This window comes from Miscanthus floridulus, chromosome 1, assembly GCF_019320115.1.
Source record: "Miscanthus floridulus cultivar M001 chromosome 1, ASM1932011v1, whole genome shotgun sequence".
NCBI lineage: Eukaryota > Viridiplantae > Streptophyta > Magnoliopsida > Poales > Poaceae > Miscanthus > Miscanthus floridulus.
Genome location: NC_089580.1, coordinates 200,642,508 through 200,785,506, shown reverse-complemented (window position 1 = coordinate 200,785,506; position 142,999 = coordinate 200,642,508). Strand labels below are relative to the sequence as shown.

General features: G+C 47.5%; 7 protein-coding genes across 8 annotated transcripts; 2 read left to right on the top strand and 5 right to left on the bottom strand.

Moving 5' to 3' along the window:
• Positions 1–35,204: 35,204 nt before the first annotated feature.
• LOC136509181 (uncharacterized) lies at positions 35,205–41,021 on the bottom strand. Its single transcript, XM_066504011.1, has 10 exons — positions 40,729–41,021; positions 40,317–40,468; positions 40,043–40,213; positions 39,507–39,668; positions 39,069–39,298; positions 38,858–38,943; positions 38,585–38,760; positions 38,313–38,489; positions 35,917–36,075; positions 35,205–35,790 (listed from the first exon to the last, which is right to left on the bottom strand). The coding sequence occupies exons 1-10, from the start codon at positions 40,916–40,918 to the stop codon at positions 35,623–35,625; spliced, it is 1,671 nt and encodes a 556-aa protein (XP_066360108.1). The 5' UTR covers positions 40,919–41,021; the 3' UTR covers positions 35,205–35,622.
• Positions 41,022–72,287: 31,266 nt separating this feature from the next.
• On the bottom strand, positions 72,288–76,872 carry LOC136509170 (syntaxin-52-like). Its single transcript, XM_066504003.1, has 6 exons — positions 76,456–76,872; positions 76,229–76,330; positions 73,029–73,135; positions 72,845–72,945; positions 72,557–72,601; positions 72,288–72,419 (listed from the first exon to the last, which is right to left on the bottom strand). Exons 1-6 carry the CDS (start codon positions 76,869–76,871, stop codon positions 72,291–72,293), a joined length of 900 nt encoding a protein of 299 aa, XP_066360100.1. The 5' UTR covers position 76,872; the 3' UTR covers positions 72,288–72,290.
• A 1,853-nt stretch (positions 76,873–78,725) lies between these two features.
• LOC136450289 (nascent polypeptide-associated complex subunit alpha-like protein 1) lies at positions 78,726–80,211 on the top strand. The gene is made up of 3 exons (XM_066450675.1): positions 78,726–79,095; positions 79,235–79,368; positions 79,598–80,211. The coding sequence occupies exons 1-3, from the start codon at positions 78,882–78,884 to the stop codon at positions 79,940–79,942; spliced, it is 693 nt and encodes a 230-aa protein (XP_066306772.1). The 5' UTR covers positions 78,726–78,881; the 3' UTR covers positions 79,943–80,211.
• A 144-nt stretch (positions 80,212–80,355) lies between these two features.
• LOC136450280 (endoribonuclease Dicer homolog 1-like) lies at positions 80,356–91,512 on the bottom strand. The gene is made up of 19 exons (XM_066450666.1): positions 89,955–91,512; positions 89,758–89,871; positions 88,025–88,235; positions 87,491–87,885; positions 87,188–87,410; positions 86,770–86,942; positions 86,551–86,673; positions 86,022–86,182; positions 85,706–85,939; positions 85,479–85,620; positions 85,208–85,387; positions 84,916–85,077; positions 84,743–84,838; positions 84,037–84,659; positions 83,810–83,910; positions 83,393–83,592; positions 81,884–82,795; positions 81,398–81,562; positions 80,356–81,311 (listed from the first exon to the last, which is right to left on the bottom strand). The coding sequence occupies exons 1-19, from the start codon at positions 90,954–90,956 to the stop codon at positions 80,751–80,753; spliced, it is 5,778 nt and encodes a 1,925-aa protein (XP_066306763.1). The 5' UTR covers positions 90,957–91,512; the 3' UTR covers positions 80,356–80,750.
• Positions 91,513–115,826: 24,314 nt separating this feature from the next.
• Positions 115,827–116,132, bottom strand: LOC136470068 (uncharacterized). Its single transcript, XM_066468037.1, has one exon. The coding sequence runs from the start codon at positions 116,130–116,132 to the stop codon at positions 115,827–115,829; it is 306 nt and encodes a 101-aa protein (XP_066324134.1).
• Positions 116,133–128,798: 12,666 nt separating this feature from the next.
• On the top strand, positions 128,799–134,376 carry LOC136509156 (serine/threonine-protein kinase ATG1a-like). 2 transcript variants are annotated; one of them, XM_066503986.1, is made up of 13 exons: positions 128,799–129,151; positions 129,268–129,385; positions 129,481–129,539; positions 129,987–130,051; positions 130,292–130,385; positions 130,462–130,542; positions 130,640–130,751; positions 130,944–130,998; positions 132,055–132,167; positions 132,232–132,575; positions 132,966–133,254; positions 133,324–133,394; positions 133,837–134,376. In XM_066503986.1, exons 1-13 carry the CDS (start codon positions 128,906–128,908, stop codon positions 134,059–134,061), a joined length of 1,872 nt encoding a protein of 623 aa, XP_066360083.1. In that variant the 5' UTR covers positions 128,799–128,905; the 3' UTR covers positions 134,062–134,376. The 2 variants fall into 2 exon arrangements, with proteins under 2 accessions (XP_066360083.1, XP_066360092.1); XM_066503995.1 differs by having other exon boundaries at positions 128,800–129,151; positions 132,055–132,143.
• Positions 134,377–134,766: 390 nt separating this feature from the next.
• LOC136509149 (uncharacterized) lies at positions 134,767–137,890 on the bottom strand. The gene is made up of 2 exons (XM_066503974.1): positions 136,606–137,890; positions 134,767–135,542 (listed from the first exon to the last, which is right to left on the bottom strand). Exons 1-2 carry the CDS (start codon positions 137,403–137,405, stop codon positions 134,918–134,920), a joined length of 1,425 nt encoding a protein of 474 aa, XP_066360071.1. The 5' UTR covers positions 137,406–137,890; the 3' UTR covers positions 134,767–134,917.
• Positions 137,891–142,999: the final 5,109 nt, after the last annotated feature.

The following is a 142,999-nucleotide window of genomic DNA, read 5'->3' as shown; positions in this document are numbered from 1 at the left end:
CAAACATTTTCAAAGGTGTTAGCACTCCACTAGATCCTAAATGCATATGCAATGAGTTAGAGCATCTAGTGGCACTTTGATAACCGCATTTCGATATGAGTTTCACCCCTCTTAATAGTACGGCTATCGATCCTAAATGTGATCGCACTCACTAAGTGTCTCGATCACCAAAACAAAATAGCTCCTATCATTTATACCTTTGCCTTGAGCCTTTTGTTTTTCCTCTTTCTTCTGTTCAAGTCCAAGCACTTGATCATCATCATGGCATTACCATCATCATGTCATGATCTTCATTTGCTTCACCACTTGGAGTGTGCTACCTATATCATGACCACTTGATAAACTAGGTTAGCACTTAGGGTTCCATCAATTCACCAAAACTAAACTAGAGCTTTCAAGAGTGCATCCCCTTTTATAGATGAAGGGGGATAGCCTTACAAATGAGAGAGAGGGAGTGTGTGCTACCTAGTCTTGTTGCCCACGCTGTCGGGTATGAGACGGTTTGTCGGTGCCTACAATATTGTTGATGCCCTGATGCATGTGGTTGGTTCCATCTGTTCTTCTAGTATAGCAAATGTCGGTGGCTACCATACTGTAGGATAAATGTCGGTGCCCACAACACTGTTCATGTCCTAACATGTCTAGAAGATGGCAAAGTACCCTTCTAACATGCCCTGACAGTACTATCCTATAGGTGTGTAGGGTACGGTCCTCGGTATTACGATTGACTTGTGCGCCTTACCTTATATGCTCTGCCTGATTTCTTGGGTCCTTGCCGAGCGGGCGTCCCTGTTCAGTCGTTCCCAATAGGCTCTGACTGCGCCGGTCAGAGAAGAGCCATAGGCAGAGGCTTGGTGTGTTCTAAGTTGGAGACACGGGTTAGAGTTAGAAGCGAGTGTCACCCCTCCTTGGCCAAGCATTCCGATCAGAGATGCAAGTCAGAGTTGAAAGCGAGCGTCGCCCCTCCTTGGCCGGGCCTTCTGGTTGGAGAGGCAGGTCAGAGTCAGAGGCCTTGCGGTCGAAGACTAGATCACTCTTCTAGCCTGCTGTTAGGTATCTGGGTCGGCCTAGGAGTTGCGCGTCATCCGTAACGTCGTCTGCTAGGCTGAGCTTTTTGCTGGGAAGCAGGCCCATTAGGGATGCCAAGTTTATGAACCCGACAGGAGCCTCTGAGTCCCCGGGCGATTTGGGTAGAATTGTCTGCAAGGTTTTTTGACTTACCTTTGGGTGCTCATGAGCGCACCCGGTGGGTGTAGCCCCCGAGCCTACATCCAACTGGCAAGTCGATTGGAGGTTGAATATCTTGGTACTCTTTTCTGGGGCCGTAGACTCCTGTGTTTCTACCGTTCAGGGTGTTTGCCCATGTTTGTCTTGCCCGCGACTTGCACGGTCGGTTGTTTTCCTGAGTCGGCGTCGGACGACTTGAGCCCCTAAGCCCCATTGGGTTGCAGGGGTTGGTCTAGTTCCATGCGTTACCCCATCTATGGTTTCCATAACCAGAGGGGCTGAGCTAACATGGCTTGCCTTGATGGCTCAAGTGACGCGCTCGGTGAGCTCAATAATAGGCGCGTTCGAGTAGAATCTGGGTCCATCGTTCATGACGGGGTCGGCATAGCCCTCATATGGCATTCAACTGCTCCTTAACCCGCCTCCCGGTAGATGCCTAGGTCATTCTAGAGAACGACTTAGGTGGCCCGCTGGCCTCCCCTCGATGGAGATTCTATGGGCATGGCTCGAGGTTAGGATTGAACAAGAAGGTCGAGATGACCCTATGTGCTTCTGAGCATACCGAGCGAGGGCCGCTGGGGCTCATCTATGTTTTCTTCCCTGGCTCTGTTTGATTAGAGGTGGCCTCGAGCCCTTCATGGGCCAGCCTTTGAACCCCGGGTGGTCGTTGCTCATGTTGAATGAGGCAACTACCACCTCGTGACGCAACACGAGGTGTTGTGACGCATTTATTTGCATATGCAATGCTTTAGATGTATGGGATGAATGAATGATGGTATGAATGAATGTGCTAATGCGTGTATGAGAATGGATGAAATGAGTGATCATGCATCAGAAAATAAAGTAAGAACGTTCGGTAAAGTTACCTTGATGACTCGAGCGATGAGTTTGAGGAGTTCTTATCGGATATGTCCAAATGGGATCCGTGTTCGTTGTTCATGATGGAGATGGCATGGCCCACATGGGGCGTCCCACTGCTCCTTACCTATCTTTTGGTGGTTGCCTGAGCTGTTCGATCGACTTAGGAAGCCCGTTGGTCTCTCCTTGAGGGGGATCCCATCGTTGGGCCCTTACAAGTCTAGCTTGGGGAGGCGGAGGGCCACCTACGTGTAGTTGCGCCTTGTTTCCTACACCCAATGGATGGTAGTGGTGGGCCATGCCTAGGCCATGCCTCGTCTAACCAGGCATCATTTCGTTGGGTAGGGCATGCCCCATTAGTCAGGACACATCCCATTGCATCCCATCCGCATTGAATGGGGGAAGGGAGAGGGTTTTTTGCTCCAATCCTTTGCCTTTCTCCAACTGCCACGTCTCCTCCTTAAATAGGGGAAGTGAGAGGGTTTTTGTCCCAATCCTTCACCTATTCTCCAACTGCTGCTTCTCCTCCTCCTTTCTTCTCGCCAAGCGCATTCGTGTGCCACGACGGTTCTTAGGAGAAAAGAGGGTAAAGCAAGGGAGAGGAGAACTTATAGATCCATTCATGAGTCCAAAGCATGATGTTAAGCTAGAGGCCATCCAATGTGGATGACGCGGTGCTGGCTGCCTTCGTTGAGAAGGGGCTGCTCCCGTCAAAGGAGATGGCGCACTAGAGGGCTCCAGCGGGGGAGGCTTTTCCGCGACCTCAGGCCGATGAGGTTGTCTCCTTCCTCGCCTTCCATGAACTCAGGCTAGGATATCCTACGCACTGGTTCCTACATGGGCTCCTCAATGAGTGGGACCTAGAGCTGCAGCACCTCAATCTGATGAGGGTGTGGCACATCACCGACTTCATCATCGTCTGTGAGGCCTTCCTCAAGATGGAGCCGCACGTGGACTTCTTTTGGTGGATCTTCACTGGGTGAGCCCTATCGGAGGGGAAGCCGCCTAGGACCACACCGGTTGGGGCTTCGCGCTATAGAAGAAGCTGAGGTCACTGGGCTCTTATCCTGCATACTCCTCCTATGACTCCAATCGGGGGTGGCATGGAGAGTGGTTCTATATCAGGAACCCAGCAGAGGCGCTGTTCTCATCGTTCACTGGAAGGAGGCCGAAGAGGCGGGATAGCTAGTCATGGGGGCCCTCCAGCCGATAGAACAAGCTGGAGGTCATAGAGGCAGAGCTCTAGAAGATGGTGCATCATGGCCTTAATGGGCTGTGGGTGTTCCACACCATCTTCTGCCATCGGGTCACCCCACTGGCAGAGAGGAGGCGGCCGATGTGGAACTACTTGGGCCCAATAGATCCCAACCATGCGTCGTCAAAGGAGTTGGCGAAGGACGAGGTCTAGAGTCAGCTCGACCAAGTGCTATAGCTGAGGGCCTAAGAGTCCCTTGATGGAAAGCCTAGACCCCTCCACGCTGTGAAGCTGTCCACTCTGGTACGCTCCCCTCTCCTTATTCCATGTTATTCCCTTTTGTTCTCCTGTATCTTGACTTCAAGTCGCATGCTTCGTAAGGACTTGCTGGTTACAAATCTCGACCACATCTTTTGAGGGGGCCAGAGGGCATAGCTCGGCAAGCTGCCCTGAAGGAGGCGGCGGACGCCAAGAAGAAGAAGAGAGCTAAGAAGCCTCGGAGGTGGCATGGGAAGGAGAAGGAGATCGCCCAGCGAGTGTGGGCTGATGAAAATAGGAGCGACGTGGAGGCGGAGCTCGAGTCGAAGGAACCCATAGAGATGGGTGGCAACGCGAGCTCTTCTGAGGATGAAGGAGGCTGGGACATCATTGTGACCTCGGTAGAGCATCGCGAGCCTACAGCTATGTCTACCAGTGGTGGGCGGGATGAGGAGAGGCGGGGCAATGTTCCCGCATCAAGGAAGCACGCCGCGAGCTCAAACGCTGCTGTTGAGCAGGAAGCAAAGCGGACATGATTGCTGCGCCCTTCGGAGGCATCGTTGGCCTTGTCCCCACCTGCTCCTGGTGCGGTGAGGCAGGTTGGGTGGTCAGAGGAGCGGGCTTGCACCCCCGCATCTTTGGGGTCAGCGTGTGTGCGCGACCCACAATGGGGGTACGCCCCACCAACTGCAACGATGGGCGCGCCACAAGCCGACGGTCGTGGTGACTCACCGGCCAATCAGGAACCAACCGAGTTGGCACCTCCCTCAGTCAACGTGAGGGGCGCGAGTCGCTACCCATGAGCGGTGCTCGTTCGGCAGGCTCGTTGCCAGTGGGCTGAGGTTTTAGGGCCCTACCGCTTTCATCTAGGTATGCTTTCTTAGTTTCTTTTTGATCTCATAGTTCAAGTTTTTTTATCTCATAGTTCAAGTTTTTGAGTGTGACTGACCTGTACTTCTTTTATAGTGGCTAGATACTGACAGGATTGAGCATCGCCCTGCCTCCTGTGCTAGAGGAGTGGAGACCTAGCTTGCAGCAAGTCATGATGAGCAGCGAGGAAAGCAGGCTGACGGTGGTGCGACCTTCCCCTCTAGAGGTTGAGCCCTTGTGGCCAGTTGCGAGCACGATGGCATTGGCAGCGGTGTTGATGGTAGTGATCTCGATGGTGACGATGAAGGTCGGGTTAGAGGTGACCCTCGTGATCCCTCCTGTGTCGGCTGTGATGGAAGAGAGAAGGGAGATTGGGCTCTCTGCATTGCCCGGTGGAGGGACACATGGCTCGCCCTCCTAGTCGGAGCTAGAGGTGTCGGGGGGCAACATGGCTAGGCTGAAGGCAGAACTTCCATCGGCAGGCCATGGGGTCAAGGCAATGGAGATCCCCTCCCCCAGTGATGTAGGTGCTAGGGTGGAGCCGCCAGTGATCCCACCATTGTAGGAGCTGGCGGTGGTCCGATCATTGGCTGGGCCTTCTAGCGGGTTGGAGGTGACCCATGAGCTGGTGTGGCCCTGCCCTGGTGACCCAAGGAAGGCTCAATTCTTCCTTTGGGATGAGGAGGAGGTGCAGCTCGATGACTTACATGGGGGGAGAGGACTTGCGATGGAGTCCAACCTCTCCCAAACCAAGGCGAGGCTCAAGGAGCCCTTGGAGCGGGTTGAGTCCGTCGATCAGGTGGTTATGGTCGATCTTCCCCATGTTGCAGAGGTAAGTTTTCTACATTTTTAGTGTTCATCCTTGACTCCTTGGTCTTTTGCTGGTTGTTTCAACGTGTTTGCTTCTCGCTTTGTAGGGTTTAGAGGAGATGTCGAGCCGCAAGTCTCGTTTCCTCCAGGAGGAACATGGTCGGATGAAGCAGGAAGCCATAATGTCATGGTGGGTCACCGAGCTTGAGTGCCAGCTGGAGTTCGCCCGCCGTGAGTCCCATGACCGGGCCGCCGAGGCAATAGGAGCACGGGGCGGTGGAACTGCTCGCGGTGGAATGGGCGACTACCACCGAGCAGGGACTCGATGAGGCGAAGGCCCACCAGGCAAAGACCAACACAGTGCTCTAGAAGTCCCTGGCAAAGACTGAGGTGGCGCTCCAGAAGTCCCTAGAGGCTCTAGAGTCGAAGTGGAAGGCACGGTCAGAGGTCGACCAGGAAGTGCTCGTGCTCTAGGGGCAGGTGCTTGGGACAGAGGAGTCAAACGCTAGGCTACGCGAGAAGGTGACTCAGCAGGAGGAAGGACTCTCCATCCTCAAGAACAGCCACCTTGGTATGTATATGTTCCACCTTTGGTTGATGCCTTAGTTTTTCCTTTCCCTTGCTTCTGGGTCACCATCAGCACGGCGTATAGAAGTTTTTGCACTTAGGGGTACCGAACCTTGGCATCGGTGAGTACCTCCCTAATGAAGTATATGGGTCATTGGACCTTAAGGTGGTGTCCTAGCTCCTCCCTTTTGATGACTAGGGAAGTGCTCACCACATGGCTGCTTGCCGCGATGTAGAGGAGGAGGGGTTCTCCCTATTCGGGAGCGATGAGGATTGGGGCCGATGTTAGTGACGCTTTGAGGCTCTCCAAAGCCTGCTATGCTTCCTTAGTCTAGATGAAAGCATTCATCTTTTTGAGAAGCTTATAAAGAGGCATCCCTCGCTCGCCTAGCCGGGAGATGAATCAGCTCAGGGTGGCCAAATAGCTGGTGAGCCTTTGTATGCCCTTGATGTTGCGTATAGGGCCCATGTTGGAGATGGCCATGATTTTTTTAGGTTTGGCCTCGATACCGTGTTCAGACACGATGTATCCAAGCAGCTTCCCCTTTGGAACCCCAAAAACACATTTTTCGGGATTTAATTTAATGTTGAACCTTTAGAGGTTTGTGAACGTTGTGGCCAAGTTCGCGATTAGGTCGCAAGCTTAAGCCATTTTGACCACTATGTCATCAACATAGACGACGATTGTTGGTTTTGGCCGCTCGCCTTGGTCAGGCTGGTCGAGTGGGTCGACTTGATCGGTAAAGCATTGTAGCATGCACCGTTGATATGTGGTGCCAGTGTTCTTTAGACTGAAAGGCATGGTTACATAACAGTATGAACCATACGGGCTGATGAATGAGGTTGTGAGCTGGTCGGACTCTTGCATCACGATCTGGTCATAGCCTGAGTAGGCATCCAGAAAGGAGAGGATTTCGTATCCCGAGGTGAAGTCGACTATCTGGTCTATGCATCGTAAAGGAAAATGGTTCTTTAGACACGCCTTGTTGAGGCCAGTATAATCAACACATATTCTCCATTTATTGGTCTTCTTTTTAACAAGAATAGGATTGGCAAGCCAGTCAGAGTGGTATACCTCCTTGATGAATCCGGTTGCTTGGAGTTTGGCGGCCTTCTCGCCTATGGCCCTGTGCCTCTCATTGTTAAAGTGACATAGGTATTGCTTTGTGGGCTTTAAGCCTGGGATGAGGCATAATGTGTGCTCTGTGACTTCTCGCAGCATGCCAGGCATGTCAGAATGCAAAGACATCACGATTAGCGCATAGAAAGTCAATGAGCTCGCATTCCTATTTGGCCGAGAGCTGGGTCCCGATCCACACCATCTTGGTTGGGTCGGTGGGGTTGATTCCTACCGCCTTAGTTTCTTTGAGTGGGTGAAAGGCAGTCGAGGAGGTTGGATTGTTGCAGTCCGGGACTGCTAGGGTCGATGATTCTCTGAGCTGATGGAGCTTAGCTAAGTTGATGATGGCAGTGGCGAGCTCGTAATGCTCATGGTCGCATGTGTAGGGGTGCAAAAAGGTGCTACCCATAGTGATGACGTCGTTCGGTCTTGGCATCTTTAAATTGAGGTAGGTGTAGATAGGGATCGCCATGAACTTGGTGTAGTATGGTCACCCCAAGATGGCTTGGTAGGACCCTAGGAAGTCCACCACTTCAAAGGTGAGGACCTCCGAGCAGAAGTTAGCTCAGTCACCAAATGTGACGAGCAGGTCAATCCGCCCGAGCGGGTACGCCTGCATCCCTGGGATCATGCCATGGAAGGGAGAGCTCACTAGGCGGAGCTCTGACCGGGGGATACACATGGCATCAATGGTGTCGACATAGAGGATGTTGAGGCCGCTGCCTCCATTCATCAGCACCTTGGTGAGGTGCTTCTTGCGGACAATGGGGTCGACGATGAGTGGGTAGCGACCCGGTCTGGCGACGTGGGAGGGATGGTCCCTCTGGTCAAAAGTGATCAGAGATTTCGACTAGCTAAGGAAGGAGGGGATGGCCATTTCGGCGATGCATGCCTCTCTATAGCACACTTTGTGCTGGCATTTGGAGTACATGGCATCAGATCCCCCAAAGATCATGAGGAATTCCTTAGGATCTAGAAAGTCGTCCCCATCCTTGCCCGTCGCACCTCCTTTCTTGGCCGCTGCCTCCCTACCCTTTCCTTCTTTTGGCCTGCCGGCCTATCACAGAAAGCACTTGAGGAGTTCATAGTCCTTATAGAGGTGTTTGACATGGTAGGCGTGGTTGATGGATGGGCTCTTCGTGAGCTTGTCAAAGTGGTCAGTCTGGCTCTATTAGGGCTGCTTGCCCACGCGATCAGCTGTAGCGACCAACACAAAGTTGGCCAGTCGGCGCCGACCCTTCTTGTTCTTTTTGCCCCTCTATGTGGAGGGGCCCTTGTCTTGGTCCTCACGCTTGGCCTTGCCCTTGTCCCAGCCTCCACTAAAGATCGCTCTGACCGCCTCCTCACCGGAGGCATGGTTTGGGGCGATGTCGAGTAGGTCATGGGTGCTACGAGGCTTTAGATAGCCGAGCTTATGGATCAAAGACTCGTAGGTTGTCTCAGAGAGGAACACATGGATGACGTCCATGTCGACGACATTAGGAAGGGAGTTGCATCGTTTTGAGAACCTATAGATGTAATCTTGTAGGGACTCATTAGGCTCCTATTGGCAGCTCTTGAGGTCCCAAAAATTCCTAGGGCGGACAGACATCCCCTGGGAATTCCCGATGAAGATCCTCTTGAGGTCCACCCAGTCGCGGATGCTGTCATGCGGGAGGAATTCGAGTCATGCTCGAACATGTTCCCCCACGTAGATGGGGAGGTATTAAATGATGAAGTGGTCATCATCCACTCCTCTAGCTCAGCAGACGAGCCAAAAGTCTTCAAGCCATTGTGGTCAAACCACCTAATCTAATGCCTCACAGGAGTGCTCATCTTCCATTAGACACTAAGCACTCGAGGGAGAACACTAAATTACTCGGTTCCGTCGGACACACCCCAGGGGAGAACCCGAAAATCTACATTTTTGCCATCATGATCACAAATGAGAGAATAAAGCTTACATCATTCGTAACCATTTCTTACATCACTTTTAACACAACAGCAGATTATAATATTTATTAATATAACAGCGGAATGAAATCATATTATCAGAGTTATAAACAATTTACTTGAACAGCGGAATAGAAACATGTGAATAGAGTTACAGCGGAAATAAATATCTAAACATGATGTGAGAAAGTATTGACATATAGACTACGACAACAGATTATTAAACTTCCACTTTTAAAAGCATTTGGTGAGAGTTATAAATAAAAACTACGATCGCAGCGTAAAGGAAATTCTCTCTGAGCCCACCAGGAGGAATCCACACACAAGAGTCAGCTTTAGCATCCACCTGTCACCTGCAATAGGGGGAATAAAACCCTGAGTACTCAATTGTACTTAGCAAGACTTATCCGACAGGAGAAAAGAAAAGACTCCAAGGATATGCAAGGCTATCTGGTTTGTGGGTTGCATTTGCAGAAAGCATTACTAAGCGTGCGTCCTTATATTCGATTTTTATTAAAAGCCGCATTGGTTCATTAACTAACCATTCTATGTAAGCACCTATGCTACTTTCAAGCAGGTGATAAGCAATCAGATTTCCTTTGTCCACCTTCCATCTTTCAGTTCTTACTACAATGCTAAACCGCAGACAAGCCGTACCGGATAGCCCAGCGATTCGCGAATCAATGCCCCCAGCTGGGTACCCCGAAAACACACACCCCGCTTGTACCCCAGGCACAAGTAGGACCAACCCATCACTCTCCTATCTCGGGTGTCCAGGTCCCCGTCCAAACTGGGACTCCAAGCCCCCGCCCCTGAGTCCCGAACTCAGTGCGGTGCAAGGACCTCCTCCACCAAAATAAAACCCTGACATTCGGTCCGGAAAGAGCCAGATCTGCGACAAGAGAGCAACAAGTCTTCCAAGCACCCATACACAAGTATGTGCTCGGGATAATAAGTCTGTAACCTGCCTAGAGTCATATGCAACGATCGGTCCTTAACCGACCAGACAGGGGAAAACGGTGTAACCAAGCTATGACCCGCCTCCGCAGCGACACAACTTCTTACACCCACCAATACCCAAACCACATCCCTGCCCGGTCACCATTTTCCTTTCCACCATTTTCATATTTTCCAAGTGATAGTAATCCAATAATATATTTCCTATCTCTCGCAAGTGACAGGCAATCACTCGACTTCTACCGGAGTCCTGTAGCATAGCAATCTGCGCGATCTTGTTATACTAGTAAGACTCATAGGATAAAGATATATATGAAAGTGGGTTTCATTCAACTCCTTAAAACTTAATGCACACATATAATTTAAACTGCAGAAAAGTAGGGGTTGTGCACCGGGGCTTGCCTGGGTAAAATATAATTAGAAGTTAGCTTTCCATCATGGCGACATGATCTCCAAAAGCACCATTTCTCCAGCAACTCCCGATGACTCCGTGATCCATCGACGTCCCTATCACGATATACAATGTAATGAAATGCAAGGGTATGATCAACTGACTGCAATCGTGACTCATATAAATACGTTCTACGTCTCTCAAGTGAACGAGCTAGTTATAACGATGACCGTACTTAGGCTACATATCCATGTTGTCGCATAAGACATTATTTCTCAATAATTCTTTTAGTTATATAAACCAACGGTGTTTCTTTATTCCTATCTATCGATTTAATTGTTATTCGAAACAGAGCATCATTAGCTACCTAGCAAACTAATTATTATTGAGCTACAAAATTTACAGTGGGTAGATTATAATATTAGTAGTTTACTGTCAAATTTTTAGAGTCAACACTATTAACAATTTCCCACAAAAATTCCTACAAGTTCCCCTTTAACCCTATTAAGCATTTTTTTTAAATAATCAGGGCAACCCTAAAAAAACATACGAAACCTAGGCACACAAAATACCCTATCGGATAGACCGTGATTTTAAAAACTCAACGGAACTGGTTTGGTATTTTTATAATTTTGCTACACCTTATTTCCAATTTTTGAAGAGCACTGATTTAACAAAATAACCCTAAAACCTATAAACAGAAACAGGCCAAACGGCCTAGCTCGGCCCGCAGGCGCGCAGGAAACAGGCAGCCCAAAGGCGCGCGTGGCTAGCTGGCCCAGCGCAGGCGTGGTGTCCCAGCAGCGCTGCACGGCCCAGCGACCATGCGCGGGCGGCCCAACAGGCGAGGCGCGCGACCGGCCTAGTAGGGCAGACCGGCCAAAGGCCCAAGCGGCCAGCAGCAAGGGCGAGGCGGCCCACGCCAGGCAGGCCATAGCCCAGCAAAACGGCCCACGCGGACAGGACCGGATAGCGACGGCGTTTAAGCGATTAGGCCCCTGATCTTCCTCTAAATCATTCCGCGGTACTAACGCACTATTTGAGTGAGTCTAGTATTTTGCAAAGGCACCCCTATATAATTCTTTTGCTTGGACATATGCCCTCCTCACCTTGCTTCCTCAATCTCAGACAGAGCGCACGGAGCAGAGGGAGCACCAGCCGGCGGCGAACCCGGCTCCGCGCTCGTTGACGACGACGAGGAGGCCCAACGGCATAGTGGCAGGGCACAGCGGATTGGCCGCACACACCGCACGGCGCAGACCCTGGGCAGCGGCCACGGCTGGAGAGGCGGCAATGGCGCACACGGTCACAGAAACACGCGCGCGCGGATGGCGACGCAGCCACGGCCACCGTGGTCCACGCTGCGGTTCGGCCAGGCGGGCCGAGGGCTGGGCCAAATCGGCAAGGGAGGGCACCAGCGCTGGAGGCTTAACCAGCAGCGGTCGCGGTGCGTGGGGCGTCGGCGGCGCGTCCACGCGGATCAAGAGCAGCGGGGAGCTGCGCGCAGACCCGGCGAGGCGCTGGAGGCTCAGCGATGGATGCACAAGCGGCAGCGGGCCAGCCCACAGCAGGGCGTAGCAATGCTCTGAGCAGCGCGATTAGCAGCGGCTTGTTGCCTGCGCGCTATGGCTAGGTGATGGTGGGCGTGGCCTGAGCCAGTGCTACGGGCTCGCACATGCGCCAGGCGGAAAGGAGGTGCGCGGCGCAGGTGGAGCAAGGCGCTGTGGCTTGGTGACGGGAGGTGAACGACGGGCGCACATGTTCGGCCAGCAGTGGGGTGCAGGAGGAGCAGAGAGGGCAGCGCTGCGGTCCTTGCGCACTCTCGCAAAGAAGGAGGGGAGGGGCGTCGGTACCTCACGGTGGCTCGGATGCTGGTGAGGCGGCTTATCGCGCGAAGCTGGGATGCGTCCACTCGGCTGTGGTGGAGGAAAACGCAGCCAAGGTGGCGCAGGCGCAAGACAGCAGTGCGGCCAAGGACTCGGTGGCGCCTGCGGGCTCGGGAAAGCAAAACTTACAGCGAACCACGGGGGCACGAGAAGCTGCGACGGCGGCCTTATGGGGCTCGACCAACTATGGCCAACTATGCTAGTTAAGCCAGAGCATCTGCATGGTGAGGCCCAAAGGGAACCGGCCATGGGGGGTAGCGACGAGACAGCTCGGCCTTGGCAGAACATGGACTGCGGCAAAGAAACAGTGGCCATGTATCTGGCAACAGAGGCAGGCAGGGCTTGGCGCGATGCACATAGAAATGGAGTGGTCAACCCGAGCAGTGCCCTCTGATGGCTCTAGTGGGACAAGCATGGCAGCACGCATTTACTTGCGATAGGGTGCGGTCGCATCGATGGCAAGGTTAAGAGGGCAGCGGTGAGTAAGCCAAAGCGACTAGGACGCTGTCCATCGGGTGCTTGGCTCGGCACAGAGACAGCCCAGACAAGCAAGCATAGACCGAGACAGCAGTGGCAGGGAGACATGTGAATTCATGAGTTGGAGCTTTGCTCACTATTCGTTAGTTAAACATGGCATTTTAAACCTCAGCTCGATATTAAAATCTTGAAATCCGAGAAACTTGTTTCTGGAAATTTCACTGAGGCCTAAATCGCAGCGCTAAAAAGGATCGTAACACCAGGGTGTTACAGCCATATACCGGGATTTGTCTCCCCGGTATATTTAGCGATGTTGGTAGGCGGTCGAAAGCGCTATGGGAACGACGCCTTCTGGATGTGACGGCCAAAGACCCATGGTCCCGGACCATCTAGGCTAGGACTCCGGTCGTCTAGCCGGTGACCTTGCCTGGGGTGCGTTTCCTCGCTCCACTCGATGGTTGGGCCAAGGCCCATGCCGCCTGCTCTCACCGCCCCACAATGGACGTCATCATCATGCCGGGCTTGATGCCGGTTGTTGATGATGCTACGAGCATCTCGGTTTGGCCCGAACTGTTCATGCACAGGGGGTCGGTGTGGAGCGGGCGCCAGGTCCTACCATGGTGTAGCTGTGGCCTCCTATTCCATGTCTGGCAACTGTAGTGGTGAGCGGATGGAGCGATTCATTTGGTACGTCCCCATTCCCCTAGTGGGGACAGAGGCCATGAGTCAGTGTCAAGACGTAGAGCTTTTCGCATGTTGAACGGTGACGGTTTGCACCAGCGCCCGGAGGTTCTAGTGGGCCGCCTGCTCCTGGGGGTCAACAGGCTCTGGAAGGCCACGCAGAAGCATTATCACAGTGGTGATGTTCTGGCCAGCCCATACAAATTGTGGGGTATCATTCCCCCGTCCATGATGTTGTACTAGACCTAACTGGCATGACCCTGGGCGTCGCTCGTCGGGTTACGCACATGTGGCGCAGCGTGCTGCGCCAACCGCGCTGGCGCAGGTGGTGGCTGGATCTACCACCTTTGTCATAGCTCCTTGCCATGCTCCTACACACACATGAGGGTCTCCGTGCGAGGGTCCAGAGAGGTGTGGGTCTTAGAGACTCTGCTACCACCGGTGGCTATTCTGGAGCGTCCGCCATAGCGCACTCCTAGTACAGAGAGTGGCTAGGTGCCACAACATCACTGATGCTGGAGCCGTTGCTCTCAACCTCATCATCCATGAGGTCATGGAAAGAGGTGGGAGCGTAGCCCGCCATCCCCATAAATTTGGATGTTAGAGGGGGCGGCGTCAGCATCTTTTGGAGCCCCTGTGCATATGCGTCCACGGGGGACGTGAGGCCATAGGGGAACCGGTCGTATGGCGGTCACGATGGGGACAATGGTGTCCCTTCGGAGAGTCGGCGGAACATATTAAAGAGTGAGTAAAGAACAATATGTATGTTACTCACAGTGGGGTTTGAGCCCAGCGTGGGCTCAGAGCGAAGCGTAGGCATCTCGCCAGGTGGCCCGGAGTCGACAGAGGGCACTCCTCATCCGACGAATGCCAGGATGAGTGCCTTCTCGTGAAGGCGAAGCACGCTGAGCTAGTCGGCATGAAATCCAGGCTTTCAAAGAGGAAGGTCTAGGACAGCTCGAAGACGGGAGGAACCCACATCCCAATAGGTGGGAGTGCGGGAAACTCCAGCGAGCCAAAGTGAGTCGTATTGCTTGAGCCCGCCATGCCAAAGATGGCAGAAAGGTGGGCCATCCGATGACCAAAAGCGTGAACGTACGGCTTCCTCCCTACGGACAGCGCCAACTGTCGATGCGAAAAGTGACCAACTAGTAAATATTTGTTGTTTTGTCATACGTTGTGATCGGATGTGGCCTAGCACTCAATGACATTAGGTTTATACTAGTTCAGGCAACGTGCCCTACGTTCAGTTTGAGTCGATCAGTGACTTTATTCCTGAGCCCAGGTGCTCGAAGTTTACTATAGGGTTACAAACGAGTAGGAATAAGATGGGGGTATCAGAGGTCCCGTCGGACTCTAGACCGAAGGGCCGAGAGTGACGGGAGCTCCTACGTGCGTTAAGTATTGGAACGTATGCTCTGTGTAGCTTTAGAATGTCTAAAGCTAGCAGAGAGTGAGTCGGAATGATCCGTGTGTTGTCTGTTGTTTGTCGAATCGATCCTCCCCCTTTAGGAGAGAGCGCATCCCCTTTTATAGATGAAGGGGACAGCCTTACAAGTGAGAGAGAGGGAGTGTGTGCTACCTAGTCTTGTTTCCCACGTTGTCGGGTACGAGACGATTTGTCGGCGCCTACAATATTGTTGACGCCCTGATGCATGTGGTTGGTTCCATCGTTTTCTTCTGGTATGACAAATGTCAGCGCCTACCATACTGTAGGACAAATGTTGGCGCCCACAACACTGTTCGTGTCCTGACATGTCTGGAAGGTTGCAAAGTGCCCTTCTGACATGCCTCGATAGTACTGTCCTACAGGTGTGCAGGGTACGGTCCTCGGTATTGCAGTTGACTTGTGCACCTTACCTTATCTACTCCGCCTGATTTCTCGGGTCCTTACCGAGCGGGCATCCCCGTTCGGTCGTTCCCAGTCGGCTCCGACCGCGCCGGTCGAAGAAGAGCCGCAGGCAGAGGCTTGGTGTGTTCCCGGCCGGAGACGCGGGTCAGAGTCGGAAGCGAGCGCCTCCCCTCCTTGGCCAGGCATTTCGGTCGGAGATGCGGGTCGGAGTCGGAAGCGAGCGTTGCCCCTCCTTGGCCAGACCTTCCGATCGGAGAGGCGGGTCGGAGTCGGAGGCCTTCCGGTCGGAGACTAGATCACTCTTCCGGCTGCCGTTAGGTATCTAGGCCGGTCCAGAAGTTGCGCGTCGTCCGCAACGTCGTCTGCTGGGCCAAGCTTTTTGCTGGAAAGCAGGCCCATTAGGGACCTGGGTTTATGAACCCGACAAGTATCATGAGCTTTTGTACACGAATTTAATTTGGTCCTCCTAGTGCACATTTTAGACATGTATACAAGAATCATTTGTGGCATGACTAGACGGCTTTTGTACTAGTAGTAGGGCAAATTCAATTAGGCATTTCACAGTATGTTTTGTTGTACAAAAAAGGAGGGGTAAATGGCAATTAAGGAACAGTATGCATTGTGATTAACAAGTAATGACCATCATAATCCCCCTTTTAGCTGGCAGCTAGCAGCTGATATGCCAAATTCTACATGGTACTTGCACAAGTTGATTGCTCATTTTAGTCGGGTGCCAATGAATAGACCTGCTGCTTACACTAATCATTTAAAGTAGGGTTGGGTACTATTGTGGTTGTGGTGTTGTCTTTTTTTTCTTTTTTATTTGAGATAAACTTATATGATTCTTTGTTTGTATTTTTCTTCTATATCAAAACTCCCTCCGTTCACAATTCTCGATTTACGAGAAGTCAAACGATTTAAAGATCGAGCAAAATTATATAAAAATATACTAACATTTATGATACAAACTAAGTATCATTGAATTGCATTATGGAAAATATTTTTATAGTAAACCTAGTTGGAGACATAAATATGTTAATAGTATTCACTATAAACTATATTAGAGTTAAACTAGTATGACCTACACGTAACATATAGTTGCATTTTTTTTATAGACGAAAGGAGTAGAAACAAACACTATCATTGTCAGTTCGTTAGAAAAAAAGGGTGGAACACAAGTACTACTCATGTAACTATTTTTCACATATACTATATTTTAGGTGTCCGTTTATTTATTGTTGTTTATCCAACATGTAATTTTTTCACTGTTTGACTATAGAAAAAATTACGAATTGTATCTTATGAGTTGTCCTTTTAATTATAGTAACCGGTTATCTAAGATTGTTGTATGAAAATTCAAGCACCTAAAATATAGCAATTTTTCCAAGAAAAACGTGCCGCTGAAATTCGTCCAAGTAGTATTGGTATAGTGTACTACTTAGGCCCCTTTAGCATGGTTGCGTCTCCGGTTTCTTGCGGCTCTTTGCAAGGAGCCCAGAGGAACCATCTAGCGACGTTTTTGTGCTAAGGAGCTGGAGCCAGAAAAAGCGGCTTATCTCAGCTCTTACTCACAAATTTGACATAAATTATTATTAGTCTGTCACTGGAGTCGTTTTTTACCAAACATTTTTCCAAAATGGTTTCAACTCCTTCAAAGAAGTTACTACTTCACAAGAAGAGTCGAAGCCTAACAAACTGGCCTTAGCTTTTTGGGACATAACATAGCTAGCTTTTGTACTTTCTCCATCCCATAAAGAATGTCACTCTCTTTTGAACCAAAAGTCAAATATTTTTAACTTAACCAAATATATATATAAGATGATATTAATGTATATGGTACACAATTAGTATCACTAGATATATCATTGAATATATTTTCATAATAAACTTATCTAGAGATACAAAATATTATTTTTTTATATATAAAAACTCAGCTAAAGTTGAGAAATTTTGACAGGGCACGAAAACGCTTTCTTTCATTTCAGGTCGGAGGGAGTACATGGCATTGCTGCATGTAGAATACGTACTTATAGAGCATGGCTGCACGCCCATAAAAATAATGGCGTGCACGACACATACGTGAGCGTGGCACGAGCACGGGCTACGGGGCTACTCCTACTAGCTACAGCACCTAGCTAGCTCATCACAGCACAGCACAAAGGTCAGGTCAGGCTCATCAGGCCCAGTACTCCTCCTACAAGCAGTACAGTGGCAAGTGCAGACACGTCACCTGGATGGATGGGACGGACGGCTATCGTCTCACCGTCGTCTCCCGCTGCGGGCGCTCGAACCCGCCGACGCCGGACCTTCTGGCCATGTCCCTGTACAGCGACGTCTCATCGAAAAGACAGCAACAGAGAAAGACCGGCCGGGAGAGAGAGAGAAGCGACGACGGAGCGGAGCAAGGCAGGTTATAGGCTGCTAGTAGTAGGCCGTGACGGCGACGACTTTTGCCGTGGAGCAGCTGGCCGGTACTGCCTTGGCGGCATGCAGTGCAGCGAGCGAGTGTCGCTGCTGTTGGCAACCGTCACTTCAGAAGCTCAGAGCTCTGCAGGCAGACGACACACACACACACACACGCTGCAAAAGCCAAAAGGCATCGTTTGCGAACGAACACGCGGAATCTTATCCCCTTGTTAGTTTACTGTTCACAAGTGCATCCATCTTCAGAACTCATCAGAAGCTGCTGCTGCTGCTGCTGCTCCTTGTCTCCTGCTGAAACGCACAACACGATGAAAAGCGCCCAGGTCACTGGAGAGAGTAGCTAAGAGCTAGCTGTTCCATCGGCCGCCGTCCACAGATGCATGATTCCCATGAACAAGCAAAAGCATAATCGCTGCTAGCTGCATGCGTGTGAATTGTGGTTAGGTCGGGTCAAAAAGACTGTACGTCTCGATGGAGACGCTACGGAGTGCATCTGGAATGGAAGAATTCGATCAAGCTAGAGTAATGCACATACGCCAATGGTCTGAGTTGGAATACATGGCCCATGGGGGAGTAGTCGTTGTTCCTCCCTGCACGCACGGCACAGCTTCCACACATGCAGCTTTCAGGGTTAGCTTGAGGCCACATTAGAGTCCATGCATCTGCTATCTTCAGGAAGATGTCTCCGTGGAAGCAGCAAAACCCGGTCGTCCCGGAACACATCAGATAGAGTCCGGCCCGGCGGCCTCCTGCGTGCGTGTGGTGGATGATTGGATTGGTAGCACCGTGCGTGCTCATCATATGGATATTGCGACTAGCTAGGAGACCAAGCAGGAGACGCAATCTCTCTCTTCTTCTGCCTGGATCGTGACTTGTCGTAGAAGGCAATATACAGATGTACAGTAGTGTGTAGGCGGAGCTGAAGAGGTGGACCCTAGCCTAGCCTAGCTAGCTGATGACTGGCCGCTCTCGATGCATCGATCGATATCGACAGGTACTTTCAGTTTCGGAATTTCAAGTCCAAAAGCACCGGCGACATGCAGTAGCAGATTAGACAGCGGTGCCGTGGTGGATAATCTCTCAACTCTCTGAAATAGTAGTGCAGAAAGAACTTGTAGATAAACTCTCTTTCCTTATTTTAATTGAAAGACAGAGCTCCTGACATTACGTTTAAAAAAAATGCAGGAAGAAGTCGTACGTCTGAACAGCAACCAAAAGCCAAGGGGGACTGTATCTGCATGTATGCATACCCCGATCGATCAATCCCCACCAGCAGTCCACCACCACCGCACCGAGGCGAGCACCGATCGCCCGCGCGATGCGATGGAAGGCAGGCACTGGCACACTGCACTGTTCTGCTGCTGCTACCTGCCGCGCCGCGGCGGCAGCATGCATGCATGCCATGCTGCGCGCGGTCGTGGCTGCGTGCTGCCGGCGATGGCATGTAAATCGCAGGCACGTGACGCCATGACGAATCATATATGCGTGTCGCGTGCGCTGGCGCTGGCGCTGGGCCGCTGGCTGGCGGTGGCGCCCGGTACGGACACCGGACATGCAGATCTGCTGGCTGCTGCCGCTCCGTCGGTGGCCGTTGCGTTTGTGTCGGGCGGTGTGGTGGCGGTACCATCCATCTGCTGGCTGCTGCTGTAGCCGGCACTGTGCTACTCCACGCTGAACAGTAGCCGGCTGCCGCGGGGTCGGCCGGGCGCCTGCCGCTGGCCTGGACCATCCAGCCAGCCGGCCGGCCGGTCAGTCTTTTCTCCACGAAGCGTGCTGCATGCATCAGTGGGCCACGGCCCTTATGGGCGGGCGGGGCGGGTGGGTGGACGGGTGTAGGATGCAGCAAGAGTCCGTGCTCTGGTGGTGCCGCTGATCTTCTGCGCCCGGGGACTCCATGAATGCTCCGTGGCTCCGTGCTGTGCTGCATGCTTGCATTGCAGCAGAGACGAGTGAGTGAGTGAGCATTGAGCAGCAGCACCGCTGGCGCTGAGACGGTATGCATCAATGCGTGTGCTGAAGTCCATCTGCCTTTTTGGAGGGAAAACGATTACTGCAGCTATACTAGAGCGCTCATGGCCCAGAGCAACCGAACAGCCCAGGCCCAGCTCATTCATGCAGGGAAGCACGAAGCCCTGTAGTTGTAGACAGCCCAGTTCACCGAGGGTGTTAAGTACCCCGCTGGGCTTGTACACTGCTGGCGCAACTTCAGGCCCAAAGTGCCCCGGCATTGAACAAACATAGCCCAGAGTGTTCGTTCGTTGGATACTTGGATTCGTGTAGATTTCCCGGCTTGGGACTTTTTTTTTCCCTTTTGATTTTGATGATGAGAATGAACGAATTACGAATCTGACGGTGTCTTGGGCTTGGGATTTTTTGTTTTCTGATGACAATTTGAGAAAGAGATCGGCAAGTCGGCCAGGAATACTCAGACATCAGAGAATATATGAACTGAAGATTTTCTGTCTGCGTAGCTTTTCATTGAGCGCTATATATTCTCGCAATCCTCAGACTAGATATACACACACTTGCTGATGATCCCCGACTTATGGCTTAATGGTTACATGACACACAAGTCACAAGTAATAAACTAATAAAAGAATAAATAAAGCTATATCACTGTCACTGATCCATAAAAACGTATAGACCAAAAGGACAAAAAAGTGTAAAACAAAAAAAAGTCGCACAAACTATAAGCAACTGATCCGTAGCTAGCACGTACTGTACTACGTACACAACTAAGCTCGATCGATGGACACGTACAATATGAATCATCGGACCACACCATACCACTCTACTGTTAGCCCATAAGATCACACCATGCCATGTCAGAGACACCAGCGTTGGCCGAAGCTCTATATATGAGATGACAAATCTGAACTCTCTAGCTGTGTATGTATGCTCTGTTCTCCCTCTCTTCTTATATCTCTAGCCATAGTGTGTGGTCGGACAACGTCTATCATGGTCGGCCGTGCTCGACAAGACTGGTGAGTGATCGACTCACCTGAGCCAATGATCTTGTGGGCTAACATCTACGCCGTACGTAAAGTTCCTCGTCGTATGATTTTAATCACACCCGGCCAGCAATCCGGTCTGTAGATGGATCGATCAGCTAGATGGCCACCCTGCAGTTGGTCCCGATGGTGTCGGCGGTGCCGGTGAGCACTTCGTTGGCGCCCATCTTGATCATGGCGGCGATGAAGTCGGTCTGGAACGTGGCGGGGCTATTGGTGTAGCCGACCACCTGCGCCGCGGTGGTCGGATCGGCGAGCAGCGCCTGGTCGGAGGCGAGCAGGCTGCGCTTGGCGACCAGGTTGGCGTAGTAGTTGGTGTCGAAGGCGGTGGGCGTGACGGGTCCATGGGCACCGCCGGGTCGCCGCTCCCCTGCGGGCATTGCTGCGTGAGCGCCGCCAGGTACGCGGGGTCCATGGATGGGTCCTGCCCGGTGCCGCTGGGCCCGTATGAGTAGAGCCGGCCGTTGAAGGAGCTATCAGCAGAAGTACTTTCTACAAGCTGAACCAAACTTGGCCATATTAGTGACAATGTATAACATCAGCCCAACATTTATTTACTAGTTTTTTTCATTCCTACAACACTCTTGGAAAACAAACATTAATAAATGTTCGGCTATCAAACTTTCTCAACTATGTTTACCATTGAATTCTAGTAAGTGGATCTACCATCAGACTCACACAAAGATTTTATATTGCTAGGACTATCTTTCTCACCGTCAACCTGACCATATTCTTACTATCCTAACATGATCGCTAATACTTACCCAAATTTTCTTCTTATATGTGCCCTTTCTTCTTCGCTGTGGAAACCATTCGTAAATTTATCTTACCTGCAACATCACTAGTGGCATCTAATTTTTCTTCACATTTTGTTTTAAGGGTTAATACAATAAACCTCCATACCTTTTTAACTTTCACTCATTACACCATTGTTAGCAACCAATTCTTTTCAATCGTCACAGTAAAAGTAAAGAGCAACGGTGAACTCCCAACTTATGACAAAGAAAAAGCTTTAATATCATCATAAGCACCTAGTAATATAATAAGTAATAAAACAAACATTGGGGGCAGTGAATCTCAACTCAATCAATGTAGGAACCAAGGGATTGTTTTCTCCAAGCAATAATCACTACTACAGAAAGTCAATTCACCGCCGGGACCTTCACCAACGGTTTTGAGATAACCGGCGGTGATACGTATCACCGCCGGCTCATGATTCATGGGCCCCTTCCTGGTCGAATAACCGACGGTGATGCACGCATTCACCGCCGCCGCGGCGTATGATCCGACAGTGAAAAAGATGCCGGGCTTTGCCATCGTATCGTACGCCGAACCAGCTGTGCAACACTTACCACCGCCGGCCGTTGATCCGATGCACGACACGCGAAGAAGGCGTCAAAGATAACAAGTTTTCACCGCCGGTGCCAAGATTGATGGGTCCTACACCGTAAGATCAGGCGGTGACGCTTATGTAGCACCGTCGGTTCCTCGTATGGTCCGGCAGTGGAAATCGCAATAATTGAAGATGTCTTCCTGCCCTTTCCTGTCGGCGATGATAAGAAAGTTTTACCGCCGGTTTGTTCAGACACTGAATACCATAATCTATGATCCGACGAAAAAACTTAGAATCACTACCGGCTGTCCAATTAACCGGTGGTGATAAAGGGATGCAAGAGCAATGAAAACCCCATTTCCCTCCTCTTCTTCTTCACTCGGTTAACTTTTCTTCAGCTGCGGCTCCCCCACCATTTTTGGCGACCACCAAGCTAGTGAAGGTTGTTGATTTTTTAAGGATGTTCTATATTGGGTGGTATGTAATTAACAACCCTTTTCGTATAGCTACCTTAGTTTGATCATGTGGTTAAATTGTGACCGAAAATCATCCTTCTTTGATTTAGAGTGCTTCTTGATTTCAGAGGCGACTTCTCTGATTCTTGATTGTTGCACGCGCACCAAATTACCCTACAGTCAGTATGTATCCTATAGTTTTGATTGTATTAAATTGAATGACACATTAGTTAGTTCAACCTATATCGATCAGTAAAGTTGCATTGTGTTAACCACAGATGGATCATGTGGATGGATGTACTTGCTACCCCATTCGTGGAAAGCATTGACTCTTTTGTGAATACGGCCCCTGTGGTTAAATTGTGACAAAAAAATCATCCTTCTTCCTAAGGGAATGCTTATTGATTTCTTCTGATTGTTGATTGTTGCGTGCACATTCTTCTGATTGTTGATTGTTGCGTGCACACCAGATTCTCCTACGGTATGGTCAGTTTGTATCCTCCAGTTTGCTTGTATTAAATTGCATGACTATAGTTAACCTATGTCACTAAAGTTGTGTTATTCATAGATGGATCGTGGATGGATGTACTTGGGAACTGTGACTGTCACATTCGTGGAAGGCATTGACTCTTTTGTGAAAGCCGCCAAAAGGCGTATGTAGGAAGTAATGTTCCGAGTAGTAAAGGATACATACACTACCCATGTGTTGATTGCAAGAATGAGAAGGCATTTAGGATCCGCGACGTCGAGCAGATATGATATCATCTGCTAAGTAGGGGTTTCATAAAAAAACTATAAGGTTTGGAACATGCATGGCGAGGAGGGTGACAACTTACCTGAGGAAACCGCCCAAGGACCCATGCCGGAGACTGCAGCGAATGAAACCTTGCAGCAAACCATCCATGAAACTATTGGTGAAACCGTGCAAGAAATCATCCATGAACCAGTGAGTGAAACCGTGCAGGAAACCATCAATGAAATAGGCCATGACACTTTGTAGGATACTAAAGTGCTTGACGCTCTAGACAAGATGTTATCTCCAGTCTGATCACCTCCTGCCATTGTAAACACAAAAACAGGAACAAACGGTGAAGGTTATCCCTACCAAATGACTACGTGGTTGTAGTGGTGTCACTTTTCACAGCAAGTGGAAGTGTCTTACCAAGCTCTTACAAAGTTCTTACCAACATAAGAAGTGGGCGGCACAACCGGCGACTGGTTCGTGATACCTATGAGGTAGTGGTACCAAGATTGCAAGGCCATTTTTCTGTACCGATCTAAAAAGTTTGTGGAGCTCGGAAGGCACATAAAGAATAATATGTATATTTGGCACACAAGTCAGTAACATAAAATAATACTGAATTATAGTCCAAAGTACTTGTTCTCGTTGCTGGTCTAAAATATTTCAAGTATCAAGTGTGTGACAAACAAGTATGGTGGATAGCAAGGTGACAGGTGTGTGAAAAACAAGTATGGTGGATGGCAACAACAACACAAATAAGAAACCAGACAGCATACGCTAACATAGCTCACTTTGGCCTTCTCTATGTGCTCCTCTAGATATTGTTCCTCTTTTGCCACTTTTTTTTTCTTTTTTTTGGGCTGTCGTTGTTTTTTAGGAAATTTTGACTTTTTATTTTTATTTTTTTTATATTTTTCCTTCACTTAGGAGCACAAAAGAAGTAACCACAGAAAATATGAGCTTAAACAAGTGAAAGGCATGGCATGTGGAAATTTTAGAAGACGTGCTCAAAATCGACAAAAACCATGTGACCACGAAAAGAGGATCTTGTGATTAGTTTTTGACCAAATTAAAATTTTCCAACCCTAGCAAAGGGGGAATGGACGGATCCAAAAAAAATTTCTGATCGATTTTGATATATGGAACATCAAAATTCGAGTTCGTATGCGAAAACTAGACCACTTTTAAGAATTGGCTCTGAATTAGAGAATAAAACGGGAACAATGTGCGCAAAATTGATCATGGAAGCAAAGATTTGATGGAAACGATCAGGAAAACACATGAAATAGACTCTAACATGACCTAACCAGCAACAAGACCTCGACCAGGACATAAACTCAATATGATGGACTCTAAAACTGAAATATGCAAAGGCTATGGCGTGGAAGGTTCTAGGACAGGAAAAAAATGGCACTGGACTATGGGACGAATGTGAAACACTCCAAACTAGGGAATAAATATAAACCTAATGGTATACCTTAGCTCTGATTACCACTTAATGAGAACAGGGATCCCGATCTTCCGTCAGATAGTGATAACTATCATTGTGGTGGAGAATGACACACCGATCCGGCTTTAGATCGAAAGATCGAACCCTGCAATCTTAGCACCACGACTCCTCTAGTTATCAACCGAGACATAGATCTGGTTGACCTCACCAAGAAGGTTAATCCTTGCCTACACAGTGAAGAACACAAGCAAGAACAAGAAAGAAAACAATCAAATTACAGATGAATGATTAATCTCACGAAGTTGGGGTCTCATAAACCGATGAACGTCGAAACTATTCTTGACAGATTAATCTAAGCAAAACTCAAACCCTAATGGAGGGGTGGTAGCTATTTTTGAAGACTCTAGGGTCATGCAAGACCCCAAGGCACGCCCCCTAATGGGCGCAAACACGATACACGATCCATCGGACCAAAAGACGGTGTCGCGACACCCTGGTAGATTCTGGACGCTGACTTGTTTCAATGATTCCTATTGATTCTGAAGGGATTTTGACATGAGACCACTTGGATTGGCTTCTTTATCAAATTAGCTTTCCAACCATATGTGGATCATCGAAAACAGAGTCCGGATGTATCTTGGGTGACCAGTTTTAGGCAGGCCAAGGTAGACTCGAAATCATATTGGACTAGGCCTCCGATTTCTGTTGAACGTCCTTGCTGGTCATCAACACCTCCACCTCTTCCTCTAAGTCCCTCATGACCCTCTCCAATATTTCTAAGCGAGATAACATCATTAGATAGTAGTCTATTCTCAAAAGTATAAAAAAGATCGCTTAAGAACGAGCTCACCTCTAAATTGAGTTGACGCATTCGGGCTCGGGTCATTGGACCTTGTATGACGGTTGGAGGATCAACGGGTATATCCAAAGAAGTGATGTCCTCATCACATAGTCTACCACAACTAACCTTAACCAAGTGCGGCAAGCCACAAAAAGTATGGCTAGCAAATTGGTTGCCACACTTTGCCATGCCTAAGGGAATCTTGCCACACTTATTTACTCTATGACATGTGGAGTCCAAAAGAATCATGCCTAACCTTAGTTCAAAACCAACAATTGCCAACCTAGTCAAACTTGGCTAAGGTGAAGTATGGCAAAGTGTGGCCAGCAACCAAACAGGAAAGTTTAGTAGGGGCACAAGCCCCTCCTGTTTACTAAAAAACAAACAAACAAACTTCTCTTGGAAGCTATCAGTCCATAGGATCCATATATCCTTCAACACACTATGTGGCCATGAGATCTCTTACATCAATCCTTCAATGCAACACATTGAACATCAACAAACAGCACACCCTGAGATTACATCAATCCTTGAGCACAACACAATGAACATCAAGAGACAACATGTCTCGAGATTACATCAATCCTTGAGCACAACAAATTGAACATCAACAAACAAGGTTGAGTTAATTAGCCTAGACATAGAAATAGTACATTAATCATGAATAAACATGGTTCAACTAACAAGTTTTGCTCCTCTATAACCAGAGATGAAGATCATAGCAAGTACAAATACAACACTATTTGAAAAGATACATTACTGCAACCGCAACAGCAGCACCAACCACTAGTGTGAAAAGCCTAACAATTGTAAGCAAGGATTGCACTACGTTTGCCTCAGTAGGCACCGATCTCTATGTTGTTGAATCTACTTCTTCATTTTCCCCAACTCGCCCCTGAGAATCTAGATAATCTGCTTGTCTAGGTCTAGGTGAATCACAACCCTACCCATTTTCACCAGTTTTTTTAGATAGTCACGTTGCCATTTATAAAACTTGCATCTCGATCGGACCTATACAAAATCAAAGGAAATGAAACAACAGATGCACTCAAAAGACCAGATCCAATATGTGACTGCATCCAACCAAAACAAGAGATGAGCAGATGCTTACCTAGGGATTGTTCCTTGGGCATTTGAAGAACATACGACCAAGATTAGTGTCAATCTTTGACTAAAGCTCAATCACCCTCTCCATGCCGCACTTGTTGCAAATAATTAGAGGGAGGCCTGTCTCTTCCCCAACATCGTCTTCTTCTACATACAGCAGCCTCCGAGGATGTCTACTCTGTGATGATGAGCAATCCATCCAATGAGACATGGTGTTGCTAGAAGTAGGGGAACAAAGAGGAGAGGAGCAGGGGGACAAGAGCAGTGGGTGGCGTCAGGGGTAACAAACCCTAGTACAAAGGGGGGAGAAAGCCATGGCTGTTATAGAATAACGGCCAACGTCCGATTTTACTATTGTATTGTACCATTGCAAACTAGAAGGACATTTTTGTCTTTGCTCATGCCCCAAAGTCAAAACAGACCTAGCACCGCATCTATGCCATGGTGTACGCTCTTCCATGTCTATCGTATTCGCCGTATCATAGGGTTCTTGATGCAATTATATGTCTGCATTCGGCGACCATTGAAATAAAGCAACACCACCTAGCAGAAACAAAATGGTGGTGATGATAAAGTATCTACGCTGGCTCCTCTGATGCACCGGCGGTGATATTCAGCACCTATAAATAGCGCTGGGCGGGAGGAGGAAATGCCTCCCCCCAAAATTTCCTTTCCTCGCCCTTCCCTCAGGCGAAATGCTCTCCTCAGGTCAAGATGCTCATGTCCTCGCTCGCCGTCGAGCTACCCCTGAGGCCGCAGGGTGTCAACCTTGGCTCTCACTGCGGGTCCTCCTGTCTGCCAATGCAAGGGCCTCCAGTGAATAGTTCTGCGAGCGCGAGGGATGGCGGAGAGTGGACGAGGTGGATGGGTAGCTCGACGGTGAGCGGTGGACAGTAGCATCTAGAACCTAATGGTGCAGGGCATCGACCTCTTCTCTCTCTGGGGGTCCTCCCATCCACCGGTGGCGTCGCCTCCGGCAAATGGTGCTATGAGCACGATGGATGGCGGAGAGCGGGCAGGGTGGAGGGGCACCTCGATGGTGAGGGGTGGACAGGAGCATCTGGAACCTGATGCCACAGGGCATCGATGTCACCTCACACTGGGGGTCCTCCCATCAGCCGGTGTGACCTCATGGCGGCCGCATCCGGCTACCCGCCCGCCATCCCACATAGTACCTCTGAGGTAACCAAAATTAATTAGCTTCAGAATTGTAGATTTTATTTTAATTTCCCTTTTGAATGCTGTGGATGTTCTCAAATTGTTGTTAATTTTGGGTTAAAAACTTTAGTACACGTAGGTGGTGTATTCTAAAACTATATATGCCATGCCAAAGATTTGGCAAGCCAAAGTTAGGTAAAAAAGTTGCCATGGATTTGGTAAGCCAACTATGAGAGGTTGGCAAGTTTTGGTAGCCAACCAAATAATAGCTAAAATCATGGCTTGCCAAATCTTTGATTTGGCAAAATTTGGAAGCAACCAATTAGGCTCTTAGCTTGTTCGTCGATAGAGAGAGTTCATACATGGAATATGTTGACCCCATGCACATTGTTTTTTGTTAGGACTTTTTCTACCAAATTAGGGGATGATGTACACTATGAATGAAGTAGCAGCGGCTGATGGTTTTGCTGGAATCATCACACTCAACCTGGAGTCAAACGACAAGGATGGTAATCTGTGCATATCTGTAGCAGTTGTTTCTAGGAACAATCTTATAGCCTGAGTATTGTGCAGGCGCCCATGGTTAGTGAACACAATGTCGGACAACCCATGGAGGCAATTGGTGTCATGGATCGAGTAGAAGTTGTATCAATTTTACAAAAAAGTTCGCCCTTGGCAGGCATATCAGGTGGTGGATCAAACATTTTAGTTTCATTAGTATATATAGTAATGCATTTATGTGAACACCGTGGTGAATGTGTCTAACTACACATTTAATTGTTTTATAGGTTCACCATACTCAAATGCAGGTTGAGATGGGGTTCTTAAACTCGGCCAGTGATTGCAGTTTTTGATGAATTGATAAAGGGCTTGCTGTTTAACAAGTCAGATATCCTCCATACTTGTAGCCATGCCATGTAACTTTGTTGCAAATGACTCATTTTGTAGTACACATTACATGTTAAGTGGTTCAGCCCAGCTACTTTCCATGGGGACATTGTGAATGCAGGAACCATTATATATGTCCATTTTGACATCATCTTACAGGAATGCACTCTCACTATTTTCGACTGACCAATTTGGAGATATCTAGGTTGCAAGCTCTTGGTGGTTTCATTATGGAGTGATTTCATGTGTGGGATGAATCTGATGTGCATACAACCTCATCTATGATCTCTCCTCCGTCTCAGAGGTTGGCCCCTGAAGACCTTTAGTCAATTGACAACCTAGCGACCTACTTAGACTGTGTAGCAAAGCTTGTCTTAACCGTGTTTCACCTTTTTCTTATGTTGCAGACAGTAGTGTCATCTTTAGTGGAGCTGACCATTTTGGAGATATCTGGGCTACAAGAAGTTCTTGACGGTTTCATTATGGAGACCATCACCTTATCTAATCAAGGTGCTACAGTTCCTGACCTTGGAATGCCGGTTTCATTTTGGACGTCTGTTTGTGTTCTAAAAACTATATATTCGTTGTGGTTGGATTTGGACGTTATGTCATTGTGGTTTAAAACTATGTATGTTGCTATCGTTTTGTATGGATATTTGTCTTGGTGGTGTTCTAAAAAATATATATGTTGCTGGCGATTCAAAAGCCATGAAATTTCTGTATTGTTGGTGCTATAATGTATTGTGAACAATAATGATGGACAGTGGTAATGCCGGTGGTAATGGACAAAACATTACTGTCGGAACAAACATAACGGCGGCGATGATGCTGCCCCTCATTACCACTAGAGGGAGCACCAACCGCGTGCACTAGCACCTACATCACCGTCGGATGGTACTTCAGACCGACATTGATATTCTCGTCATCATAGCTAGATGGTACGATGGATCGGCGTTGATGTACTCGTCATCACAGCTAGATGGTACGCTCGTCTAGCGTTGATGTTCTCGTCATCACCACCGGATGGTTGGACGGCCCGGCGTTGATATGTTCATCATCACCACCAGTTGGTATGTTGCCCCGGTGATGATAGGTACATCGTCACCGCCGGATGGTACACCGGGCCAACGTCGATGGTTACATCATCACCGCCGGATCATACCCTGAACCGGCATCGATGGTTACACCATCACCACCGGATGGTACTCTGGACCGACGTTGATGGACGCATCATCATTGTCGGATCATACGCTGACTCAGCATCTATCGTTACACCATCATTGCTGGATCATACGCCAGGGCAGCGGTGGTAAGACACCATCACCGTCATATAGTACGCCGAACCGACGGTGGTAAAATCACCAACGACAGCCAAAACTGTCGGTAATGGGGGTTTTGGAGCCAACGGTGATTAGCTTTCTGTAGTAGTGAATCATGTGCCACAAAAAGTTTATCAAAAGGTGAAAAAATATGGTGTGACTACTTCACTCCCCACCAAACCTGTCTAGCAAAACAATCCAGGCTCACTTAAGTTAGCTTTAGCCAATGCAAGGTGACATTGTTTAGTTGCCCTGTTATAGATAAGTCTAGGTTGATTAAATCTTCTTTGGTTGGCAGACTTGTATGGGTGCACTCACCTCAACTTTTTCTAAAGTGAGTTTAACTCCGCCTCTCACTATGCGTGATTGGTTTTAAGCATTTTGCTGAACAGGTTGTGAGCACTAGCACACCACCCATGGAAGGACACCGGGCTATAGTAGGTTGGCATCGATATGGATGCCACAAAAGGGAGCCCTGCGGTAGCTCTATCATCTCCTCGTCACCCTTAATTTTCCATCCCCACCATATTATCCTTGTTAGTACATTGAGCATCTCCATGGAAAAAGGGACCAAAGATTAGACAAGAAAGCAAAGAACTATGGTGCCTGTTTTGACATTCGTCCTCATGCATGTTGGCTGCTATGCCCAGTGCTCTCGGTGTCGTCGGGGGCTGCTAGGGTCCGGTCAATCGGACCGGTACCCCACGCCGAACGACGCAATGCGTGCGGGAGGTTCTCATATGTCTGTTGGTTTGCGCAACTTAGGGACCACCTCTCACTCATGACTTTCAATCAACTAAAAAAGTCATACATGTTAAACTAAATATCCAAATTAAATTCCGATTACACCATCAGGTTTCTTATAATAAATCCTTCAAAATAAGATCCCACATGGATATGTTTGAATAAATCTTATTAACAAATATTTATCTTATCAAGATAGAATATTTTTTTTATTGAGCAGAGACATGTTCTAGGTTTAGAGAACAATGTTCCGTCTTCATAAGAACAATGTTCTCGGTTTAGAAGAACAGTATTCTAGTTTTAGGTTCATGAAGTCGGTATTATAATATACACAAAAATAAATAAAATAAATACATAACGTAAATAAAAATAATAAAATCTAGAGTAAAGCATAAGGAAAAAATAAAAACACATAATAGAGAAAATTTTAAAAGAACATTACATGGATACTTTTCAAATATCCTAAAATATACTACAGAATATCACAAGTATATTGAATGAACTTCACTAAATACACCATAGAATATCACTAAATACATTATAGAACATCGTATGTATACTACACGAACACAACATGTATATTATGTGAACATCACAGAATATATTATAGAACATCACTAAATACATTATAGAACATCATATGTGAACGTCACAAAAAATATCATAAAAATCACATGTATACTATGTGAACATCATAGATACATCATAGAACATCAGTGTATACTTACGTGAACATCACATGTATACTACGCGAACATCACAAAAATAAATCATAGAACATCACATATATACCATGTGAACATAAAAAAAACATCACAGAGCATCACATGTATGACACGTGAACATCATAAAAACATAGAGCATCACATATATACCACATGAACAACACAGAAAACATTAGAGATAGAAAATAAAAAGAAAAGAAAACAAAACAAAAAATAAATAAAAGAAACATAAAAATAAAAAATAAAAGAATAATAAAAAATCACATAAAACAAAAAAAAGAAATTTAAATAAAAATATGAAGCATGAAAAGAAAAAAGAAAAGAAAAGAAAAAGGAAAGAAAAGAAAAAAATGAGACGAATAAGAAAAAAAGAAAAAAAAACTAACGTACTTGGAGGTAGACCGCAAAAATAATAAAATAAATATAAATAAAAAATTAAGCAAAAAGAAAACGAAAAGAAAAGAAAATCACATGAAACCAAAACAAAAACAAAAATAAAAAAATGAAGAAAGGAAATAAAAACAAGAGAAGGAAAGAAAACAAAAGAAATAAAATTAACATAAAATTAAAAACTAAAAGAATAATAAAAAATCACATAAAACAAAAAAAGAAGTTATAAATAGATAATGAAGCATGAAAAGAAAAAGAAAAAAAAGAATATAAAAGAAAAGAAAGGAAAAGAAAAGAAAAGAAAAAACGAAAGAAATGAGAAGAATAGAAAAAAAGGAAACTAGAAGAGAAACTAACGTACACGCACAAAGAATCGGGCTACTGCATCGGAAATACTCCCGCACTCAGCTCTCGCCGCACGTGCTCCCTGTGCTCCCGCTCTCTGTTCGGTGCGATGATTGGGTCCGGCCGTTCAGACTCGATGGTTTCCAGGTGTCCTCGGCATGTCTTCTCCCTCCTGCATAGATGACAACGTTAAGGACACATCGGTGAGAGGTGTAGTCACTCAAGAACGGAGAGGGAAGAGGAGGGGGAGGGAGCTACTCAAGGACACGGTGATAAGAGCATGGATAATGTTGTTGACCATGTCAACAATAGGAGTGAGATAATGTAACAACAACCTTACCCTACAACAAGAGGCAAGCAGTGGTGCGGTGTTGACGGTGGTGGGAAGATGACATGATTCCTTCGCGGAGGCCACCAATGGCTTATGCATGCTAGCTTTGGGAAACGGCCGTCGGCTCATCACCTACATTTCTGCTAAGCCTCGCCAAGGACTATCAGTACGCTAGTAGAGTCTACCTACCGGCCCTAACCAGACTTCCAAATACCTCAAGCCTGGACTATCAACCCAAACACCCTTGTAATGTTGATAAGATGGTAACAACTCTTAGGCCCTGTTTGAACCCATGAGGCTAATATTTAGCTCAAGGCTAAAGATTAGCCCTTAGAATGAAAAGGCTAAAGTTTAGCCCATGTGACTGTTTGGATTCAAGGGCTAAAGATTAGCCATGTGCCCTACCATAACCCATTTGCCCCTAATTAATACTCATGCATAGGACCAAAAGTGATTGGGTAGGGGTAATATGCATCTTTTGCCATGAAGGGACCACCTTTAGCCCTCTTTAGCCCACCTTGGAGGGACTAATGAAAAAGAGACGGGTTAAAGTTTAGCCTCCACTTTTAGCCCTCCTGTTTGGATCCATGAGGGTTAAAAGGTGACTAAAAGGGATAGGCTAAACTTTAGCCCCATGAATCCAAACAGGGCCTTAAAAGCAAGAGGAAGTGAGGAAGCTTACTTTGACGATCATTGAGGCTAATTAAGTTGAGGACCGAAGCAAAAAAATTCTGTCAAACAACATACACTCCCAAATAAAACGAGGCAAAATTTGGCTTATGTTGATGCTTATGTTGATTTGTTGTGAGAGAAAAATACTATTCGTTGGCGGAAAAGTAGGTGAAGCGATCATGGTGCAAATGCGGTGCTTATAGGATGGATAACGTATCGGAGAATTGCATTTTTTTTTAAAAACCGAGAGATCTTCAAAATTCTCTTCTACCATATCTTCTATTCTATTCTATCATTTCTATCATTCATATCATTGGCTGGTTGAGGTTGTTGGAACGGACACCACATGTCTTCTTCACTTCTTGCTCTTCTCGCCACCTATCTTCTCTTACCCATCTCGCCGCATCGCATGGCGGCGCCTGCCCTCCTCCTACCATGGACGAAGAAGGCGCCGCCCTGCCCGCCCCGGTGCCCCTTTCCCCCGCCCCACCCCAAGCGGAGCCGGAGACAAAGCCCGCGCTCCTGCACCGGCGCCCGCCCGTCCGCGTGACCTCAGAGTTCGACAGCGAACGGCAGCTCTTCTCCCACCGCCTCTCCTGCCGTGTCCTCGACGGCGTCGCCAAGCTCCGCCTCCGCATTAGCCATGGCGCTGGGGGAGGAGGGATCCCCTAGGGCCCGTCCGAGGTTGGGCTCATGGCGCGGAACTTCTCCGTCGTCGTCGACCCCGCAACCATAGGCGCCGTGTTGCGCGGCGCCGCCGACCTCGCCGGTTCACTGCGACTGCGCGCCTCGCACAACACCAAGGTGCGGCCTTTGATTGATTGCACCTTTTTTTGACATCGAATTTTGTTGCTGACCCTGGTCTGAGCGTGTCGTGATGAATTGGGTGCCGGCACCGCCCGCGTGGCGCGCCGGTGAGGACAGAGGCACGGAGAAGATGACGTCAGTGGATTTTTGGCACGATTTTTCCCCCTCGTGCGTGCGTGCGCAGTCGGATCCGCGCGGCGTCAGCTCAAGACGACGGCTTCGTGCAACGCGAAACCAGCCGTCGAGTTCGCTTGGGAGCACGAACGCTCGCCGTCGTCTCTCAACGCGACGGCGTTGCTCTCTCCTTATTACTGTAGCAAAAGAGGGATTTATACATAATTGCCATCCGGAGACGACGGCTAGCACGTCCGTTGTACGTGACCTTAGTATCTAAAAAAATCTTCCTAAAATCATTGGCTTTTCCAAATCCTAGAACAATATTGAAAGCACCCAAGATCGGTTTCTCCAACAGTTTTCTAAAAAAGCACTCATAAAAAATAAAAAATAAAAAAACCCAGTGGCATTTTAGTAAATAGCGTCATCTTCTTCCTAAGAAGAAGGTACTGAAAAAACATTGTGTGCGTCGCTGCGGTTTGACTGCTCCTCGGTCTCGGCGAGGGGCGTGATGGCGGAGCCGATGGGCGCTGACTCGCCGGCCGTTACCAGGACCGTGGCAAGGATGCTGTGCTGCTCAAGCAGTCGAGCTCATCACCGGCCGCCGCGCCATCAACATCGCCGGCCGTCTGGCGAGCTTTAAAAGGCGCAGGGCCGCGCCATCCAGTTGCTGTGCAGCGGCACGAGCACGACGGGGAACTTGAGATTCACAGCAGTTTCTCGACACTTCTACAAAACCAGGGCCCATCTCCATATCTAGTAAGGGCACGTTTGGATCGCTTCCAAACCGCGCTGCAGGTCACCGCGCCACAAGTTTGTCGCGCTGCGTGAACCAAACAATCACACCGCACACCGCACACCGCCGTAGGTTTGGCATGCGCCGCATACTGTAGTTCGAAACGCGCGCCCCAACTCTCCAATTGTTGGGCAGCGTTCTGTCCACCAAATTCGAGGTGCGGCCACACGTTGCGGCAGCGGCTCTGGCAGGAGCCAAACACGCCCTAGCGTAATATATAGTGCCATGATATATAAGAGTGAACACTACTGTCAATGTGCATAACCCAGTAGCCGAAAGAAGATCTCTGAGGCATACAATAAATATTAAATCAAACTATGACCATATAAGTGTTCCAGACAAAAGAAACCGATTCCTTGGGTCCAATCCTCGCTTAGTCAATCATGATACGAGGGTCAAGCCAATCATGATAAGATCGCAATTGCCAGGAACAATAGGAAAATGCATTCATAATGTAATTGTAATTTTACTGGTCATCTTTCTATATCGACATATCAGTTTGAAAAATCATAGGCAAATTCCTACTGGCCACAATCTGGAGAAGACCAAAAACAGAATGGTCTGGCTTACAACTCATAGGGGATGCCAACTACTACTAAAATCCGGGTTAGCAAACAAGACAGCGCCAAGTGGGAAAAAAATAAAATAAAATAAAAAACATATGCTTACATCCATATCTCGCCATTGCCCTGATTGTTCAAGTGAGGAGACAAGAAACTCAAATGTTTCTTGGTTCTTACATAGCAGACAACATAGTGCCAAGCATGACTAGTATGTTAACCTGTACAAATACATTAACAAATGTCCACAAATAAAATGCTGAAAACAAAAACATCATGCACTAGTCACAGCTATGGTGAGTAATTCGCCGGACCAGAAAGACATACAATTATGTGCACCTATGGCATGAAAGAAATATGCTGGTCATAACATCCAAGGCTTTTCCCCGGATCAAGCTGCCTCTCTTCAGCTCATGAGACTCAGACAAGGACTTGGTAACAAGCTGGTTCTCTCTCTTCATCCAATCACACATATTTTTGGCCTCACTTGCCATAGCCTTGAATTGAATACAACCATCAGTTTGCAACCAGTGCCAATATGAGCAGGTAATTTACAGAAAAGAAATGGATCGATACTTAGTTAAAGTTCAGCACATATTGACAGGAGGCAGGTAGGCACTAACCATCATTGCAGCAGCAGAGACCATAGATTGATTTCCTGTGAGGTCCACAAGGCCCAAGGCGCACATGCGGATCACACTGCTCAGCTGGATGATGTCGTAGTAATGCTCAGCACCTTGCTTCAATAGCTCACACATCAGGTCAGCCTCCATGGTAATACACTAGAAACCAATGCTAAGCATTAGTCAAAAAAACCATAGGAAGAATCAAAGAAAATACCACATAATTGTACCCAAAGAACTACTGCTTTACTGAAGTACATGTGCTACTGGGTTGGATAGGACTAGTCCAAGCTAGGAGAGTAACATTTAAGACTAGGGTCCATAAGGCCATACTTGAATGTTGTGCAATAAATCCTACACACGAGTCAATATAATATATATCCTTGCCATAATTAAAAGTAGTAACAAATGCTCAAAGTTCAAGCCTTCTAGGGAAACACTCAACGTTGTTTGGACATCCAATGAGTGAGATAGGCAAGGATTTCAACTACAATAGACCAGTCTCAGTGGGAGTTTCATGAGTTTTATTTGCATTTAATAGTCTGCCACATATGCATTTTTTATGACATGGCAATGAGTGAAGAAATGAGTTTCATGGGGATGAAACTCTCTTGCCTCGATTACCAACTCTCTATGAGTCTTAGAATTAAATGTCTATGAAACCATGGAATGAAACTTTGCATTGAGAGTGGGTGTTGCATCAAGTTTCAGTTCATTCTATATGACATGGCAATCTTGGAAACAACACAATGAAACTCTCCACTGAGACTGGCCTAAAGCAAGAGTGGAACCAAGACTGGAAACCTTGAAACATGCTATTAATTCTTACAGCTGGTTATCAAAATTTGCACCAGTTGTCCAAATTCAAACATGGAAGGTCAACCATGGAAGCCATTTTCTTAATAAGACAAGTTATGGAGCGGTATAGGGAGAAGAAGAAGGACCTACACATGGTTTTTATTGACTTGGAGAAGGCTTATGATAAAATACCAAGGAATGTTATGTGGTGGGCGTTGGACAAACATAAAGTCCCAACGAAGTACGTCGGGCTCATTAAGGACATGTACAACAATGTTGTGACTAGAGTTCGAACAAGTGATGGAGACACGGATGACTTCCCGATTAGGATAGGACTACATCAAGGGTCAGCTTTGAGCCCTTATTTGTTTGCTTTAGTGATGGATGAGGTCACAAGGGACATACAAGGGGACATCCCTTGGTGTATGCTTTTCGCGGACGATGTAGTGCTAGTTGATGAAAGCCGGACAGGAGTGAATCAGAAACTGGAGTTATGGCGGGAGACTTTGGAGTCCAAAGGTTTTAGACTTAGTAGAACTAAAACTGAGTATATGAGATGTGACTTCGGCACTACTACTCGAGAGGAGGAAGATGTTAGTTTGGAAGGTCAAGTAGTGCCTAGGAAGGATACCTTTCGATATTTAGGATCAATGCTACAGAGGGACGGGGATATTGATGAAGATGTTAGCCATAGAATCAAAGCAGGGTGGATGAAGTGGCGGCAAGCGTCTGGGGTCCTATGTGACAAAAGGGTGCCACAGAAGCTAAAAGGCAAGTTTTATAGGACGGCGATTAGACCTGCTATGTTGTATGGTGCAGAATGTTGGCCTACGAAAAGACGACATATTCAACAGCTAAGTGTCGCGGAAATGCGTATGTTGCGTTGGATTTGCGGTCATACAAGAAGGGATCGAGTTCGGAACGATGATATACGTGAGAGATTAGGGGTAGCGCCAATTGAAGAAAAGCTTGTCCAACACCGGTTGAGATGGTTTGGACATGTGCAACGGAGACCTCCAGATGCACCGGTGCGTAGTGGAATCCTAAGTCAGGATAGTAACGTGAAGAGAGGCAGAGGAAGACCGAAGTTGACTTGGGTAGAGGCAATAAAAGGAGACTTGAAAGGATGGAATATATCCAAAGACTTAGCCTTAGATAGGAGTGCTTGGAAGACAGCTATTTATGTGCCTGAACCTTGATTGCTTCTGTTGGGTTTCAACTCTAGCCTACCCCAACTTGTTTGGGACTTAAAGGCTTTGTTGTTGTTGTTGTTGTTGTTGTCCAAATTCAAACATCGTCCAGGTAGTATTTCAAGATCAAGATTACATGAAAGAGAGAATGATTACCCTTAATTTGTGACAATGAGTAGCATATCACAATGATAACAGGACAGAGACAAAGGTTTTTCATTTTTCCTTGCCTCCAAGCAGAATTTCAATTCCCCATCCCCTCATTTTAGCTATTTTTTTCTTAACAGCAGCATAAATTCAGCCACTAGGATTCAGAAAGGAATAGTAAACATCCAGCACAAATTACAGTGGTGCAATACAAAAAAACATGTTTTGTTTGGTTTGTTCAGGCAAGGTAGGCACACATACCAGAAAAGCAATGGTAGAAGGAACAGACAACTCAACCCCTGTGCTGCCGATTGAAAGTGCACGCTCCTTGATCAGGGTACTCTCAATGACAGTGCTGACTGCAATGGCATCATCCAGGGTACACCACACTGGACTCGTCTTCCACATGGACAGGAGTTCCTCCTCGATCTTGAGACACTAATAATTGAAAACGTTGTGAGTTGAAATATGTTATGCAAACAGTTTCAATTAGATAATCGGTGGTTTAGTAAAGATGCAAGAGGGTTACTTACAGATTTGCAAATAGCAGAGCTGGTGATTTGTTGATTTTGGCAGGCAGGAGCAATGAAGTCATAAGCATTACGTTTGTAATACTCCTCCAGATGGCTGCTACAGTCGTCATACCACTTAATGTCACTGTGAAGTGGTACCAACCCTTCCCAACCCCATATTCTATCCAAAAGATCTTCTGAAAACACAAAAACAACATAACATATGAAATGTATTGCAAGGGGAATATGAAAGCTCATAGCAACTATAACTTTAGTGATTATCTTCTTTATTACCTTCTTTCCTCTCCCTCTTATTACTCTTCTCACCACCACTAATCGGTTTCTTATACTGAGAATTCAATACATCTGAAACGCTACCCCTGGTGATAATACAATGAAATGGCATAATTTCACAGTGCTTCCCATCAAGAAGTAACAATCTAATTATCTTAGACCACATACAACTGCATCAAGAAGGAAGAAAAAACAAATGGACCATCCATACCCTGTGGTGTTTGCTGCTCCATCAGCAGCAACGCCATCCCCATCACCACCAGGACCACTTCTACCAGCAGCTGAAGACTTCTCTAGTATGTCAACCACAAAATCCAAAGTTTTGTACCGGACTACGGGGCTGTCCCCAATCTCATCAGGTACAGGATCATCATAGAAATCAACAAGCTTGTTATTTTTACGCATCCACATACACAACATTTCGGCTTCCTTTGCCATACCCTTAAATTGAAGCCACCCGTCAGTATACAGTTTGTGCCGATAAGGTAGTAGTAAAGACAAAATTGTGCAAAGTACAATTCGAAAGGCGCAAGAATGGATGGAAGATATTATAAAGTTTGACAAATGGCCCATATAGTTCATGTGGGATCATCGGTTTGACAATTGGATGGATGATAATATTAAGTGGGTTTTTAAGGCAGGCACGTACCAACATAACAGCAGAGGCAGAAACAGAATTGTCCGAAGTGCAGTTCATAAGGCTCAAGGCACACATGCGCATCGTTCTGCTCTGCTCGATTAAGTAATCATGAACGGGATGAGCACCGCGCCTCAGCAACTCACACATCAGGTCAGCCTCCTTGGCAATACACTTGAAACCATAGTTTTGCATAAGTACAATGATCATAAAAAAGACAAGCAAAATAATCCATATACCATCCCACTCTTCAAGGCGAATTTGGGTGCTAAATTATCCTTTACAAAAAGGAAGCCACCGATTTCCTCCTAGGTTGGTCTACATTTCTATAATGTAACCAGATATTTCAGCTATTTTACTAAGGTGTAAGCACCAAGTAGGATAGTGTTCGATTGCCAGTCCAAGATACCCCCATAGATAAAGAATGAAACAATAAAAATTGAATAACCGGGACAGATTGACCACCTTGCAGCTACTCCCTACTCCCACAGGGTACACATATATATACAAGAAAAATGTTTGGTGTGTTACAGGGGTGAGGAACATACCAACAAAGCGGCACCACAAACATCAGAACCTGCTGTGTGGATCACTGAACATGCACGCTTGTGGATCAGGCAACTCAGAATGCTTGATTTCCTCATCTGCAAGAGCCTCTCCTCTTCAGGTTTCACCTGGATCTTCAACTCAGATACAAGTTGCTCCTCATTGTTGAGACACTGCTTGATTGAAACCATGAGACAGTCAGTCAATCGCTCGATCCTAAAAAATAATCGATCGTTCCTAAAAAAATTAAGTTACCAAAAACAACGGTTTACTTACAGTCTCAGCAAGAGCAGCTACGCTGCTATCCTTAGTAACTGCATGCACATTGTGATGGTGATACTCTTTAAGGTATGTGCTATAGTCAGACCACGACACGGAAAATCCCTTTGGTAGCAGTTTGTCCCATCCCCATATTTTCTCCAACATATCTTTGGAAACAAGTAAATAAAAAACACACAGTTAAAGAAGAGTCGATAAGAAATCATCATCCGCAAGGATATGGTGGTGGCATGCTCTTATTCATGTTTGTATAACAGCGACAGGGCAAAAGGGCAAGGCAACGTATATATAACAGAAAATGCGGGGAGCATGAAGAAATCTACACACCAGCACGCAGAGAGCAAGTAGGTTCCCTTCAGTAATAAGGGGAAAAAAGGAATGATAACAAGCTATGGATGCTAAAATTTACCATGGTGCTTGACAATTGTTGGCCTAGGCATCTCTTTTGTGATTATACCGTACTCCCGCTCCTCCTCCATCTCTTCGATGAGACGGGCAAAATACTCTCTTTCTAACTGCTCTTCGCTGAACCCTGCCTCGGCCAGCTTCTTCGCGAGGTCGTCGGAACGTCCCGCTGAAGGGAAGCCGTGGAGCTCCATGATTGCGCCCCGCGAAAACTTGCGGCGCCTCCCGCAAAGAAGAGGCCGATCTGATCTAGGTTTCCTAACCGTGTAGAGGAACGAAAGGACGGAGTGGGAGGGATTTGAGTTCGGCCGGAGGCAGGTTTGGTTTTGAGACTTTTCAGGTACCATTATAAAATATCGTAATCCCCTATGTCCTATGTGTATCTAAAAAAATTTAACTTTTTCGTGTCTTCTATATCACTTCCGTTAGTTTAGGCTTTAACAGCGTCAAACTATAGATGTGAAAAAATGAAAATGTCCTAAAGTTTAAATATGTTATTAATTTTTTTTTGAGCATCTTAACAACTTCAAATGAAAAAACTCAAAACTAGAAAATTATAGATCTCGTCAAGATCTATAATTTTTATATAATTTTTTCATTTAATTCCACAAAAAATAATATGATTTTTCTAAGATATATTAATTATATCAAATCAATTTTTTTACGGAATTAAATAAAAATAATTTTTATATGAAAATTATAGATCTCGACGAGATCTACAACTTTCTAGTTTTGAGTTTTTCATTTGAAGTCGTTAAGATGCTCAAAAAAATTAATAACATATTTGAACTTAAGGGCATTTTTGTCTTTTCACACCTGCAGTTTGACGGCGTTAGAGTCCAAACTGACGGAAGTGGTATGGAGGATACGAAAAAGTTAGAGTAATGGCGCTGAAGACCGCTGAATTTTTTCAGAGATACGCAAGGAATTACAATCTTTTATAATGGCACACAGGAAAAAGTCTCTTTGGTTTTCATCGAGGGGGGAGCGACATCGGCCGTCGGATGCGCGAACGGACGAGATCACTTCGCTGCTAGTTGGGCCTATGGGTTCACGCAGCCTGGCGAAGAAAGGCAGGCCCAACAACCTCTCTATGTCCTTCCTAATAAATGTTAAAATAGATATTTTGGTAAAAAACTATCCTCCAAGTGATCATCCAAATATAGCCATCTTCTATTTTGGATTTCTCATTAGCCAAAAATTAAATATGGGAATGACTCTCTAGAATGCGCACGAGAAATAGAAAAGTTGTCGGAGAATGAAAAAATATAGAAAATGATTTTTATGCATGACTCTCCAAATCACGATTTAGAGAGAGAGAGATTTAGAAAGGTTCTTGGAAATGCGCTTAGCCTGTTTGCTAGGACTCCGGCTTGTCATTGTCATGATACACCGGGTATCTCAAGGCATGGATTAGTCGACAAGCCAAATACGGCAGTCGGTATAAGCCCGATCGATTAAGGCCCAATTACACCGAGAAGCCCAGGGCGAAGGCTACCAACAAGGCCTACCACGACCTCTCCACAAGCCTTAGCCACACACCAAGACAAGCCTATGACCCCTCGGCCACGACCTCGAGGGCAACGGGAAGGGACCAAGTCCCGCCAAGCGTGATAGCTCTAACACAGGACAGTATGCCGTACTGATCTCACAAGGACCGAGGGGACAACGGTCACCTCGGTCTGGTCAGACGCCATCTCTGCCATGATGCAGGGAAAAGACAATACCGCCTGATGTGGTAATGGCCGGTATGGGGAACCACCGCCCACGTACGACTCGACAGGACATGCGTACATCTCCACCCATACGGGATGGGAGACATGATGAAAGACAGGCCAGCGAGAGCCACGACCCCAACACAAGGGATAGTGGTTATAGCCGCCGCAAGGCATCCGACGAGATCGGGGGTTGCCACCAAACTCCTACATGGTGCCCCCAGAAGGCTAGAAGACGATGACGACGACCATGAAGCTCTGGGTTGATGACGAACCAACTACGTGCCAACAGTGCCGCCATGGCTGGCACTGTAGGCCACGCCACACCATGGCCATGATGATGGCCACGCCAGAGTGTACGACCCAAGATAGTGTCGCTTGCAAGCCAAGCTAGTTTAGGACTCTCACTGTATGAGCCCTGGTGAAAGGTCTTTATTTGGTTTTAGTAATTGAGTGACAACCTAGGTGGACTAATATGTGCTTAGGTGAGATATACAGAAAATTAGTCCACAGGTAAATATGTGATGAAGGAGCTCATTGCATATGACACATGATATGGAGTCATGTGACTAAGGTGGAGAATATCAAGATGAGGCTTGGCTTGATGGATCGGTTGTGTATCGACCCAGAACTTACTACAACCTAGGTAGTTAATTTGAAGAGCTGAAGACAATCAATTCATGAAACCTTACATAATCCAAGATATGTTATTTGCGATTAGAGTCAGCTAAACCTGTGGAGCAGTTGAGTCAGGCTCTCACCTGACAAGGGAGAATAACCTTTATGGAGATTAGCAACCACCTTAATGACCTTATCAACCTCAACGGTACTTCAAGGGTATAAGTGAACACTATATGTTGGCCACTAACACTCAACACTCCAAGACTTAGCCATCTCAATAAAGACAAAAACCACCGGCCAATCCACGAGTCCATCGGATCATCCGCCAGGCATTGAGTCAGAACTACATAAGTGGAAATGAGATATTTATGACTTATAGGGGTGGACCCACATGTCAGCACGAGTTGGGATATTTCCTTAGCTGTCTCTCACCCTCTCAGTCATCCATTCATTCACATGCCTCATCTCTCTCTCTAACTCTCACCCCATGGAAGAACCCTAGAACTAGAGAGAGAAAGAGTTGGGAAAAGGAAGAGAAGAAGAAGAGCAACACAAGCTCCTCCCTAAGGATCCCCCATCAACATCTTCAGCTTGGTCATGGTGAGCCCCATTGAATAGCTCCCAATTGTGGATTCCCCTTGAGTTATTTCTTTTGGATTGATGCAAGAGAGGATGGTGGATAGAAGGCTTGCAAGCTTGAGAATGGAGGGATTGGATCTTCACCTTGCATCTATGGAAGCTCACAATGTCATGAGCTAAGGGTATCCATCTCAATCTCAAGGTTTTTCTCTTTTGTATGAGTTTTGGGTTTGATCTCTAAAGCCTTAAGCCACACTTAGTGAAACTAGCTTGTGATCTAGCCTAGTTGAGCGTAGTGAGGTACCTAAGCCATCATAGGAGTGCCATGCACATGCAAGATGCATAGCTCCAAAGATCTAAGCTTAAAAGTGAGATTTCCTAAGAACATAGGTTCTGTTGCTAGAAAGGCGGAGTGTCCGTCAATGTGATGAGTGTCCACAAAGCCTAGAGTTTAGCTACGAACAGCCCTGAATAGCCTTTGAGTGAGAATAGCGGAGTGTTCGATAACCATTTGGAGTGTCCGTTGAATTATAAAGGATAGGAACCTAGAGAGACAGAAAGCAGTCTATTATACTGGAGTGTTGAAAGGGTCGAGATGGTGACTAGAGGGGGGTGAATAGTCCTTTTTAAAACTTAATCACGTTGGCTAACTGAAACAAGTGCGGAATTATAACTATCAGTCTAGCCAAGACTACACCCCTCTATCTATGTTCACTAGCACCTTGCAAAGATACTAATCAAGCAACAAAGGTGTCGGGCTAGCTAGAGCTCTCCTAACCAATTCTAAAAGCAAGGTCACACAAACCTATGCCACTAGTATTTTAAGCAACAAGGGAGCTCCTACACATGCTAGTAAGCAAAAGCACAAAGCCAACTAAGCTTACTAGCAATGCTCAATAACAAGACAACCAATGCCAAATTAGAGAGCATAATTACTTAGCTACACAAACTAAGCAATATGACTAACAAGGTTACACAAACCAAATTAGCCACGCAAGGGAGCTACTTCTATGTTGCACAAGCAAGAAGGTAACTAGCAAGCTACACAAGCTAACTAATTACAAAAGCAACAACATAAGCTCAATGTATATGAAAGTAATCGCAAGCTTATGTAATGGGGATACAAACTAACAGGAAGAACAAGGTTGACACGATGATTTTTCTCTCGAGGTTCACGTGTTTGCCAACACGCTAGTCCCCATTGTGTCGACCGCTCACTTGGTGGTTCGGTGGCTAATTGGCATCACCCGCCAAGCCCGCATGTTGGGCGCCGTAAGAACCTACCTCGGAAGTGAGGGTAGCTCAATGACACGCTTTACTAAAGTTGCTCTTCGTGGCTCCCGCGGGGCGAGCACAATGCCTCTCACAAAGCACTTCTCCGGAGCACCGCACAAGCTTCTTGTGGGCTTTGACGGAGACCACCACCAAGCCATCTAGGAGGTGGCAACCTCCAAGAGTAACAAGCACCACCGGCTTGCAACTCGATCACCTAGTGCCACTTGATGCAACCTCATGATGTAATCACACTAGAATCGCTCACTCACACAATCGGATGATCACTATCAAGTATGTGTGAGATGGAGGGCTCCTAAGCACTCTCAAGCATGGACACAAAGTCCCCCAAGGTGCTCAGCACCAGCCATGGCCAAAGGCCACTTCTATTTATAGCTCCAAGGGCTAAACTAGCTGTTACCCCTTCACTGGACAAAAATCAGGCCAACCGGATGCTCCGATCGTGTTGACCAGACACTGGACCTCAGCGTCCGATCGCCCGATGATAGCCACGTGTCACCTATGTTCAACGGCATTCTTCCAATCTCAATGGTCATCTTTTGACCAGATGCAACAGCTTTAACTGACCAGACGCTAGACCCTCAGTATTTGGTCATTTACAGTAAGGTACCGACCTCGACCGGACACGTCCGGTCGGACGTGATCGGACGTAGCCCTAGCGTCCGGTCACTCTCTAGTGACACTGCTTCGTCCGACAATAGGACCGGACACTGCCTCCAACATTCGGTCACTTTTAGAGCCAGCGTCCGGTCGACTGACCGATGCTACACGCTGACTGCTACTTCTGACCGGACGCTAAGCCTCAGCGTCTGGTCACTACGTGACTAGAGTTTGGTCCACTCTGTAGGACCTTTCTCATCTTCGTTTCTCCACCGAGTTGATCCACATCAACTTCAACTTTATCTCCTTTGTAAATGTGCTAACACCACCAAGTGTACACCACCATGTATATGTGTGTTAGCTTTTCACAATCATTTTTCAAAGGATTAGCCACTCAACTTGCCACGCCACTTAATCCTAGCGATGATGCAAAGTTAGATCACTCGAGTGGCACTTAGATGACCGATATGCAAACAAGTTTACCCCTCTTGATAGTATAGCCATCTATCCTAAACCTGGTCATAAACTTCTCTACATACCTATGACCAGTGAAATGAAATGCCCTAGGTTATATCTTTGCCTTGCGCATTCCATTCCATCTCCTCCAATGTCGATGCAACACATGCACCAACACAATCAACAATGATATGATCCACTTCATATCATCACGTGATCATATTGGTTCATTGATCTTGACATCACTTGTTTTTCACCATTGCCTTCGTCCATCGGCGCCAAGTCTTGCTCAAGCTTCACCGTCACGTGGCCCATCGCTCCAAAGCCTTCGACTTGCCCTTCACGCTTGCAACCGGTCCATCAAGCCAAGTCTTGTCTTGATCTTCTCCACCTTGATCACATGACTCAATGTCATGTCTCATGTGCAATGAGCTCCTTCATCATCACATGTGTGAGCTTTGCAACATCTCCAAGCCATTTTCACCTTCATGGCATATGTTGCTCACACACATGTACCTATGGACTAATCACATGTATATCTCACATAAACTCAATTAGTCCACCTAGGTTGTCACTCAATTACCAAAACCACACAAGGACCTTTCAATCTCCCCCTTTTTGGTAATTGATGACAACTCTATAAAGATATAGAAATTAAGCTCTTTTGGATTCATGTTGCTTGCCCAAGCAATTTTACCATGTGAAAATGATGTTGGACAAGTACCACAAACCCGAGATGGTAGTATTAGCTCCCCCTACATATGTGCTAGAGTGTTTGATTTGAAGGTCGCACATATGCATAGATTAAAATTGTGGAAGAGTAATTACTACCAAATGATGCTAAGGTGTATAGAATAAACCTTTGAAGCGTGTACCAATCAGAGTTGTACCTTTAAGTTCATCCTTAGCACCATGGTTAGCTATATATCACTTGGAAATAAAAGCACTAGATACCTTGTGAGATCAACATTAAAAGCAAGGTACTAGCATTACTTGAAAAGCATACCAAGTGTTTAGCTATCATCCTATGCATGCTAGTTATCAAATCATCATTCAAGTTCTATAACTAGCATACACCACACAAGCATGCATATTGAATTTGAAAGCTTATGCAATGCAAGCAAGCACATGAATATGCACATATCAAATGCAATCAATCAAAGTTCATGAGCTTGCTCCCCCTACTTGTGTGCTTCTCTTGTCCAAGAATTTTGATCCATCTCTTTTCTCCAATGTTTCTCCCTCTTTGTCCATGTTCATGTCCAACCTCTATTTCTTTTATATCTCATCTCTCCCCTCGTACAATCTATCTCTCCCCCCTATAAAGGTTTTCATATCTTTGTACAATCTCTCCTCCTTTGTCATCAATTTTCATAAAAGGTGTGCTTCTCATTGATGCAAAGGTATGCATTTGGGGTAGATGGTTGAGGCTTGAATCTTGCATTTTTTATGGACATCATTTGATTGGTGGAATGACACCACTTGAAGATACCACTTGTAACTTGTGTAGGGCTTCTTGAGATACCACACATAGGATCTTTGATCTTGATATCAATTTGTGGTACACCTCCCCCTATGTGATAGCATGGGTCATCCATTTGATACACTTGATCTCTTGTAGTTGAGGGATGCATTCTTCATTTGATGATCACTTAAAGTTGAGGATCACTTGTGGAACCATCGTCTTTCATGGTTGATATCGTATATAGATGTAATACCACTTGTATGAAGTAGATACCATTTGAAAGAATCTTCTAGTATGGAACCACCTGTTTGATTTATCAATAAAGACCATTTCTTGAACATTTGCTATATTCATGAGTACCACTTATAGGATATCACTTGTGAGTTGATCTAGACATTACTTATAAAATCTTGATGAAATACTTGAGTCTAGATACCACTTGAAACATACAAACTAGATATTCATTTACATTGTTGTCTTGTGCTTGTACTCTTATCACTATCATGAGCTTCTATAATTGACTTGAACTAAAATGATTTGCCAAAGGTTTCAAGTTTGGTTTGAACCAATGACAAGCTTCTTCACACCTCTTGCAAAGGTTATCTTACCAATGTTGTACTTGTCACTTGTTAGCAATCTAAATTGAGTCAAGTACTTGGGTTCACTAGCTCATGAACAAATTCATGTACTAACCACTAGATCAAGTAATCATTCAAACAATAATGGTAGGCTATGAATTTAAACATTTCATTTGTTATGCATGATCCTATGAAGTATGTACTATATGCACTAACCGTATACTAGTAAGGGATGAAATGATTATGCACATTACAATGATACCTTTGCTATGTTGGAGTAGAGGATAGTCACATAGATTCTAATTTATTACTCCAATAGCAATGTGAAGTCCAATTATAAGCTTGGTGAAGACCAATAGATACCATGTTGAATTTTATTCTTCACTCATATGAAATGAATACCACTTATGATCAAGTACACTTTATTATTGTGGTTGGCTTGCATTATCTTTTGATCTTTGCTTGCATGAGAACATCAATTTAAGAATACCACTTGAAATATCATGACTAGCTCTCTTTTGGGTGTTGCTTACTTTTCTTGATCAACCTTTTTGATTGCTTCAACTAAGCATCTCAAATGTTCCTCGGATCACCACTTTCATGTTAGCCTTCTAAGTACCACACTTGGTTCACCTACACATAGGCGGCAAGCCCCTACACTAGGGAGAAGTGACCTCTCTCCAAGAATCATTCTTAATACTCACTTGAAATCACTTGATTGATTGATCCAAGTGATGGACTTAACTTGGTGAGTAACCTTGATTTCTTCTTTAAGTCATTTTCTTTCTTCTTGTTTAAGTCATTTTCTTTCTACCAAATGATTTCCAATAGTCACTAGAACTTAAACTTCAACTTTAACTTGAGTTTGATCTTGATCTTCATCTTGAGTACCAAAGGTGTGCAAAGTAAACTCCACAATCAAATAGCCTTGTACTCATATCTTATCATACTTCTAGATCATCTCAAAACCAAACTTAGGTACCTCAAACACTTGTAAACATGTTTCCAACTTGAGGACCTTTTAATCAAAGTGACTCTAGATCAATCCAACATTTGTCACTTTTCTAATAGATTTTGTACCCTTCAAAGAAATAAGCATATCTCCTAAAGTACAAATCCAAATACCAAGAAATTTTGTGGAGATGTTCTTTACTAAGTTATCTATCAGCTGTAAAAATTTGAGCTTCATTTGACTTCTATATTGCTACCATAAATCAATTCTTCCACCACTGCTACATACTAAAAAATGCTGCACTATAGCTGACAAGATCCACTTCAAAACCAAAGAATTTCTTATCTAATTCTCATGAAAATTGTACAGCATATTATACCATAAGTCTAGAGCATGTACACCAATTTTTATGCCAATCCAATAAGTTTTAATCACTCAAACATGGCTAAGATCACAGCTAGCTCAGATTTTCAATTATAGGACATATTTCAACAATTAAGCTATACTTCATCAAATATGAATCAAACTTGAAACTAACTTGTTTGAATACTTCCATAAAACATATATCCATTCAAACCACTTACTAAATGTCATCTTATAAACTTATCCAACACAAATCAATCCAAACTTGATTACTAAGCAATTATCCATTCAATCAACTTATAGCAAGCAACTTTGCATATTTATCCAATTCAATCAACTCATATGCACCCAAATGAAATGATCAACAAGAGATATACCTTGGTTAGCTCATGATCATCCAATTAGCAAGCTTCAACTCAAATATTTGCAAGCCATCAAATAATCCAATAAATCACCACAACTTAAATATGACACTTGTATGTTGTAGCACTTGGACTTCACTCAATTTTCTCTTGGCATTGAGTTCGGATGTGCACTAAGCTTCATAACTTGATTCAACATATGATGAACAATGTGAGATCAATTGAATCAAGTCTTAATACCAATGGTACCTACAATCAATCATCCACTTTTTGATGGTACCCAAACAACTTTGGGTCCTCTCAAGTTAGGAGCAACATACTTAGACGTAGCCTTAGTATGAATAGCGGGATATTTTGCAATTGCAACCAATGAGGTACCATTGCCATCTTTCCTAAGCATATCATGATCATCAATTGAAATAGGCTTAGAAATTTTACCTAGGGGACATGAATGTGCCATGTGTCCCCTTTCTTGGCATGAGTAGCACTTTCTCTTTGCTTGAGCCTTCTCTTCTTTGCTCATGTGGTGCTTCTCATTGCCTTACCTCTCATGGATTGCTTGAGCCTTCTTCTCAAGCTTGGTAGGACACTTAGAGGCAAAGTGTCCCACACTTCCACACTTGAAGTACTTGATGTGAGCATAATCTTTCTTCTCATCTTTATTCTTGCTCATCATCTTGGCATCTTGAGTTTGCATTGGATGCCTTGCCTTTTCACCCCTTCTTGTTTTCTTCTTCTTTATCATCAAATCACCCCCATCTTCATGGTTGATCTTAATTTGCTCTTGGGGTGTCTTCTCTTTCTCAACTTGTGGCTTTGGTTGAGGCTTCACTTGTTGCTTCACCAATTGCTTGGTTGGGCACATTGAGGTAAGATGACCCCAAGTGCGGCACTTGAAGCACTTGACATGCTTTAGCCTCTCTTCTTCTTTTATATTCTTGAGCTTCTTAATGTTAGGGCAACCATTTGCAAGGTGTCTTGCTTCATGACACCGGTAGCACATGGTATGAGAGAGCTTTCTTTGTTGTAGCTTCTTCATCTTTCTCTCTCTCTTTCTTTCTTCTTTTGTCATTTCTTCTTGAAGCCAAGGCCACACTTGTCACAATAGTTTCTTTGAGTCTTCAACATATGCTCAAAGGTGACTTGAGAGTTATAGTACCTCTCTAACTTGTTGCTTAATTTCTTCACTTGTTCATTGAGCTCATTGTTCTCCTTCAAAAGGTTAGTCTCACAAGACATAGAAGTAGAACAAGCATCTATATGTGAAGAGCATGGCATATCTAATAAATTATCACAAGAGGTGGATATATGCTTCTTGCCTACATCACAAGGGTTAGCAATAATATGTGATTGATCAATTGACCCATGTGATGAACTCTCATTATTTTTAAGTTTCTTGGTAAACATTTTAATGAGAGAAGCATGTTGTTCTAATAATTCATCATGAGATGCAAATAGTGTCTCATGATTCAATTTAAGCATATCATATGAAGATTTATAAGCATCAAGTAAGTATTTATGTTCTTCACAAGAGTTCTTTAGAAAAGAGTTTTCATTTTCTAATTTCAATGTTTTAGCTTTCTCATTTTCTAAAGACATGGTCATGCTAGCAAGTCTACTAACAAGCTTATCATATGAATCAACATGATCAACCATATTATCATTTGATACCTTGGTGTCACCTTGTGACATGAGACAATGTGGTGTGGTTGGAGAGCATGTAGTAGCATCTTCATCATGGCTTGAGCATGAATAATCATTACCATCAAGTGTGCATGGGGTAGCATCATCACTTGCAACACTTGTGGCATCATCATCAACCTTGTCAAGTGAACTTATAGTTGATCGATCATCATCATCATCACTTGACCATGAGGTGGAGCAATCTTCCACAATCACCAAATTATGGTTATGCTCAACACACTCATGCACCTCCTTCTTGGGCTCATCCTCCTTGAATTTGCCATCATCTCATGTGGAGGAATCACCGAAGGTTTCTTTGATGAACTTCCATATCTCATGAGCGGTTCCCTTGATGTTCACTTGTTTCATCAAATCAAAGCTTATAAGCATCTATTAGAAAACAACAAGCATGTGCATCAAATTCATAGAGAACTCTTTGAGCTTTGGTGAGATTTCTATGGTCCAAGACATGGGTGAGACCACTTGTGACAACCCACCAAAATTTAGGTCCCTTTGCACGAAAATGATTAAGCATGTGATTTTTCCAAAGTGCAAAGTTTGTGCCATAAAAAATGTGTGCCTCACAAACATCTAGCCCATTAGACACCATTCTCTTGGGTCGGTGAAGACCACAAATGAGAGACCAGGCTCTGATACCAATTGAAAGGGTCAAGATGGCGACTGGACCTCAGTGTCCGGTCGCCCGATGACAGCCACGTGTCACCTGCATTCAACGGCATTCTTCCGATCTCAACGATCATCTTCGGACCAGACGCATCAGCTTCAACTGACCAAACGCTAGACCCTCAGCGTCTGGTCATTTACAGTAAGGTACTGACCCCGACTGGACATGTCCGGTCCAGTCGAACATGATCAGACGCAGCCCCAGCATCCGGTCACTCTCTAGTGACACTGCTTTGTCCGACAATAGGACCGAACATTGCCTCTAGTGTCTAGTCACTTATAGAGCTAGCGTCCGGTTGACTAACCGACGCTGCACGCTGACTGCCACCACTGACCAGATGCTGAGCCTCAGTGTTCGGTCACTGCATGACCAGAGTCCGGTCCACTCCGTGGGACCTTTCTCATCTTTGTTTTTCTACCGAGTTGATCCACATCAACTCCAACTTCATCTTCTTTGTAAATGTGCCAACACCACCAAGTGTATACCACCATGTGTATGTGTGTTAGCTTTTCACAATCATTTCCCAAAGGGTTAGCCACTCAACTTATCATGCCACTCAATCCTAGCGACGATGCAATGTTAGATCACTCAAGTGGCACTTAGATGTCCGATATGCAAACAAGTTTGCCCCTCTTAATAGTATGGCCATCTATCCTAAACACAGTCATAAACTTCTCTACACACCTATGACCGGTGAAATGAAAATGCCCTAGATTATACCTTTGCCTTGCGCATTCCATTCCATCTCCTCCAATGTCGATGCAACACATGCACCAACACGATCAACAATGATATGATCTACTTCATATCATCACATGATCATATTGGTTCATTGATCTTGACTTCACTTGCTTTTCACCGTTGCCTTCGTCCATCGGCGCCAAGTCTTGCTTAAGCTTCACCGCCACGCGGTCCATCGCTCCAAAGCCTTCGACTTGCGCTTCACGCTTGCAACCGGTCCATCAAGCCAAGTCTTGTCTTGATCTTCTCTACCTTGATCACATGACTCAATGTCATGTCTCATGTGCAATGAGCTCCTTCATCATCACATGTGTGAGCTTTGCAACATCTCCAAGCCATTTTCACCTTCATGGCATATGTTGCTCACATACATGTACCTGTGGACTAATCATCTGTGTATCTCACATAAACACAATTAGTTCACCTAGGTTGTCACTCAATTACCAAAACCACACAAGGACCTTTCAAGTGTCCGTCAGTTGTACGGAGTGTCCGATGGTTTATAACCCTTGTGACCTAAGGAACCCAAGAGCACCTAGTCCTATCGGAGCCTTCGAGTTTCCTACTGAAGCATCCGCTAGAGCCAACCAAAGGTAGTTTGCCCTAGAGCCCAGTATAGTGGAGCATCCGTTAGTAGCATGGAATGTCCAACAACCTGTCGATAGAATATCATCGGCAGTCCTCTGAGGGGTATCCCACGAAGTTAAATTGATTGACAGAGGTGTGTGTAATCAAGAATAAGAAGGCAATAGAGACACAAGAGTTAGACAGGTTTGGGCTATCAGCGCGATGTAATACCCTACTCCTATGGCCTGTTGGATTGTATTGGCTATGATATGATATTGCGTGTGTTTTGAGGGGGTCCCTGCTTGCCTTATATAGTCTGAGGGGTAGGGTTATAAGTTGATGAGATCTAGGAGATAACTGGAAGGTAATAATAGATTACAAGAATCATGGGATCAAACGTATCCTAACAAATCTTATAGTATCTTTAGGATATCTTCATGGTGTCTTGCGAGGCATGTCGAGCAGCGCCGTGCTCCGTAAGGCTTTGTCTTATGGGTTGGACCACCCCTAGGGGTGTAGCCCATGTAGTATGTCATGGGTATCCGGGGTCATACCCCCCATAGCTAGTCCCCAAGCGCCTTGTATCCACTGTGTAACACCGTCTTGAGCTTGTCTAAGCAGGTGTGAATAAAGCCGAGCAGCAAGACTCATAGTCCGACCACCATACTGAGTAACCGAGCAGTTGTGAACTGTCACTGAGCAGTGTATCCCAAGTAAGGCTTGCCATAAGGATGTAAGGAGCTCAAGTTCAAAATCAAAAATTTCCTCATAGTGGACAAAGTGTGCCAACTCAGAGTCCGACCATAAGAAAGAGAGGTAATCGTCTTCAACTTCAGGAGGCATATTGTAACACCTCGGGTGTCTAAATATTAAAATCTGACATGTCATCATATGCATTGCAAAGCATTTGGCATTTGGTGAAAACTTTGATGTGCATTTATTAAAACAAGTTTACATTTGTGTAATGAGTGTTGAATTGTATTGTTTGACTCAAGTTCAAAGTTTGTCTGGGTTTTGAATTTTTCGAGAAAACCCCGCTTTTAGACATTTAAATCCTACCCTGAAAAATCCATTTCAAAATCTAAGCATATTTTGGGGTTGGGCCCAAAAGCAAAAGTGTAGAGCTTGGCAAGTTATACAAAGTTTGTTTTTGGAGTTTTTCAAGTTGTTTAGAAAAATTTTGAGTAATTCAAAAAGGCGTAATTCGTTAAATTTCCCTATTCAAATTCAAAAGTTCATTTCAAAATCTAGACTGAATTAGGAGATGGTTATAAAAGCAAAGTTGTAGAACTTTTGATTTTGAACAACTTTTATTTTTGGAGATTTTTGAGTTGTTATGAAAATTTGAGAGTAATTTGAGAATTTTGGCGAATGGCAAACTTGTAATTACTGTGAACAGTGTCCACCGCCGAGGCTACACCGCCGGCGACCTTCTTCGGCGTTCCAGGCGCGCACGTGGACGTCCTCGGCTTCGCGCTGGCACGAAGACATCTCCTGCGTGGCTTCCTTGAGCTTCTGAGTTGCGTTATAAGAACAAAAACGCCGTCGTCGTCGTTCTTCTTTCTTCACCATTTTTCCAGTCATCACCGCCGCAACTCCGTCGAGCTTTTGCCATCGACCTAGCGCCATTGCCGTCTCGGCAAAGCGTGCTCCAGCTTCGCCGTATCTTTGCGCATCCAGCCAACCCACCAATTCGGCTAGTCTTGGTCGGGAACTCGAGTTGCATCGTCTTCTTCCTCGCGGCCGGCAATTCCTCCGCCGAGTGCGATTCGCCGTGGCCAGAGCTATACGGTGCATCTTCGTCCCTGGTTTTGGCTGATTCTGTTTTGTCTCAATGCTGTAGTACTTAATCCATAGCTGGTTGCTTATTTTGATCACTGCAGTCGCCGGTACACCATCGCCGACGACGTGTTGCTCCGCTGTGATCACCGAGATCGTCGTCACGCCTCTCCGTTGCTTCTCCGACCTTGCTCCTTGCTTCAACGTGTTCGGGGTGAGCTACTGGTGCTTCCTCGACCATTAGTTTGACCGCTACTGGTCTGTAGTCGCCGGCGTAGCGCTGCCATGTCACCGCGTCCACCATGGCCGACGACGAGCTAGTGTAAGGCCGTAATCAGTGCTGATAGGGACGTCAATCGATGCGCCTAGGCTTGGTGATCATTTTGGTACGTTGGCCGTCGCCGTTGATCTCACCGTCGGTGAGAAATCGCTGGTCAGAGCCATCGCTGCCGTGGTTAACGTCGGAGGTTGAAGATGACATGTGGGACCCGTTGTCAGTGACTCAGCGTTCAAATGATTTTTCTATTTTCAGATTTGAATGAATAGTGTCTGTTTTTGTTATTTTTGTGTAGATTTATTTAGAGCTCCAAAAATTATGAAAATTTTTGTGTGACCTCTCTGTGATGTATAGTATTTAAGAAAAATATGAAATAATGTTTTTCAGTACTTTTTGAATATGATAAAAATTGCTCAATTTATTAATAAATGGATTTCCATGATTTTTCCAGGCATATTTATTTATCCAAAAATTATGAAATTTGTTTTGCCACTTAGTTAACATGTAATGAACATGTACTAAAATTTTGAGCTCAATTAGAATAAGTTGATTTATTTCATAATTTTAAATTAAATAATTAATTCATAAAAGCGAATAGTAACCTTTAATGATTTAGGTTTTTGTTTGGACTTTTGGATTGAGTGATGACCTTGGGTCATTAGTGATGATGATCCTTGGCAATTGATGTATGTGTTATGAAAAAGATTTAGTTGTTGACTTGCAACTGTACCGCGAAGGAAAGTTGTATTCAAATTGTTAATTTTGCATCCATCATCGAGCATCATGTTTCATATTCCACATCATGTTAAACATGGCATTGTTATTATGTATAGTGAACGAAGGTGAAAACGCGGTAGTTAATCAAGCTGTTGAGGAGGTTGATCCATCTGTTGAGGTCGGATCGAATCCTTGTGTAACATCGCAGGAGCCGGACTTTTCCGTCAACGAAGCCAAGCCCCGGATGCATACAACCCTACCTTATGTTTTATAAATAAATTTTGCTTTTGCTTTCCATTACTGCATTAAGTAATTAGGAGTTAAGTAAAAGCCTAATTGTTGCATTACCACCCTTGTTATTCTATGTTTACCATATTACCAGTTTTAAATTCGTATATGTCTAGTTTTGCTTAGCTATGCGTAGAACGATGAAAGTCAGGTGACTACCTGCCACCTGCAAGTTTTAAACGGAACATTGGTTAACTTTGTTAGCATGTGATATGGGAATGTGGAGTAATAAATCTAGACCGGGCGGACTCGGTGTGTGTGAGCCACAAGACATAGAGGTCTTGTGAGCGGGTTCTTTCTGCCTGTGTTGATTAAGGCACGTCCGTTGTTGAATTGTATGAGGTGAGAATTTGTAATACTAACCACATACTCCGGTAAGCCTGAACTTGGCAATTCTATTACGAGAATGGCTACTCGCACACTGGGAGTGAAGAGATGGCAGGAATAGCGTGTACCCATGTGGCCATGGGCTGGAATGGTGGAGTACTGTGTTCTCGGGTGGCGCAGACCCATTCTTGTTTTAGGGGATCCGAGGGTAGGTTGGTATATGTAGGTCGGGGACCTGCATATGTCGTGTGGTCTGGAATCCCCAACTGGGCTTAATCGGTTTGAATCGTCATTGCTCCTCGGTTAAGGAGACTCAACTCACTGTTCATCATCGTAGTATTAATAACTGGAACTTGAGAATGGTTGATGAAGGTATTTGATATGAAGTTTCATGATCTCATTGCAGATCGTGTCATCTTTGTATATGATTTTATGAAGTTTAAATTGTAGAAACAAAGAATTTTGTTAAAGAGCTTTTACGCAAAATAACTTTGATTATTGCTAAAACCATACCTTGAATCCCTGAGCCTGCATTACTGAGTTTATCAGTTAATATTTCAGATAAGTCTTGTTGAGTACTTTCGTACTCAGGATTCGTTAACCCTTGTTGCAGGTGAGCCTCATGAGCAGATCTATTTTGGATCGTGCTGCATGACTATCGTTCGTTCTGACGATGAGAAGTAAATGTGTGATCCTTGGGTAGGATGTTTATTTTGTGTGATAAGTTTATGTTAATTATGCCACTCCACTACTACTATGGTTTGTAATAATTATCGAACTTAGTTTGTAAGGTTTGAAACAACTGGTTTGTAAACTAAGTTATCGTAAGACTTTCGCTATTTTACTCTGATGTATATATTTGAATAAATATTGTAATACTGCAATGACTCTGTAACGTGATCCTGCTCGGAAATCGTGGATGATTCGGGGTTCCTCGAGGACACCCGACAGTCTTTTTAAATTATTGGAAACATATGCATAAATGTCAAAGGTCGTCGGACAGTGACAGGTGCATGTGGGTCCTATAACTTAGGAGGTTCTGCCACACACATAGTCTTCCAGATTAAAGCAAATACACTCACCGTAAGGTGAAGTGTGCCCACTTAGTCCTCAAGCCTGACAGTAGGTGACGTAGTCACGTGGTGCCAGGGTCCAAAGTAGAAGAAAAACAAAAGATCAGCTGAGCAGGCAACTAGTCCTTGGGCGGAGCCCTAAAATAAGAAAAGCACATTCACCGCAAGGTGAAGTATGCCCACTTAGTCTCCGAGTCTGATAGTAGGTGGCGTGGTCATGTGGTGCCAGGGTTAGAAACAACAGTAACCAGAAGAAAGTCTCTAGTGTGGTGAGAAACTAAGTCATAGTGATGACATAGTCCTCGAGCCACAAGTGAAAACCTTGGAGGAATCAAATCATGGAGAAAAATCTAGAGTAATGACTGTATAGTAGGAGTTACTAAGCCTTAATGGTATTGCGGAGAAGTCGGTGAATATTCGGTGTGCACTAACAAGTTACGGTGAGAAGTGGGCGATATGGGCTACAGTTGCGCAAAAGCCTAGGTAACGGCCCACCACGCTGCTTTAGAGAATTCAGAGAGGCACAAATCATGGAGCGGTTTCCCAAAAACCTTTGAATGTGAAAAGTGGGGAGGGTGCTTTATAACTACGCCATCACACTCTGCACTCCCACCTTTGCCACTTTGCTACTTCGTCTTCCTCCTCAGCCCTCGTGCTTCCTGATTCATATCCACATGTGCTTTCACCGCCAGTCCCAATCCAAATATGAGAGATGGCACTGAAGAGAGGAGTTGGTAATCCAAAGAAGGCGACCGCCGGAGCAAGCCATGATAATGAATGGGTGTCGTCGCTCATGGGGGAGACAGAACCCAATGGGATGGTGGAGGCGGCCGTTCTTCCTGACCGTGTCACCATCGGATGGCGTCCAGCCCATAGTGAGCCCTTTCCGATGCCACACACCGATGAAGTTGTAGATTTTGAAGATTATTTCTAGCGTGGATTAGGATATCCTGTTCATCCTTTCTTGTGGGATCTGTTGGAGTTCTGGGGAGTGAGTCTGTGTAATCTGCACCCCAACACCATCTTGCACATCTCCATTTTTATCCATTTCTATGAGGCATATCTCAGAATTCTTCCCCAATTCAACCTCTTCCGACACCTATTCTGGCTAAAGAAGGGCGACGATGGTTCCAGAGTGGTCGGCGGCATGTATCTACAACTCCACGATGAGATGGTGGGCGAGTACATCACCATGCCACTAAACACCTCGCTGAAGGGGTGGAACGTCAGGTGGTTCTACATGAAGCAGAGTCATCCTGCCATCCGCTGCGACGTCGACCACATTCTGAAGAACTAGAGGAGCTGGTCGGAGAAGCCGAGCAGTGCTGATATGGATCCGGTGAGGGAGCTCCTCAGCCTAATAAAGGGCATAAAGATGAACGACGTACTAGTGGCGGCAAGCTTCATAGTGCGCCGTGTCCAACCCTGTAAGGAGAGGGCCCACATGGGTTTTGACTTCAAGGGGGCCACTGACGACATCTAGGAGAGGACGGAGAGGCTGTCGAAGGAGACCGTGCTATGTCGAGCAGCCAAACTATTTGCTCCAAATGCGTCGTTCAGCGTGCCAGGGCAGACAAGAGCCTTCAACTGCATGAAGCCACCTCCTCAGGTAAAAAATCTCAACTGTTGTTCCTAATGCTTTTTATCCTGTACTGGTGTCGAGCAGTGAATTGATTCACTTATGGAAAGATCCATTTGCAGGAACGAGCGGCGTACTTCTTGGGCATGCCAAGGAGCAATTGGCCAAAGATAGTGGACACCCGACTGACCACTTAGCCGGAGGAAGGTGCCGTCAGCGCCTTGTCGGAGTCCAAAGGTGAAGGTGCGGTCGAAAGGTGAGTCCCCCCAGGTGTCGGAGAAGGTTTGGGGGAAAAGGGTGGTGATAGATGAGCCAGCCCGCAAGAAGAGGAAGATGGTGGGTGTAGCTCCCCGCAAGCCGGGTGGCATCTCGCTTGGCGGCGATTAGACCACTCGGACATAGAGTACGGCGATGTCCGAGTGGTTGAATGACAATGGGGCTCCTCCTCCGAGCACTGAGGTGCCACCGCGCAACACGTGCACATAGGTCCAATCGGGAGGAGGGGAAGGAGTCCTCGAGCAGCAGGCGAAGGAGAGGTCAACGGCGGGGGCCACAAGACCTCCAACCTAGGACGCGTAGGCTGAAATCAGAGCCATGCCTGGGTGCTCGGGGAGGCAGTGCCAGTTCAGAACCATCTACCGAGAAGCCGCTACGTAAGTATCCTTGCTTTAGAATCATTTGTTGTCTGATCTTTATAGTTACGGTGATTGATGAGCTAATCTGATGCAGATCGGGGGGTGCGGAGGATCTGAATCCTCTTGGCCAGACTGGCGAGTAGCCAGGGGCTGCTTCCGACACGGAGACCATACCGACAGGCTCCGTCCTAGAGTCCCCAGGCACTCGGCAATTTGTGTAGGAGTCAACCACCGCTGCCGGTGGAGTTGAAGGCGGAGAGCAGTTAGCGACGATGGCAGATGAGTCGGCGGCGACGCTAGGGGCAACGGCGGGAGCCACCGGGTCTTCGTAGGCGAAAGCCAGAGTTGCCAACGCCATGCTAGAGTCTAGGGCGGAGAGCCTAGTGGTGTTGAAGGAGCAGGCAACACTCCCGTCGGATGTGTTGTGCGGCCACCGAGCCCCTAGGTGGCATAGTTGCTTAAAGTTTTGTGGCTGTTTTTGCCCAAACTCAGACAGGGTTGTCTTGTTGGTACTATGGGGCCTTTTTAATAGCATAATTAGCTTTAGGTGTTTATAACAAAGTTGTTTATAAGTTTCTAAGCTTTATAAAAAGAATAGAACCACATTTATTGGACATGTAGAACTCTAGTTATAGCTGTTTAAAGTAGCATGTCAGATTCTGTCCATGTTTTGGACAGAGATGCATTTATTGGATTAATTGACCTTGTTAACTATAGAATCATCTTAAGAAGAGAATAATAAAGTTGTAGGTAACTTCATAATCTTTTCACAAAGTTCTAATTCATGATTGTTGGAGGTCTAGAACTCCAGTTATGCTTCTCTGAAGTTTCTATCAGTTTTCTATACCACTGTTGTTTGGACTGCATGTGCAGTCTTACTTGTGCAATTATTTTTGTGGTGTAAATGATGTTTGATGTGGTTGTAGTGAATACCAAGTTGTATATAATTTCATAATCTAGCCTACATTAAATTTTCATAACCATAGGCCTGATAATTTAGGAACTATAGATTTTGTAAATTCATGGTCAGATTTTGCATGCTTTTTGTACAGATCTGAATGTGTTGGTTGACTTAGCTACACTTTAAATCATGTCTTGGAGATAATATAAGAAGTGTAGTGCCTTTCATGAGCTTTCGAAATTGTTAAAGATCATCCCTTTTGGTGTTGTAGAGCTCCAGTTACGAGCTTGTGAAGTTGCATGGCAGAATCTATCCAAGTTTGGATAGAGGTGTTCAATTGTGCTTGGTTAACCTTGTTAATTGTGGAATCACCTTATGGTGATAATAAACATGTTTTAGATAATTTAATAAGCTTTCTATAAATTTAAGGTTCATGCTTGCTTGATGTCCATAACTCTAGTTATGTATTGTTGAAATTACTACTATTTTTATGTCCTAGTTCTATGCAGATCTGAAACATTGGCATGTTTGACCTAGTTAGATTTGGAATAAGCTTTTGGTGATAATAAAAATATTGTAGGCAATTTCATTATATTTTTATAAAGTCTAGGATCACCTTCTTTGGATGTCTAGATCTCCTGTTATGGATAAAACAAGTGACTGTTGTGCTGCTGTCCAGATTTCTATACATGTGTTTGGTGATTGCTTTAGCTTGCTCTTGTTTTGGCTAAACATGTTGGTTAGTTATTGATCGATGCATGTGTGCAATATCTGAACTTAAGTTTACTTGTGTTCCATGCCTAATATGATTGCTATCCCTCTATAATAGGTTGTGTGATATTTAGTTAAATAACTCTAGATGCCTATGTCTTGCATGATCTTATGTTTGCCTTGAATGCTATTATGTGATGCATCTCATATTACCATTCTTTATATTCATGCACTTGCATCTTGCATCTCATCTAGGTATATTAGATGAACCACGTGAAGGACGTGATGTTGGAGCCGAACCTGAAGACGGTGTATGGTGGACCTATCCCAAAGATAGAAGGACTGGATAAGTGCTAGGATGGGATATACTCACCAAACGAGTGTCAGCTAACAAACACTAACCTAGTGTTGGATTTCATGCAAACCCCAGAGCATTCTAAGCCTCCTATGTTTTACAAATATAACTTGAGTCCTTTAGGTTTGATGCATTAGGATATAAGAGTTGATTGGAACCACTTGATGCATATAATTTCCTTATCCAGAAATATACCTTTAACCCTATGTAGGTCCAGGATCGAATATATGCTTAGCCATGCTTAGACCGGTAGAAGTTGGATGATTTCCTGTCACCTGCGAGATATAGGTGGATACCGAAGCACGGTTGGCTATATTTGTTATCGTGGAAAAGAACTATGGGGTTAAAGTAAATGGAGGCCAGGCGGAGTCTATGTGTAGGTTGACTCATGTAATTCTGTCTGTGCCGATTAAGGACCGTACCATTATTGATGTTGTTTGTCAAGATTAAACGCATGTCTATCACTTAGCTGGTCGGATAACTCATTTCGACCGTGAAGCCGAGTAGCTCAACTCAAGCCATGCTCCGCTCTGTCAAAGTGTGTACTCTGGATGGTAGTAAGGATGTGTGGGGAGCCAGACGTGAGCCTAAGGGCAGGCTGGACCTAAACGTCCTGGTAGTTAGTTGTCCCTGATTGTGTGGCGCTGGGCAAACCCATAAAATGTGCACTTGAGTTGTACCAAAGGTGACCTAAGACTACCTTGGCGCAGGCATGTCTGGGTTTGTGTTAGGAATAAATTCCCAACTGGTTGAAATCGATTCGAATCGTCATCTCTCCTAGATAGTGAGAAACTTGGCTAGTCCCAACATCGTAGTAATTGTATTATGGAATGTGATGGTTCGGATAAACATGGAATTACTATACCTGCTATGGTTACTATTGTATGCTCTTAAAATGATATATCACATGTTTAGCACAGGGTAATTGCTAATCTAGAGATGGATAGTTATAATTAAGTTGATGATGGAACTATAATTGTATAACTGAGCTAATCGTTTTTATGCAAAATATTGTCAAGCTAGCTCCACCTACAAAGCCTTGGATGATCCTTGGAGTCATTTTATTTTTGGTTTATGGCGGGTAAGTCTAGCTGAGTATATTCGAGTATACAGGGTTTATCCCACCATGTTGCAAGTGAAGTTCTTGGCCTGCTGAAGATGGTGGCTAACCACCGGTGAGCTCGGTGACTCTATTTATTTCTCATCTATATGCTTTTGTCAGAGAATGTCACTTATGCTAGCAATGTATTTGGAACTTATATTAATGTAATTATTTTGAAAGCTATGTTGTTTTCACTAACCGGTTTTGAAAATCTAAACTTGTACTATTATTTGTGAATCCATTTATAATATTATTTCCGCTGCAACTCTATGTATGTGATGTGTATTTGCTTAATCACGCGATCTTGGTTGTGATGTTGATTTATCGAGGTCCTTCGTGACACTCAACGGACTACCGGGTTTATATAAGTGAAAGTATGTGTATGTCAACGTGTTAGCGGAGACAGTCGTACTTGATCTTGTATAAATTAGGTGGTTCTGTCACAGAGTGCAACATACTCAACAAGTATAACATGAGGGTATGCAAGGCTCAAAAGGCTGGACACGTCTGAACTGCGGTAAGTGTAACACCCCAGGTGTTTGCCACTAGTTAAGCAATGGGTTTGAGCTCAAACATGGCATATTAAGTGATGATGAAGATGTCAAGGTCCAACCTATAGAAACGAGCTCCAACCTAAACTTGGACATTGCACCTTTGCTCGCCTATAGACCCCTTTTTAAGATATATGCTTGGGTGGTGTGATGGGGATATCTTCATGTGTTTCACATCAATACCCATCTATATTGGGCACTCAAAAAGTTTCATGAAGTTTGGAATCAAAAAGTCACATGAAATGATAAGTTATATCCTTGTTGGAATGATTTTACTAAGTGCTTGAATTGCACTATTAAGTGAATGAGAACATGAGATGTCAACCAAACCTTGCAACCTTGCAAAAATGACTCTAGATGAACTCTACAACAAAAGTCATGAAAGGTTCATGTTGGGCAAATGCCAAGAAAATGCTCCAATGGATCCAAAAAGGATAATTTAAGCTTCATCGTGATCCTACTTTGGTCAAAGTAGAACAACAGGATCTATACCAGTTTTGAGGTTGAACATTAAATGAAAGTTGTAGTCCATATCATGTAGAACAAACTTTGTTTTGGACGAAGAGCTAGATCATCTTGGAAGTAAGTCAAATTGAGGTCACAAGATCGAATTTGCTGCTGATTTTAGCACTTAGAAATATTCTACGTCTAGAAATTCATGGACATCGGCATTGGCGTCTCGCGTTCTCCAAATTTTGTTAAGCAACTAAATTTGGTCCAAAGATAAAAGTTGGAGTGTACATGATGGTGAGGAGCATGTATAAAGATGGCACTCAGTTGACTTCATTTTGGCTATCAATTTTCGGAAGTTGTTAATCGCTGTTAATGCAGTGACAATGTTGTCTTGGAGTGTCATTAACCACTAATATGCTGCCCCAATGGCTATGGCCCCTGAATCAATTTTGTAGAGCATCAGAAGGAGAATAATTTTGCTTCAAGGCCCATAGCCTAGTTTGGAGCAGAGATGGCCCAAAAACGGACCCCAAGTCGGGCACAGAGACGCACGCCACATGCTCGTTGAATTGTCTCCGTGGCAGCCATGCAGCAAAGCGCGCGCTTCATTGCCGCCGCGCGTCCAACCTCCATGCCATGCGCCGCCCTGCTCCCTGAGCCTCCAAATGCGAACGCCCGAGCTGCCCGAGCACTCACTCGCCTCCCCACTCTCCCTCCCTCGCTCTCTGGTGCTGCGCGCGCTCTAGAACGCGGCCGCCATGGTTGCCGCCACGAGCTCGAGATTTGGCCACCCTTGTTCTTCCTCCTCCAAGCGCCTCGCAGCCCGGAATCCTCTGCCATCAGCTTCGCCTCCCTCTACTTGGCCTCGTGCGCTCCTTCCCGGCTTTCCTTCGCCGCTGGTTCGCGTGGCCGCCGGTGCCGTGGCCGCCGTGGATGCCTGTGCGCGCGGCCAGGCCAACCCGACCCGCCTCCAGCCAATTTGTGCAGCCCAGCGTGTGCATGCGGGACCCCTGGTCCTCCCCGCCACTCCACCGCCGTCGTCGACGCCCACAGCCGGCCGGAGCCGCGAGCCGGCCGCTCCTCTGCTCCATCGTCGGGAGGAAGAAGAAGAAGGATCACGCGCATGAATAGGATCTTTTCTAGGGGGTTAAGTGAATAGACTGTATTTCATATGAATAGTGCAGTAAAGGATCTGTTCATTCGGGTTTTATTTGTGGAAACTTCAGGGTCCTCGATGCAAGATTTAGATTCCTTTTCTTTTGATTTTTGGCAGATTTGAATGCTCCACTTTGAAAATTCGTAGTAATTTGTAGAAAATCGTAAAATAGAAAATTAGGACTTTTTGGAATCCTTGTGAAATTGTCTATGCAATAGATCTATAATATGGCATGTTTTAGTTTAAATATTTTTGCTGTAAAAATAGATCTATGCAGCTAGGTTCCTGTTACTTGCCATGTCTTGTCTTTTTCATAACTGCAGTTTTTATGCTCAAATAAATGTGAAATTTTTGTGGAGTGCTACTAAGGTAATTGTTGTTGTCTGGTAAAAATTTGAGGAGTTTAGGATTTATAGTTTAAGAGTTATAAAAATAACAAATGATATGTATTGCTTTGCTTCTACTCTAAATAGTTCTGCATGTTTGAATTAATTGGCTCAGTTAAGTTATGAATCATGACTTGGTGAAAATACATGAGTTGTGGTACTTTTCTTAAGCTTTCCAAAAAGTTAAATATCATGATTTTTGGCTAAGTAGATCTTGAGTTATACTTGCATAAATCTCTGTGGCTGTTTCTGCCCAAAACCAGAGAGGGTTTCCTTGTTCTTATTGTGGGGCCTTCTTAGTAGTAGAATTAGCTTTAGGTGTTTACAACAAAGTTGTTTAGAATTTGCTAAGATTTCTAAAAAGTCTAGAACCACATTTATTGGACATGTATAACTCCATTTATAGCTGTTTAAAGTGGCATGTCAGTTTCTGTCTATGTTTTGGATAGAGGTGCAATTATTAGATTAATTGACCCTTCTAACTGTAGAATCATCTTAATATGATATTAAGGAAGTTGTATATAATTCATGTATCTATCTACTGTTAAAATTTGGTGTCATTTGGCCAAGTAGTTTGTGAGTTATGCCTGTTTAAATTGGGTGTCAGAAATGGCTGCTCTCTGTCAATTGTGGATCAGTTTCTATAAATGAGTATATTTGACTTAGTTAACTTGAGAATCATGATAATATGATTAAATATGAATTGTAGAAAATTCCATAAGCTTTCCATATTGTCTTGTTGCATGTCTTTTGGATTAGTACAACTCCTGTTATGAGTAAAATTAGTTGCTGCTGTTACAGCCTTGACTCTATGATTGCCGTGAATAACTGGTTTGTCTTGAATGCTTATGTGATGCATCTTGTGTTACCATTCATCACATTCATACACATGCATCTTGCATCTCATCTAGGTGCGCTAGATGAACCACATGAAGAACGTGATGTTGAAGCCGAATCTGAAGACGATGTATGGAGGATCTATCCCGAAGATGGAAGGACTAAGCGAGTGCTAGGACCTGAGACGTCACCAGGACGGTGCAAGCTAACTGAACTGACTTATGTCGGATCCCAGGCAAGCCCTGGAGCATTCTAAGTCTCCTACTTTATAAAAACAATTCTTTCTATATATGAGTTATATATTGTTGCATTAAGTTGTAGGAGTTGATTGAAACCGTTGATGCATTTATTACTATCCTTGCCTACCTTATTACCTTTTACCCTATTAGGTCGGGATTGAATAGCTGCTTAGCCTTGCTTAGACCGGTAGCAATCGGTGATTTCCGGTCACCTACATTTATAGGGGGTTACTGGAAGAAATTAGCTATGGAAAGAATGATATCCTGGAATTAACCATGTGTGATGGATAATTGGAGACCGGACGGAAAAAGTTGGAGGCAACCAGACAGGGTTCTGGGGTGCTGTTAGTTTCCGTCTGTGTCGATTAAGGACTGGTCGTTGTTGGGCCTCAGGTCATATTGAACGCATGCCTTACATTTAGTTGGCCGAATAAAGTACCTTTCGCCCGCAAAGCTAGGAGATTATTCGGGCTGAGTAGATTGCCCGCAGCGCACTGTACCAGAGCAGGTGTGGTAGGACATGGGGGCGCGATGATAAGACCAAAGGGCAGTCGGTCGGCCCCTTCCTGGGAAACTCGAGATTCCTAAATAGTTGACTTAGTGACCGATACCTCACTTTAGCGGGTGAGTGAGGTTTGTGTAAGGAATAAATCACCAGATGGTTAGGAATCGATTTGAATCGCCATCGCTCCTAGATAGTGAGCACTTGACTTGAGTTATGGCATCGTAGTAATTATTATGGAACAATGATGGTTATCTGAATGGTATGGGATATGCTAAATCTAAATTGGTAACTGGATGTTATTGGTTAATCAAATTATTGCTATAGTACATGTGCTTACCTAGATAGATAGGTTATAATAAAGATGATGCAAAGTACTTAAAATGGTTTCTTTAGGATAGCTTATGATTTTCACAAATGAGTCAGCTAGCCCACTAAAGAAAGCCTTGCATAATCCTTGGTGTCGCTTTATTTTGGTTTAAGACGGGTAAGTCTGGCTGAGTATATTCGAGTACTCAGGGTTTATCCCACCTTGTTGCAGGTGATGTTCTCGATCTATTGATGATGGTGGCTAACCGCCGGTGGGCTCGATGATTCTATACTTACTTCTCATCTATATGCTTTTGTCGGATGATGTCACTCATGCTAGCAATATATTTGGAACTTATATTAATGTAATCATTTGAAAGCTATGTTGTTTTCACTAAGCGGTTTTGAAACCTAAACTGGTACTTTTATTTGTGAACCCAATTATAATATTATTTCCATAGAAACCCCGTGTATGTGATGTGTATTTGCTTAATCACGCGATCTTGGTTGCGATGTTGATTTACTGAGGTCTTTTGGGACACTCGGCGGACTACCGGGTTTATATGAGTGAAAGTATGGGTGTGTCAACGTGTTGGCGGGGACAACCGTACTTGATCTTGTATAAATTGGGCGGTTCTATCACAGTAAGCACTTTTAGTTGGTCATATTTTATTTATTAAACCTATGTTGCTAGGTTATGCTTAAGCTACCAAGGTGAAAGTATAATTAACATCAAGATTAATCATATCCCAAACCATTCATAGAACCATCTATCTCGAAAAGGATCCAGGCCGCTTGTGTCCATGAGCACGGCTATTATAATAGTTTTACACTCTGCAGAGGTTGTACACTTTCTCAAGTCATGATTGCCCTTTCGCCCGAGGTGATTAGCCTCTTGACCCACTTCCAAGGTAGATCGGTAGGGTCACTATGAAGCTTTTTACTAGTCGTTCTAATAAGTAGCAGCCGCTAAGGTTTAAGTTGTCTAGCCATTAGAGCCCTCCTTCAGAAGTGGCACACATGGTCACGGCATAGCACACACCCTGATAAGAGAAGACCCAACACATCTAGTGCCCCCCTCTTGCCCTTTCGGTAAGCTGCTGATGAACTAGAACAGATCAAGATACTGGGCTAAGACTAGAGCCATGTAGTTCTCGTGGTTGTACTATAAGTCTTGGGTGGCCGCTTTAAGATTCAGTCCTTACGGAGGGCAGACGAGAGCACCCAAAAAGGTCCAATGCTCTAGCCCCCTTGTACCCATGTTGCTAAAAGCATCATTTTAACATTGATTCCATAATTCGTTAATCAATATTAATATTATAATAGTTTGATGATTGCAGGGTAAGCAAAACTACCCATATGTATAACCCAAAGGTAACAAGGAATACAGGATAACAAAGGTTTTAGGTAAAGTCCTTATGGTTCATCATATTAGACACATGCATATGAAAAGGTGATTAAATGATTACTGGGTAACAAGGGAACTCATGTTACACTTGCCTTCCAAAATCTTAACATTCATCTCTTGATCTTCCTTGCATAGTTCCCACTTCTAACGTCAGCAATCAACCGGTACAAACATTACGATAACCTAAAAATAGTACATCAAGCATTATAAAACAAAACATAAAGGTTTTAACACGTAGGCTTGTAACTACGAACGTATGAGCACAAAAACAACTAAACAAAGCTATGGTTTAAAAGATACGAGAGATCAAAGGTATATATGGAAGAAGATTAGAGTTAGATGTACGTGGTTGAATATTAGAAGAATGAAAACACATTCATTAGAATATAAAGGGTTAGATATGTAATAGTCTTAGACACATGATCAACTTGCTTGCCCTTCATCTTCTTTTTCTTACTACATGCGGGAGCTTTGCCTTTGCTTGATAAAGATGCTTCTTCTTGACCCATCTTATGTGATATTTCAAATACCACTATCTTGCCAATGACTATGGCCAGGGTCATGGTGCTCAAGTCCTCCATATTGTGAAGGATGGTGATGATATTTGCATATTTCTTTTGTGGTAGCATGGATATGATCTTCCTCACGATATCCGCATCATCTAGCTTCGTTAATCCTATTGAATGGAGCTCATTGATAATTAGATTCAAACGAGAATACATATCACGAACAAGCTCATCATCATTCATTTTAAATGAATCATAATTTTATTTAGTTAGACAATATTTTTGCTTACGAACATTAGTTGTGCCCCCATGGAGCTCTTGGAGTTTTAACCAAATTTCATGTGTCGTATTTAAAGTGAACACTTGGTTAAACATATCCATGCTAAAAGAATCAAACAAGTAATTTTTAGCTCTAGCATTGAAATGAATTTCTTTTTCTTCACTCTTTGTGGGTTTATCGGGATTCTTAATGGGTTTTGTCCCGTCACGAGTGACTCTCTAAACACCCAAATCTATTGCATCAAGGTGACAAGCCATTCTAGCTTTATAGTAAGAGAAGTTAGTGCCCGTACGGAGGCCTAGAGGTATCCATCCTAACCACTCTAAATAGTGTCGGCTCAATGGCGGTGAAGCTAAAGGTCCAAACTGAGCCAACCGGCTCTGATACCAATTGAAAGGGACCTTAAAATTCTAACTCAAAACTATGGTCTCTTTCTCTATTCTTAGCAAAACCTATGCAAAAGATAAACTATCTAAATGTGCAACTACGGTTTTGCTAGTGTGTTGCTATCTCTATCACAAAATGAGTTATGCAAACAATGTAAATGCGGAAGCTAAAGAGTAAGGTAGAGATATGCAAACTCCCGTCGATGACTCTGATATTTTTACCGAGGTATCGAGAAGGGCGTAAGCTTTCCCCTAATCCTCGTTGGAGCCCCTCGCAAGGAATCCCACGTAAGGGCCAAGCTCCTGGTCGGGTAACTCCGTGGATAGCCCTGGGTCTTTCCCACGCGCAAGTGGGTCTCTGGAGTAGCTTTCGACAAGCCTCTCCTAGACCGCTCCCCGCTGTCTTCACTATCAAGCATCTGGTCGAACCGCCGTGGCCTTGTTCCCTCCGGTACACGGTGGCGGCCACACCACAAACATGGTTGGTATGATGTCGCAAGATTACAAGCCCCTCCGATATACAACAATGGTACGCATAAGCACCGAGTGGTAAGAGGTATGCAAACCTCGCTAAACACTAGGCCTAAACCTAGAGCAAGCGCATAAGCGGTGGTCTAATCAACATAAGCACTTCGCAAAGCACCTATGCTAATCACCTAATGAATCACTAAGCACTATGCAAGTCGAGATTACTAAAATGATGTATCAACACCCTTGGTATGTTTTCTCAGCTCCACACAACACAAATGGTCGGTTGGGGGTCTATTTATAAGTCCCACTGAGAAAGTAGTTATTGGGGACAAAACCCAGCTTTCTACTACTGACTGGACGCTGATCACGTCCTGACCGGACGCGTTCGGTCGTCCCGACCGTTGGAGCACGCGCGTTGATCGAACTCGGCTTAGAGTCCGGTCATCATCGACCGGACACGTTCGGTCACGCTGGCGCCGCTCTGGAACCTCTCTGGACTTGATCGGACGCTGCACTTCGTGCGTCCAGTCGTCCAGTCTGCTACGTCCGATCACACTAAAATCGCTACCGTGACGATGAACAGTGTCATCGGTGCGTCCGGTCACTTCTTCGCTCAGCGTCCGGTTACAGCTCCCGACGCCTGCTGTTGCCTGGCACCTGATCGGATATGTCCGGTCATTCATAGGGCCGCGTCCAGTCACCTCTGCCGGGCTTGTTTTTTCGCGATCTTGCGTCCGGCTTGGTTTCAATCGTCGTGATTGGACTTTGCTTGACCTTGTATGTCTTCTATACATCTTCACATGTCTTTCTTGAGGTGTTGATCATCGGATCATCACGTCATCTTTGTCCAAGTCACGTTTTGTATCCTATTGAACTACAAAACAATTACTTACAAATCCATTAGTCCAATTTAATTGTGTTGGTCATCAAACACAAAAATTCAAAATAAATGGGCCTAGGGTCCATTTTCCTTACAAACGGTCCAGATATTAAGTGGGTAAGGAATTTTTGGGTGAAAGTTATTTTCAATTCCTTCTCTCATTTATAGTATAGACTATAAGACACTCGATCAGTTGGTTAGCCAGTTAGGCTTTTCTTTTATGAAACCTGGTTATCTGGAATTCTACTTCCTCTTTTCTAAATTCTAAACCTGGTCTTTTCTAGATATATTACTTTTATTATGTATATATTTACTTAGACATATACTTAGACATAGGAGTATATCTAGGTAACATCTATATTATATCTAGAAAAGTCAAAATGACTTGCAATTTAAAATAAATGAGGTATATATGTTAATATTGTTTGGATTTGTTGTAGAAAAAATACTGCTACTCATTTTTTTGGCATCATTATACTGCTACTCATTGAGTGATAGACAACAAAATGTGAGGGGGAAAAGCCTGTTCGGCTGCAGCCGCAGTTGCTGCAGCTACAGTAAAATATAAGGGGAAAAAGCCGCAGCCGCAGCCGTGCGTACACATTTGTTTCGTAAAAAAGGAAAAAAGACGCTCTAGAAGCAAAATAGGGACAAAAGGAACGGTTATGCGCATACATATACCAAGCCGGAATACATAAATAGACAACATGTGTCAGTCGGCAATGTCATTGTACTGTACAGTTCTTCTTAAAATCCATGCTTACAGAAACTTATCAAGGCCTTTTGGTAGTTGTAGTATTAGATCGTTATCAGAGCCCAGATTATGGCAACACAGATTACAACGGCAACGACCGACAACACAATGCCCCAACAAGAACTGCTTTTCCTCATTCGCGTGTTGAGTGCTTTCAGCCTCTTCAGCGCACGCTGCAGGTATACACAGACAAGAACAAACATATTAGAAGCTCATCTGAAGCTCGGAGGAAGCTGCTTAGCCGCTTAGCAGCTCAGTTTTGGTCCATGGAAGGGTGAAAAACTGTTAGGGAGATCGATGAGACATGTACCTGCAGCTTGTTGCTTGTTTCTTCAACCCCCTCGTCCAAGTTTTCCTGCAACGTTCAAGTGAAAGTGATTCAGAACCAGGTAGTATATAACTCCGAAAGCAGAAACTAGCTGCAGCTCTGTTTCAGGGACCACAGTAGGGAAGGTAGCTTCAAAGTCTCGAGATGTGTTACAGTCTTTTAGAGGTGCTCATAAGGTAGGGTTTGCGTACGTGTTCACAGAGGTGAGTGGGCGTGTGTGTTGAGCGTCTGCGTCTGTACTTGTGTAATTAAAAAAAAAGTGACACTTACAATGAGCTTAGTTTGCAGGTCCATCTCCCCATTGATCGCTAGCGCAATGTGCTTCGTGCTGGTAACAGTCTCTTCCAGGATATCCAGTTCAGCATCTTGCTCTGAACCATGAACAAAGGGGCTCGCTCACTTTACCATACATATATCACATCTACAAGTATTCGGAAGCCATGCAGAGGCTTACCTTTGATGACCTTCCTCTGCAATTTGACCATCTCATGGTTGTCCATGTCGGCAATGCTGTTTACATCTATCTTTGCGCCCTTCTCGCTCGATCCACACAAGTCATTCCTGCAGTTCAGGACGAGGAAGAATTTGCTCGAGATTATCAGAAGCTGCAAATATTATGCATGATGTAGTACTATAATATATATATATACATATATATATATACATACATACATACATATATATATATATATATATATATATATATATATATATATATATATATATATACATGTACTAGGAGAATAATTCACCTGTGGCTGAAAAAAACAATTGAGGGCCAAGACATGTCCACCGAACCCTAGCCCTTGGCGGCGGCGCCACCCCCCCCGCCCCCCCCCCCCCCCCCCCCCTCCTCCTCTCGCCTCGTGAGCTCCAGCAGGGACCGCATCTCCCCAAGCCAATTCTCCTCCCTCCCTGACCTCGCCGGCGCCGGCGCAGACCGCCGCGGCCGGCTCCCCCTCCCCCGCCGCCCCCTCCACTCCCTAATCCCCTACCGCTCCCTCCCCGCGAGGCACCATCTCCCAGCCATGCGGGCCCTCCCCGACCTCGCCGGAGACGGCGCCGGCACTGGTGTAGGCCACCACGGCGGCCACCTCCACCCCTCTCTCCGCTCCTAGTACCTCCCCGCCGCCGACGGCGGCGGTGGCCGTCGTGGAGCTGGTCGTCATGGAGTCCCCTCCCCCACCTCAGCCTACTGCGGTCGCCGCCCCCTCCATTCCTCTGGCGGGCTCCACCGCGATCACCGGTGGCCAGGAGGACGACGGCCACATCGCGCAGAAGGTTGTGGAAGCCACCTTGGCGCCCCGCCTGCAGCAGCAGCTGCGACCGCCGCCGGAGCTGGGAAGCCCCTGTGGGGTCGCATCTCGAGCCACGTGGCCCTCGTCTGGGTCCACGTCCTCTGAGGTCAGTGGCACGCCACGGCGGCTGGCACGGTCCTCCACCAGCGATCCACCACCCCCATTGTCGCCTGTGTCGGTTGTCGCTGCTGTGGCCACCTCGCCTAGGTCAACAGCAGCCGAGGCGCTGGCCGCGCCTGACGACAATACGTCGCCTCTGATTGGGAGTGGGGGAGTGAGCCCGGCGCCGTGCACGTCGTCCTACCGGCGGCTGGCACCTCATGCATCCCACAGCCCATCCCCTCTCTCACCGGACATGTCCCTGTTCCACCCGGGTCGCTTCTCTGGTGGGCGCACGAAGAGCCGTCGATGGGCGGACGATGACGGCGACGAGTCTGACGACAACAACCCTACAACCTACCTCGGCGCCGTTCGTCGCCCGGCAAAGCAAGTAGATGCGTCCCCGCCGCGCGCCCAGACTCGTCCGATCATGACTCGAGGCCGTGACGTGGTGGACGCTAGACGACAGGGACCTGGGCGAAGACGGAGGAGACGTAGCCAGCCGCGCCCCCAGCTGGTGCACGGCCTGTCTGCTCGGCCATTGGATGGCCGTATGCCTGTCCGCCAACACCTTGGTCGCCGTGGAAGGATCTCTGCCCCCAACGCCGATGGGTGGCTAGAGATCCTCCCACGGTAGGAGACGCAACCTGTGACTGCCTCGGTTGAGCATCGCCAAAAGCAGCTCTCGCAGGCACGGAGGATCCCCGCAGAGCTTCATGACAGATGCTTTAATTGTCTCTCCTACTCGCACCGCATAGCAACTTGTCGGTTGCCACAACGTTGCCTGTGCTGCCATGGCTACCGCCACCTCGCCAGGGACTACAAGCGGCACAGGTCTACGAAGTTAGCGACGATGGGTGCCAACCTGCCATGGCACTCTGCCCATGGCGATCCTCTGGCCTCCCAGGCGCCACACGGTGGTCCACCGAGCTTGGATGGGGCCACGCATGGGGCCATGGAGGGCGTCGACAACACCTGCCGACGCGGATGCCGTCGACGCCGACGCCGTCGGAGTAAGCCGGTGAGGGACATTAGCAGGGGCACGCTTGTCGACAACGCCGCTTCTTCTACTACTACACTTTGCTTCCTTGAGCCAGATCCGCTGGCATTGGCGTTGTGTGCGAGCGTGGGACCTCCCACATGGGTCGTCTCGTTCGACCCGATGTTGGAGGAGCTTGCTGCCTCGCTCGTCGTGAGCCGACCAATGAGAGTAGCAACACCTGAGTGTCTGCCTGCTACGACAGCCCCGCAGGAGGTTGAAGCACCAGTGGCGGACACATGTTCCCCGACGACGGCTGCTCAGTGAACGACAGACTTGTCTCTGATGTCGCCAGTGCAGGGGCCACCACAGCTCACGCCACCACGAGCGGGAGCACCCCGCGTCGCAGATGGTTGCACCACCCCCAGCGACGCGACGCCCACACCACGCGAAGCTGCCCGGCGTCTCGTACGGTTTACTGAGGAAATGCAGCTCAAACGAATGTCGCCATTAATCGCCAGCCCACCAAGGTAGAAGGTGGCAACCACAAGGCAACCCCCGTCAAAACAGAGCAGACGGATTGCCGCTCAGCCGCTGGCGCACATTCCGACCTCCAAGCGGGACGAGATGCTCCTCATCTAGAGGATGGGCTTTCCACCGCCGGCAGCTCCAATATCATTCGTGTCCAAGCGAGCATACGACGACTTATTCGCAAGGAACTTAACGTCGAGCAAAGTGGAAGCACTGGACGTGTTGTTCCCGACGACCAATGCTAGGACGGGTAGAAGACTCTTCTCGGACGACGGAGCAGGGTCGCGCGGCCAGTAGAGGAGACGCCAGCTTCGTAGGTTACCGCGCTGCTCTTAGTTCGGTTGTTTACTTTTATATAATATCGAAGTTCAAAACAGTCTGCTCGGAAGATCTAGTCACAACTGTAAGACCTCCTGAGACGCTTATTAGAAGCGTGTCGTGTGTATGGTTAAACTCTTCTTCTTAGGACGCATTTAGATGGCGAATTTTTTTGGTTTTGGCCACTGTAGCACTTTCGTTTGTATTTTGGCAATTAGTGTCTAATTATGGACTAATTAGGTTCGAAAGTTTCGTCTCGCGATTTCTCACCCAACTGTGTAATTAGTTTTTTTTTCGTCTATATTTAGTACTCCATACATATGCCGCAAGATTCGATGTGACACTTTCTGTTGAAAATTTTTGGAATCTAAACATGGCCTCAGTTACACTGATACGCAAATCTTTTAGAAAAAAAAGAGAATAATTCACCTGTCCGAGGAGTACTTCATGGTGAACTGGCCGCCAACCTCCTGCGCCTTGGAAGTCACACCGGCGAGCTTCTCGGCTAGCTTGTCCAACTGTTTCAAGCTTCTGCAACGCACGAAACGTCATCATGTTATAGTTTCTTCTCTCTCTTTGAGTTTGAAAAAAAATGTCTTCGTTTTGTCAATCGATCGATCAGAACACGAGGGAATTTTAAAATTTTCTATACTAACATGATTTGCCTTTTGGGGAGATCAGACAGGTCCTCCTTGAGCATGTCGAGCCTGGTCCCGAGGATGGCGACCTTACGCCGGATCTCAGCGGTGCGGCGGTGCAGCTCGCGCGGCAGCGACGGCTCCCTCTCGGCGACCCGCTCAGCGACCTCGTCCACCAGCCGCTGGGCCTCCTGCAGCCGCTTCTTCCACTGCTCCACCGGGGAAGACGACAACGACGGCGCTGCACCTCCGCGCGGGGCTGTGATCGGAAGAACTGGACGCGCCATGTGTGCCGCCGCCCTAGGCCCTACGCAGATGCAGATGCAGCTGCGACGCTCACGCGGCAAAAGATCCCGGCGAGTTCCAGCGACGAATTTGCTCCTTGATTTACTCAGTCCGGCGCGAGACAAGGAAACTGATCGTCGACGGCGCATGGCATTGCGCGGTCTTTCAGGGGCAAGTAGCTACGACGAGCACGAGTTGGTTCAGGTTTCCTAGAGGTGTCCGGTCCCGGTTCTAGAGTTCCGATCTGATTCGACCTCGACGATGGATGTAGCCTGGCGTCCATCAGCATGCAATCCTGAAACAAAATTATTCAACCTTATAAGTAGGATTGTTACGAAACGGTTATTGGGATGTGAGAATCAGAAATTCAGATTCGGAGATTCCCAGCTCCCGCCACAAGTAGGGTGCAGAGGAGCATCGACTAGAACCCCACCCGGACGGGCCGCGTTCGCGTTCGGGTCCGCGAAGCCCACACGGGAACGGGGTGGAAGAGCCCAAGCCCAACACGGGTACACAAAGCCCAGTTGTTGCAGCCTGCGGGCTGCGGAGCACGAGTTGGTTCAGGTTTCCTAGAGGTGTCCGGTCCCGGTTCCAGAGTTCCGATCTGATTCGACCTCGACGATGGATGTAGCCTGGCGTCCATCAGCATGCAATCCTGAAACAAAATTGTTCAACCTTATAAGTAGGATTGTTACGAAACGGTTATTGGGATGTGAGAATCAGAAATTCAGATTCGGAGATTCCCAGCTCCCGCCACAAGTAGGGTGCAGAGGAGCATCGACTAGAACCCCACCCGGACGGGCCGCGTTCGCGTTCGGGTCCGCGAAGCCCACACGGGAACGGGGTGGAAGAGCCCAAGCCCAACACGGGTACACAAAGCCCAGTTGTTGCAGCCTGCGGGCTACGGAGCACGAGTTGGTTCAGGTTTCCTAGAGGTGTCCGGTCCCGGTTCCAGAGTTCCGATCTGATTCGACCTCGATGATGGATGTAGCCTGGCGTCCATCAGCATGCAATCCTGAAACAAAATTGTTCAACCTTATAAGTAGGATTGTTACGAAACGGTTATTGGGATGTGAGAATCAGAAATTCAGATTCGGAGATTCCCAGCTCCCGCCACAAGTAGGGTGCAGAGGAGCATCGACTAGAACCCCACCCGGACGGGCCGCGTTCGCGTTCGGGTCCGCGAAGCCCACACGGGAACGGGGTGGAAGAGCCCAAGCCCAACACGGGTACACAAAGCCCAGTTGTTGCAGCCTGCGGGCTGCGGAGCACGAGTTGGTTCAGGTTTCCTAGAGGTGTCCGGTCCCGGTTCCAGAGTTCCGATCTGATTCGACCTCGACGATGGATGTAGCCTGGCGTCCATCAGCATGCAATCCTGAAACAAAATTGTTCAACCTTATAAGTAGGATTGTTACGAAACGGTTATTGGGATGTGAGAATCAGAAATTCAGATTCGGAGATTCCCAGCTCCCGCCACAAGTAGGGTGCAGAGGAGCATCGACTAGAACCCCACCCGGACGGGCCGCGTTCGCGTTCGGGTCCGCGAAGCCCACACGGGAACGGGGTGGAAGAGCCCAAGCCCAACACGGGTACACAAAGCCCAGTTGTTGCAGCCTGCGGGCTGCGGAGCACGAGTTGGTTCAGGTTTCCTAGAGGTGTCCGGTCCCGGTTCCAGAGTTCCGATCTGATTCGACCTCGACGATGGATGTAGCCTGGCGTCCATCAGCATGCAATCCTGAAACAAAATTGTTCAACCTTATAAGTAGGATTGTTACGAAACGGTTATTGGGATGTGAGAATCAGAAATTCAGATTCGGAGATTCCCAGCTCCCGCCACAAGTAGGGTGCAGAGGAGCATCGACTAGAACCCCACCCGGACGGGCCGCGTTCGCGTTCGGGTCCGCGAAGCCCACACGGGAACGGGGTGGAAGAGCCCCAGCCCAACACGGGTACACAAAGCCCAGGTGTTGCAGCCTGCGGGCTGCGGGTGACGGTTGCGACGGATAGATAAGGCCCTGCCCTGCGGCCGCGCTCTCCGTCTTGGCGCACCCCTTATCCGGACTCCGGAGCACTCTTCAGTCTCCGCCACCGTTCCCGTGCGTCGCTGCACCACCACCACCGTAGCCTCCTCCGCTCACCCCGGCCGCGTCCCAGCAAGGATGGTCAGCGAGCAATCTCCGGCGGCTGAGGTGGTGGAGGGCAGCGAGGCGCCGGCGCCGGAGCCCGTGGAGACCGAGGAGGCCGCGCCCAAGGCGGAGGAGGAGCAGCAGAAGGAGGACGAGGCGCCGGTCGTCGTCGAGGACGTCAAGGAAGGCGAGGACGAGGATGAGGACGATGACGACGACGACGACGACGATGACGAAGCTGATGAAGGTAACGTAACGTGTGTGTTTGTTACCTTCTGCTACCTGCCCTTCATGCTGCAGAGTGCAGTGCAGAACTGCAGATAGTTTTATTGCACGTGCCAGACGGGGACTGATTTGTGCTGCGGTGTCTTAATTTGGCCGTGTAGGTGAGCTAGGCGCCGGCGCAACCGAGGGCGCCAAGCAGAGCCGCAGCGAGAAGAAGAGTCGCAAGGCCATGATGAAGCTCGGAATGAAACCCGTCACCGGCGTCACTAGGATAACCATCAAAAGAGCCAAGAACGTACGTATCTATATATGCCACGAGAAACACAACTAACTTTTCTTCTCCATGCATGTATACAAACAAGATAGATGACCATGCAATTCTTAATTAGCTCTTGTTATTACTGTCATCGCACGTACAAACAAGGTGTTCATGCATACAAACAAGATGTTCTTGCCAATGCAAATAATGCGACACGTACACTTGCCTTATCATGGCTATCTATCTATCTATCTATCTGCTTCAGATACTGTTCGTGGTGTCAAAGCCCGACGTCTTCAAGAGCCCGACGTCGGAGACGTACGTGATATTCGGTGAGGCCAAGATAGAGGACCTGAGCTCCCAGCTGCAGGCGCAGGCCGCGCAGCAGTTCAGGATGCAGGACCTCAGCAAGGTGATGGCCAAGCAGGACGCGGCCGCCGCGGCGGCTGCGCCGGCCGACGAGGAGGAGGTGGTGGACGAGTCCGGGATAGAGCCCCGCGACATCGACCTCGTCATGACGCAGGCCAGCGTCACCCGCGCCAAGGCCGTCAAGGCTCTCAAGGCGCACGACGGCGACATCGTCAGCGCCATCATGGAGCTCACGGCCTGATACTGCCTGCTTCGTCTTGGTCAGGAACACCGACGCCTGGTGGAATCAAAGCATACGCGTCGTCTAGCGTTGTAGCGTCGCTCTTCATTTTTTGGGATTTGCATAAGATGAGTTGCTTGCATTTGTTCAACATATGGACGTTGCATCATGTCAGTTTTCAGACTAGTGTCATCTTTAAGGTGTTATAATTGGATTCTCATTTCTGTATCTCTTCAGACCAGTCTCGCGAAAGATTTTAATTGGCTTACCTTGTGTAGCATGGTCATTCTGTTCAAATGTCATCGAAGCAATGACACTTTGATCATGTGTATGTTGTTGCTACATGTACAGAATGTGAGACGTTTGTAAGCATCTAAGCACTGAATACATAGCGGGACGAAATGAGAAAGATGTTAGTATATACCACTATAAGATATATCAACATAAATTTATTGGATCAATGCACTGTTCTGTAAACGTCTTACAATCGATGAATATAAGAGGCCTCCAATATCCTATATCAACCTATCCTTTCCTCTATTGCAATTTGCAACTGCTATTTGTTACACCTCAATACCTCACCAGTAAATACCTAGTTGTAACCAGTGACCTCAGACAAAAATAATAATCCTCTAATCTCACTCCTCAGCTCTGCTTATGTTTTTATTTGCGAGGGCTGAACGGCATTGAATGGGCATAAGAATGCTGAATGCCTCCGTATCACCACTACCGCCACCAAGAACAACAACAAAGATTATTTGCATTGCTCAAAACTCAAAAGCACTGAATGCTTCCACATCTACCAGTACCACCACAAAGACATCAAAGATTATTTGCCATCAGGCTTGTCACGGTAATTTCGATTCAGCAGCTCGAGCAGAAGAACGGCGGCAGAGTCCTTGGCCTTTTTCACACTCGGCATTGGCTCTCCAATGCACTCGTCAGTCCATCCACGGTCAGATGTATTTACCCTTACCGCATAAACAAATCTTTTGGCATGGGCAGGGCCACCCTCGTTTATACACCTGTACTGTGGCATTGGCCATTGCCTTCTCAAGCAGATGTCGTTCAGGGTCTGCCTAGTGAACTGAGAACCGTTTTTCTTCTCACCATCCTTTTCGGTATCTTTCTTTGCTGCAGTTTCCTTCTCTTTCAAGACAACAAGTGCATTTCTAGCCGCCAACTTTTGTGCCATCTTCTTCTGTGGGTTCTGAGCTACACCAATCTGTATGCCATCAACAAAGACTTCAACTGTAGCTACATTGCCTGTACGTGATGCTTTGTATTCTAATCCTTCAGCTTGCTGCTGGCAACGCTCTTGGAGCTCCCTTACAGGGTGCATTGGAAGGGTGCCCGGTGTCACCATTGGATCAAGCAGAGGCCGAAAAACCTGACATGACGGATTAATAAAATGAAACTTTAGTATTTTCCACACGAGGATGAACAGAATTTCATTCCAAAGGATACAGAAACTACCTTCCAGACTATAGAGGTATCACACCCACTATCCAGGAATATTGCGCCAGCAATAGACTCAAAAATGTCTCCGAGAACCTTAGGAGCCTTACAATCCCCAAGCCCAAAAGAATTGAAACCTGGTTTCGAAAGCTCCACCTGGACATCCTTCACAAACTCTCGAATCTTCAGAGGATAGAGGGAAAATAGTCAGCACTGCTTCCAAAAGGTGGCAATAATTTCAACATAACAGAACTCTAGTTCAAACATTACAGCATATATAGGTAACACATACTCCCTCCATTCCAAATTATAAGACGTTTTGGCTTTTCTAGATACATTTCTTTTACTATGCATCTAGACATAATGTATTTCTAAGTGCATAAAAAGCTATGCATCTAGAAAAGCCAAGACGTCTTATAATTTGGAATTGAGGGAGTAACAAGGAAGTTCACTACTAAACATTAAGAATGGCCAGTTCACTACTGAACATTAAGAATGGCCCACCTGTGTCTCCAATGCAGATGATCCATGGCGAAGATGTACATGCAGCTTATGCTTAACTGCAACCCTTGCAAAGTTCTCATTATTAACAGCTGCAGCTCTCAAGTCAGTCAAGCGGCCCGGAGGTAGGTCGGTATAAGTAAAAAATAAGTGCTTCGTAATGAGATGATCCAATACAGCATCACCAACAAATTCCAAGCGCTGGTAACAGGAAACACCTGATGATGGTCTTGATGCATGTGTTATAGCTTCAACAAGTATGCCTTTATTCTCAAACTTGATACCCAATGCACCCTCTAATGTGTCAAAATTGATGCTTTTCATTATGCTCTCAGGTATGTTATATGGCTTTGAAGAAGGGATCTCTTGAGGATCCAACTGTGCATTAATACCGATCCATTTCATCAGATGGTTTGCAGCAATTTTCCCTCCAGCTACATAATAGACACCAATAAGTGCTTCCACAACATCTGCTAATGTTTTGCTTGATAGAACACGATAGCAGCTAGAATCTCCCTCAATTTCACCGTCTTCTTGCATGCTATCTCCATAGTCATCATACGAGTTCTTTTGTAACTCACTGCTAGGAGTAAATTCCTCATCAAAGATGGATGGTTCAGAATCTCTTGTTTCTTCATCAAATACAGGTAACACTCCTGGAGCTGCCCATCTTGATGGAGCAAACCGATCTGCTTGGATATAAGATTGGAGGTTTTTATCCAGAGCATATTGATACAGGATCATGTTGCTAACCATCTGCTGCCGCATCCTTGTGAGCTGTCCCTCGTGCTTTTGAGGATATTTTAGGAAAAGGAATCTACTCACAACCCATTTCAAGTATGCATCACCCAGCAGCTCTGCTCTTTCATAGCAGAATGTCTCCTGGCATGACGCAGCAGTCAAGGCTTCTAATATCTGTGAACCACAAACAAAAAGCTATTAATCTTTAAAAAAAAAAAACTGGCAGGAGCTCTGCCTCTCGATTAAGATGGAAAAGAGAGTTTATACAAAAGGCCCATAGACCTGGGCCCCTAAGGGCACACATTCCAACATCACACTCTCAACTAAGCGAAACAAAAAACTATTCGATGTGCAGAATTTCAAGTTTATTTGAGAATAACATTTAGCTATTGCATGATGAATCTAGGTGAATAGATAACGGGTTTATGGTATTTCCACATTTTTTTCATAAGGCAAACAAGCATGATCTTTTCAGAAGAATAGACCCTTAAATTTACCCTGCCTATTATCATGTACAAAACTAACATTAGTATTGGTTTGTTTAACATTTTTTTCTTGTTAACAGACACGATCCACCAAGGCTAGGAGCCACAATGAAGGCCTAGAGGTGTCATTGCGTGCTCCACTTAGTTTGCATGTAGTCTTTGACATCTCCATAGAAGACAGTGGTGTAATATAGAAAGGACAAATTTAAGTGCTCCATTAACCGGTAAATTCTACCAGGGGACATTAGAAAGGGAAAACATGTAGGCTTGAGAGCTGCAGGTGTACCTTATTTGCAGGAACTGGATAACCAATTATGTCCTTCAGTTGAATTGCAAGAAGCATGCTCTCCACCCTTCTCATTATTGAGGGTAACCTCTGAGCTCCACGAACAAGTGATCCAGGAAGAGGATGCACAAGGCACAATTCGGGTGGTAAATATACATAGTATGTTTTGTCAAGATTCTCTGAGAACTCTCCATTGCCAGCTGCAAAACAATAGTAATACAAATCCATTATACAAAACACTTTCCCATTTGCAAGTAAATTAAGCACTAAGTTTGTATTTCTTTATTAAATTAATATAGGGCTGAATGGGAAGTCTTGGATGGGCTTGAAAGACAAAAACATCAATGAATAGTAAAATATTAAGGCAAACAAAAAAAATCTAAATGAAATCTCACAAAAGAAATGCATAGCTTTTACCTTCAGAATGCTCAAATCTAGGAGAAAGTAGATTTTTGCAGTATGAAACACCACGTGCCCGTATAAGAGGTTGTTTCTTATAAATTAACTCCACACCATACCTGAGAGGAAAAACAAGAAGGATCATGATATGCTGCGATAAAGCTACTTTGCCAAAAAGGGAAAGCAAAAACAGCCAGAGCTAAGAGAGAACTCCTTTTGCTTTCAGCATTCAAAACTTATCTTACTTCTGCTTGTAGTAATCAGCAAACGAGCTGTACTCCAAGGGACCCAGATAGCCCTCTTTCCTAGGGAACGAATTTTCTGCATTCATGTTGTAGCAGATACTGTCCACATAGAACCTTTTTCCTGAGTGGGCGGCAGTTACAACCATTCCAGCAAGATCTTTAGCATTCCAACATGAATCTGCCGTGAACAACTTGCCTTGGTTTTGATAATCATTAAAATGTCCCCGCCCACGACCAGGAACTAATCCAGATGCTTTGACAACATCAAATTCAGCGATGGCTCCTCTAATACCATACGTAGGGTGGGCTTTCTGTCCAAATGCAGTTCCATGACGCAACTTCCCGAACCCATATTCCCTCCTATCTCCGCCAAGTGTCCTTTCATTCGTGCCAAGATAGACATCTGGGCGTGCCCTCTGAAGAGGGTTGTTCCAGGCATCAGAGTTCACAATGCTGTTAACTAGAGTCCAATCTATCTCTCTTAAAAGATCCATACATTTCTCAGCTCCCACAGGAACAAAGAGGTATGCTTTTGCTGGATCCCATGGAGTTGTTGAGGGATCAACGTCAACGTCAAGTACTATGCTCATAAGCCTAACATGAAAGCTCTTCAGCAGGATCAGCTGGAAGAACATGAGCATGATTAGCAACATTAATGTAAAAATATGGAAATGAACTTTGATGCTTCATTGCAAAGAAAATCAACCTGACTTTCAGTAATTTCAATTGGTCCACGGAATACGAGAGATGCCTTTGTTATTATTGTCCTAGCAACAAAGAGATCCATCGTCGTCGATAAAACCTAAAATATCGAAACATTATAGACTTTTAAACCTTCATTTCTCAAGTTGCGTACTATCACCAGGGGAAAAAAATTACCTCTGCATCCAGCTCATTGCCAAAAATAAGAGCAAAATTTGAAAGTTGTGTAACAAAAGGGTCCTTTGAAGTCCCAATGTTTACACAGTTCACAGAATACAAATATAACTTAATAAACTGTGAACTTTGGTAACCATCTCTTCCAGATAAAATCCATTCTCCCTGTTGAAAACAAAGTTCAGTGAAATGAAACTAATTAGAAACCAAAAGTAACAGCAGATCGCAATTCGCAAAGGACCATTAAGACTAAGTTAAGTTCAAGCTCAGGTAATGTGAGAAAGGAAACACTAACCCGCAGAATTTCAGCAACCCCTTCAGGAAAGAACTCTCTATGGCGTGCTGTTCCAGGCAGTGGATCACCTTCATCATTTTGTTCAGTCTTTTCTCCTTCCCCACTTCCTCTGTCAGGTAAAAGCATATCTGTGAAGGCACCCATCTCATGCAGCTTCTTACAAGCAGATAAACAAACAGCCTGCACAAAAAGAACCAGGCACGGTTCAAACTAATGAATAAAATGTACAGAAAAAACTGAATAATAATGTGTTCCAGTGAACTGTCATTACTTGTTGTGCCAGGCGTATTGAACTGCATATAGGACCTTCAAGCTTCTCAAATGGAGCATTACAAGGGAGTTGAAGTTTGCAAGAATATTCCGTTGAACACTCATGCTTTTGCATAATAAATTCCGGTCGAAGAATAGAGTATCTGGAAGTAGGAAACTACTGATGAGCCTGCGATTTCAAAAATCAATTGAGCTAGTATACCAAACAAATCACAAGAAGTTATGTACCTGTCACTCGGCAGCTGTGAGCAGTAGAAATGTATGAGTCCAACTGCAGAGTTCAGACTGACAACAGCACCTGTTGATTCAACCTGGTACATAGAATCAGGTGATGTATCAACAGGGCTTAGCATAGAAGTGCCATCAAGATGACTGAGATCAGTTCTCTCAATAGCTTCTTTTCTCAATGTCTCTTCACTATTCCGAGCATTTCTCAAGAAAGTTTCATGAGACAAATTTCCTCTGGCACAATTAATTTATATAAGTCGATGGATTCACGGAGCATATTTTAATGGTATCAACAGTTTTGGTGACACATAATTACCTTTCAAGCATCAATATGTAGTCAGATCCAGGCTTTCTAGCACGACCCCGAGACTGAATGTAGGCCAAAACAGTCTTTGCAAGGTCAAAGCGAATGACAACATTGCACTGCCGAATATCAAGTCCTTCCTCTGCGACACTAGTTGCAACTAACAGTGTAACCTGCAAACCCATAACAGAGGTTTTTTTATAACTGGTGTATGAGACAAATCATCTCCAATATACATACCCCTAAAGTACAACAGATATGTACTTGGACATATCTATTTTTAAACGTAGATATGTACATATGCACAGCACACAGTTAAACATAGTTTTAAACTTACAACAGATATGTACTTGGAGCGAAAAATATGAATGTAGAATTCTGTCATGAGTAGAAACATACTTGGACATCATGAAATTTAGCAGACTGCACAGAATCACTGAATGCAGAACGTTAAGCCTAGCTAGCAACATAGCTAAACTCACAAAAGGTGGGTGTGCCACATCAAACAATATGTTAAATCATGTCATGAATAGAAACATACACGACCATCACGAAATTTTGCGATTGTATCCTGCATTTGGCATGACCGCATCTCCTGGTTATTGTTATGACCTATCAAACTTGCACACCGTATAAAGCCCAACGATGGAAGTTCTGCAAAGACCTAAGCAGTCATGAAAGGGAAACAGGTCAGAGAATTCATAAAAGGTTCAGAAGTAATTGATCTTAAGAAGTGGAAAACATAGTCCCTACTCCCTACCTTAGGAAGGACTAATGCTGTAACCACTCGCTCTACAAATATGATAGCACGAAAATCCTCAGTGTGCTGATACTTGAGAAGTATTTTTATCAGAGCTTGCACCCTTGGAGTAACTTTTCCATCGGCCACTGCGGCACCAATGACTTCATCTACATGTTCACCTACAGAAACAGCTAGTGGGAAATAACAGCATACAGCGTTAAAAGTGAGGCTGAGATACCCTCAGGTATAATAAAGGACAAAAAATAAACAAAATAGCTGCTAATTGTATACCCTCAGGTATAATAAAGGACAAAGAAAAAACAAAATAGGTGCTAATTGTAGAATGAAGGAAAAAAGGGAAATTCATTGGGGAAGGTTAAAAAGAAAAAGGTGGCCACAGAACACATTTTGCAAGAGAAAGAAAGACTATTAATACCATGACTGTCAGGTAGCTCTCCCTCCTCAAGTTCATTTGGCTTGGGGTTTTCAGAATTATGCATTTCAACATCATTGCTATCACTTTTCATTGCAGCCCCTTCAGTCAACTGGCAGTGTAACAAATCAACTACTTTTTTCAAGTATGACTCTTGAAACTTAACATCAACCTGGTAGTTGGCCCTTTCATCGTTCTGTAGTGCTGTCAAGAATGACTGTGCAACCTGAAATTAAGCAGATATAGCAGTTAGAAACACAAGACAGCCAGCAATACACTAGTTCACTGTTAAATGTGAAGCAGTACCTTGTAAGCACACCACTGTCCTAGTTCACCTAGAGCATAGTTTATAGCTCTCAACTTCTGAATTAAATTAACCGCACCATCACTTTCTGTACGTTCAGAAACACCATAGACAAGGCGTAGCTCATCTCTAGACCCTGCATCTCTAGCTCCCATGAACTGCCATTTAGTTCTCTTAGAACTAGAAAGTGCAGCTTCTTCAACTGCAGCCTCCATTTGTTTGATTTGTTCATGGAAAGACAAAAGAGTGGCTGCTTTGTCATAGTGGACAATGACTTCCAAAGGCATGGGAACATGTTTCTCTAGCTCTTTCCGATCTTTGATCGTACAGACTACACAATCCAGTTTACTCTCAAGATTTCGTATCTTGATAGCACAATCTTCTTGGCTAGTCACTCCTATCCAGATAGTAGTACTAAGCATCAGAAAAACATACATATAATAGAAGGCAAAGGAGCAGTAAATCTAAATATGGGACAGGATCTGCCAAAGAAAAATGTACATGGAATAATAAGGATACACTAAGGAGAGACATACCCTTCAAGTTAACAGGTGAAGCTGTCATGCCAAACACAGCTGGCCTCTTGTCCTTTGGAGTGGTGTGATAGAATTCTGACATCACTAGAGAATATGGGTGCTTTTTCACTGCATGATGGCACTCATCTAAAATCAAAAGATGTATGGCATCCATTTTAATAATACTGTGCCTAAGGATGTTCAACAAAATTTGAGCTGTCATAACAAGTACCTGCGTGAGACATGAATAAGTAACAGACACAACAAACATCCTACTGAAGCAATACACGAAAAAAGATGATTTACTTGCTACACATGTTATCTTATTAAATGTAAGCAAATGGTGAGACTAAAGGTGCTTAGTTGACTTTCAAGGCAACAAACACATCTACCATGATCCCTCTTAAATCCGCAAGTTGAGAAAAAATGGCAAAAGTTCTCAAAAACCTGGGATTTTAGCCAAAACATAATTATTGTGGCAAGGATCCCTCCTGATTAACAATACAATTGGAAGCAAATAGGATACCTTCTTATCCAAGGCCCAATCTTCTAAGAAGTTTTTTTATCACTTACCGGCTCCGGCAAGTCAAGAAACTTCAACTTGTCCATATAAACCATGTTAGAACAAGCTAGGTGCAAGAAAGAATATATAGGATACAGATGAGTTAAACATATTGCATTCCAGAACCATGAGAGTTCCAGTTAAACAGATTTGGAATAATGGAGGTGGAGGACATGGCCACCAGCCTTACTGCAGGAAGCCCTGTAGGGGCATCGGCTAGGGCAGGAAGATGGACAAAGGAGGGGTTGGGGTGACTTGGATTATGTTATGGCAAGTGGAGCCGGCCCCAGGGCCCATGCGGTACTGTAGCGCGTGCACAGTGCCGGGGCTGATTAGATTAGATTGATTTGGTTTGTGAGGAGAGATAAGATAGATTGATTCGGTTAGGATATTACTTAGGGGTCAAGTAAGTTGTCTCTATTAAAGGGGGCCATCATGTATCAGTTAAAGTCAAGCAAGAAGATCCTAACATAGTCACAGAGGAAGGGTGGCTATCCGGGGTCTCTCTGCTAATCCATCTATCTCTAGCCTTTTCATATCAGATTAGCAATATTGTCTACGAGCTCTCGTAGTATGAAGCAAGGCACAAGGACATTATCTGTGCAGTAACTGGTACAATTACATCTATACAATCTTGATGATTATCAAGAAATCCACCTTATATCTCAAGGACAAATACAGACAAGAAAATGAAAAAACAGCTGGTAAGATTTAGGGCACCACATTGAATCAGTGAGTACAAACTATTATCAGATGGACTAGTAAAACATAATTAGTTTTCTTAGGTAACAAGTGCACTAATATACTCAAACATATAAAGGAATTATTCTGAGGAGACAAAATGCAGTAATTGCCAATGACATAACAGGTACGAAAATTACATCTACAGCAATATTTTTTTTAGAAACTAATATTCTGCAAAGAAACAATGAAATTCAATGGCATAGTAGGTGAGAAAATTACATCTAGAGCGAGACTTTTTTTAGAAATTAATAATCTGCAAAGAAACAATGAGACTTAATGCAAGTCAGCAAGTGTCTCCGCTACTAACCAGTTAACTCGAAAACTTAGTAAAACACTATAGTTTCCTAACTCAAGTGACCTAAGCAAAGGTTTGATCAGAGCTTGGCCATGGGGCATTGTATCTGAAAATAGTTTGGAATTAAAAGTACGGCCACACAAAGGAATTTACCTGTTTTGACTCAAACTCACGCTGCCACTTTCTAGAATCCCAGAAATCCTGCCCCATCTCGCCGCAGTAGTGCCCAACCCGAAAGCCAGTCCCCTCTCGTATTACTTCAGCTTGCTGCAATTCCACCAAGAAAATATAATTGTATATCAAGAACATTTGCGACCAGAATGTCTGAAGGCTCACTCTTGTGTCTGTACCTGATACACAAGAGGCACCTTAGGCACCAAGAAAACAGCAAGCATCTTCTTGTTCTCCTTGAGCATTTTGTCACAGATGCTTTTGATGAGCAACACAGCTATGAGAGTCTTCCCCGCACCAGTCTCAAGGAAAGCGATAGTGTTCCTGCTCTTTGCTTGCTCAAGCACCTCGAGCTGGTACTGCCTCGCCTTCTCCTCGGTGACAGGCTTCTCGTTCCCCGCCCGATCCACCCCTGCCTTATTCTCCGCGGCAGGGCATCCATCCTGCGTCCTGGCACGCTTTCCCTGGCGGTCCGCCTCAGCCTCCCACATGCCATGGCGGAACACCATCTTGCCGCCGCGGTCACGCTCCCAGAAACCCCGAGCGTCGCGTCGGTGGTGATCATGGCCGTAGTGACCGTCGCGGTCGCGCTTACGAGGCCTCTCGTAGTCCCGCCTTCCGCGCTTGTCCTCCCACCCACGGGATGGAGGCGGCAGCGGCAGCAGCATCGGACGCCGCCGCCAGTCGTGGCGCGGTCCCCCGGTACCACCCGCAACGAGACGCTGGCGCTTGCCGTCCCTGCACTCCGCGCTGCCATTGGCCGCAGCGGCCGGGGACTCTCTCCTGGGCTCCTTCCTCGCCTCCACGGCCTGGGTCCTCTGTGGCACGTCGAACACCGCCACCGCATTGTGGGCCACGGTCGCAGCCACCTCCTGCAACTGCGGCTGCGGCTGCAGCGGAGCCACGGGCGCTGGCTCTGGTGCAGGAGCAGGCGCAGGAGGCGGCGGCAGCGGCGCGGGGGCGGCCTCGGCGTTGATGCTCTCGAGTATCTGGTCGATCTCGGCGATGAAGCCGTCGTCGGCGCCGCAGTCCATGGCCGGCATGAGGCCCGGGTCGAAGTCGGCGGACGCGGCGAAGTCGATGCCGCAGAGCAGGGAGGCGCCGTCCTCGCACGCGTCGTACCAGTACGCCGCCGCCGCGTGCTCGCCGCCGGCATCGCCGCCTCCTGGCCCTCCCACCATCTCGCTCTGCAGCAACAGCAGCCACGCCGACAATTACAGGCCACAACAACGCCTCCACTAATCAACCAGCAGAGGAGAACACAGGGGGAATCAGAATAAGAATCAGAGAGGAGGCGAAGACGAATATCGCTACTACTTGTGGGCGCCGCGGCGGCGGCGGCGGGCGGACCGGGACCGAACCGAAGCCAACCACGGAGAGAGAGTGGAAGAGAAAGAGGCGGTGATAAACCGTACGAATCACGCAAGCGCAGGGGGCGGGGCGAGGTGGAAGGGAGTGGAGAGTGGAAAGGGGTGGCGATGGCGATGCGGGGTTCCGATTCCGATATGGGGGTGGGGCGGAGAAGGGGCTCGATTCGATTCGGTTAGATTCGACGGTGTATCAACGCTACTCTTTCTCTTCACTCTCTCTCTCTCTCTGTCTGTCCTTCCCAGCTCTGATTGCCTTCTCCCTGCCGTCCCTCGCCTGCTCGTCCCAGCTTGCTCTGATGATTTGATTTGAGGGAGGCCAGCCGAGGGGGACTCGACGAAGCGGGTGGGGCTCTGGCCTCTGCGGGGAGAGGAGGGGCTTCGAGGCGAGGAAGAGGAGGGCGGAGACGGGAACCACGCTGCGCCCGGCGCACGGGAGCGGTCGGTCTCCCACTGACGTGCGGGGCATGGACGAAGGGGGCCAGGGTGTGGTGCGGTGGACCGGGCCTAGGGTGGGTCGGGATCGGGCCTAGGGCGGCGCGGGCCTCTGCTGCGGCTGCGCGGCCTAGGAAGGACGCCCTACGCAAGCAGAGGCAGGCAGCACGGGGCGCGTGCGGTACGGGTCCAACTGCCCTTGGTCTGGGGCATTTGTTACCTGCCGGGCCCAGGCGCAGCGGCGCGGGCCCGTGCGGTGGCGTGTGCCGCCGCGAGCGACGAGGCGTGTCAGAGCGTCTCGGGCTCGTCGACCCACCCTGCCCTGCGCACCGGAGTGGGCGGCTTCGTACGCCACGCACGGTGTCAGTGCCCGTCCGTGGCCGCGACGAGGCGTGGCGGCATCCGGCAGCTATCATCACCCCCGCCCCGACGTCCGCTGTGGTCGGGAGGGAGTCGCCGAGTCGGGACAGGCAACTAGGTAGGTTGGCTCGGCTACTTCGATTGCTCCGACGAGAAATTAAAAAAAAAACTCGGCCTATGACGGCTAGACAGCTCCGCTTTAAGGAAGAAGATCTTCATACACGGACCGAGAAAATTCTCAAACCCGTGTCCCCTTCTTACACATGGGTCATATACCCTGTAAGTGAGCGGGACAGATCAGTGGATTTTTTTAACTCCAACAGACGAACCAGCACACCCGTGGGGCTCGAACCCTGCACGCGAGCGACCGCACATCCTAACCAACCGGTACAACAGCCGTTGGCTCCGACAATAAATTACAGCCAACCTGTTTGATAGCATAATTTGGCTGGCCAATTTTGTTAGTAAATTTGGCTTTAGCAATAGCTTGTTTATTTGTTAGCTGAGAAATATTTCCATTGGCTGGTTTAATTTGTCAACGAGCTAATTCGGCTGCTAATAAATATTTTGTATTGATCCATCAGCTAATTAATGGAAGCAGCACAGGAGACAAACAGGAAGGAACAACATTGATCTTCAGGATTAGCTGGTGTTGGCGTTGCATTGGTGTGCAAAAGGCATGGGACATGACAGAGTTGTTGGGATCTCAGGCATGAGCCTGTGGGTCATATGATTGAAGACAAATTGCATACATGTTGCATTGGCTCAGCTATTATGGGAAGAAAGCAAAGAGAAACCGGAAAAGGTTGAAGTTGAATCGGATTGGAGAATACTTGACAAAGGATGAAAGTATTTTTTGCAAGTGTTGGTTATTTGGCCGATCAAGCAAGAGTGCGGCTAGCGCTCTCCATCCGGACGCTAGCCCTCCCTCCGGACAACGGCGCCTGCCCGTCTATGTCTCACCTATTGTGCCCACCCACAAGCACGTGGGGTCCGTTCACGCCAGTGGGGGCCGGCCCACCAAGGACACCGAGGCGAGACAACAGAAAAAGACGAGGAGAGAGATGCAACACTCGATCTAGTTTTGAAACATCCAGATACAGCAATTGCAGCATACATCAGAAAACAAATGAAACATGCGTCTTAAGCACTTGCAAAAACACCTAAAAATACTTGAAACCATTGTAAAAAATACGCAACATCTAGATAAGACACTTGCACGTTATATGTGAAAATATATGGAACATCCAGATAAACACACTTGCAACATACGTCGAAAAAAACAGATGAAACAGTGAGAACAGGAGCTCGCAACATACGTATACAACCATTGCAACATGTGTAGCATCCCGGTCCACTTTTGCAACATCCGTATGAAACACTTGTAACATACCTCTGAAATATTTGAAACACTTGAAACAGACGCTTGCAACATGCAGTTTCAACGTAAACATCTCCTAGCTGCTGAGGAGAACGGAGGCTCGTCGACATGTGAAGTTCGCCGGAGACAGCGGCTCGACGGTGCTTGTAGGCAACGGCTCGACAGTGGCTGCGCGACAGGGCAGGGAGGCAGTGGCCTCACGCCGCGCTTGGCAGGGCCAGTAGCCGAGCGACGCGACTCGTAGGCGGCGGCGCGCCTGGCAGGGTCGGCACCCGCGTCGTCGCAACTCGCAGGCAGCCGAGCACCTCGTGCGGGAGTGAAGTGGAGTGGAGCGAGGCATACGAGAGTTTATTTTGTTCTTTTAGGCGAGCGGTGCATTCGGTAGTAAGTAGAGCATGGCGTCCAACATTTGGGACATCTTAACGGTAACATTAGCAGTCGTTTCCATGTTGGACTGATATCCGTACTTCTTGAGTTGCATGGCCAATAAAATAGATTTTTTTTTCAGTCTGTGACCAAAAGAGAGGTACGTAACTGTATAGGACTCCAATTCTGTGGAAGACCCGGCGACCCATATATATTATGGGGGTACGGCCGATTTATGTTCTCTAACACAATTGACACAAAACCAATCCACTATTATCAAGTTTTTATACTTTCTTCTATTTTCCGCAAACAAGCCATGAGCTACGGCGTTATTGGAGTGTCATTCTTTGTTGTTCTTGCTCGTAAAGCAGCCAGTTCGATTCTTTGCCGTAATCGAAGAAATTATCTATATCCCTTTACTAGTTTGTTCGAAAACTAGTCGTGACGCTTCTACGAAAATGAAGCAATCTACTCGTTAGCCACTCCTTTGTTGATTTTCAGCGTCAACACAACCTTCCTTTTTAAATTCCAAAAACGACGCTTGTGGAGGCGGCGGTTCGTTGCCAGGATTTTCCAAAGGTGTTGTGGCATTCATTTTGTGTTATTATTAGTGTTAGCTTCAGGGATATCCTTTGGAAACGGTAAGAATTTTATAACAAGAGTTATATAGAAATTTTATTGAAATCTAGAGTCTTAGAGCAACATCATCAGATATCTCATCTCCTCCCCTATCCTTAAATAAAATCTTAACTAGAGATTTGATTGCTTCGGCACATCTCCTATAGGATTTCCTTTCCTTAAAAACACTAAGAGAGATATCTTAAAGTCTACCTCCTCTCCCGTAAAGAAAGGAGACGACGGTGCATCTATTCGTGGGTCCCACGGTAGAACTGTCGTGGTCGGTCGCGCTCATGCCATTGCCTGACGGACGCCCGCGACTCGCACCACCGCCACCCTGCACCTAACTCCGCCGCTCGACTGTCGCTACTCCTTCGCGCCTCGTCGCCGGTGTGGGCACCTCACGCCTGTGGCCCGTGTCCCTGCTCGTCAGTGCGGCCATCTTGCGCTACTAGCCACCACGTGCCTGTGATCACTCGCAACCATCCAATTGGTGTAGGAAGGAAGAAGAAGGATGGATGTCACAGGACATGTGGGCACGACACGTAAGAATGGATAAAAAAGGGGGTGAGTTTTAAGAAATACTATGTACCTTATACGACTTTTGGCAACATGTACCTTATATAACCTTTAGAAATCACATCCAAATACACCGTTTAGTACAAGTTTTCGATTTTGCAGGCTCTTGGACTTGAGCCTAGCCGCTTCATGCAGCACCTGCATTTTGGCGGAAAAATAAAGTGAGCAAATGCTCGTTTCAAAATCGAACAAAATATTCTAGCCGGAGCACATGAGGATGACAGTGAGTAGGTGAGGCCTTGTTTAGTTCGTTCTCAAAAGTTTAGATCATATTCCATCGAATATTTGATACATGCATGAGATATTAAATATAGACTAAAAAATAACTTATCGTATAGATTACGACTACTTTACGAGACAAATCTTTTAAGCCTAATTAGCCCATAATTTGACAATAAAGTGCTACAGTAACACGTATGCTAACGATGGATTAGTTAGGCTTATTAAATTGGTCTCGCGATTTACTGATGGATCCTGTAATTTGTTTTTTTATTAGTATCCGAACGCCCCAAGCGACACTCCCATATGACATTCGATAAGACACCCCAAATAAAACCCGAGGATTGACACTTTTTTTTATCCTGAGTGCATGGACACTTGACAGTAAGCAAAAACTGAACGCTTTCCCGGACAAGAATATGCCTTGTTTCTCTCTTAAAATTTGCTTCTTATCACATTATATGTTTAGATACATGTATAGAGTATTAAATATAGACGAAAAAAATAACTAACTGCACATATTGCAACTAATTTGCGAGACGAATTTTTTAAGCCTAATTAGTTCATGATTTGATAATGTAGTGCTATAGTAAACATGTGCTAATGACAAATTAATTATGCTTAATAAATTCGTCTCACCGATTATCGAGAACTTATATAATTTATTTTATTATTATTGTTCGAATACTTCTGTATAACGTGACATCTGACGTGATATTTCTAAACTTTACGCACCTCGTTGTGGTACAGTACGTTCCTCAGCTTAGGCCCTGTTTGGTTGGGCTTTTGGCCCCAAAAGCCAAAAGCCCAACCAAAGGGGCTGTTTTTGGAGGGTGCTTTTTCAGAAGCAGCTGCTTTTCCGTAGTTCATTTTTGAAAGCTGGGTTAACCCTGCTTTTGGCTTTTGGCTTTCTGCTTTTCGAAATTGGTGGAATAAAAAGCTCTTCCATAGTTGTTTCAAGAGAGATAAAGATAAAAGGTATATTTTATACTTGTTTAACCAAATAGCTTTCAGTTTTTCTACAGCTCACAGCCCATAGCAGCTTTTCCACAGCTCACAACCCACAATAGCTTTTTTCTACAGCCACAGCTCAACCAAACAGGGCCTTAGCCTGCCTGCAGGAGAGAGTGCATGGGAGTGAACGCTTCCTGCCTGCCCTTTACTTTCCTTCGTCTCTGACAAGCAGTCAAGCGCGTGGAGTCGGAGTAGGAGTTTATGGGCACCCCGACAAGGGATCCTCTGTCCGGGAATCCTCTGTACCAGCTCGGGTCAGGAATCGATCACGTGCGTCTCGCCCCCAACACCAACCATCGGTCCTATAGGTCGACTCCATGCCTCGACATCAAAGAACGCCAGGCAAAAAAAAATGCCCCGAGATGAGCGCATCAAAGAACGCATATCGCCTCTATACCACAGAAAGAAATAAATAGATAAAGTCACCACTGAACACGCACGCTCACCCTAACGGCTTGTTTGGTTGCGGGTAATTAAAAGCTGAGAATGGAAGTTTAAAAATATTTTGTTTGTTTCGTAGGAACGAGAGTTTTGGTGAAAAAAGGAGAGGGGTTTAGAGGACCAATTTTCACTAATCAATTCTCTAGAGAAGGGTGGAAATTGGATGGGAGTTGTGTTCTTAATAAAAGAAAAATAGACCCTTACCGTTCATCATAATTTGCCTTTTAATTTCTCCCTCAAAACCCCTATATCAAATAGGGGATATGAATTTCCTCTTCAATTCCCTTTGTTATTTCCCTCCACGAACCAAACAAAAAATCGAAACTAAAAGTCAATTTTTCACCTTAATTCCCTCTATATCAACTCACACCGCTAATTTTTATACCTCTTTTCACGTAGTTGCCAAACACACCCTAAACAAATACACACACGCCTCCGATCCATAAAAATCTAAGTTGGGCCAAGATATTTTAAAATTAATCAACATATTACTCTTGAACATCATTAAATCCTGGATAAATTTTAATATATATATATACGCACCTACATCAAATCAAAGAACTGAACTTATTCGCTATTATAGTAACTATATATTCTACCACGAGAAACCTATTCACCTAAGACACGCTCAGTTCACTATAGTCATAAATGTTGATGTTTTATATACTACTAGGCGGAGGAAGTGATTTTTTATCTCAAGCAAATAATAGATGCTTGCAAAAGCATCATCTATGAAAGAGGCCCCAAATCTCGTGCCAGGGAACATTCGATTAACAGTGGACGAAGGCAAGTTGACATTAGCATTAGGTTCCGCGACCGCGAGTCGCACAAAAGAACATTCGGGGGTCCAAACTTATATAAATAAAGAAAGGGAAAACTTCATAGTTTATGTCCTCTTCATTCGACACAGTTTGCCATAATACCCTCAATTCAGATGCAACGCAACAAAACACAAAAAAAATTCAAAGATATACAAGGACAGAGGGAAAAAAATTAAGCTCTGATTTTTTTTCTGTCTTAAGTTTCAACAGTTTATTCATGCATCCCAAAGGAGCACAGATACCTGTTTTTGTGTTATTTTCTACAATTTATTTAAATGCATCGCAAAGGTGCACAGATTGTATTGTAGGGCCTCTTTGATTGAACACATCTTTGATTGTAACTGATTATGGTGGGACAGCGGAATAAAAATAGGTAAGAAATCATTACATGGTAATTCTAGTGTGGATTGAATAGAGAGCAGTGAGAAGCGGAGTTTTTTTACCTCAAAGTATGAATGGACAATTAGATTTTGTTTTCTCTCAACTAAAATATATGCGGATGTTTGTTGTTTCGCAGAGGATGAGTGATTCTCATGGAAAAACTGCTCCAATAAGAACGGGTACGTACTTGTCGGTGCGAAAAGTGACCAACTAGTAAATATTTGTCGTTTTACCGTATGTTGTGATTGGATGTGACCTAGCACTCAATGACATAGGGTTTATACTGGTTCAGGCAACGTGTCCTACGTCTAATTTGAGTCGGTCGGTGACCTTTATTCCTAAGTCTAGGTGCTCGAAGTTTGCTGTGGGGTTACAAACGAGAGAAAGTAAGATGGAGGTATCAGAGGTCCGGTCGGACTCCGAACCAAAGGGCTAAGAGTGATGGGAGCTCTGACATGCGCTAAGTGTTCGAGTGTATACTCTGTGTAGCTTTAGAATGTCTAAAGCTAGCAGAGAGTGAGTCGGAACGATTCGTGTGGTGTCTGTTGTTCATCGAATCGATCCCTCTTTGGGGAGAGGATGCATCCCCTTTTATAGATGAAGGGGACGACCTTACAAGTGAGAGAGAGGGAGTGTATGCTACCTAGTCTTGTTGCCCACGCCGTCAAGTACGAGACGGTTTGTCGGTGCCTACAATACTGTTGACGTCCTAATGCGTGTGGTTGGTTCCATCGTGTTCTTCTAGTATGGCAAATGTCGGCGCCTACCATACTATAGGATAAATGTCGGCGCCCATAACACTGTTTATGTTCTGACATGTCTGGAAGGTTGCAGAGCACCCTTCTGACGTGACCTGATGGTACTGTTCAGCAGGCGTGTTGGGCCAAGCTTTTTGCTGGAAAACAGGTACATGAGGGACTCCGAGTTTATGAACCCGGCAGGAGCCACCGAGCCGCCGAGCCCCCGAGCGATTCGGGTAGAATCGTCTGGGGGATTTTTTGTTTTCACAGCAGGTGCGCGTGAGCGTACCCGCGGGTGTAGCCCCCGAGCCCCGGGCGATTCAGGTAGAATCGTCTGGGGTTTTTTATTTTGCCAGCGGGGGAATTTTTCGTTTTGATAGCAGGTGCACGCGAGCGCAACCGCGGGTGTAGCCCCCGAGCCCCCGGTCAATTTGGATAGAATCGTCTGGGGGCTTTCGTTTTGCCAGTGGGGGAATTTTTTGTTTTGATAGCGGGTGCGTGTGAGCGCACCCGCGGGTGTAGCCCCCCGAGCCAGCGTCTGACTGGTGAGTCGATTGGAGGTTGAGCATCTTGGTGCTCTTTCCTGGGACCGTGGACTGCCATTCGGGGCATTTTCACCCATGATTGTCCTGCCCACGACCTACGCGGTCAGTTGTTTTCTCGAGTTGGTGTCCGGCGACCTGAGTCCTTAAGCCCCGTTTGGGCTCGATAGGGGTGGGTCTAGTTCCATGTGTTACCCCGTCTGTGGTTTCCACAACCGGAGGGGCTGAGCTAACATCGCTTGCCTCGATGGCTCGAGCGACTCGCTCGGTGAGCTCGCTAACGGGTACGTTCGAGTGAAATCCGGGTCCGTCGTTCGTGATAGGGTCGGCATAGCCCTCATATGGTATTCCACCACTCCTTAACCCGTGTCCCGGTAGATGCCTAGGTCATTCTAGAGACCGACTCAGGTGGCGCACTAGTCTCCTCTCGATGGAGATTCTGTGGGCATGGCTCGAGGTTAGGATCAAACGAGAAGGTTGAGATGACCCTGTCTACTTCTGAGCAGATTGTGCGAGGGCCACTGGGGCTCATCTACATTTTTCTCCCCTGGCTCTATTTAACGTGAGGTGGCCTCAAGCCCTTCGTGAGCCTACCTTCGAACCTCGGTCGGTCGTTGCTTATGTTGAATGAGGCAACTACCGCCTCGTGACGCAACACAAAGCGTTGTGATGCATTAATTTGCATATGCGATGCTTTGGATGTATGGGATGAATGAATGATGGTATGAATGCGTGTGTGAATACGTTATATGCAAATGAATGATCATGCATCAGAAAATAAAGTAAGACGGTTTGGTAAAGTTACCTTGATGACTCGAGTGACAGGCTTTGAGGAGTTTTTATCGGATATGTCCAAATGGGATCCACGTTCGTCGTTCGTGACGAAGTCGGCTTGGCCCACATGGGGCGTCCCTCTGCTCCTTACCTGTCTCTTGGCATTCGCCTAAGCCATCCGATCGACTTAGGAAGCCCGTTGGTTTCTCCTTGGTGATCCCGTTGTTGGGCCCTTACAAGTCCTGTCTGGGAAGGCGGAGGGCCACCTACGTGCGGTTGCGCCTTGTTTCCTGTGCCTAGTGTGTGGTAGTGGTGGGCCATGCCTAGGCCATGTCCCATCTAACTAGGTGCCATCTTATCGGGCAGGGTGCATCCCATCAGTCAGGATGCGTCCCATTGCATTCCCATCTACATTGAATATGGGAAGGAAGAGGGTTTTTTGCCCCAATCCTTTGCCTTTCTCCAACTGTTGTGTCCCCCTCCTTAAATAGGGGAAGGAAGAGGATTTTTATCCCGTTCCTATGTCTATTCTCCAACTGCTACCTCTCCTCCTTTCTTCTCGCCAAGTGCATTCGTGCGCCATGGTGGTTCCTAAGTGAGAGAGGGTAAAGCGAGGGAGAGGAAAACTCATAGATCCATTTCATGAATCTAGAGCGCCATATTGAGCTGGAGGCCATCTACTGTAGATGAGGCGGTGCTGGTCACCTTCGCTGAGAAGGGGCTGCTCCTGCCGAAGGAGGTGGCACACTAGGGGACTCCTGCGGGGGAGGCTTTTCCATGACCTCGGGCCGACGAGGTTGTCTCCTTCCTCGCCTGCCATGAGCGCGTGCTAGGATATCCTACGCACTAGTTCTTATGCGTGCTCCTCAATGAGTGGGGTCTAGAGCTGCAGCACCTCAATCCAACCGGGGTGTTGCACGTCGCTGGCTTTGTGACCATCTGTGAGGCCTTCCTCGGGATGGAGCCACACGTGGACTTCTTCCGATGGATCTTCACTAGACGAGCTTTGTCAGAGGGGAAGCCACCTAGGACCACGCTGGTTGGGGGCTTTGCCCTATAGAAGAAGCCAAGTTCGTCGGGCTCCTACCCCACGTACACCCCCTGTGACTCCAATTAGGGTGGCATGGGGAGTGGTTCTACATCAGGAACCCGGTGGAGGCGCCATTCCCACCATTCATCGGTAGAAGGCCAAAGAGGTGGGAGAGCTGGTCGTGGGGCCCCTCCAGCTAGTAGAATAAGCTAGGGATCATTGAGGCGGAGCTCTAGAAGCTATTGCAACACAGCCTCGATGGCTATGGGAGTTCCACACCTTCTTCCACCATCGGGTTGCCCTGCTGGCAGAAAGGACATGACCAATGTGGCTCGGCAAGCTACCCTGAAGGAGGCGATGGTCATGAAGAAGAAGAAGTGAGCTAAGAAGGCTCGGAGGAAGCACAGGAAGGAGATGGAGATCGCCCGGTGGGTGCAAGCCAGGGAAAATAGGAGCGACGTGGAGGCGGAGCTCAAGTCGGAGGAACCCACGGAGATGGGTGGCGATGGGAGCTCTTCCAAGGATGGAGGAGGCCAGAGCATCATCGTGACTTTAGTAGAGCATCATGAGCCTATGGCCATGTCTACCGATGGTGGGTGGGAGGCAGAGAGGCACAACGATGCTCTCGCACCAAGGAAGCAAGCCACAAGCTCAGACACCGTCGATGAGCGAGAGGCAAAGCGAACGCGGTTGCCGCGCCCTTTAGAGGCATCGTTGGCCTTGTCCCCACATGCTCCGACGTGGTGGGGTAGGCCGAGCGGTCAAAGGAGCGGGCTCGCACCCCCGTGTCTTTAGGGTCAGCATGTGTGCATGACCCATAATGGGGGGACGCCCCGCGCAGCTGCTCTGGTGGGCGTGCCTCGAGCCTACGGTCACGGCGACTCATGGGCCGATCGGGAGCCGACGGGGTTGACTCCCCCCTGATCGAAGTGAGGGGGCATTGCTCACAGCCTATGAGCAGCCCTCATCCAGCGGGCCCATTGCCGGTGGGTCAGGGCATCAAAGCCCTACCGCTTACATCCCAGTATACATTCTTTGTTTTTTCGATCTCATAGTTTGAGTTTTTTTAGCACGACTAACCTATACCTTTTGACAGCGGCCAGACACTGATGGGACTGAGCATCGCCCTACCTCCCATGCAGGAGGAGTGGAGACCCAGCTTGTAGCGCATCACGATGAGCAGTGGGGAGAGTAGGGTGGTGGTGGTGCGACCTTCCCCTCAGGGGGTTGCACCCTCCCAACGATCGTGGGCTTGGCGGCAGCGGCAGCGACAGTGTTGGCAATGATCCCGGTGGTGATGGCAGAGGCTGGGTCGATGGTGACCCTTGTGACCCCTCCCCCAATAGTCATGGTGGAAGAGAGGAGGGAGTCTGGGCTCCCTGCCTCGCCTAGTGGAGGGACGCACGGCTCGCCCTCCTGGTCAGAGATGTCAGGGATAGGAGGAGACATGGCCAGGCCAGAGGCAGAACGATGGCCGGTGGGCTATGAGGTTGAGGAGGTGGAGATCCCCTGCTCCGGTGAGGTGGGTGCTAGGGTGGAGCCACCGGCCATCCCACCATTGCGGGAGTTGGCAGTGGTCCGGTCATTGGCTGGACCTTCTAGCAGGTCAGGGGTGACCCGTGAGCTAGTGTGGCCTTGCCCCGGTGACCCAAGGAAGGCTAGGTTCATCCTTTGGGATGAGGAGGTGTAGCTCTAGGATGTTCTTGGGGGTAGTGGACTCGCGATTGAGTGTGATGTCACCCAAACTAGGGCAAGGCTCGAGGAGGCCTTGGAGCAGGTCAAGGTCGTCCATCAGGCAGTTATGGTCGACCTGCCCCATGTCATAGAGGTAAGTTTTCTATGTTCATCCTTGACTCCTTGGTCTTTCGTTGGTTGCCTCAGCATGCTTGCTTCTCGTTTTGTAGGGTCTAGAGGAGATGTCGAGCAGCAAGTCCCATTTCCTTCGGGAAGAGCATGCTCGGATGGAGCAGGAGGCCGTAGTGTCATGGTAGGTCACTAAGCTAGAGCACCAGCTAGAGTCCGCCCACCATGAGTCCTAAGACCAGGTGGCCGAGATGATGGAAGCACGGGCGGTGGAACTACTCACGGTGGAGCAGCCGACTGCCGCTGAGCGAGGACTTGGCGCAATGAAGGTCCACTAGGCAGAGACCGAGGCAGCACTCTAGATATCCCTAGTGGAGACTGAGGTGGTGCTCTAGGAGTCCCTAGAGGATCTGGAGTCAGAGCGGAAGGCCTGGTTGGAGGTTGACTAGGAAGTGCTCGTGCTCTAGGGCTAGGTGCTTGGGACGGAGGAGTCGAATGCTCGGCTAAGTGAGCAGGTGACTTGGTAGGAGGAAGGACTCTCCATCCTCGAGAACACCTGCCTCGGTATGTACCTATTTCTGCTCTTGGTTGATGTCTTGGTTTTTCCTTTCCCTTGCATCTGAGCTTGTCATCCTTCTTCTAGAACTAGGCGGAAGGGTAGGGTCACTGGAGCAGGACCTAGAGATGACCAAGGCGATGATTGGTCAGAATGCGGAGGTGCTGGCCAAGTCCCTTGAAGAGCAACATGCTCTCGAGGGGGAGCTCGACTAGGTCTATAATGTCACCTAGGTCATCGTCTCGGAGGTGTTCGGGTCGGCGTCGAGCACCAACATGCCCGCTATCCAACTGGCAGAGGTCCCGGATGAAGTTCGGGCGCTTATCTCCAATGAGATATTCTATGGGATGTCGGAGGTGCTGACATCGGTGGCGATGCACCACCCGGACCTAGACTTTGCCGCCATCTGCAGCGGGTACACCGATGGCTAGAGCCTGAATGCCATCCATGCACTTGGGGAGAGCTTATTGCTATGCACACAGATGGTGGCTGAGCAAGTCTCCACGTAGTGGGTGATGGATGCTCGCCACGCCAGCGTAGCGAAAGGTGCGCGTCCAAAAGACGTCGTCCAGCCTGCGGATGGAGTGGAGCCTAGGTCAGAAGCGAACGTCATCCCGCCTCCAACCGAGCCAAACGTCATCCCATCGGAGACCGAGTAGCCCTTATCTTTGTCGGTCGAGCTGATAGCCTATGCCACCGAGCAGCCGCAATAGTATTTCGAGTAGAAAAAACAGTCAATATATGTAAGGGATAAGTTCATGGGGAAGCCCCTGTGTAAACATTTTTGTATCCATGAATACATCAACTTCATTTTGTAATGGAATCACTTCGTAAGAGGAAGCTTGTCCCATACGTTCCTTATTTTTACCCTAGCATAACTTTGTTTTTTATTCTTTCTTTTTTGCACCTACCCGTTTGAACCGTAGGCTGCAACCTTAAGAACCCAGGCCTGACTCGCGAGGCTCAGCTACTCGTAACCATAGGTCGTGGTGGGGTGTGATCGGTTGGAATGTTTAAAGCAAAGTTACGTAAGGTAATTAAAAGAACGAACTATCCATTCGTTCAGGTAAAAAGGTATTTACCATATGATAGTAAAAAAGAGATGTGGTATCGCACCCCCATGGAGCCCCCGAGCGACTCGGGCTGAAAGTGTTCAGGCCAGGGTGCTTTGTAGGAGCAAATGTTGAATGAAAGAAAGCGGTAAGACCGAATTTTTAGGGGAAGAAATGACGTAACTATTCAATGTTCCAAGTGTTGGTGAGAACATTATTGTTGTCGTCCTTCAGTTGATAGGCACCTGGTCGGATCACCTTGATCACTATATAGGGTCCTTCCCATGGTGGAGAGAGTTTGTGTTTCTCCTTGGTTGATTGAGTCCATCAAAGCACAAGGTCTCTGACCTCGAGGATTCTCCCTCTGATTTGTCTTTTGTTTTACCTATGGAGAGTTTGCTGGTAGCAAGCGGAGCGAATGACGGTTGTCTCATGGGCCTCCTTGAGTAGGTCAATAGTGGCTTGTTGAGCCTACATGGCTCGGTCACGGTCGAAGGCCTTCACTCTTGGGACACCATGGTCGAGGTTAGAGTGCATCACTGCTTCAGCTCCGTAGGCCATGAAGAAGGGTGTGAACCCTATGGATCGGTTTAGGGTCATTCTCAGGCTCTAGAGGATTGTTGGGACCTCTATAACCCATCTCCTAGCATACTTGTTGAGTCGATCGAAGATGCGTGGCTTGAGTCCTTGGAGGACCATGCCATTGGCTCGATCGACCTGACCATTAGTACGCGGATGTCTGACTGAGGCCTAGTGGATCCTGATGACGTATTCATCACTGAAGTCCAGGAACTTCTTCCCAGTGAAGTTAGTTCCATGGTCAGTGATGATACAACTAGGAACACCGAACCGATAGATGATGTCGAGAAAGAATTTGACCGCCTCTTCTGAGCAAATGTTGGTGATGGGCTTAGCCTCTATCTACTTAGTGAATTTGTCGACCACTACAAGTAGGTGAGTGAAGCCGCCTAGGCCTTTTTTGAGGGGTCCTATCATATCGAGGCCCCAGACCACGAACGGCTAGGTGATAGGGATGGTTTGAAGCTCCTGTGCCAGCAAGTGTGTTTGCTGAGCGTAGAACTAGTATCCCTCACACCTATGGATGACCTCCTCTGCATCTCGTAGTGCGGTGGGCTAGTAAAAACCATAGCGAAAGGCTTTTCTGACTAGCGATGTCGGATACCGCGAGAAGGGGTACCCTAAGCAAGAACCAAAAAACGACTGCTTAGACTTCGTAAAGATCGAAACCAGCTAACAATCACTGACCTCGGGCGACCTCTCACCAAAGGCCTCGGCCAATTCTCCGTATCGCTCGAGGCCCCCTCACCGCTGGCCTCGGGCGATCCCCCACCGAAGGCCTCGCCCGACCCCCTCTCGTCGCAGGCCTCGGCCGGGTCACCGACCCTCCGCCTCACGCGAGGTGGGCTCGGCAACACTCCGCTGCCTCTTTCTTCACCTGTCCCTCTGACCAAACGTCGCGTCGCATTAACTCAGCCAACTGCTGCCACTGACATCGGCCACATGCTCAGCATAGTACAGCGGAATGGCCGACGGGACGAGGGGCGGGACTGGACAGGGGTTACCCGCCACCGTGCCCACCGCTATGCACATGGTTGACGCCCATGCCTCACTATGTTGCCAACTCCTACTCCGAGAACAACGTGGCGTGGGGAGCCACGACCGGGATACTATGGCCTTGGAGTCGGTACCCAGGACCAATAATTACCTCCAAAGCCTCGGCAGTTTGCTTCAGGGGCTCGGCAGCCTGGGGATCCATGTCCGCCGAGCCCCCACGATGGCTCGGCCTCAGCATCTGCAGAGCCTTGGCCCCCTACGACGTCATCGCACGATGACCGGCACGTCGCCCGCCATGCCCTGCCTCAAGCTGTACTAGAGCCCCACGACGTACAAGATCAAGTATGACCGGCGCGTCACTTCTGCACGACAAGGACGGGGCCACTCCATTGACCATACCACAACAATGGCCGGCTACAGGGCTCGGACATGCCATCCCCACTTATCAGACGCTATGTAGCAACATATGTACATCCTGGTTCTCCCTTAGAGTATAAAAGGGAGGGGCCAGGGCCATTTCTAGGAGAGAGGAGAACGACGAGCAGAAAGAGGAACTCACCAATAGAACCACACACTTCTACGCTGCTTGAGAACAACGCCTCAAGCAGCCCGCACGACCCCTGGCTGAGACCTGGGGCTAGCTCCCTCTCTCACCTAGCTTGTAACCCCCTACTACGAGCACTCTAGTGCAAGGAATACAAGATCGATCTCTCAGACTGGACGTAGGGCGTTGATTGCCTGAACCAGTACAAACCTTGTGTCTCTTTGCATCACCATCAGGGATTAGGGGCATGCAGCACAAATTCACTCGTTGGTTAAGGACCCCCCCGGTCCAAAACACCGACAGTTGGCGCGCCAGGTAGGGGCTCGCTGTGTGTTAGCTTCATCGTCCCAACAAGTTTCGGATGGCAGACCCTGTACGACCATTACATCTTGGCACGGTGGTATGGTTCAGGAGCCTAGAGTTCATGTCTCTAGGATGTGGATATGATATGATACTCCTCGCACCCCGAGCTCCACAGCCCGACGACGTTACCACAGACCCGTAGCCTAGGCGCAGGCAGCGTCCGGGCCGCGGCTCCCATAGCACTCGCCAGGCGCGACACGAGCGGGAACGCTCCGACACCATGCAAGCTTAGGGCGACGCGCCGCGCTTCGCCGGTATCCCTTGCCCAGCTGTTGGTGCAGAGTCCCTGGTCGGGGACTTATCTAACCTGAGCTTGGGCAAGGAAAAGATTCCGGCGACGCACGGCGACGCCTCGTCATCAAGCTCTGTCCCGCCACCTCCTGAGGGGCCAGCCCTGGCGGAGCGGCGCCCGGCAGTAGCACCATCCCTATACCCCTTCGAGTTGATAAACACTGTCGCCGCCTTCGCTTCCGCCTACGCTTCCAAGCACGCAGAGCCCTCAGAACTCCACCAACGTTTCGCTCTCGACTTCTCCCCCGCAACATCGACGCACGCCCACGCCGACTCCTCGGAAGAAGACGAGATGTGGGCTAGAGCAGACTTCTCCAGTCTTTGTGACCCTGAAGCCATGCGCCGCTTCATGACTACAAGCGACTACTGCTTCGGCTACTCCGACTCCGACAACGAAGGGACTTACGATCCGTCTCATGAGTGCTTCCACGTCGGGCTTGGGATGCCAAGGGTGGGCGAAGAGGACGAGAGGATAGGCAACCCTTCCCCGCCCCCGCCAGGGGCGGGCGATGCCACACCTCCGCGTCTCGAAGCCCCGGCAGCACGGAACGAGAATCTCGTCCGCGGGGAGCATCGATGCCCAGGCCTAGAGCAGCTCCACGAGCTTCAATCCAAGGTCGAGCAAGATCGACTCCTCCTACAACAGCTTCGGGACACTCTCGAGCAGGAGCAGCAAGGGCGTGGTGAGGGCGGAGGAGCCCGATGGAGGGCCCGCGATGTCCATCACCGCATCAACGACAACGAGGGGGGTGAGCCACCCCCAATCTTTAATCGCGCTAGCAAGAATGTCACAGCAGTTGCGATGCTGGTCCAAGCAATGCCCGAGCCCTCCACCACCGAGGGGCGACAGGTCCGCGGAGAGCTCCACGACCTCCTCGAGACCGCTACGGTGCAGCAGGCCAAAAGTTCCGCCTCCCGCCGGTGCGGAGGCACTTTGGAGCAACCCACGACGCAACCTCGCCGGGGCCAGGGTGCCTTGGTCCGTCCTGAGCCCGCTCGCGCGCCGACGGCCAATGGGACCCCCTCGGTGCATGATCGACCTAGAGACCAACGCGAGGCACAAGGTGACCACGAAGTAGTTGGTAGGCGACGGCGCCACGACGATGGAGCCGGCCGGGGCTACCACCCACACCGAGGCGGCCGCTACGATGGCGAAGAGGACCGTAGTCCTTCTCCCGAGCCACCTGGCCCTCGGGTCTTTAGTAGAGCCATCCGCAACGCTCACTTCCCAGCCTAGTTCCGGCAACATGCCAACCTCACAAAGTATAGCGGCGAGACGAACCCCGAGCTATTGCTAGCCGATTATCGCCTGCCTTGTCAGCTAGGTGGTGCGGACGATGACCTGCTCATCATCCGCAACCTCCCTTTGTTCTTGTCAGACTCAGTGAGAGCCTGGCTCGAACACCTTCCCCCCGCACAGATCCACGACTAGCACAACTTGGTGAGGGTCTTTGTCAGAAATTTCCAGGGCACCTACGTGCGCCCCGGGAACTCCTGGGACCTCAAAGGTTGCTGCTAGAAGCCGGACAAATCTCTTCGAGATTTCATCCGGTGCTTCTCCAAGAAATGCACCGAGTTGCCCCACGTCGGTGACTCGGAAATCATCCAAGCATTCCTCTCTGGCACCTCCTGCCGAGACTTGGTCCGAGAATTGGGCTGGAACGTACCAACCACAGCGGCCGCACTCCTCGACATCGCCACCAACTTCGCCTCGGGCGAAGAGGCGGTCGGGGCCATCTTCCCCAACAACGACGCCAAGGGGAAGCAGAAGGATGAGGCCCCCGAGGCCTCGCCCACCCGTGTCCCCAAGAGAAAGAAGAAGGGTCGCCCAGGGAAGCAGGAGGTCCTCGAGGCCGGCCATGTCGCCGCAGCAGATCGCAGGAATCCCCGAGGCCCCCGGGGCCCCGGGCTATTTGACAACATGCTTAAGAAGCCCTGTCCTTATCATCAAGGTCTGGTGAAGCATGCCCTCGAGGAGTGCACCATGCTCCGGCGTTACTACGCCAGGCTTGGGCTCCCCGACGACGATGACGCCAGGAAAAGGGGCGCCGGCGAGAGGGACGGCGACAAAGATGATGGGTTCCCCAAGGTACGCAACGCCTTCATGATCTTCGACGGACCCTCGGCATGCCTTATGGCGCGCCAGCGAAAGAGGGAACCCCGGGAGGTCTTCTCGGTCAAGGTGGCCACCCCCCGGTACCTCGATTGGTCTCGGGAGGCAATCACCTTTGATCGGGATGACCACCCCGATTATGTTCCAAACCCCGGGCAGTACCCGCTTGTCGTCGTCCCAATCATCGGCAACACCTAGCTTACCAAAGTGCTCATGGACAGAGGCAGCGGCCTCAACATCCTCTACGTCAACACTCTGGAGCTCCTGGAGCTTGACTAGTCACGGCTCCGAGGCGGTTCCGCGCCCTTCCACGGCGTCATGCCAGGAAAGCGCACACGACCCCTCGGGCGCATCGACTTACCTGTCTGCTTTGGCACTCCCTCCAACTACCGCAAGGAGGTCCTCACCTTCGAGGTGGTTGGATTCAAGGGGGCTTACCATGCCATCTTGGGGCGCCCATGCTACGCCAAGTTCATGGCAGTCCCCAACTACACCTACCTCAAGCTCAAGATGCCAGGCCCTAACGGCATCATCACCGTCAGCTCCACGTACGAACATGCATACGACTGCGACGTCGAGTGCATCGAGTACGCCGAGGCCATCGTGGAGGCCAAGACCCTCATCGCCGATCTCGGCCAGTTTGGTAGCGAGGTTCCCGACGCCAAGCGGCGCGTCAGGACCTTCGAGCCTATGGAGGCCGTCAAGCTCATCCCTGTCGATCCCACCATCCCCAACGGCCGAGGACTGAAGATCAGCGCCACCCTCGACAGCAAATAGGAGGCCGTGCTCGTCGACTTTCTCCGTGCGAACGTCGATATGTTCGCGTGGAGTCCCTCGGACATGCCGAGCATACCAAGGGAGGTCGCCGAGCACGCCTTAGATATCTGGGTGGGCTCTAGGCCGGTGAAGCAGCGCCTGCGCCGGTTCGACGAGGAGAAGCGCAGGGCCATCGGCGAAGAAGTGCAGAAGCTCATGGCAGCCGGGTTCATCAAGGAAGTATTTCATCCAGAGTGGTTGGCTAACCCTGTATTAGTCAGGAAGAAAAGTGGCAAGTGGAGGATGTGCGTGAACTACACCGGTCTAAATAAAGCGTGCCCGAAGGTCCCATTCCCACTACCACGAATTGACCAAATCGTCGACTCCACTGCAGGATGCGAAACCCTCTCCTTCCTTGATGCATATTCCGGTTACCACCAAATCAAGATGAAAGAGTCCGACTAGCTCGCGACTTCTTTCATCACTCCATTCGGCATGTACTGCTACATAACCATGCCGTTCGGCCTCAGAAACGCAGGGGCTACTTACCAGCGGTGCATGATCCTAGTCTTTGGTGAACACATCGGGCGAACCGTCAAGGCCTACGTGGATGACATCGTAGTCAAGTCCAGTAAGGCCGGTGATCTCGTCGATGACTTGGAGGTTGCCTTCACATGCCTCAGAGAGAAGGGCATCAAGCTCAACCCCGAGAAGTGTGTCTTCGGGGTTCCCCGAGGCATGCTCTTGGGATTCATAGTCTCGGAACGTGGCATCAAGGCCAACCCGGAGAAGGTCTCGGCCGTGACCAACATGGGCCCAATCCGAGACCTCAAAGGGGTACAGAGGGTCATGGGATGCCTTGTGGCCCTAAGCCGTTTCATCTCGCGCCTCGGCAAAAAAGGCCTACCCCTGTACCGCCTCTTGAGAAAGTCCGAGCGCTTTTCTTGGACCACCGAGGCCGAGGAAGCCCTCGCTAGGCTAAAAGCACCGCTCACCAACCCCCCCGTCCTGGTTCCGCCCACCGAGGGCGAGCACCTCTTACTCTACGTCACCGCGATGACCCAAGTGGTCAGCGCGACCGTAGTAGTCGAGAGGCAGGAGAAGGGACATGCTTTACCCATCCAACGACCTGTCTACTTCATCAGCGAAGTGCTCTCCGAGACTAAGACGTGTTACCCCCACATCCAGAAGCTAGTTTATGCCGTAGTCTTGGCTCGACGCAAGCTGCGTCACTACTTCGAGTCCCACCCGGTGACCGTGGTGTTGTCTTTTCCTCTAGGAGAGATAATCCGAAACCGGGAGGCCTCGGGTAGAATAGCCAAGTGGGCTGTCGAACTCATGGGGGAAGCTTTGTCTTTCGCACCTCGGAAAGCGATCAAATCACAGGTCCTGGCTGACTTTGTAGCCAAGTGGACCGACACACAGCTACCACCCGCTCAGATCCAATCAGAATGCTGGACCATGTACTTCGACGGGTCTCTAATGAAGACTAGGGCTGGCGCGGGCCTGCTCCTGGTCTCGCCCCTCGGAGTACACATGCGCTACATGATCCGGCTTCACTTCACTGCCTCCAACAACGTGGCCAAATACGAGGCCCTCGTCAACGGCCTACAAATCGCCATCGAACTGGGAGTGCGATGTCTCGACGTATGGGGTGATTCGCAGCTCGTCGTCGATCAGGTGATGAAAGAGTCAAGCTACCATGACCCCAAAATGAAGGCGTACTGCACGATTGTACGTCGCCTAGAGAACAAGTTCGACGGTCTCGAACTCAACCACGTTGCGCAAAAGTACAATGAGGTCGCGGATGAACTGGCAAAAATGGCGTCGGCGAGGGCCCCGGTCCCCCCAAACATCTTCGCCAGAGACCTCCGCAAACCTTCCATTGACTACACCCCGGCGGCGGAAGATGGCTCACCGGTCAAGCCCGTCAAAGGGCCCGAGGCCCCCTCTGCCGCCGAGGCCTCCGTAGTCGAGCCTGAAGTCATGGAAATCAAAGCAGAGCCTCCCGAGGCCGACCAGGGTACGGACTGGCGAACCCCGCTCCTTGATTACCTCACCCGAGGAGAGCTCCCTGCAGACAGGACCGAAGCCCGATGGCTTGCATGACGAGCCAAAACTTACGTCCTCTACGATCGTGAGTTGTATAGGCGAAGCCCGTCAGGCGTCCTCCAACGATGCATCACTACCGAGGCAGGCCAGGCCCTGCTTTGGGACTTGCACGCGGGAGCCTATGGGCACCATGCGGCGCCTCGGGCACTCGTCGGAAACGCCTTTCACCAAGGTTTCTACTGGCCAACGGCGGTTGCCAATGCCACCAAGCTAGTATGCTCCTGCGAGGGATGTCAGTACTATGCGCGGCAGACGCACCTCCCGGCCCAAGCCCTCCAAACCATCCCCGTCACATGGCCATTCACCATGTGGGGTCTGGACATGGTTGGGCCTCTGCAGAAGGCCCCCGGGGGCTACACCCACCTGCTGGTAGCCATCAACAAGTTCTCCAAGTGGATCGAGGCTCGCCCGATCACGCAAATCAAATCCGAGCAAGCGGTTCTATTCTTCACTGACATCATCCATAGGTTCGGGGTTCCTAACACCATCATCACTGATAATGGGACACAATTCACCGGTCGCAAGTTCCTGACGTTCTGCGATGACCACCACATCCGGGTGGCCTGGTCAGCCGTAGGACACCCTAGGACGAATGGCCAAGTAGAGCATGCCAACGACATGATCCTACAAGGCCTTAAGCCAAGAATATTCAACCGGCTGAAGAAGTTTGGCAAGAAATGGCTTGCCGAACTCCCGTCAGTCGTCTAGAGCCTAAGAAACACCCTGAGCCGAGCCACGGGATTCACACCGTTCTTCTTGGTCTATGGAGCCGAGGCCATCCTCCCCACTGACTTAGAATACGGTTCCCCGAGGCTACAGGCGTACAACGAGCAAAGCAACCGCACTGCCTGCGAAGACGCCCTTGACCAACTGGAGGAAGCTCGAGACATCGCGCTGCTACACTCAGCCAGGTACCAGCAAGCCCTACGATGCTACCAAGCCCGGCGCGTCCGAAGCTGAGACCTGAAGGTGGGCGACCTGGTGCTGAGACTGAGGCAGAGCAACAAGGGCCACCACAAGCTGACCCCACCCTAGGAAGGGCCGTACATCGTCGCTCAAGTGCTGAAGCCCGGGACCTACAAGTTAGCCGATGAGAAGGGCAAAGTCCTCATCAACGCTTGGAACATAGAACAGCTACGTCGCTTCTACCCTTAAATTTCCAAGCATTGTATATTTTGTTTCTCGAAATACATTAAAGAAGCATCTTTAGTTGTTCTAATTTTTTGAGAAACCCCCGTCAAGGGGAACCTGTCCCGTACTAGGACAAGTCGATTACAAAAAAAACCTAAGGACCAGAGGTTCGCCTCAAGAGCAAAAGGCTGGCCGAGCTGAGAGATAAGCCTACGCCTCTGGGCTACGGCAACTCCCTCACCACCTTTTACTCGAGAGGCAGCCTAGGCTCTGAGGGGGTTTTTCAAAAGGACTTGTCTAGAAATCGGAACAGAAGGTAAAACGCTTTACGATAACACTTCAAGGGAGACTCAGCCATGCCTCCGCATGGTCGAACCTCCCTCAAGGGCTAGGGGGGAACCCCCCTAAGTCCCGGTCCGAAACACCGACAAGCGACCTCAGGGCCGCATGATGTCTGCAGATTCTGGCATGGACCTTGAGGAGGAGCTGCTTGCCTTGGTTAGTAGGGACGTACTTCATGAGTACTCCTAACGGACTTTGTTTGTAAAGTTTGTTACTGAACATGATGAATATCTTGGCACATCGAGCGATCCGTCATGCTTCAGTCCTTTCAGGTGGGAGAACCTCCTTAAGAAGGTAGGCGAGTAGCAGTGCTCGCCAGTCGGCTTGATTGAGTGCCATCATGGCAATGTCGGCGTGCGACGTCATCACGGAGGCACTAAGGGTGGAGCCCCTGAGCACGGGGTCAGCATTAGGGTGTGTCTGGATCGGACCTTCTAGGATGCGGGTAGACGGTTCATGAAGGTCATTGATGAAGACCTTGTCTAGAGACAGAACTCGCCTAGCAGCCAATTTTGCGAGAAAATCGGTGGCATCATTGTCCTTTCAAGGGACATGGTGTAGCTCAATCCCCCGAAATCTATCCTTGAGCTTGTGCACCTCTTGATAGTATGCTGCCATGAGGGGGCTTTTGTAGGAGGACTCCTTCATGACTTGGTCGACGACCAACTCTGAGTCACCACGAACATAAAGTCACGTATCGCTGAGCTCGATGGTGATGTGCAGTCCGTTGATGAGGGCCTCGTATTCTGCGGCATTGTTTGAGGCCAAAACGTGGAGGCGGATTGCATAGCGGAGCCTACTCCCATCTGGGGAGATCAGAACCACTCTAGCCCCTGAGCCAAGCACCATTATAGACCCATCGAAGTACATCGTCCACTACTCGTGGGTGACGTCTAGGGTCAGGACCTAGACCTCTATCCATTCGATGACAAAGTCTACGAGAGTCTAAGACTTAATAGCAGTATGAGGGATATACCTAATGTCGTGGCCCGTTAGCTTGAGTGCCCACTTGGAGATTCATCCTACGGCGTCGCGGTTGCGGATGATGTCTCCAAGCAGGTATGAAGTGACGACCAAGACTTTATGGTCGGTGAAGTAGTGCAAGAGCTTCTAGGTCACCATCAGCACGGCGTATAGGAGTTTTTGCACCTAGGGGTACCAAACCTTGGGGTCGGTGAGTACCTTCCTGATGAAGTATACGGGTCATTAGACCTTAAGGTGGTGTCCTGGCTCCTCCCTTTCGATGACTAGGGCGGCGCTCACCACGTGGTTGCTTGTCGTGATGTAGAGGAGGTGGGGTTCTCCCCGTTCAGGAGCAACGAGGATTAGGGCTGACGTCAGTGACGCTTTAAGGCCTTCCAAAGCCTATTGTGCCTCCTTAGTCTAGACAAACATATCTGTCTTTTTGAGATGCTTGTAGAGGGGCATGCCTCGCTCGCCTAGCCAGGAGATGAACCAGCTTAGGGCGGCCAAATAGCCGGTGAGCCTTTGTATGCCCTTAACGTTGCGTATGGGGCCCATGTTGGAGATGGCCGTGATTTTTTTCAGGTTGGCCTCAATACCGCATTCAGGCACAATGTATCCAAGCAGCTTCCCCTTCGAAACCCTAAAAAACATTTTTTGGGATTCAATTTGATGTTGAACCTTCGAAGGTTCGTGAATGTCATGGCCAAGTTTGCGATCAGGTCGCAAGCTTGACCTGTTTTGACCACTATGTCATCAACATAGACAGCGATTGTTGGTTTTGGCCACTCGACTTGGTCAGGCTGATCGAGCGGGTCGATTTGATCGGGAAAGCATTGCTACATGCACCATTGATATGTGGCGCCAACGTTCTTTAGATCGAAAGGCATGGTTAAGCAACAGTACAAACCATACGGAGTGATGAATGAAGTCACGAGTTGGTCGGACTCATTCATCATGATCTAGTGGTAGCATGAGTAGGCATCTAGAAAGGAGAGGATTTCACATCTCGAGGTGGAGTGGACTATCTGGTCTATGCGTTGCAAAGAAAAATGGTCCTTCGGGCACACCTTGTTGAGGCTAGTATAATCAACATACATTCTCCATTTCTCGATTTTCTTCTTAATAAGAATAGGATTGGCAAGCCAGTCAGAGTGGTATACCTCCTTGATGAACACGGCTACCAGGAGTTTGGCAACCTCCTCGCCTATGGCCCTACGCCTCTCATCATCAAAGTGACACAGGCATTGCTTGGTAGGCTTTGAGCCCAGGACGAGGCGTAATGCGTGCTCGATGACCTCCTGTGGTATGCCTTGCATGTTAGAATGTTTCCATGCGAAGACGTCACGGTTGGCGTATAGAAAGTCAGTGAGTTTGCATTCCTATTTGGTCGGGAGCTGGGTCCCGATCCGCACCGTCTTGGTTGAATCAGTGGGGTCGATCCCCACTGCCTTGGTCTCCTTGAGTGGGTGGAAGGTAGTCAAGGAGATTGGCTTGTTGCAGTCTGGGACTGCTGGGGTCGACAACTCTCCAAGCTGAGAGAGCTCGGATGAGTTGACGACGACAGTGGCGAGCTCAAAATGCTCGTGGTCGCACATGTAGGCGTGTAAAAATGTGCTACATATGGTGATGACGTCGTTCAGTCCTAGCATCTTCAGCTTAAGGTAGGTGTAGTTAGGAATTGCCATGAACTTGGCATAGCATGGCCGTCCCAAGATGGCTTGGTAGGACCCTAGGAAGTCCACCACTTCAAAGGTGAGGACCTTCGAGCGGAAGTTGGCTCGATTGCCAAACAAGATAGGTAGGTCGATCTACCCGAGTGGATATGCCTATGTCCCCGGGATCACGCTGTGGAAGGGAGAGCTCACTGGCTGGAGCTCCGACCAGAGGATGCGCATGGCGTCAAGGGTGTCGACGTAGAGGATGTTAAGGCCGCTGCCTTCGTCCATCAGCACCTTGGTGAGGCGCTTCTTGCGGATGTTGGGTTGACAACGAGCAGGTAGCGACCTGGTCTGGCGATGTGGGAAGGGTGGTCCCTCTGATCAAAAGTGATCGGAGATTGCGACCAGCTAAGGAAGGAGGGGATGACCGTCTCAGCGACACATGCCTCTCTATAGCGCACTTTGTGCTGGTGCTTGGAGTAGATGGCATCAGATCTCCCAAAGATCATGATGCATTCCTCAGGTTTGGGAAAACTAACCCCATCCTTGCCCACCGCACCTTCTTTCTTGGCTGCTACCTCCTTGCCCTTTCCTTCTTTTGGCCCGCCGGCCTATCATAGGAAGCACTTGAGGAGCTCGTGGTCCTTATAGAGGTGCTTGACGGGTTAGGCATGGTTGGTGCATGGGCTATCCATTAGCTTGTCGAAGTGATCGGGCTGGCCTTGCTGGGGCTGCTTGCCCACGCGATCAGCCATGGCGACCAACACGGAGTTGGCCAGTCAGTGCCGATCCTTCTCGTTCTTTTTGTCCCTCTATATGGAGGGGCCCTCATCTTGATCCTCGCGCTTTACCTTGACCTTGTCCCAGCCTCCATTAAAGACCACTCTGACTGCCTCTCTCCGAAGACATGGTTCATAGCGATGTCGAGCAGGTCACGGGTGGTCCAGGGCTTCAGACAGCCAAGCTTGTAAATCAAAGACTCATAGGTTGTCCTGGAGAGGAACACATTGATGACGTCCGTGTCGACGACATCAAGGAGGGAGTTACATCATTTTGAGAACCTACGGATGTAATCCCATTAGGACTCATTAGGCTCCTGTTGGCAGCTCTTGAGATCCTAGGAGTTGCCAGGGTGGACATACGTCCCCTAGAAATTCTCGACGAAGATCCTCTTAAGGTCTGCCTAGTCGTGGATGCTGTCATGCGAGAGGAATTTGAGCCACGCTCGAACATGTTCCCCCACGTAGATGGGGAGGTATTAAATGATGAAGTGGTCATCATCCACTCCTCCATCTCAGTAGGTGAGCCGAAAGTCTTTGAGCCATATACCGGGATTTATCTCCTCGGTATATTTGGCGATGTTCATAGATGGTCAGAAACGCTATGGGAACGACGCTCTCTGGATGCGTTGTCCAAAAGCCCGTGGTCCCAGGCCATCCGGGCTGGGACTCCAGTCGTCGGGTCGGTGACCATGCCTGAGGTATGTTTCATTGTTTCCCTCGATGGTCCAGCCAGAGCTCGTGTCGCCTGCTCTTATCGCTGCCTGATGGATGTCATCATCATGTCGGGCCTAACGCTGGTTGCTGATGATGCTGCGAGCATCTCGATTCAGCCTAAGGCATTTGTGCATAGGTGGCTAGTGTGGAGCGGGTGCCGGGTCAGGCCATGGCGCAGCTACGGCCTCCTATTCCGCACCTGGCGACTGTTGAGGTGAGTGGATAGAGCGATTCGTCTGGTGTGTCCCCACTCCCCTAGTGGGGAGAGAGGCTACGAGTTGGTGTCGCTACGCGGAGCTCTTCGCCTATTGAATGGCGGTGGTCTCCACCAGTGCCCGAAGGTTCTGGTGGACCACCTGCTCCTATGGGTCAATAGGCTTAGGAAGGCCATGTAGAAGTACCGTCGCCGTGGTGATGTTCTGGCTAGCCTGAGCAAACTATGGGGGATTGTTCCCCCCGTCGATGATGTTACACTGAACCTAGCGGGGGCAACCTCAGGCGCCGCTCGCCGGGTTATGCGCACAAGGCACAACATGGTGTGCCGAGCATGTCGGCTCAGGTGACGATTAGTTCTATCACCTTTGTCGTAGCTCCTCGCCGTGCTCCTACGCACATGCGAGGGCCTCTGTGCGAGGGTTTGGAGGGGTGTGGGTCTATAAAGACTTTGCTACCATCGGCGGCTGTCCTGGCACATCTGCCATAGAGCATTCCTAGGACAGAGGGTGGCTAGGCGCCACTATGTCACTAATGCTAGAGCCGTTGCTCTCAATATAGTCATCCATGAGGTCATCGAAAGAGGCGTGAGCGTAGCCTGCCATCCCCACGAATTTGGATGTGAGAGGGGGCGATGTCAGTATCTTTCGGAGCCCCCATGCATACACGTCTGCGGGGGACATGAGGCCATAGGGGAATCAGTTACATGACGGTCGCGCACGAGGACAATGGGGTCCCTCCGAAGAGTTGGTGGAAGATATGTAATAGTGAGTAAAGAACCATATGTACGTTACTCACAGCGGGGTTTGAGCCCAGCGTAGGCTTAGAGCGAAGCGCAGATGTAGACGCCTCGTTGTTGAAGTCATCAGGTGTCCTAGAGCTGATGTAGGGCGCTCCTCCTCCGATAGGCGCCGGGACAAGTGCCTCCTCATGGAGATGAAGTATGCCGAGCCAGTCGGCGATGAAGTCTAGGCTTCTGACGAGGAAGGTCTAGGGCGACTCGAAGGTGAGAGGAACCCACATCCCAATAGGTGGGAGTATGGGAAACTCCAGCGAGCCAAAGCGAGTCGTATCACTTGAGCCCGTCATATCGAAGATAGCGGAAAGGTGGGCCATCCGATGACCAAAGGTTTGAACATACGACGTCTTCCCCACGGACGACGCCAACTATCGGTGCGAAAAGTGACCAACTAGTAAATATTTATCATTTTATTGTACGTTGTGACCGGATGTGGCCTAGCACTCAATAACACAGTGTTTATACTGGTTCAGGCAAAGTGCCCTACGTCCAGTTTGAGTCAGTCGGTGACTTTATTCCTGAGCCCAGGTGCTTGAAGTTTGCTGTGGGGTTACAAATGAAAAGGAGTAAGATGGGGGGTATTAGAGGTTCGATCGAACACCAGACCAAAGGGCAAAGAGTGACGGGAGCTCCAGCCACGCTAAGTATTCGAGCGTATGCTCTGTGTAGCTTTAGAATGTTTAAAGCTAGTAGAGAGTGAGTCAGAACGATCCATGTAGTGTTTGTTGTTCATCAAATCAATCCCTCTTTGGGGAGAGGGCATTTCCCCTTTTATAGATGAAGGGGACAACCTTACAAGTGAGAGAGAGGAAATGTATGCTACCTAGTCTTGTTGCCCATGTTATCGAGTATGAGACGGTTTGTCGGCGCTTACAATACTGTTGACACCCTGATGCGTGTGGTTGATTCCATTGTATTCTTCTGGTATGGCAAATGTCGGCGCCTACCGTACTGTAGGACAAATATTGGCACCCATAACATTGTTTGTTTTCTGACATGTCTAGAAGGTTGTAGAGCACTCTTCTGACATGACCTGACAGTACTGTTCAGCAGGCGTGCAGAGTACGGTTCTTGGTATTGCAGTTTGACTTTAGCTTCCTACCTTACATGCTCCGCCTGATTCTTTAGGTCCTTACCAAGCGGGCGTCCCTATTCAGTTGTTTCCTAGCCTGCTCTGACCATGCTGGTCGGAGAAAAGCTATAAGTAGAGGTTCAGTGTACTCTCGGTCAGAGAAGCGAGTCGGAGTCGGAAGCGAGCGTCATCCTCTCTATGGATAGGCCTTCTGGTCGGAGAGGCAGGTCGGAGTCGGAAGCGAGCACCGTTCCTGCTTGGCCAGGCCTTCCGATCGGAAATGCGGGTCGGAGTCAGAAGTGAGCGTCGTCCCTCCTTGGCCAGGCCTTCTTGGTCGGAGAGGCGGGCCAGAGTTAGAAGCGAGCATTGTTCCTCCTTGGCCAGGCCTTTCGGTCGAAGAGATGAGTCGGAGTCAAAAGCGAGCGTCGTTCCTCCTTGGTCAGGCCTTTCGATCGGAGACTGGATCGCCCTTCTGGCCTGTCATTTAGGTATTTGGGCCAACCTAGGAGTTGTGCATCGTTCGCGACGTCGTCTACTAGGCCGAGCTTTTTGCTGGGAAGCAGGTCCATGAGGGACCCTAGGTTTATGAACCTGACAGTACTTGTATGGATTTTTATTGTTTGGTAGAGGAGAAATGATTCTCACGAAGAAACTACTTCAATGAACGTGGATAAATGACCCTATATATATTTATATTTGTACCTAACATAAAAGAGCGAAAAGAATCTTTCTTCCGCCTCTCACTCTCTCCCGCGTTGTACATTTGTCATCCATTAGTGTTGGTGTAGAAAGTGACCAACTAGTGAATATTTTTAGTTTTGCTGTACATTGTGATCGGAGGTGGACTAGCACTCAATGACATAGGATTTATACTAGTTCAGGCAACATGCCCTATGTTTAGTCGAGGTCAGTCGGTGACTTTATTCCTAAGCTCAGGTGATCGAAGTTTGCAGTGGGGTTATAAACAAGAGGGAGAAAGATGGGGTGTACAAGAGGTTCGGTTGGCTCCAACCAGAAGGGCCGAGAGTGACAGGAACTTCGCTGTGAGCTTGAGGTCTGAACCTGGTTGTTTTGCGGTTCTGAGCTATTGGACTAATGAATCTAAAGGAGCTAAGCTTAGATCGGTCGGTCTCTTCCAATCGGTCCTCCCCTTGTTGGAGGGAGCGCGTCCCCTTTTATAGATGAAGGGGACAACTTTACATTTGAGAGGGAGAGGGTACAAATGTTTTTAAGCCTTGTTGCCCACGCCGATGAGGATTGGATAATGATAGGTGCCTACAACATAGTTGATGTCGCTGTAGAATGTCAGATGCACACGGGAGGTCGTGCTATCTTCTTTAGGAAGGATGGACGTCGGTACCTACATATACTATTTGATGCCTAGAGGCATGTGAGGAGTCACGCTATGTTCACCCGGTACGGCAAATCCTGGTGCCCATACCGCTATCGATTGTCTAGAGACACGTAGAGGTTCTTACCGTATGGGAGTTTTTGCGGCCCCTACAAAACTGTAGAGAGAGATGTCGGCGCTTACAACACTATCTGCGTCAGGGTGGTTGCAGAGTACTATTTCATGCAGGGTATGGTCCCTAGTACAGTGGTTTTGACTTACCTTGCCTTTCTCCGCACGTTTTCTAGTTCCCACCGGGCAGGCGTCCCCGGTTGGATGGCTCCAGTCGGCTCTGAGTGCGCCGGTCAGAGAAGAGCGGTGAGCAGGGTTCCTACCAGCCCTGATCAGAGGGACACGGGGTTAGAGTCGGAAGTAGGGCTCAGGACAGGCCTTCCAATTGGAGAGGCCGTCCGGAGGCGGCTGAAGCCTAAATTGAGCGCTCTGGTTGGATAGGTGGGCTGATGTAGACGATGAGCGGGCGTTGCTCTTCTTGGGCCTGGCCTTCCGGTCGGTTGCTAGACCGTTCTTTTGCCCTATTGTTTTTAGACTCTTGGGCCGAGCCTTGGCGTAGAAGCCGGTCCCCGAGGAACCCTGGGTTTATGAACCCGACAATTAGTCTCTCTATTCCAATCGTTCCTCTGTTGTCTCATCCTTTACTCTAACCTTTTCTCGCTTTTGTGTTTGGAGTTATAAAATATTTGTTGGTGTTGCACCTCACCTGGCATGGTTTGGCCACTCGAGCATGTTCGCGCCGTGGTGTGCTTGCAGGCACGTATCTTGCCTACCATATTTTTTGTACTCACAACATGTACACGCAATAGCCACCTATATAAGTTGAGTAATCTCACCGTTAGGGCCGTACCGCACGCCGATGGCCGCGACCCCTTCTCCATGGAGCTAGTGTTCGCATTGGCAACCAGGTTGTAACCTTTTCTGCTCTGTGCTAACGATGGCCCTCTCTCCCCCACGCTGGTGGTGTAGAGGCCTCATGTTCCTCCCCTTCTACGCAACACTCCTCCATCCCTGTGTTGACCACCCAATCCTTCCCTTTTCTCCCGCACTATCATTAGCGGATCCGCCTCTCTCTTTTGCCGAGGCGATAGTCGTTCCTCTCCCCTCTCATTAAGTCAAGGTCCACCGCCATGAGCTAATGGAGGCGGTGTTCGGTAGCCACAACAATCGACACCTAGTCAGTTTCCACATCCTCCACATGGAGGAAGACGATACATGTGAGGTGGCCGCGGTGTATCCACAACAAGCATGGCAAACACCTCAAAGAGTAGTCCCACACAATTGGCCCTACGAGCTCCAACGTTGAGCCCATCCTCTGCATCAAGTGTGTGTGGTGTTGGGTCCACACCGCGTGGAACAGTGGACTAGACGTAGGCAACATTTTATCTCTCCTAGGTGCTATTCTTATAGAGAGCTTATCGATATCGTTATGGGTACCCTTAGGTGTTTGTCACATAGATGTAGTTTTTTCATGACAGACGGAGATCTTCCATGGAGTAGTGTCGATGGAGTATGAGCATCTATGCCTATTTTTCAGAAAAGAAAACATATGAGGGTTGGACTGGTACTGAATAGAGAACTTTTTAGGTGAGGAAACTATCACCCTGTTCACTTATTGGTTTCAACCAGGCTTATTCAACTAGCCAATAGTATTTTCCTCTCACAACAAACCAGTACCAGCCAGCCCAAACCAGCCCAGAAACCAACCAGCGAACACGCCGTATATGAGATTCCATGAAGTCAATGATTTCCTTCATACTATTATATCGTTCGACATTGTATATGAGATTCCACAAAGTCACGCTGTCAACAGATGCCGCTGGGCTGGTTTTATAGCTTACAGAATATAAATAGTTAGTAAACATAAAAAGTTTAAATTCATGGGGGAGCCCCTGTGTAAAACGTCCGTGTGTGTTTTAATGACTGCAATCGGTTTTTTGTTTTTGTGATGGAGTTGCTCCGTTCGGGGAAGCTTGTCCCCTTTCGTTCCTTAGTTTTGCCTTAGCATAATTTTGTTTTATATTTTCTTGTCTCTCATACCTGCCCGATTGTTCCGTAGGCTGCAACTTTACGAGCCCAGGGCGTGGCCTGCGAGGCTCGGCTGGTCGTAACCGTAGGAAAAGGTGGGGTGCGATCAGTTGGGATGTTTTAAAGCAAAGTTACGTGAGGTAAATCAAAGGAACGAACTGCCCTTTTGTTTAGGTAGGAAGGAGTTTCTCCATATAAAAGTAAAAGAGTACTTAAAAGTAAAAACAAAATAGAGGGGTAGTAGAGCCCCCTAGTGGAGCCCCCCGAGCGCCCAAGCCGAAAAGTGTTTGGGTCGAGGTGCTCTTATAGGAGTGTTCGATAAGTAGACAAAGGTAAGACTAAAACTTAGGAAAAGAAAGGGCAACATAGTTGTTCCAAGGTGCTCGGAGAGAACGTCGTTGTTGTTGTCCTTCAGTTGGTAGGCATCCGGTCGGATCACTTCAGTCGTCTAGATCCTTGCCCACTGCGCCCCCTTCTCCAGTTGTCGCTTCCTTGCCTTTTTCTTCCTTTGGCCTGCTAGCCTACCTCTGGAGGTGCTTGAGGAGCTGGTAGTCCTTGTAGAGATGTTTGATGGGATAGTCGTGGTTGATGCACGGGTTCTCCATGAGCTCATGAAAGTGACCGGGAGGGTCCTGCTGGGGCTGCGTGCCCGCGTGATCGGCCACGGCGACCGACACAAAGTTGGCCAGTTGGCGACGATGCTTTCTATTCTTTTTTCCTCTCTGCGTGGAGGGGTCCTCGTCTTGATCCTGGTGCTTGGCCTTACCTTTGCCATGGCCTTCATCGAAGCGCGGTGGGAACGACGCTTGCTGGAGGTGTTGGACAAAGGACCGTGGGTCGAGGCCGTCAGGACTAGGACTCCGGTCGACGCTGCGCATGCCTTGGTTCAGTCCGAGCCACACGAATATAAGCGGTCGGTGTGGAGAGGTTGCTGAGTCAAGACGAGGTGCTGGTGCGGCCTCCTATGCCGCACTCAGTGATTGTAGCGGTGATAGGGTGTAGTGCCCCATCTGTTGTGTCCCTGTTCCCCGAATGGGAAGCGGGGTCGTGAGTCAGCGTTGTGATATGGAGCACTTCACTTGTTGAATGGTGGTGGTCTCTAGCAGTGCTTAGAGGTTCTGGTGGATCGCCCGTTCGCGAGGGTCGTTTGGCTCGGATAGGTCGCGTCAGAGCATTGCCACGGTGGCAATGTTCTGACTGGCCTGAGCGAACTACGAGGGATCGGTCCCCCTAACCGAGATGTTGCGCTGGGGCTAACAAGCGTGACCCCGAGCGTCATTTGCCGGCCTATGCGCACGGGGCACAGTGTGGTGCGCCAAGCGCGCTGGTGCGGTCAGTGGCTGATGTAGCTGCCGTTGTCGTAGTTCATCCCTGTGCTCAAGTGTGAGCTCGGGGGTCTCCGTGTGAGGGCCTAGAGAGGCGTGGGTCCAAAAGGACTCCGTTACCCCTGGCGGCTGCTCCAGAGCGTCCGCTACAGCATACTCCTAGGACGGACGGTGGCTAGGCGCCACATCACCGATGCTGGAGCTATCACTCCCGATGTCATCATCCATGATGTCGAGAAAGCAGGTGGGAGCATAGCTCGCCATCCCCACAAACTCAAACATAAGAGAGTGCGGCACCAGCACCGTTTGGAGTCCCCGGGCGTATGCTGCCGCGGAAGACGCGAGGCCATAGGGGAACCGGTCATACGGCAGTTGCATTGAGAATAACGGGGTTCCGCCGAGTATCTGGCGGAGGATAGATCGTAGTAAGTGAATAACAACATGTATATTACTCACAGCAGGGTTTGAGCAGAGAGTTTGCTCAAAATGAAGCACAGATGCCGCGCCATCGAAGTTGTGCATCCCAGAGTCGATGGAGGACGTCTCTCCGACAGGTGCTGGGTCACGAGTCTCCTTGTGGAGGTAGAGTACGCTGAGTCGGTCAGCAATGAAGTCCAGGCTTCCGAAGAGGAAGGCCTAGGATAGCTTGAAGATGGGTGGAACCCACATCCCGGTGAGCGAGAGTGCGGAGAACTCCAACGAGCCGAAGCGAATCATATCGCCCGAGCCCGCCACGGCGGGGGTGGTGGAAGAATGGGCCATCCGATGATCAGAAAAGTGTTGAACGTACAACATCTTCCCCACGGATGGCGCTAACTGTCGGTGCAGAAAGTGACCAACTAATGAATATTTATAGTTTTGTTGTACGTTATGATCGGAGGTGGCCTAGCACTCAGTGACACAGGATTTATATACTGGTTCAGGCAACATGCCCTACGTACAGTCGGGGTCGGTCGGTGACTTTATTCCTGAGCCTAGGTGCTCAAAGTTTGCAGTGGGGTTACAAACGAGAGGGAGAAAGATGGGGTGTACAAGAGGTACGGTCGGCTCTGACCGGAAGGGCCGAGAGTGACAGGAACTTCGCTGTGAGCTTGAGGTCTAAACCTAGTGGTTCTGTGGTTGTGAGCTATTGGACTAATGAATCTAAAGGAGCTAAGCTTGGATCCGATCGATCTCTTCCAATTGGTCCTCCCCTTGTTGGAGGGAGCACGTGCCCTTTTATAGATGAAGGGGATGGCTTTACATGTGAGAGGGAGAGGGTACGGATGTTTTTAAGCCTTGTTGCCCATGCCGATGAGGATTAGATAATGATAGGTGCTCACAACACTGTTGATGTCGCTGTAGAATATCAGATGCACACGGGAGGTCATGCTATCTTCTTCAAGAAGGATGGATGTCGGTACCTATAAATACTATTTGATGCCTAGAGGTATGTTAGGAGTTGCGCTATGTTCACCCGGTATGGCAAATCCTGGTGTCCATACCGCTATCGATTGTCCAGAGACACGCGGAGGGTCTTACCGTATGGGAGTTTTTGCGGCCCCTACAAAACTGTAGAGGGAGATGTCGGCGCCTACAACACTATTTGTGTCAGGGTGGCTATAGAGTACTATTTTGTGCAGGGTATGGTCCCTGGTACAGTGGTTTTGACTTGCCTTGCCTTTCTCCGCACGTTTTCTGGTTCCCACCGAGCGGGCGTCCCCGGTCGGATGGCTCCAGTCGGCTCTGAGTGCGCCGGTTGGAGAAGAGCGGTGAGCAGGGTTCCTACGAGCCTCGGTCAGAGGGACATGGGGTCAGAGTCGGAAGTAGGGATTAGGGTAGGCCTTCCGATCGAAGAGGCCGTCCGGAGGCGGCTGAAGCCTGAATTGAGCGCTCCGGTCGGATAGGTAGGCTGAAGTAGACGACGAGCGGGCGTTGCTCTTCTTGGACCTGGCGTTCTGGTCGGTTGCTAGACCGTTCTTTTGCCCTGTTGTTTTTAGACTCTTGGCCGAGCCTTGGCGTAGAAGCCGGTCCCCGAGGGACATCGGGTTTATGAACCCGACAATTAGTCTCTCTATTCCAATCGTTCCTCTGTTGTCTCATCCTTTACTCTAACCTTTTCTCGCTTTTGTGTTTGGAGTTATAAAATATTTGTTGGTGTTGCACCTCTCCTAGCATGGTTTGGCCACTCGAGCATGTTCGCGCGCGTGGTGTGCTTGCAGGCGTGTATCTTGCCTACCATCTTTTTTGTACTCACAACATGTACACGCAATAGCCACCTATATAAGTTGAGTAATCTCACCGTCAGGGCCGTACCGCACGCCGATGGCCGTGACCCCTTCTCCATGGAGCTAGTGTTCGCATTGGCAACTAGGTTGTAACCTTTCTGCTCCATGCTAACGATGGCCCTCTCTCCCCCACGCTGGTGGTCAAGAGGCCTCACGTTCCTCCCCTTCTACGCAACACTCCTCCATCCCTGTGTTGACCACCCAATCCTTCCCTTTTCTCCTGCACTATCATTAGCGGATCCGCCTCTCTCTTTTGCCGAGGCGATAGCCGTTCCTCTCCCCTCTCATTAAGTCAAGGTCCGTAGCCATGAGCTGATGGAGGCGGTGTTCGGCAGCCACAACAATCGACACCCAGTCATTTTCCACGTCCTCCACGTGGAGGAAGACGATACATGTGAGGTGGCCGCGGTGTATCCACAACAAGCATGGCAAACACCTCGAAGAGTAGTCCCACACAATTGGCCCTATGAGCTCCAGCGTTGAGCCCATCCTCCGCATCAAGTGTGTGTGGTGTTGGGTCCACACCGCGTGGAACAGTGGACTAGACGTAGGCAACATTTTATCTCTCCTAGGTGCTATTCTTATAGAGAGCTTATTGATATCGTTATGGGTACTCTTAGGTGTTTGTCACATAGATGTAGTTTTTTCATGACAGACGGAGATCTTCCAAGGAGTAGTGTCCACGGAGTATGAGCATCTATGCCTATTTTCAGAAAAAAAACATATGAGGGTTGGACTAGTACTGAATAGAGAACTTTTCAGGTGAGAAAACTATCACCCTGTTCACTTGTTGGTTTCAGCCAGGCTTATTCAACTAGCCAACAGTGTTTTTCTCTCACAACAAACCAGTACCAGCCAGTTCAAACTAGCCTAGAAACCAACCAGCGAACACGCCGTATATGAGATTCCATGAAGTCAGCGAGTTCCCCTTCATACTGTTATATCGTTCGATGACCATTCCATTGCTGAGTGAAAATTTAATGAATATACATCATCATCATCATCATCGTTATTACTAAGTCTGAAGTATACTCCCTCCATCCCCTTTTAACTGTCGTTTTTGCTTTTCGAGAAACAATTTTAACTATATATATATATATATATATATATATATATATATATATATATAACATTAATATTTATGGTACATAATTAATATTATTAGATAGGTCATTGAATCTATTTTTATAATAGATTTATTTGGAGATATAAATATTGTACGTATTTTTTTATAAATCCAGTCAAACTTATGGGCACACAAACCGTGAACAGAGGAGTATATCTTTGGAAAACGTGACAAATCTGATATCTACATATCTAGATTGACTTGTTTATTGTAATTATTAAGGTTTGTAATAATAGATGCATGGTGCCGCGCGTGCACGTACACTCTAGCTGTTAAAAAAACCTTAAGAAAGGCGATAGCTGATGGACTTTTCCCATCGAAATCCAAAGGCAAATGTCAACTACAAAAGAAGAAAAGATAAACCAGGATCCAGTGTCTCAGCACCCCACCTTTTTGACGGCCCAAACATCTCTTCCGCGCGAGCCCGACTCACCGCACCGCACCGGCCTTGACCCGGTTCGCATCGCACACCACACCACACCACACCACACCACACCACCGTCCGACACCGCCGCACCAAACAAAAGTTCGTGGCAAGCGCCGCGTCGCGCGTCACACCTGTCGCGTCAGCAGGGTACCCGACGCGGAGGCAGCAACTTGTCCCACACGAAACCCCTCCGCAGAAAACTTCGTGCGAAAAGCTTCGGAAAGGTCTCCCAGGCCCACACCGGCTGGCCCAGTCCGGGTCCGGCACCCAGTAAATAAAAAATACAGTTGCTAAAAAAAACAGAAACTAGATAGCGGCTCCCACGCTACCACTGACATCTGGGGCCGCTGAACACGCATCCCGCTCGTCAGTGTGACGGCTATCTGCAATCCGAGTGGTTTTGCGCGGAGAGATATCTGGGAAACGATCTGCTGCGGGTGGCTGACGTGCGGGACCGGAACATATAACTCGAAGACAAATTCACCGCCTCAAATCTGCGCACCCGACCCCGGCGCGGGTCCCCTAATCCAAACCGCCCGTGCACGTTGGCTCCACCTGAACGGAGCCCCAGTAGCCCCCCCCAAAACTACTCGCCGGCGCGGCACGGAGGTGGAGGCGGAGACGACTGCGAGTTCGGCGGAGGCGATGGACGAGGAGGAGGAAAGGGAGGAAGGGGAGGTGGGGGAGTACAAACTGCAGAGGGTGGTGGGGAAGGGCTCGTTCGCCGAGGTGTACCGCGCCGCGCACCGCCGCACCGGCGCGCGCGTGGCGGTCAAGGCGATCGACCGCCGCCGCGTCGACAAGCGCGTCCACGACGGCATCCTTCAGGAGAGGGAGATCCTCAGGAGCATCGACCACCCCAACATCCTCCGCCTCCTCGACACCATCGACGTACGCTGCCGGCTGCCCCCCTTTTCCAAGTTCCAATCGCGATCGAACTGAATAGCACGCTGCTTAGCGATTTGACACGAGTGTGTTCTGTGTTGCCGCGTGCTTTTTCGCCGCAGACGAAGAAGATGATGTACCTGGTGCTGGAGTACTGCGACGGAGGCGACCTCGATGCGTTTCTGCACAAACACGGCCGGCTGCCGGAGGCCGTAGCCAAGGACTTGATGCGGCAGCTCGGTACGGCCTTAATAGGGATTTATTATTTATTTTTGAGAAAAAAAAAGGTTATCTGGATATGCTTTTGACGTTACCCGGTTGTTTTGGATGTGTAGCCGAAGGACTGAAGGTGCTGAGGGGGAGGAACATCGTGCACCGGGACCTCAAACCACAGGTATTATTTTAATCACTTCATTCAGTTTTCGTGGTTGGGGATACTAATGTCCATGGGCGGATCCTGCTCCTGATTTGTCGGTACTACCACCTGGGATGGATGATTGTCAGTTTGTGTACAGACGACCCTGTTCGCTTGAACTACTTCACCCGTACTTTTCAGCGAACGAACGGTGTTTTTCATGAAACAACAAATCAGCATAAGCATCGGCATAAGCCAAATTTCAGCGAAACGTTTTGTAAATAGCCACTAAAATTTAATTGATTGTGTTAGTCTCAATTAATTCCAGTTCCACCTAATGTGAAAGACCACAGACATTTTCTGAAAGTAAATGATTACACATTGTACTTTTCCACATGTTCATTTGTTTTGGCTAACTATGGTTGATTACTGTCTTATGTTTCTGAGATACTTGCTTCAGTACTGATCAAGATGCCAAACTTGCAGAACCTTCTCCTATCAACCAATGGTGATGACATCGTATTGAAAATTGGTGACTTTGGGTTTGCCAGGTGAGAGCAGTATGTCCCTCATTATTGCATTAATATTTATTCAAGCACAGTTTTTTTTGCCTCCTCCACTAAATGGCATGATTTCATCAGGCTATTTATCGTCGCTATCCTTTTCAATCCACAGTGATATTTGTTCATACTGACTTTTATCATCAAAATGTCTGCTTTTCTGAGTACTGTATTATCCTGAACTTGCTGTAACTGAGCAATGTGTAGTGATTTTTTTTTTGGTGATTTTAGGTCACTGGTGCATGAAAATTTAGCTGCCACAATGTGTGGGTCGCCATATTATATGGCACCAGAAATTTGGCAAGGGAAGGACTATGATGCAAAGGTTGGCTCATTTCCTTCATTAAATTCGTAGGTTTTAAATAATTGTGTAATTGACTCTACTTGAAAAAGCTTTGCAGTCAGACTTGTGGAGTGTTGGCGTCATTCTTTTTCAGCTAGTCACAGGGAAGCTGCCATTCACTGGGAGTAATGCTTTTCAGGTTTGTTGCTCTTGTATAACATATTCAAATGCATATGACCTAGATGGCTACATGTGCCTGCTAAAACTAGCTGTTGCCCATTCTTTTCTGAATACAGCTGCACCAAAATATCCTGGCTACCGATGATCTTAACTTCCCTTCAGAAATTGAAGCTGATTTATGTCCTGATTGCATTGATTTGTGCAGAAGACTCCTGTGCCGTGATCCAAGTGGGTCTCTTGTCCACTTTATTTTTTGCTTGTGCAAAACAGGCGTGTGTTAACAATTTATTTTCTGCAGCAGTTGTAGTTGGTCATTTCTTGTTTCTTGTGATCGTCCTCGATTCTAAGTCATTGGTGTGATCAGTTCAATTAATTTTTACCAATTGGAAAATCAGGCTGAATATACATTTGGTTTTGCAGAGAAGAGAATAAGTTTTGAAGAATTCTTCAATCACAAGTTTTTGGCTACAACAAGGTCGACTCTTTACTCTGGTTCTAGTGTTGATCCATATGACATTGTTACACCATCTACATTGCTTTTACTAAAAGAAAAATGCTGCAGTTTTAGCTTAGCAATGCCTGCTGCCCATATATGCAGCTATCCTTATGTTTTTTTTTTTCACGAAGACGGAGGAGATCTGCATATCTTTATATTATGAAGATGAAAATAGGGGGTAAAGAGCCCCTACAAAAAACCATAACCAAAACTAGTCACCCAAAGACAGCAATGCACAAAACACACTCCAGACTCACTCACGCACAATCTTTAGAGTAAACGGAGGAGCAGACGCTTCAAAAGCTAGGGAGGGAGACTGCCAGATCATCACGCAAATAAGGTCTAGTCACTACCAAGCAGCAGGGCTGTCGGCTAAGTTATGCCCTTAACTGCAGCTATAGACTCCAAAGCCTCATATCTTCAATGGCTGAGGCCATGACATTTAACACATCAGGTGAAGAATGTGTGCTTACATAAATTTGAATGATAAATTCAAGTGATGTATAGAGGAGTAAAGAAGACAAACAGTGCTCACGAACAAATCATAAGGCACATATATGCACTCATATTTTTGTTCTACTCTTGTGCCCACAGATGAATTTTACCTAAGAATTATGCTGGTGTGAGGCTGCATCATGTTTACTTAATTCTTATAAATTTTCAGTGATTTTTAGAATGTTGCATTTTGCACTTCAATAAATGAACATTGCAGCTCATATATGCAACGGTCCTGCTGGTTTTTTTCTAGATAGATTTTTCTTTATGTTTTGGAAGAGATTTTGCAACCAGCTGCCTTTCCTTGATTTTTTTCCATTTATGTTTGCAGTAGTTTTAGTTTTTATCATGCCAATATTTCCACCTGCTTTGGAGGAAGTAATGCTTTTAGTGCATTATGTACTTCTATAAATGGAGTTACTCATATGTGCCACAATCTTGCAGCCTTTTCAGATTTTTTTTTCTGTATGTTTAGAATAGTTTGGTTTTATCATGCTATACTTTCATCTGTGTTGAAGCTGACTAATTATAACATTTCAGGAAATGCGACGAATCCTGTCATGCTGTAGAATTAAGGGATAACTGCCAGACAATCACCTCTCCTGTTGCCCTAAAAATAAAATCTGAAAGTATTGAATCTAAAAATTCGAAAGGTACATTACACTCTATCTTTGAATCATAAAGTGTAGGCATTAACTTTTTACATATGTTTTTCAGTTTTTGATTCATGGGAGTGGATTGAGCGAGAATATGTGCTTGTTCCGGTAAACTGTACTTCTATGGAAATGTCTTCACTAAACATCAACAAGTCCACAAAGGATGATACAGAAACAAGAACTGCCAGCTATGATAGGTCTACTGGCAAAGGGTCTGTTCAGAATCAAATCAGAGACTTTACTGCCACAGCTACTGGTGTACATAGCCACGGATGTGCTCCTGTGCTCATTTCCCAGGAGTCAGCCACTGTGGATTGTAGACGAGGGAAGCCACCTGATTATATTACAAGGCTTCATTCTCTGAATCAATATGTTCTTGTTCTTACGGAACTTGCTCGGGAAAAGGTACTACTACTGCTATGCTGGCAACTATCACTGTGGCCCTAAACTTGATGTTCATTATCATTCTGTCTTAGTGTGCTTTTACAGTTCAGTATTGGTCAGGCTTAGACTTCACAATGTGCTTTTTATGTAATGTCAAAGTTGCAGCCTTCAAAATATATTATCTTAATATTCTGTGGCAAAAAAATATCTTTCTGAACAAGCCAATGGTATTTTCAGTAGAACTCTTCTCCTTTAATATATATATCAGACAGATATTTGATTTTTCAATGTTAGTCATTTCCAAATTTCAACAATACTATACCCCACAAAACCTCTTTTGAATAATTGTAGAAATGATATTTGTCATTTGATGGATCAGATATTATAACCCCTATTTTCTGTGTCACTCAGCTTTCTAAAGGCCTGTACCTGGAGGCGTTATCAATTGAACTTGTATTATTAGCTATCTGGAAAGAGGCACTTGATGCATGTAGCTTACTTATGGATGCATCAGATGGTGAAAATTTCTCTAAATCTTCTCAAGAACATTCCCTTCCTAAGAGTGGCCACTCAGCTCTGAATGTAGTGCGAGGGTTGGATTTCACTAGGCCGGCTTCTGTTTTTTCCTGGGTTGAAAGTGGGTTCATGAAGGCATATGATCGCGCAGAGAAGATATCGCATGTATTGAGGAAGAGTGATGGTTAGGAACGCTGATCTTCTTAACACTTTTTTGTATTGATTCTTGATTCTAACCAACATTTTTTTCCAGATAACACCGAGATGCCAGATGCAATGGATGTCGTATTCCAAACTGCTTTGGAATATGGAAAGAGTGGAGCTGTAAGTTCACTATATGGTTTCTTTGATGGTTTCCGTGGAAACATTTAGCTCTTTATTTATGCACACTATGGATATGGTTGCTGCCTTTGTTTTCCCATATAATTAAAGAAAAAAGGAAAGGGAGTTTTTTGTTTTAATATTACCATGAATAGTGCACTAACAACAAGCAAACACATCCGTGACATGCCCAAACTTGATCCATAGTGTGCATAAACTGTGTGATTCCCTACTACCTGTAAACAATTTGCTTTCACTTTTCAACATCTTCAGTAGAATCTGTTAGATATAGATGGAATAGTAGATACCCCTAGTCGGGAAGTATTGCACTTCTATTATTCAAATTATGCGAACATTGCTGTGGGTTTACAGGCTGAATGTATTTATCCAGTAATTGGCTACAGCTGATACTTCCAATTGACTTTTTATTTACTTATCTTTTCAGGCAAATGAAGTTCTGGGACACCAAAGCAGATCCACAGCGCTATACTCAAAGTCTATCATCTTGCTCACATTTTTAGTGCAGGAAGCACCTATGTTGCCACTAAATCCACCGCTGTCCCTTTCGCCGTCGGATCAGCAACGCATCCATAGGTACATAGCTAATTTGAAGAGCCATCTCTGCAGTGCTCAGGTTGCAGGGCAACAACAGAGATCAGTTCATAACTGAACATGCTAGCTCAAGGATTGAAAGATTAATTTATCTGCATCTGGTGAGGCTTTATTGTGCTCTGGTGCAACGTTAGTCCACCATGTTGTTTTTGTCTAGGAGGTGGTATTCAATGCTTTGGTGTCATGAACCTTTGTAAAATTGTAGTTGCCGAACACCATGATATTCCCCACTCTTTTGTGTAATAGATAACACCTAAAAGTAACAAGCTCTATATGGTTGTTCCTTACCATATGCCTCTGAACTTGTATATATTTGTAAGTGCCTTGTGCAAACATGTAAATAGAAACTGGTTCGAACCTTTTCGTGACTGCATACTCTCCGATCCTTTCTAGTACCAAGTTTTGAAGCTCTGAAGCAATATCTGTTCTGAGGTAGTATGATGTATGGGAAGTTCCCATTTTACATTACTGCACAGGGGTCATCTGAAAGCACGGTCGACTACACCTTCATTCAGGATTCTTGCATATAAAGATTAGTTGGGCCCATACCACCAGAAATTGGAAGCTGCCGGATAATCTACAACTGAGTACTCTTTGCAAAGTTTCCTTTTTGTTGTGTTAAAGACATAAGTATATTAATATAAAGTTTATTTATGTAATAAAGCATTGTTTCTAACATTTTTCTTTTTTGTCTATATGGACATCTTAGGCACATATATGGTAAACTGTGTGACAGAAACTAATTGATTGGTTTGTGCAACTGGTGAAGTTATTTTAGTCCGGATCGCTATCGTTGTGTGTGTTGCATCGTGGCAACCAGCTAATGTCAAACATATAAGATTAGAAAGATGAGCAGAACTCAGTTTGGCCTCATCAAATCAACTAAATGGAAAGGAATCTATATTAATGTTAGATCAAGGTGAGATAATCCCAAAAGCAAGTGAAATCAACTCGTTGGACAATAAAAATCCATCTGGGTCGCTGAGACGGATGAATGCAACTCTGCTTCCAAAATCATCTTCATTTTGCAGGTCCAACTCAAAATCAATATGTGGCAAGGCTCGTCGATCCATATCCATGGCAATTACAAGCCCACTCTCCACAAAAGGCTTAAATGTGTTACACAGTGATAGCGCCAGGCTTTTCCCAAAGGATTTACTGAAATTTTGCAAATCAAGCCCCCAAGCTGTTCGCAGTGATAGCATAACCACATCCAGTGCCATGTCCTTCATATCAGAGCTTCTAGACTCATGGCTCCACGTTCCATCCTCTAACTTCTGAACCCACTCTGCATACTCCTTTGTTCTTCTGGGCCTAGAGTACCTGACACCGTTAATGTAGCTTGCAGATCCAAGACCAAAGGCATAGAAGGGGCGGTTTTGCCAATATGTTAGGTTGTGCTTGCACTCGTATCCAGGCTTGCAGTAGCTACTGATCTCATAGTGGTTATATCCTGCTTCAGAAAGCCGCTTCGAAGCAATCTTGTAGAAGTTTGCAGACTCAGTGTCACTCGGAAGAGGAAAGACACCAGGAGAATACCTGCAAAAAGTTACATATGCATATAATATAAGAATCAGTGTAAATTCGTCTCTTCAACTGAAGCACAATGGTCTTAACAAGGCCCAAACGTACACACACAACAATTAATATTGCTGGTTTGCATCTACCCATAGTGTCGAAATACTACATTATGGAATCACTGAACCTATCATGAAACATGCACTTCGGAAGGATTTTCTTATGCACCATCCATAATAGGCAACCGAAGTAAACATGCCCTAAGCACATGGTGATAGTAAATTACTCTGCACAAACTGGAAATTTATGGGTGTATATGGTGGCAGATGCCCTAAGTACATGGTTACGCCCAAACTGAATTAAAAGGTGAACTTTTAGTCCACAAACTAAAATAATGTCTTGTAGTAAGCATTGTAAAATTAACAAAGAAAAGAGCGTTACTGACTTTGAGTCAGTTGCCCGCAGGTGGATCATCAGTAACAAGAAGAATGACATTTTGAACTGTGCTTGTGCTGCTACTTTATGGTGCTTATGGAAAACATATAATCTATTTGTTTTCAGGGGTGATCATGGTCAGGGATCAGTCAAGTCATTGGAGATATCGTGAGGATGCTATGGTGTTGCCAAGTTTCATTTAAGTCCAAGAAGTTGGTGAAGATGGAGAGGATCAATGGGACATTGGAAAAGATGGCAAAATAGCTGCCCAAAGTTGGGGGAGGAACAATACAATGATGTGTGAACTACATCAGATTTGGAAGTCTGGATGGGGCATGGAGATCAGAGCCAGGAGGTCTCTTCAACTGCCAGTTCTCTTATGCAGAGTGGCCGGAGTATGAATGCAAAGCTTGAGGCGTTGAGTGCATCGGTGCATCAGTGCAACCGGAAAGTAGGAGGATAGATGGCAGTTCGAGTAGTGCTGCTTGTTTAGCTGAGATTGATTGCTGTGATGATGTTGTTTATGGCAGGGCATAAACCACAAATGATGATGTTGTTTATGGCAGGGCATAAACCAGAAATACACAGTAACTTGAGTTCAATAAAAAGTTGTAGAATTCACAACACAGGAAGAAGAAAAATCACTTACATTTGCCCAAACTTGGTGCCCTGCTCAATTTGCAGATCATACACGGAAACGTGAGTGGGCCTTGCATCCACGGTGCACCTCAAGCTTTCCTCCCACATCTCCTGGGTCTGATTCGGCAGCGAAGAGATGAGGTCCATGCTCCAGTTCTGCAGCCCCTCGCACGCCGTGACGATCGCGACGGCCTCGTGCACCTCCTTCACGCCGTGCGCGCGTCCACACGCCCGCAGCAGGTCCTCCTGGAACGCCTGCACACCGAGCGAGGCGCGGTTGACGCCGACGCCCACGAGCTCCCTGAGCTTGGCGGCGTCGAACGTGCCGGGGTCCATCTCGATGGAGACCTCGGGGCACGCCGACAGGCCGAACCTGGCCCGCAGCGCGTCGAGGACCGTGGCGACCAGGCGCGGCGGGACGAGCGACGGCGTGCCGCCCCCGAAGAAGACGGTCTCGAGCGGCACGCCGTCGTCGGAGACCGGGCGCGTGGCGGTGACCTCGCGGAGCAGGAGGCGCACGTAGTCGACGATCCTGGGGTCTTCCGCGGCCTCGCCACCGCCATGGGAGGGGGCTGAGGATGAGCCGAGGGCGACGATGGGGAAGTCGCAGTAATGGCAGCGCTTGCGGCAGAAGGGGAGGTGGACGTAGGCGGAGACCGGGGGTAGCTGCGGTAGCAAGGGAGAGGGATGGGTGGAGAAGGCGGAGGCGGCGGAGGAGGCATATCGTCGAGCAGGTGGAGGGCGTGGGCGGACTGCGGCCGGTTTCCTGCGTGGGAAGTGGGAGACGAGCGGGAAGGCCAGCCGGAGCATTGTGTGGAAGCTGTGGCGTGCGTGCCTGCCGGATAGGACCGAATCGGTAATTTGGCTGCGGTAAGCCGCGTGGGTTTGCTTCGAGACGGGGATGCCTTAAGCTGGGCTACGTTGGGCTGTAGCTGGGCTTAGGCCACGACTTAGCCTATTTGAGTGACAGCGAGCGTTTCTATTCGAGTTGGACCCATTCTTATAAATTTTCAATGATTTTTGGAATGTTGCATTTTGCACTTCAATAAATGAGCATTGAAGCTCATATATGCAACAGTCCTACTGTTTTTTTCTAGATTTTTTTATGTTTTGGAAAAGATTTTGCAAGCAGTTTCCTTTCCTTGATTTTTTTCCATTAATGCTTGCAGTAGTTTTAGTTTTTCTCAAGCCAATAATTCCACCTGCTTTGGAGGAAGTAATGGTTTTTAGTGCATTATGTACTTCTATAAATGGGAGTTACTCATATGTGCCACAATCTTGTAGCTTTTTCTAGATTTTTTCCGTATGTTTAGAATAGTTTGGTTTTATCATGTTATACGTTCTTCTGTCACTACTGGAGACGTCCTCTTTGTCGAGGGCTTCTGGGTTTGCCGAGGGCTACATCTCGGGCACTCGGCAAAGGGGTCTTTGCCGAGGGCCAGCCCCAGGAGCCCTCGGCAAAGCTAGGCCCTCGACAAAATAAATCTTTGCCGAGGGCCTAGCCTTCGGCAAATTGGCCCTCGGCAAATATGGCCGGATGGGTCACGGCGGCCACTGGCGTCAGTCTTTGCCGAGTGCCCGTCGTCAGGCACTCGGCAAAGATTTTTTATTATTTTTTAAATATTCTTTGCCGAGGGCCATTGGCCAGGCCCTCGGCAAAGACCCCCTTTGCCGAGGGCCAGGCTAGACCCTCGGCAAAGAGTTTTTTTTGTTTTTTGAACCCAGTTTTTTTGTGGTGCTATAATACATTATTTAAATCTCAATTTTAAAATTTGGGCCAAATTTGACTTATTTTTATATATTTCCCTAATTTATTTCTTTTCGTTGATTTTTTTCGAATATTTCAAATTTGAACTGCAGGTGGATGAAATAATGCAATTTAGTGATTCGAAAAATGTTATTCATGGTATTTGGTGTATGTTGAGTCCCTATCCACAAACTCGCATCAAATTTTGGGCATCTTCTTAACGTAACATGACGAGGAACTTGTCGGAAAAGTGTTTTTAAATTATATAAAATCCATACGAAGTCTGAAAATCATGAAACTTGTCGAGGTGTCATGTTATCGCATGTGTAGGCTGTGGTGAAAATTTGAGAAGGTTTCGAGCAAGTTGTGACGTCGAATGCCTAAAACCCAACCGCTAGAGGAGTAGGGAGGAGGAGCAGGCCACCGGAGGAGCCCCACCCCGCCGCTCGCCTCAACCCGCCGGAGGTGCCCTGCCCCGGCCGCGCCGCCCACCCACGCCCACCGGCCGGCCGGCCCACCCCGAGGAGGAGGAGAACCTCCGCGCCATCCGCCGGCCACCGGAGAAGGAGGAGGACCCCGCGCCACCCGCCAACCCCGTCCACGCTGTCCGCCGTGCCCACCCCCATTCCGAGCAGAAGGTGGGAGAAAGGGAGGAAGAGGAGAAGGGGAACAGGAGAAGAGAGGAGGCCGAGAAGAGAGGAGGAGGAGGTGCCCTGACCCGACCCCTTGATGTTGCCCCGTCCGCGACCCTCGCCCCGTCCGCGGACTCCGACGTCCCTCCGACGTCTAGGTATGCCCTTCCCTCGCTTCATGGTGTACAATGCTGGTGAAGGAGGAGGTCTAGGTGGAGGTCGAGGTGGTGGTGGCGTGCAATGGTGGAGGTGTAGGTGGAGGTGGAGGTGGAGAACAAGGGTAGTGTGTTCGTTGAGGTGGTGGTGGTGTGGTCATTGTGGTGGATGTGGTGGTGTGGTCATGGTCGTTGTGGTGGATGTCGTGGTGTGGTCGTGGTCGTGGTCGTGGTCGTGGTGGTAGTGTGGTGGTTGTGGTGGTGGTGTGGTGGTGGTGGTGTGGTCGTGGTGGTGGAGGTTGTGGTGGTGGTGGTGTGGTCGTGGTGGTGGTGGTGGTGGTAGTGTGGTGGTGGTGGTGGTGTGGTCGTGGTGGTGGAGGTGGTGGTGTGTTGGTGGTGGATTAATATATATCTGGCTATCGGCCATCGTGCCGTATTTGTTCCCTTGATATGTGGTTGTCGACCATCGTGCTGGTTTTTCTTACAGGTTTTGGAAACCTCCCCGTACAGGGGAGGTTCTACCGAAATTTTCAACTTATAGTATTGTGTTTCTTCTTTTATAGAGAAGAGCACGTCAGAGGGGACTCGGTGACCCTGATCCTCTTCATCGGCGTTGCGGGTCTGCCTGCACAGCATCGCCTCGTCACTGTCCTGACTCGCCACTGCCCCACTGCCTGACTCCACCACCACCCTAGGTATAAATAAGCCCTCCTCCCGTATCATTGTCTTAGATCGCGTAACCCAGTTAGGCGTCTCCCATCTGAAAGAGATACGGTCGTAGGTATGTGGATCTTTGCATATCTACGACCGTATCTGTTTTGGATTGTCCATGTTTTTTGGACAGCTCGCAGATGCGTAGATGGGTTAGTTTCCATGGTCTGCTTCAGTCCGAGACTGAGTTTCGGCAGCTCTTCCCTGTTGTTCTCCAGATACACACTCTCCCTGGCAGGACGTGTATCGGGAGAACAGCGAGGAGGTGCTACCGAAATTCTGTCTCGGAGAGGAGTGGAGCCTAGAAACTGACCTCATCTACGTATCCACGGGTGGGATTAGGACCTATCCTCACCTATTAGACATTAGGAACACCACGTAGATGCAATTGATGGTCACAATACTCTATGATATAAATGTTAAAGGATGGAGGACCGTCAGTGGATGTACATGGGCTAGAGAAGCGGCAGTGACTACGACTATGAATGGGTGAAGGGGACAGATCGTTTCTTGAAACATGCATTTGGTCCAGGAGCAGGAGGACATTCTCTAGTTTGGTGTTCCTACAGCAAATGTGACAACAGGAGAAAGGTAGACAAGAAGACCATGGGTAGACATCTTATGTTCAATGGTTATACGCCTGGCTACCAGCAGTGGATCTACCATGGTGAAGCAGATCGTATAAGAGCGGAGGTGGTGAGAGCATTCCTCGAGGCTTTTGATGATGATGCCGGGGTAGCAGACATGCTAGATGATGCCCACCAAGCTCACTTCGCTGAACGACGTGAGAAGGAGGAGATGGAGGAATCCACAAAGGACTTCTACAAAATGTTGCACTCGGCACAGAAACCCCTTCATGAGCGTACAACGATTTCTCAGCTGGATGCGGTTGGACGCATAATGGGGTTGAAGGCCGAGTTAAACCTGAGTCGAGAAGGCTTCGATAAGATGTTGGCCGTGTTTGGCACCATGCTACCGGAGAAGCACACTTTGCTAATGAACTTATACGAGGCAGAGAAACTCCTTCGTATGCTTAAGATGCCATATGACAAGATACATGTTTATCCGAAGGGGTGCGTCCTATTTAGGAAAGAACATAAGGACGCAAATTACTGTGTGAAGTGTAAATCCTCCAGGTACCTAGAGGTAGACTCTGGTGATGATCAGAAAAAGCAGCTTTCGATCCCCACGAGAGTGCTACGGCACCTTCCTTTCCTACCGAGGATCCAATGGCTATTCATGATCGAGAAATCCGCGAAACAGATGACATGACACAAAGATGGCAAACGGTACAATCCTGGGAAGATGGTACATCCGTCTGATGCTGAAGCATGGACGTACTTCAATGACAAACATCGTGACAAAGCAGCTGAGGCCCGTAATGTATGTGTCGCACTGGCAACAGATGGGTTCAATCCTTATGGAATGATGGCTGCCCCATACACATGCTGGCCTATTTTTGTTATCCCCCTCAATCTCCCTCCCGGCATCTCCTTTCAATGGCATAATGTATTCTTGTCGTTGATAAATCCTGGACACCCGAGGAGTAATATGGGTGTGTTCATGGAGCCTGTGATTGATGAATTGATCCACGCTTGGGAGAAGGGGGTATGGACATATGACTGAGCTACAAAGACAAGCTTCAAAATGCACGTTTGGTACCACTACTCCCTGCATGACTTCCTGGCGTATGGGTTATTTGCCGCCTGGTGTGTTCATAGGAAGTTCCCATGCCTAATATGCAAGGAAGCTGTGAGGTTCATTTGGTTGAAGAAGGGTGGCAAGTATTCATCGTTCGACCAGCATCGTCGGTTCCTCCCTCTAGACCATGAATTCAGAGAAGACATCAAGAGCTTTACGAAAGGTGTCAAAGTGACAGACCCTAAACCGCACTTGAGGACTGGTGCCGAGGTTCGTGCTTAGATAGATGCTCTCGTGCCCAATGAAGAAGGTGGTTTTGTGGGATATGGTGAGGAACATATGTGGACTCATAAGTCCAGCTTGACGAGGCTCCCCTATTTCGATGACCTTCTTCTGCCACATAATATTGATATAATGCACACTGAAAAGAATATCGTCGAGGCACTTTAGGGGACTCTCATGGACACTGACAAGTCTAAGGACAACGTTAAGGCTAGAGTGGACCTAGCGATGTTGTGCGATAGACCGAATCAAGCGATGTAGCCTCCTAGTGGATGAAACAAGAACTGGAAAAGGCCTAAGGTCAATTTTGTCTTGCAAATCGATCAAAGGAGGGAAGTACTAAAATGGATCCAGACGTTAATGTTCTCAGATGGATATGCAGCGAATCTTAGCAGGGGAGTGAACTTAGGCACTCTGTGAGTCAACGGGATGAAGAGTCATGACTACCACATATGGATTGAGCGGCTTCTTCCGGTGATGGTCCGAGGCTATGTCCCTGAGCATGTTTGGCTAGTGCTGGCAGAGTTGAGCTTTTTCTTTTGTCAGCTTTGTGCCAAGGAGATATCTCGGACCGTCGCTCAGGACTTGGAAAAAGCAGCACCTATGTTGCTCTATAAGCTGGAGAAGATCTTTCCACCCGGCTTCTTCTTGCCGATGCAGCATCTGATTGTGCACCTCCCGTCCGAGGCACGTCTGGGGGGGCCCGTGCAGGCCTGTTGGTGCTATCCAATCGAGAGATGTCTAAAGACTCTTCGCAAAAAATGTATAAATAAAGCCAGAATTGAGGCTTCCATTGCAGAGGCATGCCTTTGGGAGGAGGTGGCAAACTTCACAATGCAATACTACAAGCTGAACCTTCCTAGCAATCATAATCCACTCCGTCGTTACAATGCTGGCGAAAATAAATCGACCCTCAGCCTTTTCCAAGGCCAACTCGGCAGCGCAAGTGGATCAACCCCGAAGCTATTGGGAAATGAAGAGTGGTGCAGTATCATGCTATATGTGTTGAATAACCTTACCGAGGTGCAGCCATTCATCAAGTAAGTTCTCAACGAACTTGTTTCAATACGCCGTCACTATTCTGAATCCAACCCCATTGATTCTCGTTCGGACAGGGAATTTGTTCGTGAATTCTGGCATCAATCAAGGGATCCTACCTCGCATGAACAAGACACCCTTGTTTCGTGGGGTGCGGGAGCGGGGAGGCCTAATTTTATTTCTTGGTTCAAACAAAAG

Bases quoted from the DNA above. Each gene is read 5' to 3' on its own strand.
- LOC136450289 (XM_066450675.1), top strand. From the start codon at position 78,882: ATGGTCAGCGAGCAATCTCCGGCGGCTGAGGTGGTGGAGGGCAGCGAG. The intron at 79,096-79,234 runs GTAACGTAACGT...TTGGCCGTGTAG, and splicing joins CGATGACGAAGCTGATGAAG to GTGAGCTAGGCGCCGGCGCA. The intron at 79,369-79,597 runs GTACGTATCTAT...TATCTGCTTCAG, and splicing joins CCATCAAAAGAGCCAAGAAC to ATACTGTTCGTGGTGTCAAA.
- LOC136450280 (XM_066450666.1), bottom strand. From the start codon at position 90,956: ATGGTGGGAGGGCCAGGAGGCGGCGATGCCGGCGGCGAGCACGCGGCG. The intron at 89,872-89,954 runs GTACAGACACAA...GTGGAATTGCAG, and splicing joins AGGTGCCTCTTGTGTATCAG to CAAGCTGAAGTAATACGAGA. The intron at 84,660-84,742 runs GTTGATTTTCTT...ATGTTCTTCCAG, and splicing joins TTGAAATTACTGAAAGTCAG to CTGATCCTGCTGAAGAGCTT.
- LOC136509149 (XM_066503974.1), bottom strand. From the start codon at position 137,405: ATGCTCCGGCTGGCCTTCCCGCTCGTCTCCCACTTCCCACGCAGGAAA. The intron at 135,543-136,605 runs GTAAGTGATTTT...AACTTTTTGCAG, and splicing joins GGCACCAAGTTTGGGCAAAT to GTATTCTCCTGGTGTCTTTC.
- LOC136470068 (XM_066468037.1), bottom strand. From the start codon at position 116,132: ATGGCAATTCCTAACTACACCTACCTTAAGCTGAAGATGCTAGGACTG.
- LOC136509181 (XM_066504011.1), bottom strand. From the start codon at position 40,918: ATGGAGCTCCACGGCTTCCCTTCAGCGGGACGTTCCGACGACCTCGCG. The intron at 40,214-40,316 runs GTAAGTAAACCG...TCAATCAAGCAG, and splicing joins TAGCTGCTCTTGCTGAGACT to TGTCTCAACAATGAGGAGCA. The intron at 36,076-38,312 runs GTATGTGTGCCT...ATTGGTTTCTAG, and splicing joins CTTCTACCATTGCTTTTCTG to TGTATTACCATGGAGGCTGA.
- LOC136509156 (XM_066503986.1), top strand. From the start codon at position 128,906: ATGGACGAGGAGGAGGAAAGGGAGGAAGGGGAGGTGGGGGAGTACAAA. The intron at 132,576-132,965 runs GTACTACTACTG...TGTGTCACTCAG, and splicing joins CGGAACTTGCTCGGGAAAAG to CTTTCTAAAGGCCTGTACCT. The intron at 133,255-133,323 runs GTTAGGAACGCT...ATTTTTTTCCAG, and splicing joins TGTATTGAGGAAGAGTGATG to ATAACACCGAGATGCCAGAT.
- LOC136509170 (XM_066504003.1), bottom strand. From the start codon at position 76,871: ATGCGCCGTCGACGATCAGTTTCCTTGTCTCGCGCCGGACTGAGTAAA. The intron at 72,602-72,844 runs GTAAGTGTCACT...TGAACGTTGCAG, and splicing joins ACCTGCAAACTAAGCTCATT to GAAAACTTGGACGAGGGGGT. The intron at 72,420-72,556 runs GTACATGTCTCA...GTATACCTGCAG, and splicing joins AAACAAGCAACAAGCTGCAG to CGTGCGCTGAAGAGGCTGAA.